This window comes from Hibiscus syriacus, unplaced genomic scaffold (genome assembly GCF_006381635.1).
Source record: "Hibiscus syriacus cultivar Baekdansim isolate YM2019G1 unplaced genomic scaffold, ASM638163v2 tig00110393_pilon, whole genome shotgun sequence".
Taxonomy (NCBI): Eukaryota; Viridiplantae; Streptophyta; class Magnoliopsida; order Malvales; family Malvaceae; genus Hibiscus; species Hibiscus syriacus.
In genome coordinates this window covers 780,799-885,734 of record NW_024062721.1, presented here as the reverse complement: position 1 = coordinate 885,734, position 104,936 = coordinate 780,799, and the positions used below count along the sequence as shown (strand labels likewise).

The 104,936-nt window shown below is 35.5% G+C and overlaps 8 protein-coding genes, 1 long non-coding RNA gene and 1 pseudogene across 12 annotated transcripts; 4 read left to right on the top strand and 6 right to left on the bottom strand.

The window, feature by feature from the left end:
• The first annotated feature begins 749 nt into the window (after positions 1 to 749).
• Positions 750 to 5,168, top strand: LOC120123416 (importin subunit alpha-4-like). Its single transcript, XM_039142318.1, has 10 exons — positions 750 to 1,091; positions 1,725 to 1,821; positions 1,919 to 2,010; positions 2,118 to 2,249; positions 2,570 to 2,755; positions 2,883 to 3,046; positions 3,286 to 3,364; positions 3,649 to 3,777; positions 4,078 to 4,205; positions 4,630 to 5,168. The coding sequence occupies exons 1-10, from the start codon at positions 870 to 872 to the stop codon at positions 5,009 to 5,011; spliced, it is 1,611 nt and encodes a 536-aa protein (XP_038998249.1). The 5' UTR covers positions 750 to 869; the 3' UTR covers positions 5,012 to 5,168.
• A 3,349-nt stretch (positions 5,169 to 8,517) lies between these two features.
• Positions 8,518 to 15,722, top strand: LOC120123441 (galactinol synthase 2-like). Of its 2 annotated transcripts, none has more exons than XM_039142337.1 (2): positions 8,518 to 8,701; positions 15,021 to 15,722. In XM_039142337.1, exons 1-2 carry the CDS (start codon positions 8,657 to 8,659, stop codon positions 15,705 to 15,707), a joined length of 732 nt encoding a protein of 243 aa, XP_038998268.1. In that variant the 5' UTR covers positions 8,518 to 8,656; the 3' UTR covers positions 15,708 to 15,722. The 2 variants fall into 2 exon arrangements, with proteins under 2 accessions (XP_038998268.1, XP_038998267.1); XM_039142336.1 differs by lacking the exon at positions 8,518 to 8,701 and adding an exon at positions 14,544 to 14,934.
• Positions 15,723 to 16,549: 827 nt separating this feature from the next.
• On the bottom strand, positions 16,550 to 19,439 carry LOC120123453 (ADP-ribosylation factor 2-B). The gene is made up of 7 exons (XM_039142345.1): positions 19,334 to 19,439; positions 18,583 to 18,743; positions 18,429 to 18,499; positions 17,438 to 17,557; positions 17,090 to 17,208; positions 16,898 to 16,979; positions 16,550 to 16,816 (listed from the first exon to the last, which is right to left on the bottom strand). The coding sequence occupies exons 2-7, from the start codon at positions 18,728 to 18,730 to the stop codon at positions 16,811 to 16,813; spliced, it is 546 nt and encodes a 181-aa protein (XP_038998276.1). The 5' UTR covers positions 18,731 to 18,743; positions 19,334 to 19,439; the 3' UTR covers positions 16,550 to 16,810.
• A 2,085-nt stretch (positions 19,440 to 21,524) lies between these two features.
• Positions 21,525 to 23,533, top strand: LOC120123490. 2 transcript variants are annotated; one of them, XR_005516199.1, is made up of 6 exons: positions 21,525 to 21,537; positions 21,626 to 21,697; positions 21,776 to 22,109; positions 22,385 to 22,803; positions 22,934 to 22,959; positions 23,084 to 23,533. It is a non-coding gene; the product is annotated as an uncharacterized LOC120123490 (long non-coding RNA). The 2 variants fall into 2 exon arrangements; XR_005516198.1 differs by lacking the exons at positions 21,525 to 21,537; positions 21,626 to 21,697 and having other exon boundaries at positions 21,704 to 22,109.
• An 8,833-nt stretch (positions 23,534 to 32,366) lies between these two features.
• LOC120123440 lies at positions 32,367 to 34,465 on the bottom strand (annotated as a pseudogene).
• A 971-nt stretch (positions 34,466 to 35,436) lies between these two features.
• Positions 35,437 to 39,524, bottom strand: LOC120123439 (shaggy-related protein kinase alpha-like). The gene is made up of 13 exons (XM_039142335.1): positions 39,365 to 39,524; positions 38,436 to 38,601; positions 38,191 to 38,283; positions 38,018 to 38,077; positions 37,653 to 37,925; positions 37,481 to 37,555; positions 37,250 to 37,306; positions 37,011 to 37,151; positions 36,869 to 36,919; positions 36,395 to 36,490; positions 36,229 to 36,312; positions 35,781 to 35,883; positions 35,437 to 35,699 (listed from the first exon to the last, which is right to left on the bottom strand). Exons 2-13 carry the CDS (start codon positions 38,541 to 38,543, stop codon positions 35,617 to 35,619), a joined length of 1,224 nt encoding a protein of 407 aa, XP_038998266.1. The 5' UTR covers positions 38,544 to 38,601; positions 39,365 to 39,524; the 3' UTR covers positions 35,437 to 35,616.
• A 2,118-nt stretch (positions 39,525 to 41,642) lies between these two features.
• Positions 41,643 to 45,982, top strand: LOC120123521 (serine/threonine-protein kinase haspin homolog). Its single transcript, XM_039142390.1, has 13 exons — positions 41,643 to 41,890; positions 42,248 to 42,338; positions 42,527 to 43,044; positions 43,414 to 43,537; positions 43,675 to 43,784; positions 44,051 to 44,162; positions 44,309 to 44,401; positions 44,537 to 44,598; positions 44,680 to 44,810; positions 44,910 to 44,980; positions 45,073 to 45,125; positions 45,577 to 45,643; positions 45,749 to 45,982. Exons 1-13 carry the CDS (start codon positions 41,643 to 41,645, stop codon positions 45,866 to 45,868), a joined length of 1,800 nt encoding a protein of 599 aa, XP_038998321.1. The 3' UTR covers positions 45,869 to 45,982.
• Positions 45,983 to 46,482: 500 nt separating this feature from the next.
• On the bottom strand, positions 46,483 to 73,374 carry LOC120123519 (nuclear envelope-associated protein 2-like). The gene is made up of 5 exons (XM_039142389.1): positions 73,300 to 73,374; positions 72,159 to 72,419; positions 48,502 to 48,645; positions 47,113 to 47,574; positions 46,483 to 46,889 (listed from the first exon to the last, which is right to left on the bottom strand). The coding sequence occupies exons 1-5, from the start codon at positions 73,372 to 73,374 to the stop codon at positions 46,722 to 46,724; spliced, it is 1,110 nt and encodes a 369-aa protein (XP_038998320.1). The 3' UTR covers positions 46,483 to 46,721.
• Positions 73,375 to 73,841: 467 nt separating this feature from the next.
• Positions 73,842 to 77,395, bottom strand: LOC120123415 (cryptochrome DASH, chloroplastic/mitochondrial-like). 2 transcript variants are annotated; one of them, XM_039142316.1, is made up of 13 exons: positions 76,816 to 77,313; positions 76,525 to 76,664; positions 76,192 to 76,416; positions 75,973 to 76,098; positions 75,801 to 75,875; positions 75,578 to 75,694; positions 75,420 to 75,466; positions 75,255 to 75,331; positions 75,118 to 75,193; positions 74,974 to 75,043; positions 74,746 to 74,869; positions 74,305 to 74,354; positions 73,842 to 74,179 (listed from the first exon to the last, which is right to left on the bottom strand). In XM_039142316.1, exons 1-13 carry the CDS (start codon positions 77,240 to 77,242, stop codon positions 73,991 to 73,993), a joined length of 1,743 nt encoding a protein of 580 aa, XP_038998247.1. In that variant the 5' UTR covers positions 77,243 to 77,313; the 3' UTR covers positions 73,842 to 73,990. The 2 variants fall into 2 exon arrangements, with proteins under 2 accessions (XP_038998247.1, XP_038998248.1); XM_039142317.1 differs by lacking the exon at positions 74,305 to 74,354 and having other exon boundaries at positions 74,022 to 74,179; positions 76,816 to 77,395.
• A 1,522-nt stretch (positions 77,396 to 78,917) lies between these two features.
• Positions 78,918 to 81,821, bottom strand: LOC120123518 (heavy metal-associated isoprenylated plant protein 36-like). The gene is made up of 3 exons (XM_039142388.1): positions 81,801 to 81,821; positions 79,355 to 79,430; positions 78,918 to 79,246 (listed from the first exon to the last, which is right to left on the bottom strand). Exons 1-3 carry the CDS (start codon positions 81,819 to 81,821, stop codon positions 78,918 to 78,920), a joined length of 426 nt encoding a protein of 141 aa, XP_038998319.1.
• Positions 81,822 to 104,936: the final 23,115 nt, after the last annotated feature.

The following is a 104,936-nucleotide window of genomic DNA, read 5'->3' as shown; positions in this document are numbered from 1 at the left end:
TGTTCTACCTTGTTTGAAAGCAAATGATCAATTATCCCCTACTTTGTTCTATTATCCCATTAAGCTATACGATAGAGTATCTCTATATTTAACATGAGTAAACAAAAGATAATCGTAGAATCGTTGTTATTCTCGATTTGAACTGCATCACAATGAAGGTTAACAGAAGCCACCAAAGATCAAATAAAGAGTCAGTGCACCAAAATCAACTTGAACAATAAAATATAAAATTCTTACCCCTTTGATTCAATGATGCACGACTATCCCTAGATCATGATATATTATTGTTGTACCTCTTTTGGATCTCATCCTCAAGCTACAACTCCACCGATTGAAACATCCAGTGTCAATCATGGTGAAAACAAAATTGTCATATATATAATTTGAAAAGTAAAAAATGTCACATATTAGCTTTCTAAAGTCTTCATGTCGAGTGGGAAAAGGGAAGAAGTTGAATTTTCATGTTATTATCAATCATTCTTTATCATCTAGAATCTCGTAAGGTTTTAGATTAGATATTAAACATTGTTTTTATCACCTGAGTGACCATTTTATTATTTATCGATAACTTTAGTTATTAAAATGTAACGTTTGAAACTTTAGTAATTAAAAAATAAGTTTTAAAACCGTATAATGACCATAAGTGTCATTTATCCAAAAATACGGCCTATTGACTATTGGCTAGTCTGTCAAAATCTAATTACTTTTTAGATAATGGAAAAACATTTATCACTTTACAAATCTTTCTCTAGTCTCTACCCTCCACGGCTCCACCACTACCGGCCTTCGACGATCCCAAGCTTTCATTTCTTTTACAGTGTCATTTCTACAAACAGAGATTATACAAGGGAACCATTCAAAAGAAGAGAATGTCGCTTCGACCAGGTACCCGAACTGAGGTGAGGAAGAAGAGTTACAAAACGGGGGTCGATGCGGAGGAGGCCAGGAGGAGGAGAGAGGACAATTTGGTTGAGATCCGGAAGAACAAGCGCGAAGACAATCTCCTTAAAAAGAGGAGAGAAGGCATTTTGCTTCAGTCTCGGCCTCCCTTGCTCGATACCACCCAAAATGCTGCCGCTATTGAAAAAAGGGTACTTTTTTTATTAGTTATGGGTTTTAAATATTTCGTTCTGATTTTTCTTTTTGAGTTTTTGATTGATGGTGAAAGTTGAGATCTTGATTCAACTGAGTCTGTTGCAGTGGCACTTTTGTCAAGATATTATTGCTGTTATTATTCAATTGGAATTTTTTTTGTTTCTATTAAGATCAGAAAGAAATGAATAGATTCATGGAGATTTGGGTTATTGATTTTTATGCATACTTAAAGTGCGGGGAAAGAAGAGGTTTGAGGTTATGGATTTAGGATTTAGGATGGCAGTATTCTCATATTCTATGATCTAGCTTGTAGCTTTTCAATGAAGCATGTGTAGGATTGTTTTCTACCAATAATTGGCTGTTTGGTTTTATTTCTGATAAAATGGATGTAGTTAAGGAAGGGCTTTAGCATTTTTGATCTCACCTCTTTCGTCATGCAGGGGATGGAAAAGGTGAAAAGTCATTCATATACTGTTTTTGAAGTTAGGATACCCAAACTTCAATCCTGATGAAATTTTCAGAAAGTGTTGGGAGGGATTTTGATTTTTGATGTGGTTCTGATCCTTCTGAATTTTAGGTTTTTTTTTTATTTGGATCCTGAACATGGTATTCCTGATGATTTCTAACAGTTGGAAAGTATTCCTTTGATGGTACAAGGGGTTTGGTCCGATGATCCTGCCACCCAGTTGGAAGCCACAACACAGTTTAGGAAGCTGTTGTCAATAGGTCCTACTTCTGTCTTCCTAATTCCTACACCTAAAGCGGTTTCTTTGTCAAGGAATATGCTCATTTACATTATTAACTTTCATCTGCTTACTTGTAGAGCGCAGCCCTCCAATTGATGAAGTAATTAAAGCTGGAGTTGTTCCTCGGTTTGTAGAGTTTCTCGGAAGGCAGGATTTGCCTCAATTACAAGTACACCGTTTTGTTTCTTTTGTTTAAATTGAAACAATTTGTTTAAGAAATGTTATTATCACTGACACTAATTATTACCATTGAGACTAACTTCCATTTGATTTTAGTTTGAGGCTGCCTGGGCTTTGACCAATGTTGCCTCTGGCACATCTGAGCACACACGGGTTGTTATTGAACATGGTGCTGTCCCAATGTTTGTGCAGCTGCTTAGTTCTGCTAGTGATGATGTTAGAGAGCAGGTCAGTTTTTGTTTTAATAATTCATCTGCATCTCCTGTACTTGTAACTGAAGAATGAAAAAAATTCTCTTACTTTCGATGAATCTCTGGTCATTACCGTTTTTAGTTCAACATTTTGTAGATGTACTTTATCTGTCACTTCATATATTTTATATCCTGTCCCATGTTGCTTTGTTTGCTCCAACTTAGAGTAGTTTATGATGGACTTAATTTCCATGTACTATATTTACTTGTCTGCTCTTTTTGTCTTTTCTTTGTCGATCATAATTTTATTTGTGTACATTGCCTCTAATTACTATCCTCACCCTATTTTCTGTTTAGGCTGTATGGGCTTTAGGTAATGTCGCAGGTGATTCACCAAGTTGTAGAGATCTAGTTCTTGGCAATGGTGCACTTATGCCGTTGTTAGCTCAGTTAAATGAAAGATCAAAATTATCAATGCTGAGGAATGCTACATGGACATTGTCTAATTTCTGCCGTGGAAAGCCACCAACGCCATTTGAGCAGGTAGAGACTTTGGGAGGCTCCTCTTGAATTTTGTATAAGAGAAGTGTTCGCAGTCATAGTTAGCTTATTATTGAATTTTTATAATTTGGTTGTGGAGTTCTTGATAACAACCTTGATTTCTTTTCAGGTGAAGCCTGCTTTACCAATTCTACGCGAACTTATCCACTTGAATGATGAAGAAGTTCTGACAGATGCTTGCTGGGCTCTGTCTTATCTTTCAGATGGCCCTAATGACAAAATTCAGTCTGTGATTGAAGCTGGGGTCTGCCCACGACTGGTGGAACTTCTAGGGTGAGCTCATAAACTCTCTACAAAATACTTGAAAGCCAATTACCCTTAGATTTTTTTCTCTCGGGAAATTTTTTGCATAGATATCGTGCACCTTCTCCTTGGCTACAGCGTATTATTTTTTCTTGTCACAAGGTTTTAATGTCTATATACTTTCTGTCATTTATTCATGTTGATTTTTTTGCTATATACTTGTTGCAATATTTTGACTACTGGTGCTGACTAAAATTCATTTATGCTAGTCATCCATCACCCACTGGTCTTATACCTGCTCTTCGGACTGTGGGAAACATTGTCACTGGTGATGATAATCAGACTCAGGTATGAAGTACATTTATGCATGTTCACAGAGGTCTTCACATCAGTAGCGTTTTTCTTGCTGGTTTATCTTCTTTTCTGTTATTTACCGGACTAAATTTATTTGCTTCATTTGGTTTGTTCATGAAGCATAATCTAACTGTAAGGATATAGTAAACAAACTAATTCTTTTAAATGGTAGTATTTCAAAGTTCTATTGTTGTTGATTACAAAAAGATAAACTATTGTTGTGAACTTTTTTCTGTTTCCTTTGAAAGCTGCAAAATAACTCCGGGTGTATTTTTCAGTTTGTGATTGACAACAAGGTGCTCACTCATCTCTATCAACTTCTCGTACAAAATCACAAAAAAAGCATCAAGAAAGAAGCTTGTTGGACAATCTCTAATATAACAGCTGGGAATAGAGCTCAAATACAGGTATAGTTTCTCTCTGCCCCTTCTTCGAAGATTCTGTTGCCTCAATGTATGCAGCAACCAAAAGGTATAAGTATTTAATCTTCTTGGTTGGTTGCCCTAGAAGTGCCAAAGTGGCTTTTATGTTTAGTGATGATTTCAAAGGTGTCGATGCCATGTTGCAAACTTTAGTTCATAGTAATTGAAGCATTGCTTTGCTTACTTAAGCTGTGGCTTCAATTAATACTAGTTCTCATGCAGTGTATATCAAATTAAAGGCACTCACTCTGTTGTTGATTATTTGTTTGATTTCCTGTGGCACAGGCAGTTATAGAGGCAAATATTATTCTTCCTCTCGTACACCTTCTCCAGCATGCCGAGTTTGATATTAAGAAGGAGGCTGCATGGGCCATTTCAAATGCAACCTCTGGAGGATCTCATGAGCAGATTAAGTATCTTCTGTTCCTTTTTTTGTTTACATTTCAGTTTTTTTCCTTTATTGGACCATACATCCATGCATGTTTGCAAAAGACACATGAACACATGCAAACCTTCACCATAGATTCACTGGAGAATATATGCTGATATTTTTTCCAGATGCAAGATTAGAAGTTAGAACCATGACGCATACATGTATACTTGGATACTGATGGGTCCTGAGCTTTTGGCATACTCAACTAAATTAAGCTGGTTAACAATTATAAGTGCAGCCGATGTTTTTATTTTCTATTGCCTCCAATTGCTTTTGTCATAAATATGATGAAAATACAATAGCTAATTTTTTGGGGCATGCATTGCATAATAATTGTTCTTAACCATTTCAGTTAATCATATTCATGTGGTACAATTAGAGTTATATGATTTGTTATTTTGCAGATTCTTGGTGAACCAAGGTTGCATTAAGCCCCTCTGTGATCTCTTAATTTGTCCAGATCCACGGATAGTGACTGTGTGCCTTGAAGGGCTGGAGAACATCCTGAAGGTTGGTGAGGCTGATAAGGAAATGGGAATGAATGATGGAATCAATCTATTTGCACAAATGATTGATGAATGTGACGGGTTGGATAAAATTGAGAACCTTCAAACTCATGACAACCATGAGATTTATGAGAAGGCTGTGAAGATCTTGGAGAGATATTGGGCTGAAGAAGAAGAGGATGAACAGCATCTCCAAGATGGTGGGGGTGAAAACCAGCAAGGCTTTAATTTTGGAGCTAATCAGGCCAGCGTTCCACCTGGGGGCTTCAAATTCGGTTGAAGTGTTTAGTTTTGGAAAATTGGCTATAGTTTTGTACGTCTTACTACTTTCCTCACGGTGAAATTTCTAGACTTGTGTTTGCATTTTCATTGCTGCCAAAGTCGGGTTTTTGTTCTGGTGCATAGACACATGATCTTTTTCTTTTTCGGGAGTGGGGCGAATAACTGAAGCTTGAAAGGGTTTTGAATTTTATTTGTATTTCTATATTTCTTCCTACATTCCATCGGAAATATTGCATGTGATAGTTATAAAGTCTGAAATTAGTATTAATGGATTTCTTGCACTACTATAGCATAGGCATTGATGTGGGGGGCATGTCCTGTTGTAAAACAGAGAGGTGCTGGCCAGGCCAGTGGTAGTAGTACAAAAACTGTTACCATCTTATGGTGCAATGTGATGAAATGTATTGATGCCTATTCAGCTTTTGTTTTCGTATTTTATGTTTGTTTCCTTGTTTGTCTTTGCTTCATGGAAGCTATTCACCTCATGTTTGTTAATTGAGCATCGGAAGACTTGAACTTGTCTCTTTCGATGAAATTGTTTGATTGCTTTTAGGTGATATTTTTGAAACTGTTACCATTTACTAGGATATGCAACTTGTTCTTCCTCTCTAAACATAAGATTGGTTTTGTCTGCCACGGAACTTCTTTCAATTCAAAAAGGAGTTTGCTTTGTCTTCAAGTTTTGAGTTTTGTCTTGCTTATATTGATATGGCATCTTAGGTTGCTCGAAATTGATATTAAAAATGATTGTGAGCATAGGGTGTGAGAAACGTCTGGTGCCCTTGGAAATTTAGGGTGATGGATCTTATTTTGCTTCTGATGAGTGCTACTGGGTTTTGATACAATGTTGTTCATGTTTAGATGGTATGGAAGCTTCAGGTTTTTGGTGACACTGTAATCTTTCCAATCTTGTTATGCTCTTTGCTGTATTTTTAAGGGTGTTGACTATTCATGTGATGGGGGCTCAAACTCTCGCCTTGTTTGGTACCCAGTGGCGTCGAACTTTTGCTTCCAACTGTGTGCGCGGTGAGAAGACTCGAGTGCTGGTTTTGGAAGACGCTTTTGCTAGGGGTTTAATTGCATACCCGAGGCATTGGAGTTTATTCCAAGAGCAAAGCCTAGCAACTATATCCCTCTCTGTACCTCAAGGCGTGGAATTTTTCTCTGCTTGCATCGCTTATTCCGGTACTTTTTACAAGCAGATAAATTTGGACAAAAATTTATAACATAAATCGTAAGTAAGACTTTTTTTTAATTAATCACTGGTATTCAATCTATTAACCGACTAATCCAGATCGGGTATTGTGGAGGCGAGGACAACCCTCCTAACCCAGTTTGCTCTATTCACAAACATCAGGATTCGAACCCCTAACCTTTGTTTCCTCTATTCGTAAACATCAAGATTCGAACCTCTAACCTTGCTTAAGGGACCTAGTGTCTCATCTCACTAGATCAACTGGTTATTGGTTAAGTCGACTTTAAATATATTAAACTCATATATAATTCTAAATCAAAAGATGGCATATTAAAAAATTTGTTTTTAAAAAACTTTATATTGATATATCATCATATTCATTCAATGATAGTGTGTAAACTGATAGACAATACATCAAATATTGATCATATAAAATAACATGCCCAGATTATAATATATCAATGATTCTCTCAAGACTTTTAAACTTTTTATGTTATAATAATTTTAAACCTAATTAATATCGAATACCAAGTTTAATTTCAATCAACTTTTCCCAAGTAAATACTAAATTCTAAACCCTAATAAGTGAATAACTTCTGTTATACTTCAACTTCCCTACAACTTCAGCAATATCAAATCATAAATCCTAATTAATGAGTCAACACCTTTCCTCTCGAGGCTTAAACTTTTATCTCGAGATTAACATGGAGCTGTCAAACATTGAACGCATACCAAAGAAGGTGACATGATATTCAAAAAACATAACTTTTTTCGTGCTTTTTATCACATGATTCGATTGATTTGTCCGTCATCTGTGAAACATAATAAAGTTTATTTCTTTATTTCCCCTTCATCATTGTTGTTGCAGAAAGTTCAATAAACGTGAATTCTCTGAAATGCATACATTGTTTAGTTCGATAGAAGTCATGTTTTATGTTATTTCTCTTTCTCAAAAGTGTCTTCATGCCTTGTATTTTGAAGAATCAGTTTATTTTTTCAGGAACGTGATGAGAATGAGAATTCGATGGATCAGATACGTGAATTGCCTGAAGAACTGCTTGTCCGTATTTTATGTTCTCTATCCCCAAAGGAAGCGGCGAGAACCGGCGTTGTTTCACGAGTATGGCGAGGTTTATGGAAGTTTATCACTTGTAGTCTAAAGTTCGAAGCTTCACGGACGTTTCAGCCGAATCTCAAAGGGTTGCGAAAAGAGAGGGGTGAGTATGTAGAATGGGTTACGTTCTGTACTCACATGAAGCCCCAACTATAGATGAGTTGAGAGTTTCTTTTGATTTCACTCAACCATATAGTCATAACATCGACCGATGGATCAAGATTGCATTAATGAAGAGGGTTAAAAGGCTTGAACTTGATTTCGCACCATGCAGATTGATTCACTGGAACGACAATGGACATTACATGTTTGCAGATCGATTCTGCGGTTCATCCGACATTAAGTTCCTTACTAGTCTCTGTTTCAAATATGTCGAAGTGAGTGGTCTTCTGGAGACTTTCCTTTCTGGTTGTCCCTTCTCGAACCGTTGCACGTCTCGCACTCCCCGTCGGAACGGCTAACGAATCTGAATATTTGCGGCTTGTCGCTGAGGCTGAAACACTTGCATATATCTTTCTGCAATGCGATCAAGAGCATTGAAGTTCATGCATCAAATTTGGTTTCTTTTGAATATAGTGGAGATGAATCTATTGGATTGCGTATAGTTCTGAAATATGTTCCCAAGTTTCGTGATGTATCTTATGATATACCTTGCGGGGCACCATGGGACTCCATTAAAGGTGACTTCAACTTTTGTCAAGCCTTCCCCAGCTGCCTATCGGTCTGTGTTTCTCAACTGGTGAATCTGTCGTTGCAGTTCAAGGCCAACATAAGTGTTAAGTTACTTTATTTAGCTCATTGATATCTTCTGTTTCGATTTGATTTTATGGTTTGAGTAACGTTGGACGTTTTTTAATTCGATTTGAAGAGCTGGGGGTGTCCAAAATTACCGAACCTTCGATGCTTGACTTGTAAAGTTAGGGATTTATTTCTTCTATCAAGAGGAGCGCTTATAAATTTGTTGTCCCTGGTTGATTCTTCGACTCTGTTGCATAAATTCAGAGTTGAGGTAAATGTCTTAATTCTAGCTAGCATGGATATATATATGCATGCATTGCATGATCTAAATGAACATCATATGTTATTAGCTGAAACAAGGTTATGCAATTAGACTGAAGAAAGGAAGCGAAGCCGTCGGAGGATCACAGGAAGATACTTTTGGAACAAGGTTATGCAATTAGACTGAAGAAAGGAAGGTCAAGAGTAAGTACCCGCTCGTGGTGGCTCTTTTGCCCGACGTGCCGGAGGATCACAGGGAGATACTTGTGGAAAAAGGCTGCATACTCAAGGAGATCGAGCCTGTGTACCCACCCCAGAACCAGACCCAGTTTGTCATGGCCTACTATGTCATCAACTATTCCAAGCTTCGTATCTGGGAGTTATATATTATTACTAATATCTTTGAATATTCTGTTTAGGAATTTCAGTTTCCAAAATGAATCATTTTCTTTCTTTTTTATGCAGTTTGTGGAGTATTCCAAGATGATATACTTAGACGGGGATATCCAAGTGTTCGACATGAAGACGGTTACTTTTATGCAGTGATGGATTGCTTCTGTGAGAAAACCTGGAGCCACACCCCACAGTACAAGATTGGCTACTGCAAACAGTGCCCTAACAAGGTCCAGTGGCCTTTGTTGTGAAATTCGGGTTAATTTCCACCAATAACAGATTCACTTTGAAAACTATTATCTAGGTGACTAGTGTGAAAACGATTGTACTAAAAATCACCCCAAGGTAGATTCCCAGGAAAGAGGAGGGGTCACAATGGTCCCTCTTAAAACCCACTTTCCTTAGACAGAACTACCAAGACAAGTAATTTTAATAGGACAATAATTGACAACAACTATACCCGACAATAGCTATTAAATAGACATAAAAGAGAACACCAAAATATTTCACTAATAGAGGAAATATTACAAAGAGAGAAAGAATACAAATAGCCTTTAAAATAGAAGAAGGCTTATATTTGTGGGATGATTAACTAAGGAGGAGGAGGGCTTTATTTATAACAAAAGAATTTCACCTCCTCCTTATACACAACCAATGTGGGACTTTTGCCAAAAACCAACAAATCTCCACCTTGGCAAATTCCACACACATCTCTAAAAAACAATCTTTTAATTTGTAACAATATTGACCAAATCTAAACAATGTTTAAACTTGACCGTAGTTACCACTTTTGTCAACATATCAGCAGGATTCTCAGTGGTCCGAATCTTCTGGATTATGACTCCACCTTCTTCTAGAATCTCTCGTACAAAGTGATATCGAACATCGATGTGCTTCGTCCTTGCATGGTAAACCTGGTTCTTTGCTAAATGAATAGCACTCTGACTGTCACAGTGCACTTTGATGTGCTTTTGTTCCATTCCCAATTCACCAAGCAACCCTTGAAGCCAAATTGCCTCCTTCACAGCCTCTGTAACTGCCATATACTCTGCTCTGTAGTAGACAAAGCCACTGTTGACTGTAAGGTGGACTTCCAACTGACTGGTGCCTTTGCAAATGTAAACACATAACCAGTAGTTGATCGACGCTTGTCCAAATCACCTGCATAGTCTGAATCACAATACCCAACTACACACTGACCATCTTGTTTGTCCTGCTGAAAGACCAAACCAACATCTACGATGTTCAGAATATACCGCAGAAATCCATTTCACAGCTTGCCAATGCTCCTTTCCAGGATCATGCATACCTGCTCACAACCCCAATTGCCTGTGAAATATCGGGTCGTACACACCATTGCATACATCAAGCTACCAACAGCACTTGCATACGGAACCTTTGACATGTATTCCCGTTCTGCATCATCCTTGGTGACATGGATGCACCGAGCTTGAAATGAGGAGCAAGAGGTGTACTAACTGGTTTTGACATCTCATTTATGCCAAAACGTTTTAGTACCTTCCTCAGATATTCTTTCTAAGACAAACAAAGCCTCCCCAATTTCTTATCCCTTGATATCTCCATGCCTAGAATCTTCTTCGCTTCACCAAGATCCTTCATCTCAAACTCCCTGTTCAATTGAGTCTTTAGTTTCGCAATTTCTGTCTGACTCCTGGAAGCTATCAGCATATCATCAACATAAAGAAGAAGATATATAGGATCCGTCTTCTAGCTCGCGTAAATACACACAATGATCATATTTGCTTCTTGTGTACTTCTGCCCTATCATAAACTTGTCAAATCGCTTGTACCACTGCCTTGGAGATTGCTTCAATCCGTACAACGATTTTTCTAATTTGCACACCATCTCTTCTTTTCAGCAACTTTGAATCCATCTGGCTGAGTCATGTAGATTTCCTCATCCAAGTCTCCATGTAAAAATGCAGTTTTTACATCCATCTGAACTAGTTCCAAATCCAACTGCGCTACCAAAGCCAACAAAATTCTGATGGAGGAATGTTTTACAACTGGAGAAAATACTTCATTATAATCAACTCCCTCCGTTTGAGCGTAGCCTTTAGCCATCAATATTGCTTTGTAGCGGATGTTATTCTTGTCAGGAAATCCATCTTTCTTTGCATATACCCACTTGCACCCAATTGCCCTCTTTCCCTTCGGAAGACTAGCTAGTTTCCACGTCTGATTCTTTTGAAGGGATTGCATTTCTTCATTCATGGCAATCCTCCACTTTTATGTTCTGAACTTTGAACTGCTTCATTAAAAGTGGCAGGAACGTCATCAATTGCAATTGGTGATGCAAAAGAGACCATATCAGCATAACGAGCAGGTTGTCTAATGGTCCTCTTTCCCTTTCTGAGTGCAATTGATTCATGTTGCTGTGGAGGTTCTTGGGTCTGAACCTCTTCTTCATCTGACTCTTCTTCTACCATAGGAGAGTCCCAATAGCAGTCGATGGTAAGCGGTTGACAAGGTGACAAGCATAGACCAAAGCCTCAGCCCAAAATTCTTTGCCTAACCCAGCATTAGACAACATACACCGAACCTTCTCCACTAATGTCCGGTTCATACGCTCTGCCACTCCATTCTGTTGTGGTGTACCTCTGACAGTGAAGTGCCTAACAATACCTTCCTCTTCACAGACTTTCAGAAATGGATCATTTTTGTACTCTCCACCATTGTTTGTACGGAGACGTTTGATTTTTCTGCCTGTTTGAGTCTCCATCATCTTTTTCCATTTAAGGAAAAATCCTAGCACCTCATCCTTTGTCTTCATTGGATACACCCAAACTCTCCGGGAAAAATCATCAACAAATGTGACATAATAGTGTGTTCCTCCCAATGAAGTTGTCTTGGAAGGCCCCCATACATCTGAATGAACATAATCCAAAATACCTTTAGTATCATGGATTGCTGTTCCAAATTTCACCCTCGTCTTCTTCCCTTTGATGCAATGCTCACAAAAAGTTAATTTGCAAGCCCGAGCACCCTTCAATAATCCTTGATCTATCAGTAATTTCAAGGATTTTTCACCAACATGCCCCAAGCGCATATGCCATAACCTGGTTGCTTCTGACTCCTGTTCATTAGTAGAAGCTGCCACTGCTGCTGTCCCAACAATTGTACTACCCAGAAAGTAATTAATAAAAAAAACATTTGTGATTATTCCAATAATAATTTACTTTTATAAATAGTATTATCATATTATCGTACACCTTTAGTTAGTATTTATATAAATAGTTAATGATGTATGATAATAAATTAACATTGTTTATAAAATTAAATATAAAAAACAATCCATTAATAAACTTTTATTTTTCTTAATCTTAAAAATTTTAGTCATTTACTCCCGTTTCTTAATTGGTTGTAGGCGGCAACACTAAGCTTAGTGTTAGTATTTTTTTCATCTATTTTCTTATATTATATTTTTATTTTTTTGTTTCGTTTATTTTTTATGACTATATCTTTATGATACGTTTTACTTTCCTCTTATAGCATATTTTCTCTGACTTTCAGTAAGTTTTATGTCGTTTGGTTGACGTTTTTATTTATCTTTTTTAAAAGGTTTAATTTTACATCACCAGGACTGATCGAGATGACGTTATTTGTTATCATATTGATATTCCTTGCTTTGGACCATCATATTGATTTGGATAAGTGATTTGCATTAGTGGATAATTTTCTCACGTCGCTCAACTCTGATTTATGTTTTATTGGTGGTCTTTTAATAGCTTCATCTCCTTTTGTGATTCGTTTTTCGATACAATCGGATTTGTTTATATATATTTTTTTCGAGCGTTTGTTGTTAGGTTTTTTTTATCATTTTCCTTCTTTGGTCCTTGTGTGATCTATATGATTAGATTTTGTATCGATGGTTATAGGAAAATGTCCTAATTATATTTTAGTTTATATTTACGGTTATACTCGTAAACATTCATTATAATTCTAGATATTTCTTATTTTTAATAAATTTAATTGATTTTTATAAAAATAAAATAAAATAAATATAGAATAATAATCATAAAAATACAAGTCAAAAGTCAAAATTTGAATGGAAAACATGAGTTGACAACAAAAACGAATTATCTTTAAAAGGATAATCCTAGAAATTTGGTCGGTTAGTCCATTAAATAAAGAACAATATCTCATTCATCTAAAAGCTTTGTTTATCTTAATGTACCTGGGTGCTTTGAAAAAGAGAAGCAAATGAAAGGGTTCTGTTGGACCGATGATTCAAACAACTGTCAAGTACCTTGCAGACACGTGGTCTCTGTCGGTCAACTGGGGGTTCAACACGGGTAGATTCAGTGGACCCCACGATGACGGTTTGCCACTCAAATTAAACTATGAATGACCGACGGTCTACAAAAGAAACTACCCGACTCCCAATGGATTACGTGGCGACATCACAACGAACCAGCTATGTTTGGTGATGTCGGTTAGTTGGAGTTAAGTAAGCTGCGTAAATAAGGAATTTTAATGCACCCTCTTTTTGATACACGATGGAGAGAGTGATTTGATTTTGTTCAACAACAATAAATTAGTATAAGAATGCATCAAAAAATACTTATCTAAGTTGTTAAAAGAATCGTAGTTGTTTCTAGAGATCACGAGTTCAAGTACCAGCGATTACAAAAGTGATTGGACGTTTACTGTCAAATGATTAAAATATTGAAACAACAACGATTTCTTAACCATTCAAATACGTAAATTTATAATCGTCTTAGTTTAATAAAAAAGATATCATATATTTTATATAAATATTAGAATTTAATTTTTGGAGGCAACCAAGCTGCACCAACAGGTGGTCTTATAAGAGGCAAGTCCAGATACTGTATATTTGAATTCACCAAAGATTTAGATGGTTACTTGGTTTTTCTAACTGAGTTATGATTTATCTATAATTGTTTTCGACATTGTCAGAGATTAAACTAAAAAAATTGAAATTACTGTGGATAATGTTGAGACAGTAAAAATAATTCAAAAATTATCTAATTTTCTATAAAACAATTTAATCGGGAACAAATTTTCATGTCACTTAAAGAAGATTGGGAGGTATATTTTTGGCTAGTCAAGCGATATAAGAATGGTATGACATGTATTTTGGTCAAGATGAGTTGAGAAAAATATAAAGGATGGACATAAAATTTTATATTATGAGTGACTAATTTATAATATTTTAAAGGATATAAATTTATATATTTTTAGAGGTCAAAAATTTTTAATAAAAATATAAAAAAAATGTTTAAAATATATAAAAATTTTAAATTTTTAAAAAGACAACCGTCTCTATTAAACTAGATTCAACTTATGCTATTATAAATAAAATAAATTAAATAAAAAGAATCATTACGTAGAATATTTTGTATTAATTAATGATGAATAAATTAAATATTATGTTAAAAATTTTAAAATTCAGTATAAAAAATTTGGCTTTGTTGCTAATATAAAAGATTAATTGTTTTACTAGCAATTAGTAGATGAAACACTAGATTTCTTAAACAAGTTTAGAAGTTCAAAACCTAATCATTGTAAATAAAGTAAACTAGATTGATAGGGTCGTCCTGACCTCTATAATACTCGATCTGGATTAACAAAAAAAAATTGTTTTCAAAAGAAAATAATTGATTAACCATGATATCATTAAATATTATTTATAATTTCCTTTATCTTCCTCGTGGGCCAACGCGTTGTTAATAGCCTATATAAACACCACCTCCCACATCCCTCCCCAACACCAGCAATTGAGCTTTCTCTTGCAACACAAATCTCTATTGTATAACGCAACCTCATTTTCCTTCAAACCAAACAGTAAGCTTAAAACACCCATACCTTACCTTTCCCTTTTACCATTTAACCAAAACAATTTTCCAACATGGCCTCTAACATCACCAGTACCAAAGCTGCCACTCTCACCGCCAAAGCTCCAATCCCTCCCAAAAGGGCTTACGTTACGTTCTTGGCGGGGAACGGTGACTACATCAAGGGCGTGGTGGGGTTAGCCAAGGGACTCAGGAAGTTCAAGAGCAAGTACCCGCTTGTGGTGGCTCTTTTGCCTGACGTACCGGAGGATCACAGGAAGACACTTGTGGAACAGGGCTGCATACTCAAGGAGATCGAGCCTGTGTGCCCACCCGATAACCACACCCAGTTTGCCATGGCCTACTATGTCATCAACTATTCCAAGCTTCGTATCTGGGAGGTATTTATTATTACTAGTATCTTTGAATATTCTGTTTAGGAATTTCATTTTCCAAAATGAATCATTTTCTTTCTTTTTTTATACAGTTTGTGGAGTATTCCAAGATGATATACTTGGACGGGGACATCCAAGTGTTCGACAACATAGACCACTTGTTCGACATGGAAGATGGTTACTTTTATGCAGTAATGGATTGCTTCTGTGAGAAAACATGGAGCCACACCCCACAGTACAAGATTGGCTACTGCCAACAGTGCCCTGATAAGGTCCAGTGGCCTTCTCAGCTGGGACCTAAGCCTTCTCTTTACTTCAACGCAGGCATGTTTGTGTATGAACCCAGCCTTACCGTGTATGAGGACCTGTTGACCACTCTCAAAGTTACAACTCCTACCCCATTTGCGGAACAGGATTATCTGAACATGTTCTTCAGGGACATTTACAGGCCCATTCCTCCAATATACAACCTGGTGATGGCCATGCTATGGCGCCATCCTGAGAACATAGAGCTCGAAAAGGCCAAGGTGGTTCACTACTGTGCTGCTGGCTCCAAACCCTGGCGGTATACGGGCAAAGAAGAGAACATGGACAGGAAAGACATTAAGATGCTGGTGGGAAAATGGTGGGATATTTACAATGATGAGTCGCTTGACTTCAAAAATGCTGTGGCCACTGGCGAAGCAGAAGCTGATGAGGATGACGAAGCAGGCCTGCAACTGCAACAATTCTTCGCAGGATTGCCGGTTCAGCATTTAAAAGCCCCATCCGCTGCTTAGTGATTGTGGCCTTAATTTGGTGAATGATATAGATTATTAATACTATATACAATACATCTAAGCTGTGTAGGGAGTGTAAACGTGTTATTTTCTTCTTTCTAGCTGTATTTGATCCGTCCTTATATTTATTAAAAGGGACAGATTTTTCTCAGGAAAACATAAGGAACTACCATGCATAAGCGCTGTCCTTACGGATTCTTTGTATCGTTCGACTATTTGTAGGTTCATTTGTAAACTTTTGAATTTAATATTCATATAAAAACGAATATTTTCTGTGTTTTTTTTAATTATTGTTAAAAGGATTTGGGAACTAAAATCAGAAGTTGAAGTTCCAAATCGTAATAAACAGATTTATGAACGTTGAATATCTTGCAAGTATATGAAACCTAATATGAAAGAGAAAGTTGGATTGGATCCAAACTTTTACTTTGCCGAGGTTGGAAATCATTTAACTTTCGATAAATTACAATATGTATCTGGGGTTTGTTTACCATCAAACAAACACTTTGTTCAAAAAGAGAAGAAAGGCTAATTAGGACAAGTAACTACATTTTTTTATGGCATTTACTTTACCAGTTGTGTTCTATCTTTTTGTATGGGTATAGTACATGGATAAAGAACAAACCCATCAAGGGCTAAAAGCCATAGAACAGAAGAGAAGATGATCCGACGACATAAAGAAGCCTAAAAGCACAGATGACTTGCCGGTTAATATTAATTTGTACTGATAAGCATTTCAAAACTGCACTCTTCCCACCCTCTCAAGCCAGAACAGCCAGCTCAATTGGAGCTTTCTGAGCAAAATAATAAACAGTATTAAACATATTTGCGATCAGACTCAGAAAATTCAAAACATATTACTATGAAATGTCAACAACGAATTCGTTAAACTCAGAACAATAAATTCCTTCTACAAAGCAGACAGGCAATCAAACTGCCCATATCTAACACAACCTCGTACATTTCTTGTAAAAGTTAACAAGCCAAAGGAAAACCCAACACCAGAACATATCACTATAAAAATAAAATATACATATCCAAATTCGACTTCCGCAAAGATTGCTGCCCCAGTTGTAAATGTCACTGATCATCGACCGACCCTCTCAAGCCTAGTAAAAACACAATGAGTGAAAGCAATAATTAGAAAAGAATAATATCTACAACGGGCTCACACATCAGTCTGAACCTACCTTGCTAGCTATGTTGTTGGATAGCCAGTCAAGCCCTTCATACAACCCTTCGCCAGAGGTAGCACATGTACTCTGGATATACCTGCGACTCCCATTAAAGAAATGATCATATTCTATAAAAAAAAAGTTCTTTAGAACAAAATAGACTGATATGGAAATAAAAGAGCAGAGAATAAGTTTATTATAAAATACCAGTGGCGTTGACGGAGGGAATGAAGACCAAGTTTATCAGTAATCTCAGCAGCATTCATAGCATTTGGTAGATCTTGCTTGTTTGCAAATACAAGCAGCACAGCATCCCTCAGTTCATCCTACGCATATTTGGTAGTACAAATTGTAACTACACAGTTATGTAAGTTTAAATTTTAAAATAATATTAATTATAAAAGTGAAACAGGACCCTCAAATTACGATAGTTGCCAACTATATAATTACAACAAAATCTAATTATTGGGTTGACTTTCCAAACACACGCTTAATGAAAATTTCAACTCAATAGAGAAAATAAAACCAATAAAGAGCAAATAAGTAAAATGGCACCTCATTTAGCATACGGTGAAGCTCATCCCTGGCTTCGACCACACGATCACGATCATTGCTATCAACAACAAAGATTAGCCCCTGGGTATTTTGGAAGTAGTGCCTCCACAAAGGTCGGATCTGAAAGTAGCCACAAAAGCAACCAGAAATTAGCATGCCATCAAACTTCAGACATTTCACTCTTAATTTGAAGAACGGGTAAACATATCTACCACAGAAAAGCAAGCAACAATTCTCAGAAAAAAAAAGAACACTCAAACTAAATTGCTGCATTGAAGAGACACTGTTGGTTGCATTATATATTGAATATAAAATTGAAGCCAAAGACAAATTAACTTGGCATTCATCACAACTCGCACAGTTTAGAAAATCAGCAGCAGGGTCAATACCAGGTAATTAAAAAGAAAGCACTTTCATTAACATTTTTGTTAGTGCAAAAAAAGTTTGAATGAATAAAGATAATAATATATAAAAACAAATATATAAACATTGTTTTATATATGCCATGATGCAGATAGTCTTCCTCTTATAGCCAGAGGAAAAACTTGAAAGACAAGATAGCACAGGTACATATAGCTTATGATAATGTTATGTGCTAATGGGAAACATCTAGCTAGCACAAGACCGTCAATAAGAACTCAAATTCATCATCTGCAATTATAAAGCACCAATTAAAGTAAACAGAATATTTATGAAGGAAAAAAATCAAAGCTTTGTATGAATATGCTCAATAAATCAAGATATCAAAATAAAGGCAAGAAGCCAAATAATGTGCCAACCATATCTCATACCACCAAAGAAAAAACTAGAAAGAAAATTTGACATTAGTAGATGTAGCCATCAGTTGAGACATCAACATGGTTGTACAATTGAATAACATGGCAAAGTATCATGTTCCATCAAGCAGTAAGACACAGGAAAACAATAAATGGTGAAATGCTAATTAATTGTGGCTGAATCTGCAATATTTTTTGAGTTCCTGTTGTATTACCTTGTCCTGACCACCAACATCCCAAACAGTGAAGCTAATGTTCTTATATTCAACAGTCTCCACATTAAACCCTAGGTGAAATAGCAATAAGTATCAATATCTAAAAACAGAAGAAAACAAAATACTGTCAGAAATTTTAACAATGAGAGCATACCAATTGTGGGAATGGTGGTGACGATCTCTCCGAGCTTCAGTTTGTACAATATGGTGGTCTTACCAGCAGCATCAAGACCCACCATAAGAATTCGCATCTCTTTCTTGGCAAACAGGCGACTGAACAACTTAGCAAAAGAAAGCCCCATCCTTCTATTCTGGCTGAAGGGGAAAAAAGGAACATAAGAGAAGGTCCGCCGCAGCTTATAATATAAACCAATTAATAAAATGGAAAAAGGAACAAAAAAATCATTAGACATATAATTGGTAAAATATAATATAAGTCACCCCACATTTATAGTTATATAAGAAAGATGTATGTCATTGCCCTATATCGAATCGATCGATAACATTAGGAACAATTTGTTTAAAGAGGCAAGAACATTTTAAAAACAGGATCCGAATCAGCTAGAACACTAGAACATGCTAAACGAAAATGAAAAAAAATAACACTAGTCAAACACAACAAGTAGATTCAATATTAAATCTAATGCTAGTAGCATACTACGTTTCACAGAAATTAAGATCAGACACGAAATATAAGCAGATCTAATAAAACCCAGATCCAGATCTGGATCTGGGATAAAATAGCGAAAGACCCACCAGCAGAAATCAACGCGAAAAGGACTATTATTAATAAATACACATGAATCTAAACAAAAAAGCAAATAAAACGATAACATATAAACAAGAGAGTGGAGATAAATTGGAAATAAGATGCAGAAGGAAAAGGAGAGAGATTTGTACAGTACATGGCGAGATATTAAAAGAGACGTGAGGGTGCCCAAAAAGAGAATTGAAACACGAAAAAATGTAGAAACCTGCAATCAAATGAAGGGAGATGATTACATTGAACAACGGGGTTTGCTTTATTAGGAAGATTTCAGATCAGGGCCAGGGGAGGCTTGGGCTTCAAATTACTAGACCCATCATTTCATTTGCCTAAAACCAAACAAGGACTAATTATTGGATGTAATATGGGACATAAGCAAGATAGTCGTAAACAAGGACGGACATGGATCAGGCATTGTGGATTGATATAATAATATTTTTAGTATTTAATTATATTTTTAAATTATAAATAATATATATAAACTTATTTAATATAATTATTTGAATCTAAATTTTTTAAAGAGAATAACATCTCATTTTTATTAAGATTACTCAATAAATTTATTTTACTCGTAATATTAAAATAGATACATATTATAAAACAAAAATAAATGATATTTTTTAATCAGAGTAAAATGAACGGTAAACATTGAAGGACACAGGTTATTTGGTGTCTTTCATAAGATGTCAAGAAGATACGACTTCTTTTAGATTGGTGTACACTTAAGGTTGACGTTAACGCTAACTACATGATATATGTAACTTAAGGAACACGCCAAGTGATCCGAGCGTTTTTTTCCTCATGCATCATTCATTATACCTTAATTAAGAAAATAATTTTTCATATACCACATGCGAGTCCTCTTTTTTCACCACATTATCTAAGAAATTTTGCCAATATTAGAAAAAAAATTGTTTTATAGCTTTCAATTATTTTAAAATTTAATATATGCCCATTAAATTACTTATGTGGTTAAAGGAAGTAGATAAAGGAATTACTGTTATTCACGGAGATTATAAGTTTGAATACAGGAGTCTGCATAAAGTATTTTGAGCGTTCATTATTAAAAAAAGATTGAGATTCTTTAGAATAATACTAACGTTGTAAGCACTATAGATTAATAAAAAAAATCAATATATGTATGGATTCTTTAAAATATTTTAATGTAAATTATACATGTGATTATTTAATTATGAAAAGATTCTAATATGATTGTTGATTTTTTAGTTTTGTCAATCATATCATTTAACTATTTAAATTATATTAATCGAGTCACCTATAACGGAGAAACTAATACAATAATTAATAAAATTGATATAATTATACATTTAATTCTTGTCATTTATCCATTCCATCAATTTTGTTTTGTTTTTAGTTTAATTCAATAAATATTAAAATCTTTTCAAAAAAGTATTTAATAAAATTAAATTAAGACTATATTGATGAATTTTATAAATAATTAAGATTAAATATATAATCACATTAATTTTATTAATAATTATATAAATTTATTTTTTAAAAATTAGCATACAATTTAATTGACAAAATTTAATATTAACAATCAAATTAAAATCTATAATTTCATAGTTTCTCTAAAAATTTAATAACGAAGTCCATCACTGTCCCAACCCCACCCACTTACGTCCCAGTTTCTTCAACGAAACTGACAGATACGAATATGATATACATATTACACTACAATATGTTTTCTTCTTCCTTGTGGGAATCTTTATCAGGTTAGCTTTCGTATTTGTTTTAATCAACTTTAGATTAGATAAGACTGGTTGGCTGTGAACTGACTTCTCATTGAGTCATTTCTCTTTCATCTCCTGCCTTCTTTCCGTCAAACACTACTGGTGCCCAAAGCATCTAATCTCATTCTTGTTCTTATTCTCGCCTTTGCTTTCCAGATATTTTTCTGGGTTTTCTTTTCATGTCTTTGTCAATTTGGGTATTCGGTCAATTTTCTAACTTGGCTTCGACTTTTTTGGCATGGATTGTGATTATTTCTTGGATTCTTAATTTGATTGGTCTCTAGATCCGATTAACTGATTCTAGATTGTTCATTTTATGGTTCTGGAAACTGGATCATTATGTTCTTTACCTCTCCTAATTTTGACCTTACAACTTTGCCTCTCAGCTGCTTCCTTTCTGCAGATTTATGAATAGTCTCTCTTCTTCATTATCTAATTGCTGTAAGTCTTTGTAAATATATATTCCGAAGCTTTTATGAAGTATTTTTATCTTCTGGAAAACAAAAAGGAATGTATTAATCATCAGAAGCTCATTGTCTCAGTGTATTCACTGTTTATAAGGCTAGTTGATAGGTTCAACATCTTGAAGGTAAAACTCTGGCTCTCATTTCCCTGTTACCAATACCATCTTTTGATTATTTCTAATTAGAGCCTACTCCTTATTGAGAATTATACAGGGTCTGCACAAAGGAGTAACGAAGTGTAAAATTCTTAACCATGAATGTTCACGATTTTGAAACCGGGACGAGGTCATATAGTCTGCCTTCATCTGGTTTTGTAAGTTCCTTGTAGAGTTCGTTGGTTTACTTCTCTTGTGCTTCATGCAGGTACTTAGATAACAATATCGGTTTTCTTGGGATAAGACTTTGTCAATATCATATGAATTGTTGATTTATGGGTTCCGAAGGGCCAGCAGCTGTAACCATCCATGTGACTGGTTTTAAGAAATTTCATGGAGTTTCCGAGAACCCAACCGAAACCATTGTTAGTAATCTAAAAGAGTATGCAAGAAAGAAAGGTTTACCGAAAGGCGTTATTCTTGGCAGTTGTAGTGTTCTTGAGACTGCTGGACAAGGAGCTCTCACTCCACTGTATCAGACATTTCAATCTGCCTTAGCAGGAAAGGATTCTCAATCTTCAAGTTCTGAGAAAATTATTTGGGTTAGTTACTTGGATTTCGCTTTCTACTGTGTTATAATCGCTTAGATACACACATGCATATCGACTTCATGGTTGCATTAGTAAAAACCGGAAAAAAGAAAGTGCGTCCCGGTCACGGTGTTGGAATTCTCTTATTCTGATTTCTGAGCACATATGCAGAAATGAATCAGCAAATAATTCTTCTTGGCTTTTTTAGTTAACTAGGCAGGAGGCATTTTTAACTAACTGCTTTATGCAATAATTCTAACATGCTACCTCTCCTTTATTCTTGGCAGATGTAGCGAATAACAGTAAAATCTCATTTAAAGTGCCCTCTTGAATCCACATTGAAATTGCATGTTTGGGAGCATGTGATTAGTCGATCTGATGATAAAGCTGAGATCAGCCAGTTTTTGCTGCCATCTTCTTTTCCATCTTAAATACATGAAGAAAGCTCATACGTAATAACCGGTCCCAATTTTGATGCATTGTTCATGAGGGGAGTTTGCCAACAGACAGTATCTTAATAACTTGTATTTGATGCAATCAACTTATTGCCTTACAAATTCAGGCCTAATGTTTCTTGTCCATTCTGACGATATTTCTTCAGGTGCATTTCGGAGTCAATAGTGGTGCATGAAGATTTGCTCTTGGGCATCAAGCTGTAAATGAAGCTACTTTCTGTTGCCCTGAAGAGATGGGATGGAAACCTCGGGTTAGATATATCCCATTGTCCCTTTCATGGTGCATATGCAATTTGTCATGCCTCTACCTCTTTCCCTCAAACTTCCATATTTTTGTTGAACTTTTATATTGTTTGCTGAGAGTACCCGTTGTGCCTGCAGATGGTTGAATTTCACGTGTTCGAAAGGTAGTACGGTTGTCCCTAAAGTATACCTTTTTTTTCTTGCAAAGCATGTTATATCTCATATGATACTATAGTCTTCTGTATTTTCCACCATGGATAAAGAGTTCCCTCTGTTACGCTTCTGCAGACTTCTCATCCTGTTGAGGAGATCACAAAGGCATTAGCAAAGAAGGGATACGAGGTAATGACATTGTATGATGCCGGACGGTTTGTGTAATTATGTGTACTGCCACTCCCTTCACTTTGCGGAGCAGAATAGGATCAAATCCCTCTTTGTCCATGTCCCTCTCTTCTTGACCATAGATTAGGAGATCCAAGTGAAATTCGCTGCCTCCTTGTTGGAGGTACTTGGTTCTCTTTGTTAGTAACATACTGTACCCATCTTCATTTCTGGAACCGACACTGTTGTACTGTTGTGGATCATGTTGTGAGGTATAGATGCATGCTTATTGATTAAACAGACAATGAGTTTATGCGAATGGAAAGAAATTGTATTTCAGCAGATACATCTTATGCATTTCATTTGCTTTTCCAAATACGAATTACTCTTATACTTGAAAATTCGAATGTAGAATGTCGAGCTCGAGTCTTTTATTCGTTTAATGGCGTGTAACTGTGTTTAAATTAAGCTCTTTGTTGTCTTTCTAATTGATGACTAAATGAGATGTGACGAGATGTGTAACTCCCTTGACCCGGCCTATGCGTTTCGACTAAGTCTAGTGGATCACATACATGATTCTTAAAGACATTTTCTGAAACCGTTATTCAATCAATGTAAAATCACATTATAAATATCATGAAATAAATTATACTATCAAAACCTAACTTGTAAATATAATACCAATAAGAAATAAATTAATTTAAAACAGGTCTTCAAAATCAAAATCATGATAAACCAAACAGTAATAGCAAAAGTGTCATCATCATAAAATACAATACTTTAAAATAAGGTCCATGTCACCAAAATAAAGTCAACTTGCAAGATAAAACATTATAATCAGATATACTTCAAGAGATATGTTGATCCTCCAAGTGCTCGAACCGAGATATCTAACCAACAGTATCTGAAAGGGAAAAAAAACATTTTCGAAAGGTGAGCTAGGCTCAGTGTGTCCCAATATTACCTTAAAATCACAATATGTACATTAAACAAATCATAGTCCAATAAATCTCATAAATTCATAAAAGAGTTTAACTTTTGAAAATCATAGTTTAAACCCTTTTCTTGTACACCATCAGTGGTTCCCAAAACTATTTTCCATATAGCTTACTTTAAGCACATAACAAAAAGAAAGCCACCTTAAGGATAAGCTTTAGAGCTTGTATCCTTACGCCCGTAAATCCAAGTCCATATAGCTTATCCTAAGCACACAGCAAGGGAAGCCAACCTAATGTATCTTGGGACCCCAAGAGTCACATTAGGCCCATTCTGTTTATTAGCTTGATCAGAGCTATACTATTGTAATTCAATCCAAAAGTTCAATTGCACCATGACACAAATTCCATAAATCATCACATTAAATTGGTGCATCAATAAAACAGTAACCAAAGAACTTAGTGTACCTCATATTAAAACCAATAAAACAGTTCAGTAATAATTAGGGAACACACCTCGATAATAAGTTCAAATAGTAGATCTACTGATTGCTGGTTTCACCACGCTCTGTTACAGTTTTCGAACCTATTTTATAATAACACTATATTACTTATGGGTAACATAAATAAATCTCTAAAATCATAAAATTTACGGGTCTTACGGGTGAATACTGGCACACGTGGTTTAACTGATCTAGAAGAGCTGGGTCGAGCTGTCGAACGATCCGGAGAATCTCTTGTACCTTCAAACAATAATAATTTATCAGCCCCAAATCTTACTTAATTGTTCAAAGCTAAAATTCTTAAGTATATAAGCATTTTCAGGGTTTGACTATCAATTTGGAGGATTTTCGGGTTTGAATTTGGTCAAACGGATTGCGGAATCGGAATCATGACGTCGAAAAACATAAAGTATGACTTTTCGAAAATTTAAATTCTTGGTCAAAGTCAAAGTCAACCACTTTGACTGTTGATTTGGAGGTTTTAGGGTTCGAATTTGACGAAACGGACAGCGGAAACGGATTCGGCACGTCGAAAACTATCAGAATAAGTATACCTGGAAAAGATTTACGGTCGTTTAAGGGTCGGTCAAAGCCATTTAAGGTTCTGGTCAAATAAAATCAACGGTCAACGGTCGGGTCGGGTCAACGGTCGGGTCGGGTCAGACCGGTTCAGACCGGTCAAACCGGTTTTCCAGCTGCTCACTCTCCCTGTGGCGGCGCGTATGGCGCGTGAGGCCTCATCCGGGGGTCTAAAAATTACGGAAAAATTTTCAAAAATTATTTTGAGCGATTTCGAGATACTTACAATGATCGGTTCAAATTTTTGAACGGCGGAGAGCTCGAATTTCAACTCGGCCGAATCTTTGACTGCTCCACCTCCTCACGCGCCACCGTCGACGGCGAACAAGGTTGACACCGGCAGACTCGCAACGACACAAGGAACACGATGGTGCAGGAGGTGTCGTAAACGGAGCAACGATCGGCGGTGAATTTAAGATTTTCCCGGCGATAGAGCTAACAAAAACGTCGAGACTTTGACTGTAAATTCCTGACATTTGGCAGCGTTTCGCTTCAATTAAATTGAAGGATTTGTTCCTGACTCGATAACGAACACGATGGTGATTTCAAAACGACGATCAGAATTCGGACGGCGTCGGGATCTAAGTCGGAAACCGGCGTAGGGGCAAGGGAATTTGGGAGTGTGGTTTTCTGTTTTTGAAATAGAAACCACACGTATATATCATATAACCCCAAACTTACCTAACTTTTTTGGGTAAATTCAGGGCTTAGTCCTTGAATTTTCTTTAACTCTAAAACAAGCTCTAAGTTTTAAAATCTTTCAATTTAGTCCCTAAATTTTTGCCAATTTTCACAATTAACCTCCAATTTCAATTAAATACTATTTTTGCCTCGGTTACTCCATTGAACTTTGACCATTGGAATACGCCTATTGCGAAGAACTCGCTCATCTCTTTCTAAGATCTGGATGGGCTCCTCCTCATATGACAAATCAGGTCTCAGCTCTACCTCATCAACTTGAATGATGTGATCTGGATCTGGATGGTATCGCCTTAACATAGACACATGAAAAACATCATGAATACGACTAAGATGGGAATGCAACTCAAGCTGATAAGCAATAGGTCAAACTTTCTTCAGAATATGATACGGCCCAATAAATCGCGGACTCAGTTTACCCTTACGTCCGAATCTCAATACTTTCTTCCATGGAGATACCTTGAGAAAAACCTGATCTTCAACGTAAAACTGTATATCCTTCCTCCTTTGATCTGCATAAGAATTTTGCCTATCAAATGCCTCTTTCAGACGGTCACGGATCAATCTGACTGTGTCTTCTGTCTCCCGCACTAACTTAGGTCCCAAAGTCTTCCTATCACGCAACTCAGTCCAACAAATCGGGGTGCGACACCTACGCCCATAGAGTGCTTCATAGGGTGCCATACGAATGCTGGTCTGGTAACTGTTATTATAAGCGAATTCAGCCAAAGGCAAAAAGTTCTCCCAGCTATCACGAAAATCAATTACACAACCCCGTAACATATCCTCCAGAATCTGAATTACTCTCTCAGATTGACCATCAGTTTGTGGGTGGAAGGAGGTACTATAATCCAATCTCGTACCCAAAGCCGTATGTAGCGCCTTCCAAAATCTCGAAGTAAATCTCGGATCTCGATCTGAAATGATAGATAACGGAACACCATGCAATCTGACAATCTCTGAAATATACAACCTCACCAACTTGTCCAACATATAATTTATCCGTACAGGAATGAAGTGAGCTGACTTTGTAAGTCTGTCAACAATCACCCAAATTGAGTTCTTTTCTGAAAGAGTCATAGGTAAACCAGTAACAAAATCCATAGTAATACGTTCTCATTTCCATTCAGGAATCTTGATAGGTTGTAACAAACCTGATGGATGTTGATGTTCTGCCTTAACTTGCTGACAAGTCAAACACCTCGCCACAAAATTCGAGATGTCCTTCTTCATGCCGACCCAATGATACCTCTCTCTCAAATTCCGATACATCTTATCTCCACCGGGGTGCATATCATATGGACTACTATGAGCCTCAATAAGGATAGTCTGCCTCAACTTAGCATCATCAGGCACACAATACCGACCTTTGAAGCATAAAACTTCATCCTGATCAAGGGCGTAATCTGAGCTTGTCTCTTGCTCAAAGATGGAAATCAATGAGCTATCAAGGGGCTGCTTAGCTTTGATCTCATCAACCAAGGTCAGCTTAACTTGCAATTCTGCTAACAGAGTGACATCGTCATATAAATTCATCCTGGCCATTAAAGATCTCAACTCTGTTACCGCCTTTTGACTCAAAGCATCTGCTACAATGTTAGATTTACCAAAGTGATAATCAATCACGCAATCATAATCCTTTAAAAGCTCTAACCAGCGTCGCTGTCTCAAATTGAGCTCCTTCTGGGTCAGAAGATACTTTAAGCTCTTATGATCCAAAAAAATGTAACACTTCTCTCCATAAAGATAGTGTCTCCAAATCTTCAAGGCAAAAATTACTACTGCAACTCCAAATCGTGAGTAGGATAATTACACTCATCCGGTCGCAGCTGACGGGATGCATAAGCCACCACCTTACTTTCCTGCATTAGAACACAACCGAGTCCTGAGTGTGACGCATCACTATACACTGTAAAATCCTTCCCGAACTCTGGTTGAATCAATACTGGTGCTTGAGTCAATACCGCAATCCAGATTTACCTTGTGTTTAGTCAACCAATCCATCCCAAGAATTAGATCAAACTCCTCTAAAGGAAGCTCCATAAGATCAGCGATAAACATTTCTCCCTTAACCTCCAGAGGACAACGTCGAAATACTTTATTCACTAATATCGCCTGTCCTACTGGACTCGTAACCGTAACATTATTTTCAGTATTCTCGATCGGAATCTAAAGGTTTCGAGATACCTAGCTCGATACATAGGAGTGAGTGGAGCCATTGTCTAGTAATGCAAAGTATGGAATGGAATATATAGTAAATGTACCTGCAATAACCTCAGGCTCATCTCTGTCATCCCGACGTCTAGTGGCATAAACCAAAGCTGGTTGTCTAGCCTCAGGAACTATTGGCCCTCTATTTTGCTGAGGACGGGATCTACTGTCTGTACTGGATGCTGATCCTCGAGTCTTTCCTTGACTACGATCTCTAATTATGGTATGTACTGTAGTCTGAGAATGCACAGGAGTCTGGGTAGTGGCCTGCTCAAACGAAGCTAGCTGAGGACAATCCCTCCGAAAATGACTACTAGATCCACACTAATAGCAAAGACCCATCTTCTTACGACACTCTCCTGTGTGTTGTTTACCACAAAAATCACAGAGAAACCCATGATAATACGATGAGGAACCGCCTCGACTGCCAACTAACGGTGAGGAAGCTGCATGCCTGAAATGTGTATTGCTTCTCTGAGGGACTGAAGTACGAGTCCTTTTCCCGGACTGTGCTGATGACTCCATTGGGCCTGAAAATTTCTTAGATCGTTCCTGTTCAACACGCTCTCTACCAGAAGCTAAAACCTCCACCTATTCAGCATCTTTGGCTCTGCCCACCAGCACATCAAATATCTAATCCTGATGGGTTACAACTTGCCTACGCAGCTCGTATCTGAGTCCAAGGGCAAACTTACGACATCGATCTCTCTCAGTAGGTACCATACTGAATTCATACTTCAGCAACTTCAAGAACTCGATCTCATACTCAGAAACAGTCATGTCTCCCTGTACCAGGTCTTGAAACTGCTGACGTCTCTGAGCTAAGTAGCGCTCTCCCAGAAAACGGCTCCGAAAGCGATCCTTAAAGAAATTCCAGGTCAAACGATCAGTAGGAACACTACTGGTCACTGACTCCCACCAAGTGTAGGCATTGCCATCTAACATCGCCACAGCACCCTGATATCTCTTAGTTGAGTCCAAACCCAACTGATCCATGCGTCTCTCTGTATCCTGGAGCCAATCCTCAGCTTCAGTAGGAGCTCCACCAATCTGTCCCCCAAAAGTTCTAACTCCATTGGCAATCAAAGTCTGCGAAATAGGAACCTCTGATACAATACCAGTAGCTCTGACTGCTCCCTGTATCAACTGCAGAAATTATCTACCAAAATTATCATCCAAAGCAACTCCGGTAGACTCTGACTCAATATCGGTCGCTCCTATGATAGGTGTAGTCATGCCAATACCAGTGACAGGAGGCAGTTTCGTTGGGGTCGTAGGAGCAGGATCACCTATCGGAGGTGGGGGATCTACCCGTATCTCATCGATCTGATCTACAAATCTAGCCACTCGACCTCGTTCACGGCTAGTTCGACGACCACGTCTAGCACTCATTTTGATGGATCTCAAGTTTACTACAGAAGATAAAACTTAAGGTTAGATAAGCACTTGGAGTCTCGAACACAATTTAAAAATCTTAATAATTTTGTGACATGGCCTTTATAACTTGTTTTGTAAAATATTTCAAAACCGTATTTTCAATATGGACTCATACACAGTCCGAGGGTTAAAAACCAAAAGCTCTGATACCAATAAATGTAACCCCCTTAACCCGACCTATGCGTTTCGACTAAGTCTAGTGGATTACATACATGATTCTTAAAGACATTTTCTGAAACCGTTATTCAATCAATGTAAAATCACATTATAAATATCATGAAATAAATTATACTATCAAAATCAAACTTGTAAATATAATATCAATAAGAAATAAATTAATTTAAAACATGTCTTCAAAATCAAAATCATGATAAACCAAACAGTAATAGCAAAAGTGTCATCATCATAAAATACAATACTTTAAAATAAGGTCCATGTCACCAAAATAAAGTCAACTTGCAAGATAAAACATTACAATCATATATACTTCAAGAGATATGTTGATCCTCCAAGTGCTCGAACCGAGATATCTAACCAACAGTATCTGAAAGGGGAAAAAACATTTTCGAAAGGTGAGCTAGGCTCAGTGTGTCCCAATATTACCTTAAAATCACAATAGGTACATTAAACAAATCATAGTCCAGTAAATCTCATAAATTCATAAAAGAGTTTAACTTTTGAAAATTATAGTTTAAACCCTTTTCTTGTACACCATCAGTGGTTCCCAAAACTATTTTCCATATAGCTTACTTTAAGCACACAGCAAAAAGAAAGCCAACCTAAGGATAAGCTTTAGAGCTTGTATCCTTAGGCCCGTAAATCCAAGTCCATATAGCTTACCCTAAGCACACAGCAAGGGAAGCCAACCTAATATATCTTGGGGCTCCAAGAGTCACATTAGGCCCATTCTGTTTATTAGCTTGATCAGAGCTATACTATTGTAATTCAATCTAAAAGTTCAATTGCACCGTGACACAAATTCCATAAATCATCACATTAAATTGGTGCATCAATAAAACAGTAACCAAAGAACTCAGTGTACCTCATATTAAAACTAATAAAACAGTTCAGTAATAATTAGGGAAAACACCTCGATAATAGGTTCAAATTGTAGATCTACTGATTGCTGGTTTCACCACGCTCTGCTATAGTTTTCGAACCTATTTTATAATAACACTATATTACTTATGGGTAACATAAATAAATCTCTAAAATCATAAAATTTACGGGTCTTACGGGTGAATACTGACACACGTGGTTTAACTGATCTAGAAGAGCTGGGTCGAGCTGTCGAACGATCCGGAGAATCTCTTGTACCTTCAAACAATAATAATTTATCAGCCCCAAATCTTACTTAATTGTTCAAAGCTAAAATTCTTAAGTATATAAGCATTTTTAGGGTTTGATTATCAATTTGGAGGATTTTCGGGTTTGAATTTGGCCAAACGGATTGCGGAATCGGAATCAAGACGTCGAAAAACATAAAGTATGACTTTTCAAAAATTTAAATTCTTGGTCAAAGTCAAAGTCAACCACTTTGACCGTCGATTTGGAGGTCTTCGGGTTCGAATTTGGCAAAATAGATAGCGGAAACAGATTCGGCACATCGAAAACTATAAGAATATGTATACCAAAAAAGATTTACGGTCGTTTAAGGGTCGGTCAAAGCCATTTAAGGTTCTGGTCAAATAAAGTCAATGGTCAACGGTCAACGGTCAACGGTCGGGTCGGGTCAACGGTCGGGTTGGGTCGGGTCAAACCGGTTTTTCAGCTGCTCACTCTCCCTGCGGCGGTGCGTGAGGCCTCCTCCAGGGGTCTAAAAATTACGGAAAAATTTTCAAAAATTATTTTGAGCGATTTCGAGATACTTACAATGATCAGTTCAAATTTTTGAACGGCGGAGAGCTCAAATTTCAACTCGGCCGAATCTTTGACTGCTCCACCTCCTCACGCGTCGCCGTCGACGGCGAACAAGGTTGACACCGGCGGACTCGCAACGACACAAGGAACACGATGGTGCAGGAGGTGTCGTAAACGGAGCAACGATCGGCGGTGAATTTAAGATTTTCCCGACGATAGAGCTAACAAAAACGTCGAGACTTTGACTGTAAATTCCCGACGTTTGGCAGCGTTTCGCTTCAATTAAATTGAAGGATTTGTTCCTGACTCGATAACGAACACGATGGTGATTTCAAAACGACGATCGGAATTCGGACGGCGTCAGGATCTAAGTCAGAAACTGGCGTAGGGGAAAGGGAATTTGGGAGTGTGGTTTTTTATTTTTGAAATAGAAACCACACGTATATATCATATAACCCCAAACTTATCTAATTTTTTTGGGTAAATTCAGGGCTTAGTCATTGAATTTTCTTTAACTCTAAAACAAGCTCCAAGTTTTAAAATCTTTCAATTTAGTCCCCAAATTTTCGCCAATTTTCACAATTAACCTCCAATTTCAATTAAATACTATTTTGTAAATATTCGGGTTGTTACAAGATGAATCTAATGATATCACAAGAAAGAAGGGCAATGAGATTCAAAAGAAGAGAGAAAATGAAACAGAAACTGAGTGATTGTTTTATTTAACATGTATTAACATTAGCATAAAATAAAGACATAACAGCAAATGAGAAAATTGGAGTCTAAAAAACACAGGACCGTTCACAGGAAAATTGGAGTTTAAAAAACACAGGAACGTTCACAGGGATGGACAGAGGGAGTTGAACACATGAACAATCAAAGGGATGGATCAAGGGAGGTTAATAGAGCGGTCGTACCTACAAATTTTAAATTCTTATTTAATTTTTTTATTGATAATCTATTTTCATTCTACTAAAATTTTATCTTTTCTAACATAAAATCTTTAATCCATACCCGACAACTGTAGTTTTAACCCCAATCCACAAAGGGAAGCGATGCATAACCAGGCTCCGGAGGAGGCTGCAAGGACGGCGGCAGATTGCCCCACGACATTGTCATACCATTACCAGTTCCCTCTACACCACCTATAAAATTGCAACCACATTACAACATATCCTTAATTGCATAGCATAAATAAATATGGATTGATAATGAAAAGACCTGGTGCAGGTTGAGGAATAGGGCTCCAGGAATCGTTGTTGGGATGGAAATATTTGCAGTTATCTCCGTACTGGCAAAATCCCTAGAAACAAGTGCAGTTAGATATTACTATACGATTTAAGTAACAAAAAAAATCGAATTCCGAGATAAGAGAGGGATGGTTAATTACCGTATTGAGGAAGCGATTGCAGACGCCTTTCGAAAAGGGTTGCGATGAACTTTGATAGAGATCTGAAATCACAAAGTGAATGCTTGAATGAATAGAAAGCAAGGAAAGAAAAAAGAAAGAGAGTCTGTGTTAGATTAGTCTAGAAATTAATTTGACAAGTTGAAAATTTCATCTTGGTTGGTGATTAATTTATTGTAAATTTCATCTTGGTTGGTGACCAAACTTTGAACATGTGAATTTTATATTTGGTGGTTAACTTGTACACATTGGAAAATTCTTTGGTAGGTGGTCAAACTTTGAACATATTGTTCTTAAAACTCAACTATAAATAGGCTTAAGTATTTCCATTAGAAATCATCCAAAAAATAAGTTCTTTCTTCCTCTTGTATTATTCATTCTCCTACTTTGGGAATTCTAAAGAATTCCATTTGTTGTAATATTGGCGATATAGTGAAGTTATCATCCGGTGTGGTGCCCGAGGAGTAGACGATATTCTCGTCGAACCTCGTAAATTTGGTATGTTCTCTCCTTTATTGTTTTTATTCGGTTCTTTTCATTGTGTTTCAATATTCAATAGTTTGACAGGTTTATTCGCTGTGCAACATTTGGTGGTTTTAATCTTGACATTTTAGGTCAATTTTAAAACTACGTTCGTGTGGGAAATAACCCGTTTTCCCCAACAATTGGCGTCAGAGCTTCGGTTGAGGTTATCCTGGTGGTTCCGTTGCTGAAAAGATACAGTTCGTGATATTGAATATTGTTCGTTAGAATTAAAATGTCAAAATACAGATCAGTTGAGACATCAAGCTCTTCATCTGGACCGGTGAGGAGGGTGATGTCAAATGCAAATTTCTCGGTGGTAACAGTAATCAAATTCAATCATTGTTTGAACTTGATTAACATACTGAAAGTATGAACACCTTCGGGTGTGTGGCGCTTGTGAGCGCAATTAGAGGCACTACAAATTTGGGAAGTTGAAGAAGTTGAGCAGGCTTGGTAATTTCAAGCCAAGTTTGAGATTTGTTAGATTTGTCTAGAAATTAAGTTGACAAGTTGAAAATTTTATCTTGGTTGGTGGCCAACTTATTGGAAATTTCATATTGGTTGGTGGTCAAACTTTGAACATGTGAATTTTATATTTGGTGGCTAACTTGTACACATTGAAAAATTCTTTGGTAGGTGGCCAAACTTTGAACATATTGTTCTTAAAACTCAACTATAAATAAGCTTAAGTATTTCCATTAGAAATCATCCAAAAAACAAGTTTTTTCTTCCTCTTGTATTCTTCATTCTCCCACTTTGGGAATTCTAAAGAATTTCATTTGTTGTAATATTGACGATATGGTGAAGTTATCATCCAGTGTGGTGTCCGAGGAGTAGACGATATTCTCGTCGAATCTCGTAAATTTGGTGTGTTCTCTCCTTTATTGTTTTTATTCGGTTCTTTTCATTGTGTTTCAATATTCAATAGTTTGACATGTTTATCCGTTGTGAAACTTTTGGTGGTTTTAATCTTGACATTTTAGGTCAATTTTAAAACTACGTTCGTGTGGGAAATAACTCGTTTTCCCCAACAGTCTGAATGAAAGGAGTAGGTACCGGGGGCGTTGAGGGAGTGGAACCATTGGGCTTTGGCACGGAGGTGTTGGACGCCCTGCAGATGCCGTTTTCGAGCACCTGGGGTGTCTTAGGATTGCTTATCGCAGTAGTCGCAGTAGTACTTCCCTATCGGCATTAATCTCTCTCCTATCACTCGTTCAATTTACTGCTATTATTTAATCTATTATAATAGGATGTTCCTCAGTCATCCAATGGTTGCTGACGCTGCTACAAAGAAGCCTTTGTAGAAGAAGAAAGAAGCCTTTGCCTTCCCCTTGTTCTTCTTACTTTGTTATTTCAATCTAGCATCTTCATATATGTTTCATAAGGATAAATTGCAAATTTCAACTTTTTTACTTTGTATTGTTTCAATTTAACCATTAAACTTTTAAATTATTTATGTTTTAATCATTCCATCGTTAAATCACAAAACAAGTAATATCATTCGGGCTACTAGGGATGAGCGTTCGAATGAGTTGAGTAGTGTCCAATCAAAAAATTTCAAGTTAACGAGTCGTATTTTATAACTCGAACTTATCTTGAATTTTTTTTGAATCAATTATTCTAATTTATATATATTTTATATTCTTTTCACGTAATAAGGTTATTTAATATATCAAATACAATCTAAATTTATAAAATATGTTCATAATATTATAATTTTAAGAAAATATTTTGAGAGAGAGTAAAATATTGATGATAACATAAAAAAGTCAATGAATTGATGAGAATAAAGAATTTGTAAACAATTGTAATCAAAAGACAATTGAGTAAAATGTAAAAGTAAGAGACCAAGTAAAATATATATTTGGTAGAAAAACAGACTTAAAATAAAACATGAATCGAATAAATAATAAAATTATGAAAAATTAAGAGACTAAATTAAAAAATAAAAAAATTGTTATCAAAAAGAAGAATTGCAAGTACATATGCATTCTATGATGATTTAAGAACATGTGGTTTAAATTTAATAAAAAAATATAATTAAAATGAAGGAAAAATTGAATGAATAATGAAATTAAAGATTAAATCATAAAACTGTCAGCTTTTACATAATTAGTATTCTCTAAATGCAAACAAAAAGTAATCTAAGTTATACAAAAAATATGAGAAAAAAACTTATAAAAATTTAAATCTCTAAATCTTAATCCCCAAACCATCAGCTTTTACATTATTAGTATTCTGTAAATATCTGCTTTTACATATAACACACATATATAAAAAGTAAATTGCGTACATAAGATGACAATACACTTTCTCAACTGCTCTGTTACATTTTGCATTAAATTACAAACCAAGACTTGGACATTGCTTTCTTGCATGCTCCGGAATCAATTTCACCAGAGTCTCTACTGGAACACCCTTCAGTTCTGGCGGACAACACAAGCAATCAGCATTCCTACATCTCAACAACATTCAATAACCCTTGCTATAAACAAAAATGTTCTTACCATGAGGTTTAAAGTTGAATAATGGCGGAAGGACACGGCCATTAGGCAAGCGAACATTTGGATCACGCAGCTCGTCAGAGAAAGGATGGATCAACGCATCTAACTGCAACACGATACCATTTTACGACATGAGATGCTTTAAAACAAATCAATGACTTTTACATATGTCACAGACCACAATGTTTTAGCTCTTCTATTCTATCATCTCCCCACCCCGAAACAAAACAACAGAGAAACACATTAACCTTTCTCTTTTATGTTTCCATGACTAATACCAAACCATATAATTACTGAAATTTAAAAAAAGATAATCTAGCCCATAAGCTTCATTTTCTACTGCGATTTTTCAATTCCCACTTTTAATCGGGAAGGATTCGAGCTTACTCCAAAGTAATGCACAGGGCAGCCTGAAGGAAAATATTTTAATATAAAGATTTTATAAACTCACAGCATTGCAACGGAGATTAGGAGAGTATTGCAAAAATCTTGACACCAAATCAACAGCTTCAGGAGGCATACGCCTATGGAATATCTAGAACCAACAACAAAAAGAAAACATAAGGTCACGTAAACAAAGATTATTGGCACAACCTTTTTTTTCTGATTGTTAATACCTTGTGCCATGGGTGAGCCTTAATCTGAGGGAATTTGAACTCTGTATAGTTAGGGTTCATGCACTTAATCTCCTCTCGTGTTGGAGTTCCCAGTACCTATAGAAAACAGTGATTATCCATAACTGTTAAAGAGAAATAGTCAATTTGACATTCGGTGAGATGAGAGCATGCTATTATAATACCATAATGATATATGACAGAGAACTACAACCAAAATTCTTAGAGCACAAGTACACCTACAAACGACACATTCACAAGGAGCACATGGACTTAATGATGTTATTGTTAAGAAAGAACTAGTAGGAACAATGATACATATGTAAATTTTCATGCAGAAAAAAAAATTTCATCCCATCAACGTAATCAACAAGGAAAAGACACTTGAAATGGTATAGATATATGCTTATGTGCATACATTTCTATGTATACATATGTGTGCATCACTAACTAATAATTTAGTCAGAATCAAAATACCTTAATAATCTCCACAAGCTGGTCTACTCCACTCTCACCGGGAAACAGAGGCTGACAAGTGAAAAGGTCTTTAGTACAACACACCAAGGACAATTCAATGCAACAACTACAATAATGAACCTCATTTGATCAAGCTTCCTACCTGCCCAAGTAAAAGCTCGGCAAGGACACAGCCAGCAGACCAGATGTCAATAGCTGTAGTGTACTCAGTTGCCCCAAAAATTAGCTCAGGTGCTCTATAATACCTTGAGCAAATGTAGGATATGTTCGGCTCCCCTTTCACCTGCCAAGAAAAGTAAGTATAAAAGTGTAAGACCTAAACAAAAATCAATGATTGATACTTAAACAAAGAAGAAAAAGTTAATAGAAATTCCAACCTACCAAGACTTTTGCACTTCCAAAATCACATAGTTTAACCAGATGAGTGTGTGGATTTACCTGCAGGAAGAAAGGACACAAAAGCACAACCATAGGATCACTGAATTGGCAGTCATGAGACATAACAAAGAGACTTGACATGTTTCATTCATGGTGCAGATAAAGAAACAGTACTACTATACTCGACCAACAACGAGATGTCATATCCCAGAAGAAACAAATATGTGAACATACCAAAATGTTTTGAGGTTTAATGTCCCGGTGACACACACCAATGCAGCGATGGATGTAAGACAGTCCCCTAAATATCTGCAAGCATCAACCTTATTAGCATCTCAGCATCTCAACCAAGCTTCAATTTAGAAAACAGAAGAGGAACCAAATTTTGGAAAACCAAACACTTTACCTGGTATGTGTAAAGTTTCACGTATATCAATGGCATCCTTTGGTTCAACTTGTTATAGTGCTTGATCACACGATGAACAGTTTCAGGTACATACTCGAGTACCAAATTTAGATAAAGTTCACCCTTTTCAGTCGTTGAAACAAAACAATGCTTCAAAGCTACAACATTTGGGTGGTCAAGAAGATGCATTGTTTGCAACTCACGATTCTTGTATCTCTTATCTTGAAGAACCTTCTTTATAGCAACACTTTCACCAGTCTCTAAGCACTTTGCCTAAATTTAAAAGAACATATGTTGATAATATACAAATGAAAATTAGAATTCTTTTCCACCATACAGAAACAAATGAACAAGAGGGCTTTTACCTGGAAAACAATTCCGAATGATCCATGTCCAACCACACGCTCAGCCATGTAACTTATAGTCTGGAATTTTGAACAGATAGTGTTTTACTAGAAGAAAATGGGGTAAAAGACTAAAAACTTGTACTGGCTCACTCATAACAATGACATCTCACACAAGGGAGAAAAAATTGTACCTGTTTCGGCTGACCATTTCTACCTCCTATAGTTGTCACAATTATATGTCCCGTCTCTGTTCCATTACCATCCACAAGTGTTGCTTCAATTTCCTACAATTTTAAGAGGATCAATGAGTTACAGCTGCTTTTGTTTAATGAAATAATTTGCAAATGTGTTGGTGTTAAAGTAATCAAAGAGGGAAAGAAATGCAAAATGCAGGGAACCGTAATGGTTAAAAACAGTCGAACAAATGAATGCTCACTTTGTCTTCTCTAATTTTCATGTCGTGCATCTCCTCGGGTAACTTGTCAACACCAGCAGCACTAGATTGTCTTAAACCAGATGCAGGCGCCATGCCCACGGACGCCATCTGCAGCACAAAGATTGTCCTAATCCTATTTCTTCCTCCTCAAAAGCCAGCCAATCATCTACAACACAAGAAGGGAAAAAAATGTTAATAAACTCGCTGAGAGATTATTGGTAACAATTTCCATAGTTTTCTACAACCTATATTAACTGCAAACAACCTTACATTATCAACAATCAAGGGAAATTAAACCCTTTAAACAAATATAGCAGTTCAAGCTTGGCAGAACAATTCTCAGCCAGTCAAAACCAAAATATAAAAATATCAACAGACACTCTTTATTTTGAAAAACAAAAGCAAAAGAACCTTACAAAAGATTTCAGTCAATCAAAGCAAAAACATTTCATTAAGTAAAAAGAAGCTAACCCAGCTTAACAAACTAAAAGACCCCAGAAAAAAAAACATAAAATGATTTCTAGGTATGAATACATTTCATCATCAAGGACTTACCAAGCAAATTTATACCAGCAACAAAGAAAACTATTTCCACTTAACTACTTACTTAAGCCCTAAAAATGCAGGAAAAAAAGATAGATTATTTAAGACCCATCTTTCAATCATCTCCTCAACAATAATCAAAAGTAAAATTTGTTCTAAAAAAGTTACCAAAAAAATATTTAGACTGTAAAATCCAGACAGAGAAGTATCTAATGCTTCATATACATAATTAAAAAAAAAAGGGGAACTATAGATCGAAGACAGATGATGATAACCAAAAAGATGGTATCCGACACAAACGAGTTTAAGGGGGGGAATGCAGAAAGTGCATTAGAAAAAGAGAAAGAAAAATTGAAATGGAAAGGGAAAATAAGAGGATGATGTACCGATACTTAGAAACAGAGTAATTGAGAAGAAAAAGTGGGCGGCGGGAGCCGACGCGAGGGCGAATGCGTTTAATGAGGGAGAGAAAAAGGAAAGTCAAGTACGGGAAATTATTAGTGTTTATTTTTACATGATGTGGTGACGACGACGATGATTGTCTTCGAGTATTTGACCTTTTGGTCTGGTTTTTTTAGTTGTTTTAATTTTATAGGTGAAATTATTTTTATTTTTAATAATTTTTAGTTGATTTTGACGGTTAATAAGGAGGCTTTTGTGCGGTGTCTCCTGCGGTTGATATTTATCTAATCTAATGAAACAATTTTTTTTAAAAAAAAAATCTAAACAAACAAACAAATCAATATCAAAACAGATATAAAACATCTAAAACTTAACAAATATTTTTACTCGAATCAAATAATCTTAATTGTTAAAAATTATTATTATATTTTGAAGTTTTATATTTTAACATAATATTTATAGAAATATATAAATATTTATTATCAAATGATTACTTTTTTTAAATAATTATTTCATATAATTATGATATAAAAACTAATCATATCAAATTTACAATAAAATATCTAAAATACTCATTTATCATATCTTAACTGTTGGTGAAGTCAGGCAGGCTTTAATGAGGGGCATCAAATGACACTCCAAAAATTTTGGAAAACTTATTTATATATAAATTTAATATAAAAATATTTAAAAGTAAATAGAATAAATATACTTTTTAAAAAATATTCTCTTAAATATAAATTGATATCTATTATTTATTTCCATTCACTTATAAAGAAATTATTCGTAAAATTTTTAAATTTGACACCTCAAAATAAATTTTCTAGCTCTACTCTTGATCTTAACAATAATATTAAACACTCGTACTTTATGTTAACTTTTTTAAATCATTTTTTACTATAATTCTTTTAAAATAATATTAAACTAAATAAGCAGAGGAACAGCCTCGTAATGTTGTAATAATGGCAAATAAAAACCTATAGGATCATTTCCGGGAAAAATATATGACATAATAAAAAAATTATTCTCTAATATTTAAAAAAATAATTATTTTATCTATCATGTTTAGATTAATTTTAGCCTTCAATTTTATATTTTGAACTAAAATGTCCACTATTAAATGAAAATTGTTAATTGATTAATTGACAATGTTTCACACCGACGTGAAAATTTTATGTGTGATGCTACTTTAGCAAAAAAAATATTTTTAAAATAAATTATAATTATAATTAATTACATATAAATTTATAAAAAATATATATATTTAAAAATAATTTAAAAATAGTTGACATTATACATGGACCTGTCGGTCTAGGGATGGGCATGAGTCGGGTTTTAGCCAACCCGACCCGATCTGAAAATTTTATATCTTTCACCCAACCCAACCCGAAAAACATATACCCTCCACCGACCCGAACTTGATCCGAATTTTTGGGATAAAATCTGAACCCGACCTGAAATAATTAAAAAAAGTATTTTTATTCAATAAAAATAGTGATTTAATTGAAAAAATAATATATAGATAGGTATTATTGTAATTATTTATAAATATATAAGGTAAAATTATATTTTTTCTATTCGGATCGGGTCAAGTATTTTTCACCCTAAACTTTAATCCGACCTGACCCAAACACGAATTTTTTTTATAAAAAACCTGACCCGATCGGGTCATAACCTGTTGGGTTCAAGTCTCATGCCCATCTCCACCTATCACATCAATAGGAAGCGTTGTTCGTTAGTCAACTAAAGATTTTCATCCACTCAAGAGATATTTTATTATAAAATGAAACATATGAGGCTAAAATTTTTCCAGAAAAATAAAAATGATAGGGGACAAATTGATCATTTACACAAATGTTGTAAACTATTGAGTAAAATTTTCATCAACTATTATTATATATTTTTATATTAAATTTATTAAATTATTATAATAATTATGAAAAAGTGACAAATTTAATAATGATTCTTTTTATAATTGAATAAAATTTAGGATAAATATCACTTAGATATGTCAAAATAATCTTCTCTCTAAGTGTTGGTTAGTCTCTCTTGAATTAATTGTTTAAATTTAAACATTATTTTGGAACTTTTAAAGTGAAACGATTATTTAAATATGGGCCATTACTTTGTTCTTTTTCAAGTCATCGGGCTGCGCAGGAACTGGTAGTGGAGCAAAGCCCATAGTACAAATGCCACGATCCATTCCCGCCTCCCTGCATATTCAAATCACTCACTGATCACAGTAACTAAGAAGATTTAACGATGGATCGCAATGCAAGAGCAAGAGCGGGAGGAGTCGTTGATGTTTGGGCAGAAATCACAGGGGCACCGGAACAACAACAGCAATCTACAGTCCAACCCATCTATCAGAGAAGACGTCAACCGTCTCTCCCTACCCCCACTGACTCAGACCACCAGCTGAGGCCGCAACACTCTAACCACAGTCGCGTCAGTTTCGCCGCCGCCGCTGACGCCAAGCGCGTCAGTTGGAATCGCTCGCTTTCCACCAGGTTCCTTCTTTCTGTTCCATTTCCTCATTTTTATACAACCAAGGATTAGGATAAGAGATTACGCCTGATTGTGCGGCTGCCCGTACTACAATTTAATGTTTGTCAGTTTATGCTGGTTATTTACTGTTCCGGGTTTCTATTTTTTAGGTTTCGGTGTTTGCTCAACAATCTTCAAAGGATAGGATCCAATTATATAATGTCAAACTTTTTTAGTTTTATATAAATTTATCACAATCTATTTTCTTATCAATAATCTCAACCATCTATTTTCACTGTTAAATCTATTTAAAATTAAAAAAGTTTCATTTGCTTTGCACTGGTGGGTCTTATTGTTACTCATATTTTTGCTTAATTCAGAGGGAGGACAAGCATTGCTGTTGCTCCTTGCGTGGCCAATGAACCACAACAAAAGCAGCCCAGGAGAAGGGGAAAACCACCTGTTCCTAAAGTATGACTCACAGACCTTGTATTGCCTATATCATCACATACAATCTCAAGTCTGAACTTTGTTTCCTTCATTTCACCTGTTGCTGCACAACTACTAATGTCCAAAACCAATATAGTGTCCTCAGAAAGGTGCATTGGGATTACTTTGTCATTGCAATTTCAATTTTTTTTTGTCTTCTTTGTTTACAGGGAAAGATTGCAGAACATCCGAACTTCGAGAAGGAGAGAGAATATTTCCGAGATGTTGATTCCTTTGAGTTATTGGAGGAGAGCCCTTCATCAAAACACTTTGGGACATGGGCAACGGGTAATCAAACTGTCCCTGATCCTATACCACCTATTTCATCCAGATTAGAGAAGTGGCTCTTATCAAAGAAGATAAACTTCAGTTGTGGGCCTTCTTCCACTTTGTCCAAAATATTGGAAACTCCTGCTTCAATGGATCACATATATACCGATGATCTGGATTCTTCAATTGTGAAAACTCTTGAAAAGTGCGGTCCAAAATCACTTGTTCAAGTTTGTGAAGATATAAGTGCAAGTTATGGTGACCAAGGTTGTGAAGATATAAATGCTTCCATTAGGAAGCTTTCCTTGGCATCTACAACAACATCACATTTTGATCGTATTGATCCATTTACCGCTTTGCTGGGAATCTGTGAACAGTCAACACCGTTACAATTTCTTGATATTTTCTCTAAGTATTGGTTAGTCTCTCTTGAATTAATTGTTTTCATTTTCCCCTTGAAGAAAACTGCACATAATTTATTTATGTGATTTTTCGTGCAAGTGGAGGGTGAGCCTCATTGCAATGATAGCTTGTGTACATCTGACTTTACCACAGTGCTGTCTGCCATTGAGTATTGACTGTTGTGTTGTCATAAAATATGCCGTCCCATTTTCAGAAATTAGAAATGCATATTTCTATTCTATGTTCAAGAGTTTCACCGATCTTTGTGATCCTGTTAGTTCCAATGGTGTTTAGCTCATTGCATTATTATTCTATTCCTCTCTGCACTAAATAGTTGATAGTGCGTACTGCTTGGGCTGATTATGGTGAAATCTTCTTGATTCAGTGCCCCAGAAAATATTGCTAAAGTTGGTGAAGGTACTTATGGAGAAGCCTTCAGAGCAGGCAATACTGTTTGCAAAATAGTTCCGTTTGATGGGGATTTCCCAGTAAATGGAGAAGTGCAAAAGGTATTGATTCTAATGAAATTAACTTTTCTGTAAGTAGTTTGCTGGTTAAATTATTCTTTTGCATGAAGACTTTGTTTTTGGATGAATTCATGATTTGCTTGCCTCATCACTAACCATTATTCTTTTCTATGCTTCAGAAATCGGAAGAATTGCTTGAGGAGGCTGTGCTTTCAAAAGCTCTTAATAGTTTACGAGAATTTGAGAAGAATGATTTTAATGCTTGCACGACCTTTATAGAAACAATTGAGTATGTATTCCACATCACTATTTTCTATATCATTCTTTGTAACTTACCTTCTGATAACCATAAGCAAACATTTCAATTAGAAACAGTTTTCATTCTTACTTGGCTTTTTAGGGTCACAGTTCATGAAATATGTGCCTAATAATGTATGATTGGTTGTGCACTTCCAATTTTCTAATCACGTTTTCTGTAGCATGGACAGAAATTTGTGCTTCCTATTTGATGACTTATTATTCAGATTATCTCTTATTGATCTCTTTCTTTGATAGTTTAAAGGTCTGCCAAGGTTTGTATGATGCGGCATTGGTTAGAACTTGGGAAAAATGGGATGAAAAGAATGGCTCAGAAAATGATCACCCCAAAGAATTCCCAGAGAAACAGGTACATCTTCTTCCTGTTGAATATGTGTAAGCAAGAAAGTTATAAATAAATACTTTATGAATACTGCACGTATAGAAAACTCCCGAAGTACAAATACTTTTTGTTTACCAATACTCTTTTGCTGACCCTGATGAACTTGCCTTCAGCGCTATCTCGTATTTGTCCTACAACATGGTGGCAAAGATCTTGAAAGCTTTGTACTTGAGAATTTTGATGAAGCACGAAGTTTATTGGTTCAGGTAAATCAAAGAGACTTATCACATTATTCAAACAAACTTGAAAATTGATTTTCTAATTAAAAAGTTCAAATCTTGTTTGTGGATTATTTTATCCGTTATTACCAGCTCAAAGTGAACTTATCAATTGTCTTGCAGGTTACGGCAGCCATGGCTGTGGCTGAAGCTGCATATGAATTTGAACACCGTGACTTGCATTGGTCCGCTTGCTGTCAATTTCTTTTATGGTAAATTGGTGTCTTGATTCTGATCACTGATCATTTTCTCTCCTTTCTTTACAGGGGAAACATACTTTTGAGCCGAAAAGATTCTGTCACTATGAAATTTATGCTAGAGGGCAAACAAATATCCTTCAGGACATATGGATTATCAGTGTCAATAATTGATTTTACGTTGTCGAGATTAAACACCGGTGAAGTTTTCTCAGCTTCTTTCTTTTATTCCTTTTCAAAATTTGAACTTCATCAGAAATTTTATGTGATAAAAATTTTCTAATGACTTTGGTATACAGGAGAAAACATACTCTTTTTGGATCTGTCACAGGACCCTTATCTTTTCAAAGGTCCAAAAGGAGATAAACAAGTAAGAAACAGAAACAAGCTGTGAATTTCGGTTCATAATTACATACAAAAAGCATTCACATCTAATCTAGCTAAACTAATTATGAAATGCAGTCAGAAACATATAGAAAAATGAAGGAGGTTACAGAAGATCACTGGGAAGGAAGGTACTTTTCCAATCTACTCACATATGAGAACAAACCACTTTTTCGGTTTCATCAATTCAAGCCTTGAAACTGTCTTACCACCCACCCCCACCTTATTATAACTGGATCCAACATTGTTACCGAAATTTTTGCTTAGATGTGTTCTTTTAGTAGAACCTTTGTTCTATTTCTTGGTTTTGCTGCTTTTGCAGTTGCTATTAATAGTTGTTAATCTGTAGTAGTATAATTGTTCCTAACTGGTGCAAGTCAATTTCTACGATCAAGTTTCGGTTGTATAATTGTTCTAGCATACACTATCAAGAACACATTTGAGGCATTTATAGTTTTCTGTTTTGATCGGGTTTTTTGTCGACCCGGGGTATATCCCAGGAGGCCATTTGATTGTCTTAAAGGGTTTGGTCACTTTCATTGAACCACATGTTTCTCATTGTTGATTTTTGTTGTTGTACAGTTTTCCCAGAACAAATGTGTTATGGTTAATATACTTGGTGGACATACTGCTGCTGAAGAAAACATATGTAAGTTATTTTTATCCTATAATAACTCGATGAAAAATGTTGCCGATCATTGCATTTTACTTGGCATAATGGGTTGTGTTTATTTGACAAAAAATGGCGAGGCAGTTACGTTCTTCAAAGAATGAGAGAGACATGCGGTCTCTGAAAAAGCGTCTGGACAAATATGATTCAGCTAAGGAAGCTATTTTCGATCCCTTCTTCGAGGACTTGCTTGTGAATAATTAAAACTTTTGAAGGCTTGAATGAATGATTCGAAATATTGTGTTTGGTACTGCTTTGTAATGGGAAATGGATGCAGCCTGGTTCTGGGGCTTGGGGTATTAGTTAATGAGGCATTGAATCTTTCATTCAACTCACATGACTGCCCTGCCATTATAGGCAGGCAACTTGGCAAAGGGAAATGTATGGTCTATATGTAATATATTAATATTTGGCCTGATATATAACAAGTATTGCTACTAGTATCTCCCATGTGTGCAGCTGGATTCGTCAAAATCAAATAATAGGTGATTTGATTGTCCAACTAAACCAACCTCAACTCTTTTACCTGTTCATTTAAGCTGCTCGTCTAATATTCAAACTTGTGGTCTGTTCTATAAAGACATGTATATGTTAATAAAGAAGATGAAAAGTAGTTGAAACTTTCTTACAATGAATGGTAGGTAACCCTGTTGTGTGACCAAACATAACGGATAAATAATGTATATTAGAGGTCTTTTATCAAGGTAGATCTTGGGGATACATTTTTTTTATTTCTTGTTCTTACTTCATATAAAAGGAAACCACCCTCGTGAATCCCTTCCGTCCGTCCATGTATGTGAAGTCAACAACACAAAATTGGTAAATGTTTTGTCACCATGGCGCTCGGTTCAGCTAATAATCCATAATGGGAGAGGGAAAAAATGTCATGCATGTTCCTATAACACTAATGTCACCTCAAATGTAGTTCACAATGAGGACAGACTCATGTACTACTACATCTACAAGCCTTTTTCTTTCCCAAAGGCAATGGCTCTAGCCTTTCCTAAAATCCTCTTTGGGTATTCATTATACACATTACCTACACTGCTAAACGGAATCACCGCTTCAAAAACACTACCAATATCAGCATCGACATGGAGACTATAATCTTGAAACCAGAGGTTTCCCAGAAATTCTGTTTCTCGTTGCCAACACTTGCAGATTGTTGTTTTGCAGCCAGCTGATCTCTAAGTTCTTTTAGTGCTTTGTCCCTTCGCTCTCCCATCTGCTAAAATGAGTAAGGATGAGCTCACCAAAGTGAAAAACTTGGCTCGGTATAATGACTGGTTTAGCAAAAGAATTTGTGCAAATTCAAAAGTGATCTAAACAAATTAGTAATCTGAGCACATTTTTAGTTTTAATGCAAACAAATAATTTAGAAACAGCACTGCAGCAGCAGACAATCACTAAAATCCTGCTTTAGGAATGAAGCAATATGTTAACATTACCCTTTGGAGTTTTCGTGTCTGAGAACGAGCTTCCTGGAGACAGAATTCCAACTTCAACACCCTCTTCTTCAGTTCCTGATCAGCTCGTCGTTGTTTCTCTAACTGCTTACTAATCTTTTCAAAACTCTTGGGAGAAACCTCATTCAAAAGTTTCCTGAGTTCAGAATCCTTATTTGCTCCAGCCTTAGCAACAGCTTGCATGATATCATGCTCAATTCTCAAAACCTCATCTTTCAGCTGTTTTTGGGAACAATCCCTTGCTTGGAGATCCTTCTGCAAATTATCTAGTTGCTTTCCTAACCAAGTAACACGAGCCTCGTGCTCTTTCAATGAACTATTCTTCTGGTCCAGCTCCTTCAACAACGCTAAACACTGTACTTGGGCTGACTGAGCTAATGCCGCACTAGCATCAGCAGTGGCTTGAGTAAGCTGCGATCTAAGATCATCCAATTCCCTAAGGTACTGAGAGGCACATAACAAAGTCATATCAGAATCTTACAAGTGGATTTGGCTAGACCAAATAGATGATGAACTAGAAACAAGATTATTAACACAGGCTGCAACATGGTACCGTCATTACCCTTCATTCACACAGTTGCATTTTACATAAGATCTTATACTTCTCAATCTGGATAGACATCTTGTGCTTCTTTAAGAATGATATAACTGAAAATTCAATTATGATCTGACAGCACACTAGCAAAAACAGCTCTCTAAAGTTGGAAATCATCAAGACGTCAACATATTTGCTATCTAATTGGTGCCTTTCTATACAGAAACAATAAATATGTCAGCAATTAGTACAGGGAATGAATACCAGCAAAGGCCACAGTTGGTGCAATATGTAACATAACGTTTAATGATTTAACATATTCATTTAAATATATAATAAACAGAATATAACAGTTACGTAAAAATGGTACACATAATGTTTTATGATTAACCATAAACATTTCTGGAGTTAAACTACTAAATTAGAAGTTAAGAAGAGCAACTCCTCAATAATGCATAAAATAAGAACCTTTATAACTTGGCAAAACTTGCATAGAGTTCAATTTTGTGACCGACCTAGCTTTTACAAAAAAATTCCAAACTTATACAAGTTATAATAAAGATCAAAAACACTTGGTCATCTTTCCTTTGATGAGCTCCCCAAGAAATAACTAAAGAGGAAAAGCCTAAAGACATACAACTTTGAAAGGTCAAGATACAAAAAGAAGGATGCATTTAAAGACAAATCAACAACAGATAATACAACCATTAGGGCATGATGGGTTCTTTCTAAATCATGAATTAACAAGTGAAAATGAAACATAATTAGGGTACTATAAAGCTAATTAATCTGCAAAAGAAATGATAATAGTTCAAGAACTGGGATTTAGGCGGGACCTTTTCAGCAGCAGAGGCTGAAGCTTGAAGCTCCCCATTTCTCTCCTCTAAACTCTTCTGTAATTTAAAAATCTCCTCTTCCATGTGCTTTGCCTTTGTCTCTGCATCCTGATTTTTTTTGTTTGTTTTGAAGCGAAACCAAGTCTTTTAGTAAACGAGTTCCATTTGACCCCACAAACAAAAGCCCAAAAACAAGGTTTTGAAAACCAAACCGGACCGATCGGTTCAATTGAGAATCGCTGACTAATCCGGTTCATTCTATCCCGGTTAAATCGTTACTAGTGAATCGTAAAGAACCGATGAATCGACTGTGAACCATTCAAACTGGATCCGGAGTAAACCGTTAAGAACCGACCATCAATAAAAAATTAAAAAAGTTAAAAAAATATTTTTCGTCTTTTCATTTCCGGCCTTTTCGTTTCCAGATTTTTAGTTTTCTTTATTCTTATTTAAAGGATATTTTGACTTTTATTTTGAAGGTTAATCAATTTTTGTTTTGGTTTTAAAGAGTAATGTTTGGAGAGTTTTAATAGAAATAAATCAAATAACGAATGATGGAATTTTGGTGTTGTATTTAAGTATTATAATTGTGGGATGTTTTTAATTTTTTATTAAATGTGTTGAAACGATTTTTTCCTTAAAAGGTGAAAAAAGGTGAGATTTTGAAAACCATATTAATTCTTAATTGTATCTTTTTATTTTAAAAACATATGCGATTTAAAAGACCTCTCGTTTCGAAAAATTTTGAATTTCCTTTATGATCGAAAAATACGGTTCGAAGAGTCGCCACCAATCTTTGATTAGGGTGTGATTGGGCACCCAAAAATGCTTTGTCATTTTAAATAAAAATTAATTTTAATTAAAACAACAAATTGAGGTCTGCGTTACTAAAATCCGAGTTCGGGAGTCAGTTACGTGTGGGGAAGGATTAGCATCCTCACAACGCCCTAAATCGGTACCTAGTCGATTAATTAACGTCTTTGCAATGAACTTTACAAATTCGAATTTATTTTGATTTTTGATCTCATAAAATAAAAATGTAAATTTAAAACATTCAAAAACACTCAAACAAATTAAATTAAAATTATCAAGTCATTTTAGAAAGATAAAGAATGTTCGATTATTTACAAATATCGAGACCAGATCTTAAAGATATAACAACCTTTTCTCGATATATTTAAATAAACGAACATTTCTTTTTCTCTCGTTTCCAAATTTTAGGTGACGAATCAATTTTTTTGTTTCACTTTCGGGATACACTTTTATTTTAAAATCATTAAAAGCGGACCTCAAATCAGTTATAACTGCCCACTTAAAACAATTTTAAATTAAAAATATATTACCTTTAATCCAATTATGAATATGTCGAGTTATGCAAGTGAGGCTATCATGCAAATTATGCAAAAATGATGTCATGTAAAAATTAATTAAACATGCGATTAAAATAAATGAGTAAATAAATCTAAAGCTAAAATTACTATTAAACAAAGACCACAAACAAACTATCAATGCATTACATATACCAAGATCAACATAAAACTGAGACCAACTGTAAAACTAAAATAAAAACCGAGAAAATGTTATGCCAAATATGCAACATCACATAAACTTAAAATAACATACTCACATGACTAAAATGTGACATGCAAAAACCTTAAAGTCTAATATCTAAATAACATAAATTAAACAAATCAATATTTAGGACGAAAATTAAATGAACATAAAATAAATAGACATAATTAGATACATGCAAACTTCTACTTAGGGACTAAAATGTAACATGCGAAAATTAACAGTTTAATGTCTAAAACAGCAAAGATTAAATACAAGAATAATTAGGGCTAAAATTAGATGCGGGTAAAATAAAGAGACAAAACTATAAACATGCAAATGTTGATTTATGGACTAAAACGAACATGCAACAATTCAGAAGTTAAATGTCTAAAATAACAAAAACTAAATAATATAACATTTGGGATTGAAAATTAAAACGCATAAAATAAAGATGCAAAATTGGAAATAGGAAAACATTCGGTTTGGGGACCAAAATGAAAATAAACACAAAAACTCTAGGGATTAAACGACACTTAAGGACTCAGTGGCTAAAAGCTAATTAACCCTAAAGTCTGAGTGGCCAAAAGTTAATTTATCCAAAAAAACCTAAATAAACTAAACCTAAACTAAAAACCCAAATCACGTGTAACATACCCAACAACTTCCTCCCCTTTCTTTCCACTTTCCATCTCTCCCTCAGCCTCACACAGTGCCGCTCAACCCTTGAACCCCCTCCATCTCTCGGTCATGCTTTATACACACCAAACGACCCCCGGCTAAGGCCCCAACCCAATCTGACTCTTTAGTTATTTCTCTAGACCACAAACCCGAGACTAAAAGCTCGCTAAATCGACCTATAGAAGACCACAAAATAGTTCATACCTCTCAAAACCAAACCATCATCGCTCACCTCTAGACACTTTGACTCGCACTTCGCCGGCGACCCACGACAAGGAATCAACGATGAGGTAAAATATCTCACCTACCTACTATTTTTTATATATAAAAGAACCTCTCCTCTAAACTTTCGAATGGCGGTTATGCTCAAAGGAAACCACTACCAACCGACGTTCGACTAAACGCCATGGGATAACTACGATGCAAGTAAAAAAACAAAACAAAACTAAGCAAGGTAACGTAACTAGCTCATCTTCTCTGTATTTTCACTTGCTTAGAAATAAAAACATTCATGGAAATTACTAACAATTAAATTAAAGATAGGAAATACCAAGAAAATTGCTCCTTGATTAATATTGCTTTCCTGAAAAATGAATATGTTACACTGCTTGATCTCTTTCTCCCTATATGCTTTCTGTTGTTGTTTTTAGAATGGTCTCTGGTTCCTCTTTCGTTTTTGCTCTGTGCTCTCCAACTCTCACCGTCCTCTCGGTTAATTCTTCTATGGTTTTTTTCTTTGTCTCTCTAATCTCCCTGTTTCTTGTTTATCTTTTCTCTTTTATGATCCCCCACAATTTCCAGTAGTTAATCCCTTAAAACTGACCCCTTTCCTCCACTTTACTTTGGTTAACTCCCAATAACCGCCTTTTTAATTGTTTAGGATTTCACGTGGACTGGGCTTGATCATTGGATTGGGCCTCCAACTGCTCTGCTTCGGGTCTGCTCCGACTTAGCCCCGGACAAAAATGAGCATCTACAGCTGCCCCTTTTTGCTCATTGTCGTATAACGAGAATAGAGCAAAGATCAAAAGATGATCGAGTTTTTCCGGTCATGAGAACTTCAAAATATTAAACCACTCACTGTTACTTCGGGATAAATGAAACTTGAAAAATCTTCAAATGATAAGTCTGCTCCCTATTTCTTCAGAGAGTATAAGACTTGATCTTCAACAAACGTGTCCGCTCCCTATTGCTTCAGAGAGTATGTAACTCAAACGTCTTCTTCTTACGGGTTCGCTCCCTCTTTCTCTAAGGAGTATGGAACTCTAACATCTTCTTCTTACGGGTTCGCTCCCTCTTTCTCTAGGGAGTATGGAACTCGAACATCTTCTTCTTACGGGTCCGCTCCCTCTTTCTCTAGGGAGTATAGAACTCGAACATCTTCTTCTTACTGGTTCGCTCCCTCTTTCTCTAGGGAGTATGGAACTCAAACATATTCTTCTTACAGGTTCGCTCCCTCTTTCTCTAGGGAGTATGGAACTCAAACATATTCTTCTTACAGGTTCGCTCCCTCTTTCTCTAGGGAGTATGAAACTCGAATATCTTCTTCTTACGGGTTCGCTCCCTCTTTATCTAGGGAGTATGGAACTCGAACATCTTCTTCTGCTTTACTACTTTCTTGTGAAGACTTCTAGATGATTTGCTTCACTACTCTCTCGTGAAGACTTAAGTTTGATTTGCTTCGAAGGTCGAACCTGAAAATCAAACATTATCAATCATTAATGTGTGCTTGAAAAATTGAAAATCATTATACTCAAAAATTTAGAATTTAAGAGAATCTTTTCGAATTCATTTCTCTTGTGAGAACTTGTCTCGCCGCAACTAAATGCGAGAGTCTTCCTTGACTTGACTGTCATTTGAACCCCTCCCTTCCTGGGATATTGAATCGGTTAATAACTCCTCGCGCGTGTTTTCTTTTCTTTGTACTCGAGAAATTTTGCTTTTTCTCCTACATCTGATAGTCTGATGGTTTGCTCCAACACTCTTCCGAGAAGGTTTAAAAAGGATATGCTTCACTACTCTTCGATGAAGGCTTAGCTTTGGTTTGCTTCACTACTCTTTAGTGAAGGCTCAAAATGGATTTGCTTCACTACTCTTTGGTGAAGACTTGGCTTTGCCCCAATCTTATGTGTACAAGTCACTTTAATCGAGTGATTTCTCTTTTCATACGCGAACATCTCTGTTTTTCTTCTATATCTGATGGTTATCACTTTAGAGTAATACTTCTTCTGTGGATTAGACCTCTCAATTCTTCAGGGTATGCCCCTCTAAATGTGATTTCTTGCGTTTGAGGTTTGAAATCTTCCTTTCGACTTGTCGGGCTTCTGACATCATGCATCTTCTCTTTTCACTGGAAGATCTTTCAAAACCATGTGTTTATGCATGAAACACGAACACAAATGCAATTAATTGTATTAGTGTAATGCATATTCTTTTATGCAAATGATGTTCTCATGAATGCATAAATGCCGATTACATCTTCATTTGACTTCAAAGTGGTGAACTTAGTCTTCTTATACTTGATCATTCCTTTTCAGGATCTGCTTTATATACCCGTGTAGCAACTCATAATTTCCAACTTGCATTTTTGACGAGCCCTCTGATCTTCTTCTATCTCCTTGTCGTCTTTGTTATCTATCTTTATTTCGGAGAAAATGTTTTCTCTCTCAACTTCTTGCTATGGTCAGAAGCATGATTGTGTTGCCCCGTTTTTAGAGACTATGTACATGACTGCGCCAAACTCCACAAAGGTCAATGGGATAGTTTTATCTGTTCTGATTTGACTCTTGAAACATGACGCCAAGAGGACCCATCCAAATTTCATTTTCATCATATCATTTCTCATTTTAACCTTGGAGTTGCGTAAGACAACCTTCATCTTGGATAATGGAAACAACACATGATCGCAACATTGATTCAGCATCATATTTACTGGCTCATAAAATATTTAACACATTCATATTTTCCTATGGCTTCTGCCCGTATCTTTCAATTGGAGAAGCTTTTTACAAAGCGCTCAGAGTTTTTTTTTTGCATGGTATTACAAGGATACCAAAACTTAATGGAGATTAAGATGGGATATTTTGGCTCGCCAACATTAATGCATGTGAAATCACTGGAATAATGCAACTGATGATGGACAAAATGATCATATATGGTAAACTCCACTGTTACTGTTTCACCATTTTCAACACTCATACATTTCTATCTCTTTGGAATTATTTGTTTAATTCAATGATCGTTCAACAGGTCTTCATTAGCTTCCAAAGATGCCCCACATTAATACCTCTGGCTGAAACATGCCTTCACTAATGTCGCAACATTATCTTATTCTTATACGGGCCTTCAAAATGCCCCAACACCTCAAATTGTAGGGCTCATTCCTTCTTCGTCTGAATCATGTCATCTCAAAATGATGGGGGTTCAGTCATGCCCCAGTGTGGGTATTCACGACTCCCTTCGTACCAAGATCTCTTGACTTTGAATGCTCAAATTCTAGTGCCGCTACACAACAGTATAGCCGAATATCTTGAGGGCTTCTCTTCATGTTGCCCTAAACACTTAATAAGTGATCAATTATTCTAACAAAATGTCTTGTGCTTTTATACAAGCCGTAAGATGTGCCTCTTCTGAATGATGATATCATCTTCTTCTTGATGGGTTACTGACAACTTCACAAGGAAACGTTACAAGCTCCATTCCTTAGTCCTTCTGATTTCTCAGACTATTTGCTTTCAACACTGTGGAATGCTTCATGTTCTGGCATCGCTTATTCTTTCTTCAATGGGGGCAAAAAGAGCCTCGTCAACCTCAAGGACCTTTCACATTTTAGACTATCCTGTTTGAAAATATTTTTCCCTTTTCTCTTATTTTAGGGATCAAAGAATGAAATAATTTTGTAAAACACTGCCCCTTAATTCAGGCTCACAATTGAATCAAATCATAAACAAGAGTTCACAGAATATCAAAAGAATCAATAGCTCTTTAATATTTTTAGGGTTATAGCTCTTTGACAAATGTCAAAATTGAGGGGTTGGCTTCAGGTTGGCTTTCTATTTTCTAAGGTTTCAACCACCGAAATATTATTTCCTTCTCGGTCATCGTGAATATTGCAACATGCCCTTCTTTCTTGGCTTGGTATTTTAATCGAATGCAGACAAAATGACGCAACTAGCATAATCAATTACTAGACTTTTTAGAACACTTTCATTTCAGTTCTCTGAAATCTTTCATTTGTTCAAGCCTCGTAGACTCCTCTAACCAAGGCATTGCAGAAATATCGATCTAAAAATGAAATTTCTTAGTGCACGTGTGAAATTGACTATAACAGGTATTCCTTATCTCCCTTAGTTCATTTTTGCCGTCACTCCTTATTTATAAAATTGATTTAATTTTCCATTGTCTGGCTAGCTGAAATCAGCTTTATTGTAATTTCACTTTATCGGGCTAGCTGAAGGATTCATCTCATCACAAAGTCTTTGACTTGACAATCACAGTGGAGCATACACCGAATTGCCAAGTACCCGATTAAGGTCATGGTTTGAATATAATCTATTCATAAAGCCAGGGCTTTCGAGTTTCCTCTATAACCAATTGCTTTAGCGGAATAGCTCAGCTTTATTGTATACATATAATATAATCATCTTTATCAGGGTAGCTGAATTCTATCCATAAAGCCGGGGCTTTTAACCAATTGCTCTAGAGGGACAGCTCAATATTTATTATATACATATACTATTATAATCTGGGTATACGGATCCAATTTCTTAAGCTTGTCAAGAAGAACCTGTCATAGTCTAGGTGTTGTTGAAAGTCAGAAAATTTCATCGTTAGAGTTCAATTTCCAAGCAACTGACCTAAACTAGATTCATCTGCTTGACTATTCCATCCGTAAAGATCATAATCATCATTAAACGTCATCAATAAAAGTGTGGTCTATTCAGTTTCGTAACATCATACACAAAAAATGCCCCATGTTGCATGCTTCTGTGCATACCTGAATACCAAGCCTATTGTTCATCCCCTTATGATAGAAGAAGGCTATATCGGTCCCTGCAAGAAAATGGTATAGTGTTCAATTGTATCTTCTGGGGATAAGGTCAAGGTCCTTGTTTTATCAGGTTTCAACCTTGTCATTTTGTCAAAGATTTATAACTCTAATCATTAAAGAGCTTCTAATTCAGTTGATATTCAAAGAATTTCAAGTCGTAAATTCGATTCAATGCTCACCATCCATAAAGTAGCATGAATTCAATTAAAATATCCTTAAAAAAACTGAGAAATGATGAAAAACAAGTTCAAACATGATGTTGCAAATGGGAAATGCAATTGTGGTGGAGCACAACCTTCACTTGTTCAACTAAAAGGCCCTACTTTCCCCAGAATGACGGGTGCCCCGTTAGATTAGGGTTTTCATCAGCATTCTCTCCCCATATCTCGATTATTTCTCGTGTCAGGACTCCTTTATCAACGAGATTTTCTATCTCTTCCATCAACGGTATGCACTTGTCAGTGGGATGACCTAATGCCCCCATATGAAAATCACAAGCACTATTCGGGTCGTAGCCATAAGCGGATGGGCTAGTCTTCATTCTTAATGGCCTTGGAGTGAGGTACTGTTTCTTGATTAAAGGGGATAACAAGTCGAAAATGGGCACTTGAAAAACCTTGAGGGTTGTATTTTCCCAAGACATCTTCTGCGGCCAGTCTCGGACTACCTCTCCTTTAACTTTCTTCTTGTTACTTCCCACTTCTATCTTCTTTTTTAGCATCAAAGAGGTCTCAAGAGTTGAGTCCTTTATCTCTGCTTCACATATCTCACTTTCCTTGATTTTATTTTTCTCCTTTTCAACACTCTCTTTGGCATGTACTTCACTTGTTTCAACCCCATCAACTTTATTCTGGCGATTAATTTTCAACTGTTGAGCATCCACCTCTATAACTCCATGAGCCAAAAGATCTCGAACCTGTCGCTTGAAGTTGCTACAATTCTCGATGGAGTGTCCTCGGGCTCCAGTATGATATTCACAAGTAACATCCTCATTATACCAACTCGGATAAGGGGGCAGCAAAGGCTTGGCCAGACGTGGGACAATCAGTTGGGCTTGGAGCAACTTTGGATATATCTGGCTATATGAAAACTCTTTTGATCCCACTTTCTCCTTGCCGTTATTATGATCATATTGAAGACCTTGTGACTGACCACTGGAACATTCGCTTTGAAGGTTTAACGTTTGACCAACATCTTGGGAGAGACATTGATTTGCAAATCTCCCTTCATCGATAAGTTTTGAACTTCCGGGGAGCTTAGGTTTTCCATTTTCAAAGCATAACAACCCTTCCATGATGAAGTTTTGAACTTTAAATCTCAGGATCGTACAATCTTCTGTAGAGTGGCTAAACTCATGAGAATGATAACCACATGATTTCTTGACACCTTGCCAGTCTGGACGCAAATAAGTATTGTACCTCGGAGGAAAAGGCTTTAAAAGCCCACTTTCAAAGAGAAAGGGTAACAAGTCTGAATATGAGATCGGAATCGGAACCATAGGTGTCCTCTTCTTTTTCTTTCTATTCTTTTTGGCCTTCTTTACTGACACTTGAACCTCATCTATGCCTCTTTTCTTTGAGTCTGGTTCCACTTTCGTATTAGAAGTTTCACCCTTAACTTCTGCTTTTCCCAGTATGATCTCCGTAGCATCTTCTGGAATCTTACTTAATTTTTGGAGTTGACTTGGATTACCACATCCCCTAATAGGTTCTTGATCAGTTGCTATCATCACATTGGCTGCACCACTAACATTCAGATTCTCACCCGATGTCTTCATATTTTCTTGTGTAATAGGGTCATCTGATGATTTATCCCCATATATCACTGTAATCATCATGCTCATCAACTTGGACATCTGTCCCCTGAATTCAACTTGGAACTTCCTTGCTTCATCAATCATTTCTTGTTGGGTCCTTACGAGCTGTTCTTGAATTCTCTCGATCTTACTAACTCGTGCTAAGATCTCATTCATTGTTGTCTATCTTTCCATAAACACGTCTCAGGGTAACTTCAATTTAATTTCAGAACTTCTGCCACATCATCCTTCACGAGTTACTCTCATATTTTCATGATTTATGCATGTAAAAATGCTTAAATTAAAGCGATGTGAATGCAAATATGGATGCAAAAATGCAAATGCAAAAGGTGTTAATCCCAAAAGTGACCACTATAGAACAACCTTCATTTAGACAACAAGATTTCATTACACCATGTAATCAAAATACAATTGTGATTCTTCATTTCCTAGAATCATACTCTTCATGGAATCTGGCATTGCATCTCCAAAATGGTCGGCGTATTTTATCACATCTGATGAAATCGATTGTCCTTGAATTGAATCTTAGGATCTCCATCTCCACTTTCAATGGAAAGTGCTCTTCACGTCTTTATGAAGGGTATTTTCGTCCTTGGCATTACTGCATCTATCTCCTGAGGGAAGATCTTCATGATGTCTTTCTTTATGGATCAGTCTTCAATCAGTTTCAAATTTCTTCATTCATCGGATGGCCTTCTTCATGAATCATCTGAACGCCTCTGGATCTCCCGATTTTGATTACATGATTAAGAATTTCTTGTCTCATTATGACCAGTCTTTTTATTAGTCAATCACTTGCGAATTAACACCTTTGGATGACATGAAGATGCAAATGCAATAAAATCAAAATAAAATATAACAAAATGGGTTAGTACACATAATATAAACAACAAAATTGTTGAAAACATTTTTGATATTTCGATATAACAAATTAAGTTAAATGAATTTTAAGATTTCACAAATGATTTTACAAATTTATATTCGATTCAATTAACCGAATATCAAATTATTACTCCAAGTTTTTTAAAGATCAATTTTAATCCTTACTAAATGTGTAAAATTGTGATTTGTACTTAAACTATTTTTGAAACAATTTTCACAAAGTATTTTGAACCAAAAACAAGCCTTAAATCAATTATTCAAAGGCATGCACCGATGCATCAGTCCATGCATCGATGCATCGATGAATTAATTGAACATCGAATGCATTCCATGCACCGATGCACTCTCCATGCATCGATGCACTCTGAATATTTTCAAAACATCGAATGCATTTGATGCATCGATGCATAAGCCATGCATCGATGCACCAGGCTATTTTTCAAACATCGAATGCATTTCATGCATCGATGCACACTTGGTACACCGATGCATCAAGTGTTCCAACGGTCAAAATATTTGAATTTTACACGAATGCACCGATGCATCCTTGATCATGCATCGATGCATGAGACGCTCCACCTAGAAAAATTAATTGTTTTCACACCTAAACGGCTCTATTGACTTTACTAATTATCACCAACGTTCAGAATTGATTCAAGGGGTATTTAAACAAGTTCTGAAGCCATTGATCAACAATAAGAAACATCAAGCAACTAGAATCAAGAGATAATCAAAGAGAAAACATCAAACCTCAAGTTTGAGCATTTCAAGCCTATTTTTCATCCAATATTCATTTGCTTTCAAGAACACTTTTGTACTCAATTGTATTTATCTTTGAGTGTTCTTTTCTTTGTTCTAGAATTGTGCAAACATCTTACCTTGTGAGGTTTTCTTGTAAGTTTGCAAATTTGTAATCTTCTCTTTGGGAAAAAGAGTGTTCTCAAGAGTTGGGGTATACTCTTGAGGGATTTTGTAAGGTTATCTCTTTGGCCTCAAAAGAAAGAACAAATTAGTGAATTTGTTGGAAAATCCTTAGTGTGGATAGCTAAGGTAGTGGACGTAGACTTTGTTTGAAAAAGTCGAACCACTGTAAATCGCTGTGCAATTACTTTCAATTTTCTGCAAAAGCTTCCACGAAATTTTTAATTGCCAATTCACCCCCTCTTGGCCGATTCCGTCGATCGATTAACTCAACAATTGGTATCAGAGTCTCACTCATTTGAAGGTTTAATCGCCTCTTGAGTCGATTCGGGAAGAGTTACATCGATTACAAAGTCATCAATGGCCTCCACTTCAAATTACGACTCCGGTCTCGATTCGATGCCCGTCAACAAGCCTCCTTTCTTCAATGGGGCTAATTATGCCTATTGGAAGAATAGAATGATGTACTTCATTCAAGAAAGTGACATGGGAGCATGGAATGCCGTAGAAGAAGGATACATCAAGCCTCTCACTCATCCAAGGTTGTGGAGTGAAGGAGACACAAGAATGTTCCAGCTTAACTCCAAAGCCATCCATATTATTTTTTGTGCTCTTGGACCAGATGAATACGGAAGAGTTTCATCGTGTACAACCGCCAAAGAAATATGGGACAAGCTTCAAGTCACACATGAAGGTACAGATGAGGTAAAGAAATCAAAAATTAGTATTCTAACGCATAGCTATGAAAATTTCAGGATGAAACCAAATGAAGACATCAAAGCTATGACGGATAGATTTTCAACGATTGTCAATGGTCTTAAATCGTATGGGAGAGATCATCTCAAATGAAAAGCTTGTGAGGAAGTTAGTCTACTACCTCCCAAAATCATGGCAATCAAAGAAGACGACAATCATCGAGTCTAAGGACCTATCATCCTTAACTCTTGAAGAACTTATCGGTTCACTCCTCACTCATGAGATGATGCTTGAAGATGAGGTGGACCTTGATAAAGTTGAAGAGACACCAAAGGAGAAGGGAGAAGAAGAAAAACATTGGAGTTGCTCTCAAATCCACAAAAGATAAGAGTGATTCTAATAATGATGATGATGACGAGGAAATGACATTATTTACCAAACGGTTCAGAAAAATGATGAGACCTTACCGAGGAAGAAAATTCAAACGAAACGAAGGCCTCAAAAATGAACCAAAAGAAAATGACCCAATCATTTGCTATGAATGCAAAAAGCCGAGGCATGTCAAATATGATTGCCCACAATTGAAGAAAAAGGGTCAATCAAAGAATAAGCACAAGGCTCATGTAGCTACATGGAGCGATGAAGAAAGTTCCGATGAAGAGGAACAAGAAGTAGCAAACTTGTGCTTGATGGCATTCGGGGAAGATTCTAAGGTAACCTCTAACTCATCCGATTTTGATGATTTATCTTATGATGAGTTATTTGAGGAATACAATGGGTTGGCTTCGGATTATGAGAAATTGTTTTTAAAATATAAAAATGATGTTTCAAAATTGAAAAATGAAAACAAACTCATATCCAAAACCAACAATGATCTTGAAAGTAAAATCAAAGATTTGCAGATCAAACTAGAAGAATTTGAAAAGAAAAATTTAGATTTGCAAAATTTACTTTCAAAGGTCAATGATGATCATCAAAAGAAAATTGATGATCTTAAAACTTCTTTTGATAAAGTTGGTACAAAACATTTTGAAAAAGGAGAAAATTCAAAATCCAACTTTGTTAGAAAAAGTTTTAGAAACTACAATCATAGAGGTCCCCAAAAAACCTCAAATAGAAAAATCGTCAGAAGTATGTGGGTTCCTAAAGAACTCATTACTACTAAAGATAAAGATATCCTACACAAATGGATACCTAAGGAGACTAGGATTTTGGAAACTAATGAATATGGACCCAAAAGAATTTGGGTACCAAAAATCAAAAATTAATCTATGTTTGTAGGGAAAGGAGCATTGCTACAAGGCACGGGAAACAAATTCAAATTCATGTTACCTTGATAGTGGATGCTCAAGACATATGACTGGAGACAAAAGTCGGTTTATTGAGCTTAACGCCAAAAATGGAGGAGAAGTAACTTTTGGAGACAATTCAAAAGGTCATATTGAAGGTATTGGTACTATAGGTAATACCTCTTCCATACAAATTAAAAATGTTTTGTATGTGAATGGATTAAAGCATAATCTTTTGAGTATTAGTCAATTGTGTGATAAAGGATTCAATGTCTTATTTGAAATTAATGGTTGTAAAGTCATTGACATTGCATCTAATCGGATTATGCTTGTTTGTCATAGAATAGGAAACATTTACATTGTGCATTTAGATTCTATTGATATGACTAATTTATGCCTAGTTGCTAAGGATGAGCATGATAGTTGGTTATGGCATAGGAGACTAGGTCATGCTAGTATGAGTGTTTTGCAACGGTTAATTCAATGAGACTTAGTAAGAGGGTTGCCCTAAGCTTAAATTTGATAATGATAAAATCTGTGATGCTTGTGCTAAAGGAAAACAAAAACGAGTTTCTTTTAAATCTATTAATGATGTATCAACTAGTAGAGTATTACAATTGATCCATTTAGATCTTTTTGGGCCAACTAGAACTACTAGCTTGGGTGGAAAACAATATGCATTTGTCTTGGTAGATGACTATTCTAGATACACTTGGGTTCTATTCTTAAGTACTAAAGATGAAGCATTAGAACATTTCATCACATTTTCAAAAATAATCCAAAATGAAAAAGGTTACTCTATAACTAGTGTTAGGAGTGATCATGGAACTGAATTTGAAAATCTTGGATTTATTGAGTTTTGTAATTCTAATGGTATTAGCCATAATTTTTCAGCACCTAGAACCCCTCAACAAAATGGAGTTGTTGAGAGGAAAAATCGAACTTTAGAAGAAATGGCTAGAACCATGCTTTGTGAAAATAATTTGCCAAAATATTATTTTTGGGCGGAAGCCACAAATACTGCTTGTTATGTTGTAAATCGAGTAATGATTAGGCCAATTTTAAAGAAAACTCCATATGAAATTTTCAAAAATAAAAAGCCTAACATTAGCTATTTTCATCCTTTTGGATGTAAATGTTTTGTTTTAAACAATGGTAAAGAAAACCTTGGCAAATTTGATGCTAAAAGTGATGAAGGAATTTTTCTGGGTTATTCCTTAAATTCTAAAGCTTATCGTGTATTTAATAAAAGAACTTTAGTTGTAGAAGAGTCTATACATGTTGTTTTCGATGATAATCTCCTTCCGAGGAAGGATTCTTGTGTTAATGATGATGTAGGTATTGTACAAACAAATGACGTTAGACATGATGTTGGAGAATCATCATCAAAGGAAGAAACAAAGGATGAGGAAACTCATGATCCCCTCGAGAATCCAACCATTGAAGAAAGGGAAGTATCTTTTCCAAGAGAGTACAATTATGTCAAAGATGGTGAAATTATAGGTGATCCATCAAAAGGGGTAACTACTCGATCTTCTCTTAGAAATATCTGTAATTATGTTGCATTTATTTCATGCATAGAGCCTAAGAACATCAAAGAAGCATTAAAAGATGAACATTGGATTATGGCTATGCAAGAAGAATTAAATCAATTTGAGAGAAGTAAAGTATGAACATTAGTTGAAAGGCCTAGTAATAAATCTACTGTAGGTACTAGATGGGTTTTTAGAAATAAACTTGATGAAAGTGGTAATATAGTGAGGAACAAGGCTAGACTTGTTGCTCAAGGCTATACTCAAGAAGAAGGCATAGACTATGATGAAACATACGCTCCCGTAGCTAGGATGGAAGCAATTAGAATGTTATTAGCATTTGCATGTTTTCATGAATTTAAATTATATCAAATGGATGTTAAAAGTGTATTTTTAAATGGTTTTATAAAAGAAGAAGTGTATGTGGAACAACCTCCAGGTTTTGAAGATTCAAAATTTCCAGATCATGTTCTTAAATTGACAAAAGCTCTTTATGGTTTAAAACAAGCTCCTAGAGCTTGGTATGAAAGATTGTCAAATTTTTTAATTGAAAAAGGTTTTTTTAAAGGAAAGGTTGACACTACATTGTTTTTAAAGCATAAAGGTAAAGATTTATTAGTAGTTCAAATTTATGTTGATGATATAATATTTGGTTCTACTAATGATGTTCTTTGCCAAGAATTTTCTAAGCTAATGCAAAGTGAGTTTGAGATGAGCATGATGGGGGAGCTCTCATTTTTCTTGGGACTCCAAATCAAGCAAAGAAAAGATGGAATCTTCATTAATCAAGCTAAGTACGTCAAATATATGCTCAAGAAGTTTGGACTGGAAAATGGGAAACCTCATAACACTCCAATGAGCTCTTCAACAAAGCTTGACTTAGATGAAGGAGGTAAATGTGTGGATGTTAAATTATATAGATCCATGATTGGCTCATTGCTTTATCTAACCGCAAGTAGACCGGATATTATGTTTAGTGTTTGCTTGTGTGTTAGGTTTCAATTATGTCCTAAGGAATCACATTTACTAGATGTTAAGAGAATCTTTAGATACCTTAAGGACACTCCTAGTTTAGGACTTTGGTATCCTAGAGACTCTAGCTTTAGCTTGCATGCCTTTTCTGATGCGGATTATGGAGGATGCAAATTAGATAGGAAAAGCACCTCCGGTACTTGCCAATTCCTTGAAAATATGCTGATTTCTTGGTTTTCAAAGAAACAAAATTGTGTTGCATTATCTACCACTGAAGCGGAATACATTTCAGCCGGTAGTTGTTGTGCACAAGTTTTATGGATGAAACAACAACTTTTTGATTATGGAATTGAAGTAGGTACCATTCCTATCAAGTGTGACAATACTAGTGCTATTTGTCTCACTAAAAATCTCATCCAACACTCTAGAACTAAGCACATTGAAATAAGACATCACTTCATTAGAGACCATGTCACTAAGGAAGATGTAGTTCTAGAATATGTTGATACTTTGCATCAATTAGCGGATATCTTTACAAAACCCTTAGACAAGGAAAGATTTTGGGCACTTAGGAGAGAATTAGGTTTAACTGACCTATCTTCACTTAGTGTTTAAAATAATTTTAGCACTTTTAAAAATAAATGAAAAATGCTTATAAATAATAATTTTTGATTGCATTCTTGCTATTAGTTAGGGGGAGTTTGTGATTCTTAGTGAAAAATAATTTTATGTTCAAATAAAGTTTAAAGATTAATTTGTTTGATTGAACATAATTAATTTTTTATATATGAGTTGTCATTACCATTAGAGCCAAATTATTTAGCATTTTAAGTGTTTAAAACGGATTTTTGACATTTTTGTGCTTCATGCACCGATGCATTTAACAATGCATCGATGCATCCTTGAATATGCATCGATGCATAAGACCATGCACCGATGCATCCGTCGGGTTTTAGGTTTAAAATCTTCATCTTCTTCATTTGTCTCAAAACCTAAAACACTAAACACACGGTCGTTCGTCCCCCTCTCCCTCAAATCTCTATTTTTGCTCAAAATCTTCGGGAAAATATCGGATTCTTCAAGTTTTTCATCCTACAAACCTGCTACACTCATTAAATCGCTCAAAACATCTCTTCATTCCCCTCAATCCGAATTTTTCAAGGTATTTTCACAAAAACTCTATTTCATTAAATTTTTGAGCTTAGGACTAGTTTAGATTAGTTCTAGTTTGAAATAATTATCGGGCATTGGCTATATGATGATTCTAAACTAGTTTCTACAACGAATTTCATCAAAAACGCATAATTTTTCAAAATTATTTGGAAATTTCGAATTAAAAAAAATTATTATTATTTCGAAAGTTAATGATACTTTTGATTCAATTATGTTAGTTCATGAAACTATGCGTATTATGATATTAATTTTAAATAGTTTTTCAAAACTTTGCCCATTAGGACTTTGTTAAAGAACCTTGAATTATTGAGGACTCATTTGAGTTTTGGGATTAATTGTTGTGCATACATGTGTTTTAAAATTGCAGGTCATATTCCTTTTCAAATTTCCCTTACCATGTCAAATCCTAAACGCCCTAGGTCATCCTCTAGTCGGTCTCACCAAAACCGTCCTCCCGTTCCTCAACATCCTAATCCCGTTCCTCCTCAACCTAATCCTGATCCTCAAGCTCCTAATGGCTTATTGAGTGTTTGTTTCAATATGTCAGAGCGTCGTAGAAATGAACTTTATAATAGATACATTGAGTCTTTCCAATCCTATCGAATTCGGGAAGAACGTATTCCCTCGCTTCAAGCCATGAACAAAATTGAATTTGAATACCTCCCGACTCTTAGAAGGTGGAAGTTTGATAAACTCTTTTCTCTTCAACCCATCATTTTTCATCAACTTGTCCATATTTTTTATTCAAATGCGGTATGCATTCAAAATGAAACCCAATGTGAAACCATCGGTATTAGATCCTACCTTTTAGGACAATACATTGTGGTTGATTCCGCAACCATTGCTACTCATTTCGGATTAGATGATAATGGTGCTTTTGATGAAAAAGAGAATGTGAATTATCCCTATATCCCTAATGCGAGTGTCAGTTCTCTTCGAACTCATCACGACCGTTTTCTTCACTTCATTATTTCTTGGTAGTTTAGACCATCGGCTGGTCGTTACTCCACTCTTCGTAATAGGGATTTGTGGTGGATGTACTGCATTAAAAATAAAATCAAAATAAATCTTCCATAAATTATATTCAGCCAATTAGTAGACATGGTTAATATTGTCCCTTCCAAACATGTTGAAACCTTAGCCTACGGTTGTCTACTTAGTAACCTGTTTATCAAACTTGGTTTAAACGTTTCTCTCGACACTCCTATCCCTCTCCAAAATCAAATCAACCTCGCATCTTTGAAGAAAGCAGATTGGATTCAGGATGAGCGAACCGGTCTTTGGGTCTTTCGACCCAATAAGCCAACTCCGGGAGCTAGTTCTTCTCGAGCTGCTCCTAGTTCTTCTCGTGCTCCTCCTCCAGCTCCTGACGCTGATAATGATCCAGAGCTTCAAAGGCTTATGAGAGATATTGACGAGGAAGTACCAGCTCGGCAAGATGATCAAACGCCACCTTATTTCCGATCTTTTCTAGAGTCGTTTGATCTATGTTTTGCCTCTATTGAGTCTACGATTTCTGAGTTTCAGAGGGAGATGCGTGATCGTATGGATGCTCTGACTCTTGAAGTTCGAGCTCATTATCCTCCTCCTCCCGATCCTCCGATGGAGTAAACTTGCTTGTCATGTTTTCTTGTTTTTTTAAAAAATGAATTGTTAAACTTTTTGATTTGGATGTTTATATTTGTTTGGATATTTGGATGCTTGGATGCTTGGATGTTTGAACTTAAGTTTATATATATTTGGTTTGAATTTTATTCATTTTGCATCATTAGATATATGACCAATTATGCCATTTCACATTTTATTATGAATATTGTTTGTGAAAACTAATGGCTAATCTCTCTTTTGATTGTGATCTTAGCAGCTTATTATTAATAAATCAATTGGCTAATGTTTTTCAAAATTCTTGTTTAAAACGTTTTTATAGAATCTTTTTGATTTAACAAAAAGGGGGAGAAAATTTAAGATGTGCTATTTAAGATGTGCTATAGTAAGGGGGAGTAAGTTTTTCAAAATCGATTTCGAAAATAATTTCTTAAACAAATCTTAAAATTATTCAAATGTTTTGTTATATCAAAAAGGGGGAGATTGTTGAAAACATTTTTGATATTTCGATATAACAAATTAAGTTAAATGAATTTTAAGATTTCACAAATGATTTTACAAATTTATATTCGATTCAATTAACCGAATATCAAATTATTACTCCAAGTTTTTCAAGATTAATTTTAATCCTTACTAAATGTGTAAAATTGTGATTTGTACTTAAACTATTTTGAAACATTTTCACAAAGTATTTTGAACCAAAAACAAGCCTTAAATCAATTATTCAAAGGCATGCACCGATGCATCAGTCCATGCATCGATGCATCGATGAATTAATTGAACATCGAATGCATTCCATGCACCGATGCACTCTCCATGCATCGATGCACTCTGAATATTTTCAAAACATCGAATGCATTTGATGCATCGATGCATAAGCCATGCATCGATGCACCAGGCTATTTTTCAAACATAGAATGCATTTCATGCATCGATGCACACTTGGTGCACCGATGCATCAAGTGTTCCAACGGTCAAAATATTTGAATTTTACACGAATGCACCGATGCATCCTTGATCATGCATCGATGCATGAGACGCTCCACCTAGAAAAATTAATTGTTTTCACACCTAAACGGCTCTATTGACTCCACTAATTATCACCAACGTTCAGAATTGATTCAAGGGGTATTTAAACAAGTTCTGAAGCCATTGATCAACAACAAGAAACATCAAGCAACTAGAATCAAGAGATAATCAAAGAGAAAGCATCAAACCTCAAGTTTAAGCATTTCAAGCCTATTTTTCATCCAATATTCATTTGCTTTCAAGAACACTTTTGTACTCAATTGTTTATCTTTGAGTGTTCTTTTCTTTGTTCTAGAATTGTGCAAAATATCTTACCTGTGAGGTTTTCTTGTAAGTTTGCAAATTTGTAATCTTCTCTTTGGGAAAAAAAGTGTTCTCAAGAGTTGGGGTATACTCTTGAGGGATTTTGTAAGGTTATCTCTCTGGCCTCAAAAGAAAGAACAAATTAGTGAATTTGTTGGAAAATCCTTAGTGTGGATAGCTAAGGTAGTGGACGTAGACTTTGTTTGAGAAAGTCGAACCACTGTAAATCGCTGTGTAATTACTTTCAATTTTCTGCAAAAGCTTCCACGAAATTTTTAATTGCCAATTCACCCCCCTCTTGGCCGATTCCGTCGATCGATTAACTCAACAAAAATAATAAGTATCAAAGTCATTAAATAAAACCTACCCTCACATGTTGGCTACCCAATCATGCTTTAGCAAATCCTACCCAACATGATATCTACCCCCATGCCTTGTCATTCACAAAAAAAAAATCCTAACTGCATGATATCTAGTTCGCATGCTTGTTAGAGAAAAATAAACCTAGCCGCATGATTTCTAGTTCGCATACATGCTCAAAATAATAAACCTAACCGCATGATTTCTAGTTCGCATACATTTATTCAAAAAACGAAATTATATGACTCCAAAAGCTTTTCCTTGTGTTCCCTCCTCACGGGACTCTTAAGGTTCAGGTTAGGCTCGACCTAAATTTGGGCTCTATGTTCACTAGGTTCTCGTGTCCTTGTCGGTGCCCCCTTGGGCTGCCGAACCCTCAATCCTGGCCCATCACATGCTTTAGAGGATCGAGTTCAATTTCGAGGGAACACACCTCCTTATGTCCATGCGGAGGTGAATACCATCACGAGGACCATAAGGCGTGAGCTCCAGGAGCAATCCACTATCCCATACGGAGGTGAAAACCACACGAGGGCATAGTCTCTCACTCCTACTTAAATAGGACGGAGCGGGGTTTTAGCTCATGTTATGATAATGCAACTGTGCAGTGTGTGAGGAAAAGCGAAAAAACACATAATAAAAGCACTCAAAAATCAATTCTCAATTCACAAATAATCTGAAACCATTAGCAAATAGATCAGTACAACTATTTAATTATTAATCGGAGCAATCCACTATCCCATACGGAGGTGAAAACCACACGAGGGCATAGTCTCTCACTCCTACTTAAATAGGACGGAGCGGGGTTTTAGCTCATGTTGATAATGCAACTGTGCAGTGTGTGAGGAAAAGCGAAAAACACATAATAAAGCACTCAAAAATCATTCTCAATTCACAAATAATCTGAAACCATTAGCAAATAGATCAGTACAACTATTTATTATTATCGAATTAAATCAAAATACAAACAAAACTTATAAACCCAACAAGGATAAAAACCAAATTAAAACAAATTTATAACTTTCAATTGCAAAGACATTTAATTAATCGACTATCGGCCTGACTCTCTAAACAAAAGTTCCCAGTGGAGTCGTCAAGCTGTCGAAACGATTTTTTCCTTAAAAGGTGAAAAAAGGTGAGATTTTGAAAACCACATTAATTCTTAATTGTCTCTTTTTATTTTAAAAACATATATGATTTAAAAGACCTCTCGTTTCGAAAAATTTTGAATTTCCTTTACGATCGAAAATACGGTTCGAAGAGTCGCCACCAATCTTTGATTAGGGTGTGATTGGGCACCCAAAAATGCTTTGTCATTTTAAATAAAAATTAATTTTAATTAAAACAACAAATTGAGGTATGCGTTACCAAAATCCGAGTTCGGGATTCGGTTACGTGTGGGAAGGATTAGCATCCCCACAAACGCCCTAAATCGGTACCAGTCGATTAATTACGTCTTTGCAATGAACTTTACAAATTCGAATTTATTTTGATTTTTGATCTCATAAAATAAAAATAAATTTAAAACATTCAAAACACTCAAACAAATTAAATTAAAATTATCAATCATTTAGAAAGATAGAATGTTCGATTATTTACAAATATCGAGACCAGATCTTAAAGATATAACAACATTTTCTCAATATATTTAAATAAACGAACATTTCTTTCTCTCGTTTCCAAATTTTAGGTGACGAATCAATTTTGTTCACTTTCGGGATACACTTTTATTTTAAAATCATTAAAAGCGGACCTCAAATCAGTTATGACTGCCCACTTAAAACAATTTTAAATTAAAAAGATACCCTTAATCCAATTATGAATATGTCGAGTTATGCAAGTGAGACTATCATGCAAATTATGCAAAAACTCATGTAATTAATTAAACATGCGATTAAAATAAATGAGTAAATAAATCTAAAGCTTACTATTAAACAAAGAGCACAAACAAACTATCAATGCATTACATATACCAAGATCACATAAACTGAGACCACCTGTAAAACTAAAATGAAACTGAGAAAATGTATGCCAAATAGCAACATCACATAACTTAAAATAACATACTCACATGACTAAAATGTGACATGCAAAAACCTTAAAGTCTAATATCTAACACATAAATTAAACAAATCATATAGGACAAATTAAATGAACATAAATAAATAGACAATTAGATATATGCAAACTTCTACCTAGGGACTAAAATGTAACATGCGAAAATTAACAGTTTAATGTCTAAAACAGCAAAGATTAATACAAGAATAATTAGGGCTAAAATTAGATGCGGGTAAAATAAGAGACAAAACTATAAACATGCAAATGTGATTTATGGACTAAAATGAAATGCAACAATTCAGAAGTTAAATGTCTAAAATAACAAAAACTAATATAACATTTGGGACTGAAATTAAAACGCATAAAATAAAGATGAAAAATTGGAAACAGGAAAACATTCGGTTTGGGGACCAAAATGAAATAAACACAAAAACGATAGGGATTAAACGACACTAATGACTCAGTGGCTAAAGCTAATTAACCCTAAAGTCTGAGTGGCCAAAGTTAATTTATCCAAAAAACCTAAATAACTAAACCTAAACTAAAACCCAAATCACTGTAACATACCCAACAACTTCCTCCCCTTTCTTTCCACTTTCCATCTCTCCCTCAGCCTCACACAGTGCTGCTCACCCTTGAACCCCCTCCATCTCTCGGTCATGCTTTATACACACCAAACGACCCCCGACTAAGGCCCCAACCCAATCTGACTCTTTAGTTATTTTCTCTAGACCACAAACCCGAGACTAAAAGCTCGCTAAATCGACCTCTAGAAGACCACAAAAGTTCATACCTCTCAAAACCAAACCATCATCGCTCACCTCTAGACACTTTGACTCGCACTTCGGCGACCCACGACAAGGAATCAACGATGAGGTAAATATCTCACCTACCTACGTTTTTTATATATAAAGAACCTCCTCTAAACTTTCGAATGGCGGTTATGCTCAAAGGAAACCACTGCCAACCGACGGTTCGATAAACCCCATGGGATAACTACGATGCAAGTAAAAAAAACAAAACTAAGCAAGGTAACGTAACTAGCATCTTCTCTGTATTTTCACTTCTTAGAAAAAAACATTCATGGAAATTACTAACAATTAAATTAAAGATAAATACCAAGAAAATTGCTCTTATTAATATTGCTTTCCTGAAAAATGAATATGTTACTGCTTGATCTCTTTCTCCCTATATGCTTCTGTTGTTGTTTTTAGAATGGTCTCTGGTTCCTCTTTCGTTTTTGCTCTGTGCTCTCCAACTCTCACCGTCCTCTCGGTTAATTCTTCTATGGTTTTTTTCTTTGTCTCTTTAATCTCCCTCTTTCTTGTTTATCTTTTATCTTTTATGATCCCCACAATTTCCAGTAGTTAATCCCTTAAAACTGACCCCTTTCCTCCACTTTGCTTTGGTTAACTCCCAAAAACCGCCTTTTTAATTGTTTAGGATTTCACGTGGACTGGGCTTGATTATTGGATTGGGCCTCCAACTGTTCTGCTTCGGGTCTGCTCCGACTTAGCCCCGGACAAAAACGAGCATCTACAAAATGTTTTTGATATTTTTATTTATTTTTTAAATAATTATAACGTCATTCGATTATTTCGACTGATTTAATCAATTCATCTGATTGAATTAATGAATAGATAGTACAACCAGTTCGTTGACCAGTCCGATTCTAAAAACCATGAATTCAATTGAAAACCGAATATTAAACACAAAGAGACACGGAAAAGAAGGCATGCCTGTCTCGTTAGGATTTCTTGAGCAAATGACTGTTCTTGCGATGCCAAACGGCTCCTCACCTCCTTCAATTCCGCCGCAAGCGACTCCACGTTACGCCGGAAACTTTGTTTCTTCTCATTCAAATCCTTCAACAAAGGATCAAAATCCCGAGGCGATGAGGACGACACGGATGGAATCAGGATACCACGCTCTTGACCGAAGGCAAGTACCGCTATCAGGGATATAACTTTCTTGACCCGAGTGAGAATATGCAGAGGTAGCTAAAAGATCAGATCATGAATGCAAGAGCTTTGAAGGAGATAAAAAAATAGTGGCTTAGAGGCAGGTTCTTAGTCTTTGCTTGTAGCAATGGTGCATTTAATTAACGTGGGACAGCAAGAAACAAGTTTGTAATACATAATCTATACTAATAATACTCGCAAGATTTAAGGAAGGCTAAATGACCATAAGAAGTCTTTGTAATTTGTTTATGAAGACATAGAGGGAGAAAGAGACAGCTTCTATTTCAATTTGAAAATTGTGAAAAATTAATAAAATCGAAACAGTTCTAAGAGGAAAGAGAATTTTCTAGGGAAAGTGAAAAGAAGGATGGAATTGAAACGCCATATTCAAAACTCCAGAAGAGCGAAAAAGCCAAAGAGAAAATAATAAAAAGAAAATATTTTGGCTTTTTACAGAAAAACAAATAGACAAGAGAGAGAGAGAGAGAGTTTACCAACCAATAAGCCATGGAAAGGCAGCTATTTCACTTCTGTGTAGCTGTGTCTGAGAGTAACCTGGGAATTTTGACAATTAAGCTAAAGCTTATTGCGATCTGCTTGTGGGATTTAGTTTTCAGTGATTGAAAAGATAGATGGTGGAGAATAAATCGGAAGAGATGAGATTGGATCTTTGAATTTGTTAATGGAATCCCGAGGGGCAGGGATGGAGACTAATGGTAAAACTTTCGAGATAATCGGAATAAATTAAATCACGATATAATGTATTCTCCAGATTAATTATTTAAATATAGTGAAATTTACAACGTTGGTCGTTATGTCTTTTGGACGACTTACTACGTGGCCAATTTTTCGGTGAACTCATAGAGAGAATGAACGTGTTGCATGACACATGTACGTCCCAACACATAGGTCGTCATGCCTCTCCGGGAGACCCGCTCGGCTGCCCTCGGATGCCCAGCATGTTGGGATGTACATAGCACATGCAATCTCTCATAGCTCGTCAGGAAGACATGACGACCTAGTAGGTCATCCGGAAGGCATGGCGACCTACGGCCAATACTGTAAATTTCACCTTATTTGAGCAATTAATCTTACGAGTGCATTATCTCGTGAATTAATTTCTTCCAAAACATTATCTCGAAAGTTTTGCCAGATACTAATTGATTGATTAATTGTTTCCAAATATTATTTATTTATGACGCAATTAATAAATAAATATTCAAATTATATATGTTTTTAAGTTTAGATAAATATTTTATTTCCTACTTTTAGATTGTTTGTTAAAAGTAAATTTTAGATTGTCTGTTAAAAGTAAATTTTAGATTGTCTGTTAAAAGTAAATTTTAGAGTGTCTGGTGCAGCCATTTTTAAATATATATTTTGATTTTGATTTTTTTTTCAATTAAAAAACAAATATAAAATATTTATGAAAAAAACGTTAAGTTCACCTGTGATTTCTAATAAAAAGCTAAGGTCAATCGTTCTGAATAGATGAAAAAATTAATTGTAAAATAAAAATATTAGTATTAAATAACACATATAGGATGGGAGAAACATCAGGCTATCTCAATTGAATAAGATTCAAAGCAAACAAGTGTTTCCCCTTAAATTCATCTACTCTGCAACCTGGACTGCCTTCCACCGTATTTGCTTCTTTGAGTGGAAGTGTTCCCAAATTTGAGAGGCACAACTTGTGCAATATATGATTTTCCAGGAAAATTCCTTTTTTCTCTGGGGAGAGGAAGAAGCTCTGGTAACCAAAATGCTACGTACTCCCCATCTGGATCATATGTCTGCGCCTGAAAATTTGTTCAAACCGATATTGCATGCTACTCGGCCATGTTTTTATTTGAAGTTGAAAGTGACTCAATCTTCGCAAACTAGTGTAAATGCATAGAGAAAAAGTGTATCCAACTGCACTTACTTGCTTTGGGATGCTGAAATACCGATCTTCTCTGGGATCATTTCCAACTCCTTAAAAGAAGAAACATTATATCATGTTAGGTTAAGACTTGTCATAATTCCAGAAGAAAGGTTGAACAAATGAGTTCACAATTCGGTCAAGAAAACTGCATAGTATGCATCTTGCACATAGGGGTGCAATTTGCAAATGAACCAAGCTTGAACGAATGAAACTGTATTCCTGTTCGCTTATTTATTTTTGAAGGTGTTCATGTTCATACTCATTTGTTTAGCTTAATGGACGAATGGTTCACGAACTGTTATTCGAACACTCTATTCATTTACACCCCTACTTGCACAGTTGAATGTCAACTGCTTCTTAACACAAGAAACTCTAGAAGAAGCAAAATGCAATACTATTATCTTGAAAAATATGTTAGGAAAAGGTATATCCATGAATCACCTGCACCATACGTCCAGTTTCCATAGTTCGAACATGGATCGTAATCTAAAAGGCATGTCTCAAACCATTCTGCACCCATGCGCCAGTCAATTCCCATGTCTCGAACAAGAAAGGAACATACAATCTGCATGCCATTTGATCATGTTGAAAACTTGTTTAACAGGTTGCACGATTCTGAAAGCAACAACTACAATTATATTCTACATGAAAGGGGAAAAAAAAGTTTACCTGCCGGCCTCGATTCGACATAAATCCGGAGGCTGATAGTTCCTTCATGTTTGCATCAATTAGAGGGTAGCTACAAGTTTGTGAAATCCACATAAATGCATGATGATGTATATAAATGAATGAAATGAAGCATCTGCAATATACCCAGTGCAGCCATTTCTCCAGGTCTCAAACAATTTTTGGTCTTGACGCCACCTCTGTTCCACTTTTCTTGGGCCACCTAATTACCATAAACATTAGTAATACACTCCTAAAGAAATTCGAATAATTTCGATCTTTACCTAAATAGAAAAGCGAATTCCCATGTTTTATCGAAACAAACCGGAAGTAATCCCTCCATATCAATTCAAACAACACCCTGCAACAATTGTCATAGTTGAAGATCAAGCCTCGTATCAGACTAAACAAATAAGTTTTTCACGGCAAGTTGGAATGACAGAAGGTACCAGTATGTGGAGTCATTTGCTTGCCTTTCCTTTTCATATCTCTTTACCTGATAGTATTAATCAAAATACTGACCCGAGTTAAAATTATCATCTTCGATCTATAACACTGTTATTCAATAACAGCAAATGAAAAAAATGGAAAGTCAAACTTCGGTTACCTCTTCATATACGAATCGAGGAGAGAGACTTCCTGAAGCAAGCCATGGAGAGAACTTGGTTGAGTAATCAGGTCCTAACATCCCATTCCTTGTCTCCTTGTAAATTTTTAACAAGTCCTATATAAGAATACACTTTGTTACTACATTTTCTCTAGAATACAGATGATGCAAGTAAATAGATCATTCTACCATTTACATAAAGTAATAAGCCAATAATTCTTGCCTTCTTCCAGAAGTATTCTGTAACCCTGCCTAATGCAGCAGCCTCACCTCCCATAAATCTCATTCCTTTTGTAGTCTGTCATTCATGGGGATAAAAATCACTAAAAAGTTAAACTTTTTAGTGCTTATTGAATACTGATTTGTATGCATAGTAGTATGACATGTTAACTTGCCTTCTCCAAATGAAGTCCAAGTTGCTCAATTGAAGGAATGATTCCCCAATCATCAATACTAGGAGGTGGTCCAAGTGATTTCGGAAGTTTGATGCAACCTCGGATGGTGCATTTGGCTTCGACAGACTGAAAGCAATCATTATGTTAACAAACATCCAATGTGCAAAACCTCCATACAATGATTCAGAACCCAAAGTGATTACGATTTTCGAATCATGCCTTACGAAACTGAGTATATACATCTGGCAAACTGTTGATATTGAATGGAAGGTCATCTAAGTGATACAAAGTGCCGCCCCATGAAAGTTCTAGCTTAGGGCTGTGGGATAAACTTGACCTGCTAGAATTGCCTTGAGTAGGTGGTAACACCACCTGTCTCAGACTTCGTGCGACCGATCTTTCAACTTGAAGCTCCTCGGAGCAGGTTTCTTTATGAGCATACACCTGAGAAGAGTAGTTTTCGAACTGAGCACTATGGAAATCCAATAATATAGTAATTCTCAATTGTAAATTCACCTCTAGGACTAGACATTATAGTGCAGGGAACTTAACTGTGTGGGCTCCAAAAGCCCTTGCAAGCTTAGGAAGAATGTCCTCTGGTTTCCCATGTTGAATGAGAAGATTGAGACCCTTCTTCATTAAATTTTTCTTCAAATCACCCAAGCATTCCATGATAAATTGTGCTCTCAAAGCTATCACGAATGAAACGGAAAACAAATAATTTCATCTCAAAGCTAAACTTATGTAATCATTCAATCTTTGAAAACGACAATATCCCAAACCATTAATGCTCACAAATAAATGGAAAAAGGTAGAGCAAAACAAGAAGAAGAAAAGTGAAACCTCCAGTCTTAGGGAAACCGAAGTGATAGGTGGTGGTCTGAAAGAGACGAGGATCGATGCAGTAAACAGGCAAAATAGCCTCCGAAGAAACCCAGGCCTTGAACAAAGGCTCATTATCTAGCACCCTCAGATCATTCCTAAACCAAACAAGGGAAACCCCTTTTCCATTATTCTTCACTGTGTTTGATGAGTACCTTTCGAAAGTCTTCTCCGCAATGCTGTCCATTTCAAGGGGGTCCAGTCCCGGAACCTGGTACAGCGTTGAGGAAGAAACACACTGGGTTTGGGACTTTGAAGCAGAGCTCATGATGCGCCTAAAATCAAGACGGAACTTAATTTGCGTTGAAAATGCAAATGTTGAAGACGAAGAAATGATATTTTTGGTTTGCGAAAGTGGAAGCAAGGAGGAAGGAGAGACAATACCCATATGAGAAGTAGTTGGAGTTTCGAGTTTTCTACTTTCTAATTCTGGCTGGCAAAGCAAATCTTTAAGCAGTTGTGCAGTTAACACGTGGATATGAATGACGTGGTGATCACTAAACCAGGAGATAAGTCTTAAAGAATTTGTATCGGCGTTGGCCTGTTTCTGTCCATGAATCTGTATAGTCTTAATTAATTTGGTTTGCGAATTTGTATAGTCGTTGGCCTGTTTCTGTCCAGGAGATAAGTCTGGTGCTCGGAAGAAATAAGAGAAGAAGGACAGCTGCCGAGTACGAGCGACGGAGGACGGGTGGTGGTGGGAGAATTCAGAGACGATTTCGCCCGGAGGATGGGCAGCGACAACGGCGGAGGCAGAAGTTGCGTTCATGGCGATGATATTTGAATTGATAGTGAGAGAAGAGGGCATGGAACGGATAAATGGGTGAAAGGATCAACTATGATTGAAGTGGAAATTAACAAGGGTAAACTATACAAATAGTCAGTAAAGTTAGAAAAATATTTTGTTTTTGTTACTGAAATATAAAAAGTAATATTTTAGTCACTAATATTATCGATTTATAACAAATCAATTCGGCTTTTAACAGTCGGATAATGTGACCCGGAATGTATTACTACATATTTAACTTCCTAAAATGTTTGAATAACGTTCTTCATCTTTCTCCGTTGTCAAGTGATTAACGTTATGTAACACTTACTATGAAGAAGAGTGTTGCACAATTCACCAGTGCAACAATTGATGTTTGACGTTGTAGTATTTTGCTCCACCGCCACTTCCCCTCTATTTGAACGCGAGCTTGGAATTAAAGATTTTATAGTTGTGAGATTTTTTTTTAGATTTTTAAGAAATTTATTTTTTTTAAATAAATATAAAAACGTCACATGTCACCGTTTAAGTAGTTGATGACTTTTTTAACAATTACGATGAATAAATACATAAAATGATAATAACAAAAACATTTAACACCTACCTTAAAAGGCATTATACACGTAAAGTGGTTTGAGGGATTGTGTTGGGAGAATTCAGAGACGATTTCGGCCGGTGTAATGAATAAGGGTTGAGGAGGGGCAGCGGCAGCGGCGGAGGCAGAAGTAGCGTTCATGGCGATGATATTTGAATTGATAAATGCCGAAAGGATCAAGGATGAAGGAAGTGGAAATTAACACATATAGGATGAAGTGATGTTGAATGTGTGGCTACATATTTGCCGGAACATGCAGATATTTTCTATGATCAGTTATTTTGGACGACATAGAAGTCAGGGCCTCAGGGAATGGGCGACGAGTCATGTGTAAGATTGAATGTCATTTAAAATTTAGTTTTATATAAAAATATTTTTTCTAATTAATTTAAATTAATATATATTCGTAATCTTTTTATTATTTACGACACATTCTATATAGATATAATTATTTAATCGAGTGAAAAACGGTAGAAGTTTGCCTTCAATATCATTTGATAGAAACTAAATGAAACAATAAAAACAGACATAGATCTCACTTGAAAACCAAACTAAATAGTAGAAATTTGCATTAATTGTTGTAAGTGTAGAATCCCTTAGCAAAAATAAAATAAAAAACTAAGATAAAAACGGTATTTGCCCCCACTATAACACCATTCAAAGTATGTTGCACTCGTCAGGGAGATGAACTACCGGTGGCCTTTAGGTGGAAAAATAATAGTTACTTACCGGCCGCGGCGGTGGCGGTGGTGATAGTGGTGGAAAAGCGTATCGCTGTCCGTCGTGCCATGAAAAATAGTGGTCCGGCCCTCCCATAGGTGGATATGGATGAACCGATCCATAAGGAATGAACCCATAATAGTTATGGTGGGGATGATAAATTGGCTCCCTAACATCCCCTTCAAATGTAATCCAAGCTATTTCTCCATGTTTACCATTTTTTTCAAAGATCTTCATAATTATAGACGGATTTACATTTCCTGAAACTTTCAGTGTCCCTTTCTCTGCATCAATGGCAACAGAATATACGCCTAAATCCAATAAAAAAAAGGAAGATATTACTCTCCTGGAAAACATTTTCCTGGGGAAAAAAGGGTTTTTTTACTGCAATATTCATTGAAGAATAGGAACTGAATTACCATGGAGATTCTGCAAAACATCCATCATCTTCCTTTTGCATGTCTCACAATTGACGTTCACTTTCAAAACACAAGTCTGCAATAAAGAAAGAAGAAACCCCAAGAAAATAAATTAGTTTCAAGACGAAGTGATGGAAAATATTGTTAAAAAGAAGAAGATGAAACCATTTACCATTTGTGCACGAGATTCCATTGAAGCAACGTTTTGATGGAATTCCTGGGTCAAGAAAAAGAAAATTGCTCATGTGTTTACATTTACATAGTGAGAGAGAGAGAGAGAGAGAGAGAGGAGAAATTGAGTTAGTGAGATAAGGTAAGTAATAAAGTAATGGATTTTGTTTCTTTCATATGTAAACAAAATTTCCTAAAATCCCTCCTTTCTTTATTGCTTAATCCGTGTGCATGAGGTGGTTTTAAATTTTCATATAATTTGGATAACTTTTTGTATTTTCCATCTGTTATGTGCTCATACACTTGCAACTAAGGCCCTAATTTGTATATCAGAGTTGCAGTGTGCCTGCTTTTTGGGATGGTTTGCTACGTGCACTCTCTTGATAAAACGATTCGAAGAGGTTTTCGAGCGAAAGATGAAAGAAGGAAACAACTCTGTACGGGGACTTGATTGAATAAAAAGCATTTCTTGCTATATGAGATAGTACAATTGACATATATGTTGAATTTTCATTCACAAGCTATAAACAACTAAGGACAATTGGGTGCTAGCTAGAGCGGTATAGAGGAAACCCGAGTTCATATCTGTGCCTACTCAATTCTCGGGCTCCGCCTGCATGGTGATGATCTCCGATAAACGAGTTGCATGGAAATTGGCAATGAAAGCGGAAGCTTTCCTGTCAATACCAGGCTCTGCAACCACTCCGGAAGTACTGTCTTCCTCACTGGGATACACCTTTCTTGTGCCCCAACCATCTTCCTCCTGATCGTAACCATTACGACCCTTCTTAGCTTTGAAGAGACCCAAGAGGAAGGATTTCTTGTGTTTGTTTCCTGCCATGGCCAGAGATATATGTATTTTGTGTTTGAGTTTGCAGCGCAGCAGTGTGATGGTATCGGTGGATCTGAGGCCCGTTTTATAGGGGGCGGCCAGCCAACCATGTAAGAGAGAAGGAATCAATAATGATAATTGAGAACAAGCGTGTGCGTTGGGGAGGCTAAACTTCTCGTCCCCATGTGCTGTGGTCCGTCGCTTGCTTGGTTTGATTGACAGGAGAAAAGCAATGGTTGAGAGGGAGTTTACTACCTCATTTCTTGGGTCTTTGCCTGTATTATTTTTTATTCTTTAGCTGAAAATTAAATCATCGACAAGGTTGCATGCACTATACACCTTCCTTCTTCGGGTAAAAGAATTCGAATTATTCTGTGAGGTCTAGTACTTTGTGGGTATCCATATTGTTGGGAAATAAACAGAGTACGAATAATTTCCCTATAACCATATTAGTGAGAATGCGAAATAAAAGCGAAAAATAATACATGAAATTGATAACGGAGTTCAACCAATTTTGCCTACGTCTCCGGACTGCTGCAGATCTTTTACTAAGAGAGAAAATTTACAAGTGTTTACAAAACACTCACTACTCACAAGAAAACTCTCTAGTATTGGGAGAGAAATGATTTGGGATTTTGGGATGATTATGAAGCTAAATGAGCTAGGGTATTTATAGTTAAAATTTAAGGACCAACTTGTAAATACCCTAAAATTCAAGGACTCAATTTTGTAATTATCACTTGACAATTTCAACAATTTGGTGTTGCCCAAATTGTTGAATTCTTCAGCCACCCATGTGGGGAAAAAACCAGCCGCCCCACTTGTTAATATTCAACAATCTCCCACTTGAAGACTGATTTTAATCTGTCTTCACACCTCGATCAATGCAACAACATTTATGCTCTTGTTACTGTAGCATGCCAACTGAATCTGAACACAACTTCAATTTGTCCGTAGTCACTGCCCTATAAACCCACTTGTTATTGGGCAGTTTCTCCGTGGTTGCCTTGTCTCTTAACGTCTTAGCTCCCTTCGACTCTTGTCCACTAGTCTTTGAAGGATTGTTCCTCACTTGAACATCCTCGGCAAGCCCTTGCTTCGACCCTTCTCTTAAGATGGTCTCTGAAGACATGTTCTCTACACGAACATGCTCGACAAATTTGTTGGACATGGACAACTCCTCCTGCACTTGGCTTCTACTCGTCTTGGCAGAAATGAACCTTATTGAGTCAACTCTCAACGCCTCTTCGATCCTGGGTTTGTCATCTTCTCTGGACAACTCGATCTTGGGCTCATCCATCACCTTGGATGACTCGTCTCCCCTCGGGTAATTTTGCAATACTTCTAGCATCTTAAGTCTGTGCCCCCTCTTTTGCTCGACTTTTACCCTAGGTTTAACATCTTTGACACTCAAACTTATGCCAAGACTGCACACATTTTCACCAGATCCACCATCTGGTTCATCTTTGACTGGACTTTCTTTGCCACTCGAGGAACAACCTTCCTCATCCTCTGGCTGTCCTTCATCGCAGAATCTCTTGCCACTACCCTCGGATTTCGGCTTTGCTTTGGAAGTCTTGTTCTTCTTGACTCCAAATTCTTTGATGGTCTCTACGGTTGTCAAGGCTTCAAACAACCCCTTGATTTCCCTTCACTCCAACACTTTTTTTTGCCCATGGCTTCAATCTGAACATGAAGGTGAAGAATTCATCTTCTTCAGTCAAACTTGGGACTTTGATCATGAGTTTTCTGAATCTACTCACATACTCCTTAAGTGTCCCTTTATGCCTGAGACGCCTCAACTTGGACCACGCCTCCATCCTGGCATACTGTGAGCGGACTTGCTCACATTGTGCCCTCGGCTTGATGGCTTTATCTCTTGCTATCGCACCAGGTCCCTTCTTGTGCTCGACTGCTTTGACACCCACAGTCTCGTCACGTTTTTTTCCGGGTTCGACTGTTTCAACATCAACAGCCTTGCCTCGTCTCGATCCTTGCTTGGCCGCATTCATCCCATTAATCGGGCCAAGTCTTTTTCCTAGCTTGGTAGCTTTAACACTTGCGACCGCGCCAATTCCCGCTACTTCTCCTTCTTCCATCCTCTTCATGATGGCTGTAAGGCGACGCTTCTCGGGACATCTTCTAATCAAATGAGGACCATCACAGAAGTAGCATTTCAATTTTTCCTTGCTCTCCTTCTTCTTTACACCTGACTTAGCCTTGTCATTCTTTCCTGATGGCTTTCCTTGGCTACGAACAGTCGATGGCTCACCTTGGTCATTCGAAGAGCTTTCTCTACCATTTCCCTGCTGCACCTTTTCCCTGTCTCCACCACTGTTGCCACTATCTCTGGGCATGGGCTTGGACGACACATCGCTACTTGGCTTGTCACCTGCAAGCTCAGTCAGCTTTTCGGCTACAACCATGGCCTCCAAAAGTCTCTGGGCATTTCCTTGCTCTTCCCCGAGCATTACCCCTGGTCTAAGTCCTTCCAAGAAGGTCTTGAGCGCATCACATTCACTCATTGTTCCCTTGCATATGAGCAACTCCCTCTTGAGCTCATCAACTTCGTTTCTCAAAGTCATCGCTCCCACTCGAATCTGGTTTCTTTGGATCGTTTCTGGTAATTCTTGCAAATCACCGTGTATTAGAACACCTCCGTCGACAAATCCGTATCGCAGACAAAATTTAACTATTCACGAAATTTACTATTCACGTGAATAATAACCTCACAAAAAATTGACAAAATTCACAACCAAAAGCTCTGATTACCAATTGTTGGGAAATAAACAGAGTACGAGTAATTTCCCTATAACCAGATTAGTGAGAATGCAAAATAAATGCGAAAAATAATACCCAAAATTGATAACGGAGTTCAACCATTTTTGCCTACGTCTTCGGACTGCTGGAGATCTTTTACTAAGAGAGAAAATTTACAGGTATTTACAAAACACTCACTACTCACAAGAAAACTCTCTAGTATTGGGAGAGAAATGATTTGGGATTTTGGGATGATTATGAAGCTAAATGAGCTAGGGTATTTATAGTTGAAATTTAAGGACTAACTTGTAAATATCCTAAAATTCAAGGACTCAATTTTGTAATTATCACTTGACAATTTCAACAATTTGGTGATGCCCAAATTGTGAATTCTTCAGCCACTCATGTGGGACAAAAACCAGCCGCCCCACTTGTTAATATTCAACACATATTAATAATAAAAATCTAAGAAAACCATCCGTACTTTCTATTGATAATTGTTCTACCAATCTTTTGAAAGTTAATTTTTTTATATTTCACGATTATTAATTCAGATTGACCCACATCGCATACTTAGCTTTAGTAGGTGTGTCTTCCAGCGAGAATTTTTGCGTATACAATGACTCTAACCCAAAATTTCACTTAAATGATATTAAATTGTTTATCACTTAAACCAACTCGTTAATAAAAATTATGTTTTTAGTTCTACTATTTCTTTTTTAAAAGATAAGAAAAAAATAGTTTTGATTTACGTTGCAATGGTGGGAAGGTTAAAACTCAGATTTCTCATTGAATTTTTATTCGATCTAATTAAGTTAAAAATAATTCAAATTAATTGAATTGACGAATTTTTTTAGGATTGAACTTTATTTAAATTTTTAGTCGAATTTCCCACTTAGCTCGGGTACAAATTCAATCAGCAATTTTAGTTTTAACCTCCCCACCATTGCAATGAAAATCAAAACTAGTTATTCCCTTTTATTTTTAAGAAATAGTAGTATAAAAAAATTATTTCCTAATTAAAAAAGTATCAAGGATTTATTATTAGAGTTTTAATTTTGGTTTAATTCTTTTAAAGTCCCTTACAATTCATAATTAGGTTCGATAATATATTGTCTGATCGCATATCATAATTCTAAAAAAATATCGGGTAATATTCATTTATTAGAGATTAATGGTATAATTTTTGCTTTTGCTCGAGAGCGAATATTGTTAATTGACTAAATACAAAAACAAGTGGCTGGATTTTGCCTCGAAACTCGTTTTATTGTCTAAAGAATTTTTTGTTAAAATTAGGTGTCTAATGTTTTTATCGGAATACTTTTAAGTGTCTAGATTGTAATGACCATTAAATTTTATTGTTAAGTAACACGTGTCAAGTCCTGTAATTTTGGGAATTTTTAAAAAATATTTTTACTAAAAAAAGACTCAAATCTCATCTCATCCAGCACCCTCCCTCTTTCCCCTTTCAATGGTCATTAGCCAGGCGGCCATGATCGTCACCGCCACCATAATTAGCATCGGCGTCGACTCCCGGTCAAACCCCCGTTGACCTTTCACCATAATCTGCCACCATTTGTCGTGGAGAAGCGTTCAAAGGTTCGTTGAAATTTAAGCCACCATCGTTGTTTTTCATCGATTCCGGTCGATCTTAATGTTTATAAGCCACGTCGTCACCACCATTTGAACCACCGTGAAATTCCGCTCAAAACTCATCCTCGCCATCGCTCTAGTGTTGCTCCTCCGGCGTTCAATCGTGGAGATTATGTTTTTAAAGTTTTAAGGATTTGGATATTGGGGATTTTATAGATTTAGGGGATTTGGGTGACGGTAAAGGCAAAAATTGATCGATGGGTGGTCGGCGATGGGTGGATGACCGTTCGATCATGACGATGGCGCTGGAGATGGCCGGCAACGGTTGATAACGGGTTGAAATGAAAAATTTTAGTTTTTTAGAGTTTTTTTGGTAATTTCATTAAAAAAATTGGGGTTCTTTTGTAAATAAATTAACTTTTTTTTTTAATTTTTCTCTTTTTTATTATTAAAAAAATTTAAAAAATTATAAAAAAATAACGGTAGACACCTAAAAGTGTAAGTGAGAAAACGGTAGACACCTAAAAGTGTAAGTGAGAAAACATTAGACACCTAAAAGTGTAACTGAGAAAACATTAGACGCCAATTTTTTGCGAAAAATTCTTTAGAAACCAAATCGTTTTTAGAGAAAAAGTTCAAACACTTATTTTTGTATTAAGCCTTGTTAATTATAGAAATAAATCAATGTCCTTTTTAAATATACATACCATAATTTTAAAAATTAAAGCAATATTCATTTATTAGAGTTTAATGATATAACCTTGGCTTTTAATGCACTCGATGTGATAATTGTTAACTTTGAAAGAAATTGGTACCATTTTCAAAAGTTGCATCATAATAGATCATAAATTAAATAAAAACTCTTTTTTACATATTTTTTAAAATCCGTGAGGCTTAACATTATATTGCATTCAACCTTGTGAATGATATGATTTTCAGCAAAGGAATAAATAATGCAGGCAAAAACCCAAGAAATGAGGTAGTAAACTCCCTCTCCACCATTGCTTTTCCCCTGTCAATCAAACCCAGCAAGCAACGGACCACAGCACATGGGGATGAAAATTTCACCCTCCCCAACGCATACACTTGTCCTCCGATTCCTTCTCCCCTACATGCTTGGCTGCTCGTCCCCTATAAAACGGGCCTCAGATCCACCGATACTATCAGACTGCAGCGCTGCAATCTCAAACACAAAATACATATATCTCTCGCCATGGCAGGAAACAAACAAAGAAATCATTCCTCTTGGGTTTCCTCAAAGCTAAGAAGGGTCGTAATGGTTACGATCAGGAGGAAGATGGTTGGGGCACAAGAAAGGTGTATCCCAGTGAAGAAGACAGTACTTTCAGGGTGGTTGCAGAGCCTGGTATTGACAGGAAAGCTTCCGCTTTCATTGCCAATTTCCATGCAACTCGTTTATCGGAGATCATCACCATGCAGGCGGAGCCGGAGAATTGAGTCCGCCCAGATGTGAACTCGGTTTTCCTCTACACCGCTCTATCTAGCACCCAATTGTCCTAGGTTGTTTCCAGTTGTTTATATGTAGTTTGTGAATGAAAATTGAACATGTATTATGTCGTATAGCAAGAAATGATTTTTATTCAATCAAGTATCCGTACACAGCTGTTTCCTTCTTTCATCTTTCGCTCCAAAACCTCTTCGATTCTTTTTATCAAGAGAGTGCACATAAGATATAAAATCATCTACTAAATATATATTTATTCACATTAAGATGTGACCTACAAAGATATATATATTTACTCCTTACATTAATATGAGAGATTTTTTGTTATGAAAGATATTAATATATTATTTTTTTTGTTCTAAAAGAATGAGTTATAATATCAATGTGAGCGATTTTCATTTTTGTTACTCATATGATGTATTATTACATAAAATGCATGTAAAATGATAGTAACCCAAATTATTACTACCACCACAGCTTTCATATATTTCTTGTTGGAAATGTAAAAGTTGGGTTTATATCAAAAGAAAAATTAGGTGTTTGTAGTGCATTTGTTTTCCTTCTTTGTTGAGCAGTGTAAGCCATGTTATTCGGAGGATGAATGCAATTTTTTTACGTTTGAGAGGTGAATTTTTAGAGATAAAAATATATTATCAATAGAAAATATCTAAAACATATAATAATTTAATTTTTTTTAAGCGGACAACTTCCCTCTCGGTTGATCTTTGGTCCCATGCATGCGTGCTGGTCCATAATAACTACATGTCTTTGACATATACCACGCGCGGATAATCTTTTTAGATAAAATTTGAGTGTTTTACTAAAGTTTTTAAACTCAAAAAAGAGAGAACTTTTCTGTATAATTTATTTTGGTTTGATGTTTCAATAATTTAAAAGATTGTTATTGAAAAAAATTTCTTTAAATTCATTTTTTTCTATTTTTATATTTTATTTTGAAAAGAATAATATTATCGATTTTTACTCCAAATGATCATAAAATTATAAAGAACATCGATTTAAAAAAATTAGAACTAATAAAGATATTTCTAAAACAGTGATATGTCCACGATACAGTTAAAATTTATTTTTCCATATTATACGAACTATTTACTTATCAACATCTTTGGGGTTTAGGTATCTTTCATCTCACCTACACCATCCGCCACTTCTACCACTACCACGACCACGACCACGACCTACTACTACCATCCAAAATCTGCTCCGAGTCCAATCACCATCTCCTTATGACATCTTATTTTGTTAGATTTTAACATTTGCTCACGTAACAAAAGAACCCTCTGGAATTATCTATTGCTTCAACGTGTTTACGTAACCAAGGACGTATCGGATATATTTTACTGAAAATTACTGTGTTAAATAACAAATTAAAACCCTGTTTTATTTAAAATATTTTAGTTTGAGTTTATAAGATATATGTGTATTGTTAATAAACCAAGAAAAGTATTGAATAGACTATAAATATTACTTTGTAATAATGTCGTAATATTAAAAGAATTCAGATGGTTGAATGGAAGACAGAGTTAGTGCTTCGAACCAGCATGACGAGACGAGAGACAAGAACCGGATTTGTCTTCGTCAAAACAAGATATGCTTTTGTTTACATTAACATATGGTTTTGTTTATGAAAAGAAGAGGGCAAAAAACATATGCTTTTCATTACGTGAACCTTGTACAGCTGTGTGGAAGGTCGACCATCGAAATTTGCAAAAGAATTATCAACTTTCCGGAAGAATTAAGATCCCTCTTGTTCAAGTTTCAGATACGTCTTGAGGTTCCCGCAGCCATCACGCACCGTATCGCAAAACAGTGGAGATTCTTTCTTAATTTTCCTTCACTAATTTCACTAGTGTTTCTCTTTCCGTCTGTCTGTGTATGCTAATCCATCTAAAGTGGAGAGTGAATTAGTATCCCGGAAGCTTGCATACCAAGGATGGAATTAACCTCCTCCTCTTATATATAATCGGGGTGGACATAAAATTTTATATCATTGGTATACCTTTAGAAAGCTATATTAAAATTTTAAAAATTCGAAATTAGATTAACATAATATAAAGAAAACATTTAAATTATATAAGAATTTAAAATTTTCGGGAGGGTAAATCACACCAATAATACTTATGACAGCATTGCCATTGATTCAGCCTACATGAAATGAGGTTGAATTCTAAGATTCAAAGTGAGATCATTTGGACTGTAAAAAGATATTCATATCGTATATATTATATGCTGCATGGTGGGATCGGATTTAGACCTATTCATGCTATTTCGTTAGTTAGGCTTAGCTACGCACCAATAGATTTCAATTTGCATGTCTTTTCTGCTAATCAACTCAAAATTATTTATTATTCTTGCCTATTCCCATGCCTAAAAACTTGTCCTAGAAGCCATGTATAACTATTTATGTTTAATATATACATTTCATTCAACAACGGAATTAAAATATCAGTTGATATTTCTAATTTTCTTCAGATTTTATAAACTGAATAAAAAAATAAAATATATTATCGCGGTGAATCAATGTATTAGAACTAATTTGTCTCAATTGATGTAATCATTGATATAATTTTTTCAAAAAATCGAACACCCAAGGTTTGAAACAGACGATAATAATATTTCTCGTGTCCAAAATCAGAACTTGAAAAGAAACAAAATATTTTTTGGAAAATATGGAAAGATTTTGTAAGCAAAATAAATTTATGAGATGATTTGAAAATGTTAGACTGAATTTATGCAGAAGAAAGGATTGTTGTAACAGCTGAAATTAAAGGCTGAATCACTCCAAATCAAAGCATGTGAGTAGAGTAAAATTGGGATTGAACATGAACCAAATCGAGTGATGATAGCGGCGCATACGTAAAAGGACCTTATCATCATTCGACAAGGAAGAAGAAAAAAGACTTGTTATAAACACATCTAAAAGCACTTTTTTTATCGATTGTACCGGCACTGTTTCTTGAGCTGTTCGTGACTTTTCCGATCCTTTGCCGGAGGTAGCTCTCTTGGTTCACCATCTTCCCCGTAAAGTCTACCGAGTTCGCTTATCACTTTTTTCATCTTTTCTTGTAGGTAGCTTTCCTCGCATAATCGTTGGTAACGTCGGGTATAGACAGAGTTAGAAAATTTATTTTGAGTATCAAATTTAAAGAAAATTATTTTAGATTCTGAAATTGTATGAAGATTTTTTTTGAGTGAATAAAAATAAATAATGTGTTTCAATTTATTTTTAATGATATCAATATTCTTTTAAAAATATATTAACTTTATTTATTTTTAAATGTTTTTATATTAAATTTATACATAAATTTTTTTTCCAAAAATTTTAAAGTATTGTATGACACCTCTTGTTATAGTTTGACTGCCAGTGAATGTAGACAAGCTTATCTTTCTTCCTAATAATGGTTTAACAAGTTAATTTGTTCTAAAAAATCATGTGTTTTTATCTACCTGTTTATCTATTTATATATATATATATATGACGGATTTATTGTATTAATTCATAATGATACATACGTATGAACCATAGAATGAGTGAAAATTAATCGTAATGATATTATATGGTAGGTGTGATTTTAATTAATGGAGGATAAATTCTGGGTTTTTCTTGTAAAATCTAAAGATATCAAATTAAGCTGTAATTTACATGATACTTATATAATATATGATAATGAATGGGGTGAGCTGGTTCTTGTATATATACACGCATGAATTTATTGATTGTGTTTAGTAATAAAAGAGAATTTATTCTTCTTAAAAGTTATAAATTTAAATAAATATTATCCTATAATCAGGGACCAAACATAAGCAAGACTAGTGGAGGCCATGCCCCCTCAAAATTTTAAAAATTATAGTTTAGACCTTTTAAATTTTAAAAAAAATTAATTTGATACCTCCATAATTTTTAAAAATTAAGATTAAACGTTAACGTTTTTTAATGTTCTAAATTAAATCCTGTCCCATAATTAAAAAAAAACCTTATTCAGTGTAACACCCTAGACTAGTACGATACACAGTCGTCCGATTTAAGGTGCTACATGGAACCACCAAAATAACTGACCAACTTTTTACTTTCTTTAAATATAAAACAACTGTAAATTAAACTGAAGAATAAATAAAATATTTACACTGAGGAGCTCCAAATTAAAATATTTACACTTTTAAAAAATAATACATACCGCTCTTGTAACACCCCCAACCCGTATCCGACCAGGATACGAGTCCGAAGTGTCACATTGACTTTTCAAAAATTTATTCGTATAAAATAGTGAGTAATTTAAAAACTTTTATAACATTTAAATTATTCAAAACATTTACAAAATTATTCAGAGCTTATACAATATATTCTTTTGATTACATGCCAACTAAAACTTTATATACAAAAATACATATTATTCACCTCTCTTCTGATCTGACATTCGGTAAGGAGAACTGACATGTCTTGTTCCTCTTTACTTTTCTTTTCGCTTTCCAAACCTACTTGTGAAACAATCACACGCTAAGTCGATGACTTAGTGAGGCATATAAAACATATAATATTTCATATAACATAAAGCATACATAAACATATACCATCATTATCATAATCTCTATCATTATCATTAAGAAACACACATAACATCATATGGTTCATGTAACACATTTCAAACCACTTACCTTTGATAACCATTTATAAACCCATCGTATACATATCACATTCAGTATGCTTGTTTAATCACTTTATTAGCCCATGTACACTAGTGAGAACTTAAGGTATGTGAGTACATTGAGGTTGTGCACACATATGTTGTCACCACAGCTCGATCAATGTCCCGAAGGACCAGTCCATAGATTCCGAAGAACCTAGGTAATCAGTCCATATGTCCCGAAGAACATAGGTAAACAGTCCATATGTCTCGAAGAACATAGGTAAACAGTCCATATGTCCCGAAGAACATAGGTAAACCCTCGACCCTTGGCATGCCATCTATACCCTAGCTCTCATATCACATAACATGGGCATTATCATTTAACAGTTCACATTACTTGTCATTTCTCTTCTGTCACATACCACATGTATGTGTAACCATGTATTCCATATCATATCACATGTATCACGTATTGCCTATTCATATGTCATTTCATATAACATATATCATATGTGCATGTAATCACATAGATCGTATCATATAGCTTCATTCATATCACATATTCATATAAGCTCATAGCTTCTTTCACATATACATGTAATCACTTAGTCTATTTTCATGTAATTCTTTTCACTTCTCATATGATTTTATATTCATATCTTACATAGCTCATATCACCTTGCATTGTTTCATATAAACATAGATGTCATATCTTGTTCGCATATATTTTCCATATAACTCATATATCTCATAGTTCTTTCACATATCTCACTATCATATTTTCATATCATATATCTTATAATAGATTCTTATATCATCATTTGTTTCCTTTCTACCTATTCATAATCACATTAACATGTAATGCAAGCAATATGTATTAATACATACATGTAATCACATAACTTATACCACATGATTCATGTAGTCATTTAGATCATTGTCTTTTAACACATATCACATAATCACACAAATCATCACACAGATTACTAATCAAATCACATTTTAGGAGTTACTTCTTACCATAGTAACTTCATCACTAGCTCATCGCAATCCTATGTTTATTCAATAATATAAGTACAAATTAAATTGCACTCACCTTAGCCTTGCTTTGATTCGATTATAATCCTTTGATTATTCCGAAACTTGTTTAGGCTCAATATCTACATAAATATATCATTTCAAAACAACTATCAGAAGCCTAAACTTTAAACTTGATGTTAATAACTTAAACCGGTTTAATGAATCAAATTCTATTTTTTTATTTAGGGGGAATCAATACCCCCAGGGGAATCTGTTCCCAGGGAATCGATACCCCCAGGGGAATCTGTACCCCCTGGACATTCTGGAAATTTTCGTCCAAGAGGGGGAATCGATTCCTTTCATAGGGTATCGGTTCCCTCTACCCAGAAATTGTATTTTAACCCTGAAAATCATCAATTATTCACTCAATTCTTCTATTTTAAACCCCTATCATGTCATTAAACTCAACTACCATTACTTAAACCAACTTATATCCATGAAAATCATCTATAACTTCAAAATCCTATCCTTCATATGTAATTCAAGAATCATACTCAAATTTCAATATGTTCTAAATAAAATTCTAACACTTCTATCTTCTTATTCTCATAGATGACGAGTCAAATTCAACTTAAAATTCAACTTATCAACTCTATTCCATGATTTCATATAAAAACTCGTTTTCTTAAATCTCTTATAACTTCTTCATCTTTTGACTATAAGACAACTTAAGCTTTCCTTAAGCTTAGTTATCATCTAGTGATCATAACCCAACTTTTAAAACAACAAATAATTAACAAAATAGCAAACGCACCTTTGATGTATCTCTCTCTCGTATAGAAGAACAAAGGAGATGAAGTGGAGAAAATATCTCCTCATCCTTATCCCACATGCCTATATATCATTTAATTATAATTTCCAAGTCAAATGACCATTTTGCCCTTTAATTCTTTGGATAATTACTATAAACTTTTAGGAAATATTTCTGAACAAATCATTAAACTATTCAACTATTCTACTTTAATCACCATATTCTGAAATTTTACAATTTTGGTCACTAACCCGTATTTTGGGATGTTACAGCTCTCATGAAACTACAACTCAACTGGACAATAATGTTTACAAATATACATGCCCTTTAAAAATGCTGAGACATACTATGAATCTGTATTGGTATAATCTGGATCTTGGTCTATCTACTGCTCCTCACCTGCTGGATCTACTAATTTGCCCACGAAAACAATCCTTAGCTCAGTGACACACTAATAGCTAAAACATACAAATTGCATATCACTGAAATGCTAGCTATCAAGTCTACTGATATGATCTGCTTAGTGAATATCATTGCGATATTCGCTCTTTACGCTACTGTAGACACCATGGTATGGCTGAGGGATTATTGCATCTCGGAGCTCACGCACCCCTCTAGTCTACTGAGATATGGCCCCAGGAATACTGCATCGGACACCATATCCCTGATTAACTCACCCCTTGTGAGTGTCAGGCCTCAGCCTTAGTTAGTCGGTTTTAAGGGCCTTGCGCCCTACCTAAGAATATATATCCGGGCTGCGTCTATACTTTCGACTCCACTAGCTTTCTAAAGGAACTTAGGTGTCTGAATCGTTTCCCGAGCATCAAACAAGGCTAGTCTTATTTGTCCCTAATGATTTGATTTCTACTTTTGAATTAAACATCAATTATGTTCTCACTTGTAGTCTTATTTGGTGATATAAAGAAGTGTTGGGGTACCTCGAGTCTAAATCCCTCGAAAATAGACTTTTTGATCCAAAACATACTGAAAGTATCGATACTAGCCAAGATTATTGATACTCCTGCAACGGTTTCGATCCTTTATATAAGTACTGATACTTTTAAACATTCTGTTCTGCCTAGTTTTGATACTTTCTAGGAGTTTCTAAACTATGACCCAAAGTTTCGATACTCTTATAAGAGTTTCGATACTCTTGCCCAGAAAACACGATTTTATCCAGAAACGAAGAACAAGTATCGATTCTATCCCTATAGTATCAATACCCTACCTGCAAAAACTACAAAACAAGTACGAAAAACTTTGTTCTTCATAATCCAAAGACCCTAAGAGGTCCCCAATCATTCTTAAAGTCTTATGTGATATTAAGGGAGCATAACTAAGGCGTAGAAACATGTTGAAAACATTAAACATAAAATCTACCATGGAAGGCTAATAAACATGCTCATACTCAACTTTCAAGCTAAACTTCTTTCTAATGATCCTACATCTGGTATGAAAAAGCTAATAGTGTGTTACATGGATTCTTTGGAAGCTATAACCTCTCTCAAACAACTAGAAATCCACCTTTCTTTTACCCTTGGCCTTTGAACTCTCTTCAACCTCTTTCACTAACAATGTATTTGAATGAGTTATTTACTCAACTAGAGGCTGGCTAAAACTTAAATACATTTCTTATAACATAAAATCTACCATGGAAGGCTAATAAACATGCTCATACTCAACTTTCAAGCTAAACTTCTTTCTAATGATCCTACAACTGGTATGAAAAAGCTAATAGTGTGTTACATGGATTCTTTGGAAGCTATAACCTCTCTCAAACAACTAGAAATCCACCTTTCTTTTACCCTTGGCCTTTGAACTCTCTTCAACCTCTTTCACTAACAATGTATTTGAATGAGTTATTTACTCAACTAGAGGCTGACTAAAACTTAAATACATTCCTTATAACTCAAATTATTTCCTAAAATGGCTCGAATCACTTGATTTCTTAAAACTCATAAAAACCCATTTTTGAAAATCTATACCAAATCTTAAGATTAAAGGTTCTAATGGAAGCTTGGGAGATGAAGAATAGGTTTTTTACCTTGGTGGATTTAAGCTAAGCCTGAAATTCCTTAAAGCTTGATCTTGGCTAAGGAGGAGAAATGGGAAGATATTTTTGGGGAATAGTTCACGTGAAAAAAAAAGAGATAATGGGGTTTTAACCTTTAAAACAAGCTACGGGTAAACTACACTTTTAGTCATTTCCCTTTAATTCACTTTTAAAAACACCACTATCCTTTAACTATTGGGCCAACTTAAGCCCAATACCATTTTTGAACTGGTCCAACTATCTTAAGAGGTCTAACTAGCTTGACTTACAGGTTTTGGGTTGACTCGAACTACTGACTCGGGTTTTGGGGCATTACATTTAGCCTCTCAAATTTTCAAAATCTTTAGGTAGAGCCTAATATTTTTGGAAAAATATAAACTAAACCCTTTAATTTTTTGAAAATTTTAATTTAAACTTTTAAATTTTTTAAAGTTTTAAATTAAACCCTTAATATCTATCACCAAGTTCTGTCACTGCTTCTACTTACCCAAACTAATAAAAAAAACCATAACCTCTACACATTCTGTATTATATAGTATATATCTATTTATTGCTAATTTTTTATCATTACAGAGAGCAATATCTATATTTTAAGGACATTTACAAACTCTCCTTATCTCATTCACGTTATTGAAAAAATTTCTTAATTTACCTTTAATATTTGAGAGATTTTTTTTGGATGATTATTGTGTAGATGCTCGTTTTTGTCCGGGGCTAAGTCGGAGCAGACCCGAAGCAGAGCAATTGGAAGCCCAATCCAACGATCAAGCCCAGCCCATGTGAAATCCTAAACAATTAAAAAGGCGGTTATTGGGAGTTAACCAAGGCAAAGTGGAGGAAATGGGTCAGTTTTAAGGGATTAACTACTGGAATTGTGGGGGGTCTGATGGATTTTTATTTTATTTTTTACACAAGAGAAGGAGAAAAGAGAAGCAAAAAAAACAACATTTTCGATAGTCAAAGATCAAGCAGTGTAACAGAGGCTCGATCCTCGTCTTTCGGGAAGGCAATAGCAAGCAAAGAACAATTCATTTGGTATTTTCTATCTTTATTTCAATAGCTGGTGATTTCTATGATTGCTTTTATTTCTAAACAAGTAAAATACAGGAAAGATGAGTTAGTTACTTTACCTTGCTCAGTTTTGTTTTCCATTTGCATCGTAGTCATCATTTGGTAATTAGTTGAGTCATTGATCGCTTGGTTTCCTTGAGTAATCGTCGTTCGAGAGTTAAGAGATTGAGGTTAACATTATTAAACTAAATAATGTCCAATATACGGAATCCTGCACCGTCTTTTGTTTAAGAGCAACTACTCAATCTCCTTGTTTCGAGACCATTTTCGATTATATTTTTCCATTGCCGGTTGCATGAGTGGTGGGGACCTAAGATGATTCGAGGATCAAAGCTGGTGACACATCGTTGATGTTGTGGCTATGATTGTGATCTGCTTCATATGTTACAATCAGCATCGTTGGATCATCTAGAGCTTGCTCTATATGTTTCCTTGCAGGACAACCTCTGACGCTGTTGCACTTGTAATAGCCCCTGAGAATTGTCCAAAAAACGAGTTAAGCCGGCTCGCACAGCCTTTACAAGTGAATTCACTAGGTAGGCATAAAAGTTAATGGCACTTGCGGTTGATAACAAAATGATGTTAAATGCAGATTTGAATTTGTTGTGTTTTTGGGGCATTTGGTCAAGCATGTAACGGGGGAAATAACTATTAAAAGAACCCCACAAGAAAACATAAATGGTAAGAAGTTTTGATCGGTTGATTGAAGACGGCAGGAGCAAAGTACTAATCTTTACGAACCTTGGATGAGGGGAACCCTTGACCGGTTTCTGGCCATATTTTCGCTTCGCAGCAACTCTGATGACCTTCTTCACTCTTGATTTCCTAATGAAAATTGAATCATAAGGTTCAGACTTGGGAATCAAATCAATTAAACGATTAATAAGAGAATAAGTTAGAGGAATGAGTTCTTTCGATCGATACCCATGAGAGCCCCATTAGACTTCGTACATTGGCTTCAAACCCAACTCCGACAATCATCATTGTTGGTCGAACGAATCAACCAAACTGAACTTAAAGCTCCTTCTTTTCCTATTGAAAGTCCCAAATTACAGCCCCTAAAATTAATTACAAGTCCTTAAAACCTTTCGTCATTCTACCCAACGACCACACCTCCGATTACCTACTTCAACTCTTGGCGAAGGACTCGAATGAAGTGATAGAGCGATCAATTGCATGAGATTATTGGAGTGGCTTGAACAGCGACGATGGATGCTTGGGCGAAGCTTTAACCGTGCGTGGAAGAGAGGGAATAGTGAAATGAGGAACGATATAGGTGAGTTTAGTGTAGTTTAGTTTTCATTTAGGTTATATTAAAAATTTAGGGTTAATTAGTTTTTAGCCACTGAGTCCTTAGAGTGTCGTTTAATCCCTATAGTTTTTGTGTTTATTTTCATTTTGGTCCCCAAACCGAATATTTTCATGTTTCCAATTTTGCCTCTTTATTTTATGCGTTTTAATTTTCAGTCCCAAATGTTATGTTATTTAGTTTTTGCTATTTTAGACATTTAACTTCAGAATTGTTGCATGTTCGTTTTAGTCCATAAATCAACATTTGCATGTTTATAGTTTTGTCTCTTTATTTTACCCGCATCTAATTTTAGCCCTAAGTATTCTTGTATTTAATCTTTGCTGTTTTAGACATTAAACTGTTAATTTTCGCATGTTACATTTTAGTCCCTAGGTAGAAGTTTGCATGTATCTAATTATGTCTATTTATTTTATGTTCATTTAATTTTCGTCCTAAATATTGATCTGTTTAATTTATGTTGTTTAGCTATTAGATATTAAGGTTTTTGCATGTCACATTTTAGTCATGTGGGTATGTTATTTTAAGTTTATGTGATGTTGCATATTTGGCATAACATTTTCTCGGTTTTTATTTTAGTTTTACAGGTGGTCTCGGTTTTATGTTGATCTTGGTATATGTAATGCATTGATAGGTTTTTTTTGTGGTCTTTGTTTAAATAGTAATTTTAGCTTTAGATTTATTTACTCATTTATTTTAATCGCATGTTTAATTAATTTTTACATGACATCATTTTTGCATAATTTGCATGATAGCCTCACTTGCATAACTCGACATATTCATAATTGGATTAAGGGTAATATATTTTTAATTTAAAATTGTTTTAAGTGGGCAGTCATAACTGATTTGAGGTCCGCTTTTAATGATTTTAAAATAAAAGTGTATCCCGAAAGTGAAACAAAAAATTGATTCGTCACCTAAAATTTGGGAACGAGAGAAAAAGAAATGTTCGCTTATTTAAATATATCGAGAAAAGGTTGTTATATCTTTAAGATCTGGTCTCGATATTTGTAAATAATCGAACATTCTTTATCTTTCTAAAATGACTTGGTAATTTTAATTTAATTTGTTTGAATGTTTTTGAATGTTTTAAATTTACATTTTTATTTTATGGGATCAAAAATCAAAATAAATTAGAATTTGTAAAGTTCATTGCAAAGACGTTAATTAATCGACTAAGTATCGGTTTAGGGCGTTGTGGGGGTGCTAATCCTTCCCCACACGTAACCGACTCCCGAACTCGGATTTTGGTAACGCATACCTCAATTTGTTGTTTTAATTAAAATTAATTTTTATTTAAAATGACAAAGCATTTTTGGGTGCCCAATCACACCCTAATCAAAGATTGGTGGCGACTCTTCAAACCGTATTTTTCGATCGTAAAGGAAATTCAAATTTTTTTGAAACGAGAGGTCTTTTAAATCACATATGTTTTTAAAATAAAAAGAGACAATTAAGAATTAATGTAGTTTTCAAAATCTCACCTTTTTCACCTTTTTAGAAAAAAATCGTTTCGACATATTGACTTATATACGAGTAACATACATTTTCTAACATTGAAGATGTAATATTTTATGTCATGTATGAATTTTTAAAGAATTTAAATTAGAAATTTAGAAGCGTAAAATTTTGTAATTTCAGGTATATGAAATTAAATCATCAACCTAAAATATAAAAAAAAAATACTTAAATCATATATTTGAAATTTTCAAGGGATGCATGGCCCTTCAACACCCTTTAGTCCGTCCTATTTATTACTATAATGTTAAAAGGATAATAAAAAATAGGAAAAGCAAAAGAAAAAATAAATAAATGATCTATTCAAAAAAATATATACAGATGATATGACTGTCATTCTAAAATTTGTCTGCATTTGGATTGGATTCATACAATCATCAAAGTTTTCTCAGCTTGTTCTGCAGACTACGAACAAAATTGAATTTCAAAAGGATTTGCTTATTGCATTTGCATTTTTCAGCAACCTCCCTCTATTTATTGGTTTAGCATCCCTTTCCATTGACTTGCAGGATGCTTCAAATAACATATATGCCACCCCACGTATATGTAAGTATACGTATACGAACCGACCAACGAATACGTGTCACAAGGGTAGGGGCAATCAATGACCTTCACGCCTGCTCTGTCAAAATACCAATCTCCAACAGCTGTTGCAATTGCCTGCCATTTTATCCATTACCATACTAATAAATGTTAGTAGTAAGTTGGAACCATTCGATTTATGTTACGAAAAATGGGTTTGAAGTACAGAATACGAAGGAAATATGGAAAATCTGGTATGAATTGGACATACCTTGTTCCTAATTCTAGGAGAATTATCAGCAAACCATGTGTCTTGCCTTCAGCTTTGGCAGTGAGCAAAACACGAATTTATAAATAATCCGTTCTGTCTAGACATTGAGAACCGTTTGATAGCATTAAGCATCTGCGTCCGGAAGCCTGATTCGAATAAAAAGAGATTTGCATAAGCTGACAAAATATTTTCTGTCAAGGCTCAAGCAGTTTCATTCATTTTGTATTCACCTTGTAAAAACCTGATCTGAGATGCAGAACATTTTGCATGGTTCATTCTGCAATGATGCCAATGACTGTGTGGATCGGCTGATGGTGGAGCTATACTGGATTGGATCTAATATCGAGGAAGGAACAAATTCGTTCATCGATTTTGTTGATCAAGTTGTGCAGATTTCCAACAAAGCCAATCTCTAGGCAAGGATTGTTACCTGCCAAGAATCATACGCGGCATTGAGAATAAACAGTGGAGCTTGGACGTTGCTGATTACGTTCTGAGGAAAGAAACAATCTGTATTACTGGGGCTTAAAACGAGACCCCGAAGGATAATGATACTTACGCGTCAAGGAATAGACCGGCATCTAAGACACTTAACTTTACTAGTTCTCGGAAACATGTTCCTAAACTCATCACAGTGTAAAATCTATGCCAGGCCCCCAGCAGAACACCCCGAAAGAAGAGCCTGCTCCTCCTCGTGCATTCCTTTTGACATTAGTTCTTCCATTGCAGCTAACCATATACGTTGGCCTCGAAATTGCAGCCGTGCAGGGTACCTTGACAAGAACAACAAAAAATTCTATTTATCCAATGACTATATTGATCTCTATGTCCTTTACTTCTTCGGATGCTAAATCCTACCTCCTTGACATACGTGTTATAAAAATCATAAACATCTTGTTCAGTATTAAATTCCACGTCAACCCTCGAAATAATTTCATTAGAAAAATTTGCATGAGTTGAAATAACAAAATTATTATAAGTATAAATTTCGCTCGAACCTTCATCTTGCTCTAAAATTCGTTTAGCCATTGATTCAATTGATCGAATAACTTCTGTAAACTCTAATCTTCTACACGATTGATAGAAAGCTACTGGGTAAAGCTATTACAAAGCTTTATATGTTACCAATAATCCAGCTTTTATTAAATTTGTTCTTTCATTCTTTATGTCTGACAGTTTTATATGTAAACTCTCTCTCTTCTTTGGCCTTGATAACAATTTATTATGGTTGCTATTTCACTGAAGACTAACCGGAAAAAGGGTCGGAGAATTATTGAAAACCAATCGGCCGGCAGAAGACTAAGGTGGTTTGGTTGGCATGAATCCCTTGGAATTAGGAGAATTAGAATCCAATTTCACCACTTTCCCATGTTTGGTTCATGTTTTTCAAGAGAATTGGAATATCTCATTGCTTCAACTTTCCATCAAATGAGAGAAAGTGAATTATATTCATTCTATGATGGAATTCAATTCCGGTGTTGGAGGGAATTGAAATTTAACCATACTACCCTCATCAATTTTTTAGTAACTTATTCATATATTGAATAAAAATGTTTTTTATTATTTCGGGTCGGTTCGGGTTTCTAATTCATATATTCGGGTCGGGTTGTGTGAAATTTTATTTTGGTCGGGTCGGGTCGGTTTTTTTAAGTGTAATATTCGAGTCGGGTCGAGTTCGGGTTTAGGGTGAAAAATATCCGACCCGAAAATATATATAATTTTACCTTATATATTTAAGAATAACTACAATAATATCTCTCTATATATAATTTTTTTCAATTAAGTCACTGTTTTTATTGAATAATTTTTTTTTTATTATTTTGGGTCGGGTCGGGTCGGATTTCTAATTCATATATTCGGGTTGGGTCGGCTGAAACTTTATTTTGGTCGGGTCGGGTCGGTTTTTTTTTAAGTGTGATATTCGAGTCGGGTCGGGTTCGGGTTTAGGGTGAAAAATACCCGACCCGACCCAAAATATATACAATTTTACCTTATATATTTAGGAATAATTACAATAATACCCCTCTCTATATATTTTTTTCAATTAAGTCTCTGTTTTTATTGAATAAAAATATTTTTTTTATTATTGCGGGTCGGGTCGGGTGAAACTTTATTTTGGTCGGGTCGGGTCTCGAATGGATGTTCCCTTGTTCTCGGGTCGGGTGGACCAAAAACCCGACCCAACCGGACCCATGACCATCCCTAATTGGGATGAATTTAACTTATAATGTTTATTAGCGTGATTTTTATAATTTATTGAAATGAATAATCAATAAAATTAAAATTTAATTTTTTTTAAATTTTTATAATATATTGATACATGTAATTTATAAAACAAACTAAAATTCAGCAAAAAAAAAGGATAATCATGTCATTTTACGTTACTGAAATCAAATTCATCTAACATGTCTGCGAACCAAACAGAATATGAAATTGAATTCTAATTCAATTTTCTGCCAACCAAACAGAATATGAAATTGGATTCCAATTCCTGACAGATTTTAATTTCTTCACAAATTTCAATTCCCTCATAAACATTCAAGCGAACCAAACGCCACCTAAAGGGAAAAGAGAGCCGCTGCTGCTTAGCAAAGGGAGAAGAGAAGATGTTTTTGATGAGGGAATAATAATGAATACCGGCATGCCTTGTGTAGGCTTAAAATATGGGGTATAACTGAAAGAAATCGAGAAAAATAATCGAATTTAATTTCTAAATTTTGGATAAATGGGAGGATAAAAGTTAAATATTTAGAGATTTATTATTTTAATATAAAAATTTTAAATCACTGTCTTCAGAAAAAATAAAGGTGCAGTAAAAGATCAAACATAAACACAAACCGAACAGATAACATTATACATAGGGTGTTCATAATTTGGTTAAAATTGAATTAACTGACTGAATTAAAATTTCTGTCGGTTTTTGGACGGTTAATTTTAAATTCGATCGGTTAACGGTTGATTTTTTTTAAATTTTGGTTTCAGTTAATTCGGTTCGAAACTGGTTAATTGATTGAATTAACCGAAATTATGAAATATTTAATATTAAATATATATTATTTAGCTTTAGGAGTGTTTAAACGAATCAACCGAATTAACCGAAGTTATTAAATATTTAATATATTATATATATTATTTAGCTTTAGAGGTGTTTAAAATTTAGTTTTAACTGAATTAACCGACCGAACTAACCGAATAAACCATAAATTTTAACTATTTAATATATAATATATATTATTTATAAATTTCAATTAATTTAGTTGATTCGTTTAACGGACCAATTAACCGAATTTAGTTCGGTTCGATTAATATTTTTTTAAAAATCGATTCGATTAACGGTTAAAATAAAAAATCGATTAATAAAAATTAAATAATTAATCGATTAACCGTTTGAACGCCTCTACATCCTACATGTACATGCATATAGGTTAAGCCAAATCATTAAATACAGTATTGAAAATAGAAGGTATGTAAAGCACTATAAAACACTTTATCAAAATAAGTACCCAACCAACCTGCATTTGTATTACCCATGCCCTTCAACTATGAGAGAAAATAAGATGTACATGGGTTTGGTTTGGTTTCCATCCTCTTGAATTTGATTCGAGTTGAATTTAAAAGGATCTCACTTGATTTAATATTTTACGTCAAAATCTACATCCAATTTAATTCTACCAAAACATATATATTAAAAAATTATTTTTATTAGATAAAATAAAGATCTAATTAGAAAATAAATAAAATATAAATTAGTATTATTATAAATATATCTAAATATATAAAAGATAATTATAATATTAGATTGGGTCAAACTTTTTCACCATAATCTTAAATCCAACCACACCTTTAAAAATCCGACCCAAATTCAAAATTTTAAAATAAAAAATTTACTAGATTTAGCCAGATCAAATTAAATCGGACCGTCGGATCAAGGTGAAGTATCCATGGCAAGGAGCAAATGACTTTTTTTGCCGGTCTGCCCAAGTCAGGAGTCCCTGAAAACACCGTGGGGTGTGGAAAAATTTCAGGTCTCAACAGCCTTGGCGTGCCATGTCTCGCATTCACTACGCCCCCGGTGGGGTTAAACCCACCCACGAGCAACGGATTAAGTATAAAGAAAGAATCGTTTCAATTTTCACGGGCATTCCGGTTCTGGTAGTTGCCATGCCATGAGAAAAGAAAAGAAATTTTCTGTTGCAAATTAAGCATAAAGAAAACTTGGCGGATAAAGTGCTGATTTGCTTGATCCCCATATTAAAAGCAATTGGGGAATGGGCGTGAAAAGCGATGATGTGAGAATGCCACATGCATCGCCCGCCCATCCAATGGCGTAAAAAAAGTAAGGAGAAAGTAGTGGTTTCAAATGTGCTGGCGCTAGGGATGACAAACGGGCGGATCGGGTGCGGATACCCCTTCCTCCATCTTTATATCCACTTAATATTTTTTAATCTATCACCCGTCCACCACTCATGATGGGTATACATTTTTAAATCCTTATCCGCCCACGCGGGTACATTTTCAAATATATCCCCACACCCACTACCCACTAGCGACATACCCATCTAGACCCGCCTGACAGCAAATTAATGGAATGTTGGAGTTGGTTCCCAGACAGTTCGTGATACGGTAGCAGCGCATGCTTCAATTTGTCAGAAGAATAGCTCTACGAATGTTATGGAGACAGATTGTAGGGAGCATGTAGTCGCAGAGCTGGATTGTTGTGTTGCTTTCGATGTTAATGCTCATAGTACGCCTAATATGGGTTTTGAATGGCTAAAGAACATGAAAATTGCTGCTTTTGATGTTAATGCTTATAGTACGGTTAATTTATGTTTGGATGGGCAGCATGAGCTAAAGAACATGGAAAGTGACGTGGTTAGTGGGATTATGAGTTTAATCAAATAGCCGAATATTTCTCTAATTAAAGACCAGATTAAAGACTAAATATCCTTAATATTTGGATAAATTATATGTTATATATTATACAATATTAAAATTTATAAATTAGTCTCTAAAATTACACCTAAATTCATAATGATCTAAAATTTAATAGATATTTAACTGGGTGGGCGGATGCGGGGAGGGCGGATGCGGGGCATGTAATGTCTCAAATCCATTACCCGCCCACCACCTACGACGAGTACCACTTTATAAATCAACACATGCCCACTACCCGCTAAAATTATACCCATCTCCGCTCCAATTAAAGCAGATGCGGTACGAAATCCACGAAACTGTACCCGTTTGCCATCCCTAACCGGCGCTTCTTCAAAAGTTAAAGTCAAGCACGACACGGATCCCCAGTGAGCTGCAACCTTCTGATTCGCCTTTCGTTTGCTTTCGTTCATACTTGGATCCGGTGGCTTTGACCCTCTTTAATGGCATTCTATGAAACAGAGAGGAGAGGAGCAGTGCAAAGCAAACATAAATTTAGAAAAATATGAAAACTTTATTACAAAATAGAGTTACAAATCAATAATAAAATTTGAAGAAAGAAAGCAAAAAAAAAGCTACAGACTTTGAACAGAGGAAGTGATGTCTGTCCT

What these genes read in the sequence shown, in the direction of transcription:
- LOC120123416 (XM_039142318.1), top strand. Translation starts at nt 870, where the DNA reads ATGTCGCTTCGACCAGGTACCCGAACTGAGGTGAGGAAGAAGAGTTAC. An exon ending in GTGATGATGTTAGAGAGCAG is followed by an intron (nt 2,250 to 2,569) that starts GTCAGTTTTTGT and finishes TTTTCTGTTTAG; the next exon opens with GCTGTATGGGCTTTAGGTAA. An exon ending in GGAATAGAGCTCAAATACAG is followed by an intron (nt 3,778 to 4,077) that starts GTATAGTTTCTC and finishes CCTGTGGCACAG; the next exon opens with GCAGTTATAGAGGCAAATAT.
- LOC120123441 (XM_039142336.1), top strand. Translation starts at nt 14,608, where the DNA reads ATGGCCTCTAACATCACCAGTACCAAAGCTGCCACTCTCACCGCCAAA. An exon ending in CCAAGCTTCGTATCTGGGAG is followed by an intron (nt 14,935 to 15,020) that starts GTATTTATTATT and finishes TTTTTTATACAG; the next exon opens with TTTGTGGAGTATTCCAAGAT.
- LOC120123453 (XM_039142345.1), bottom strand. Translation starts at nt 18,730, where the DNA reads ATGGGGCTTTCTTTTGCTAAGTTGTTCAGTCGCCTGTTTGCCAAGAAA. An exon ending in TTCACCGTATGCTAAATGAG is followed by an intron (nt 17,209 to 17,437) that starts GTGCCATTTTAC and finishes AAATATGCGTAG; the next exon opens with GATGAACTGAGGGATGCTGT. An exon ending in TCCCTCCGTCAACGCCACTG is followed by an intron (nt 16,980 to 17,089) that starts GTATTTTATAAT and finishes TGGGAGTCGCAG; the next exon opens with GTATATCCAGAGTACATGTG.
- LOC120123439 (XM_039142335.1), bottom strand. Translation starts at nt 38,543, where the DNA reads ATGGCGTCCGTGGGCATGGCGCCTGCATCTGGTTTAAGACAATCTAGT. An exon ending in TGAAACTTTACACATACCAG is followed by an intron (nt 37,556 to 37,652) that starts GTAAAGTGTTTG and finishes TGATGCTTGCAG; the next exon opens with ATATTTAGGGGACTGTCTTA. An exon ending in TTAAACCTCAAAACATTTTG is followed by an intron (nt 37,307 to 37,480) that starts GTATGTTCACAT and finishes TTCTTCCTGCAG; the next exon opens with GTAAATCCACACACTCATCT.
- LOC120123521 (XM_039142390.1), top strand. Translation starts at nt 41,643, where the DNA reads ATGGATCGCAATGCAAGAGCAAGAGCGGGAGGAGTCGTTGATGTTTGG. An exon ending in ACCTTTATAGAAACAATTGA is followed by an intron (nt 43,785 to 44,050) that starts GTATGTATTCCA and finishes TTTCTTTGATAG; the next exon opens with TTTAAAGGTCTGCCAAGGTT. An exon ending in CACGAAGTTTATTGGTTCAG is followed by an intron (nt 44,402 to 44,536) that starts GTAAATCAAAGA and finishes ATTGTCTTGCAG; the next exon opens with GTTACGGCAGCCATGGCTGT.
- LOC120123519 (XM_039142389.1), bottom strand. Translation starts at nt 73,374, where the DNA reads ATGAGAGATTGCATGTGCTATGTACATCCCAACATGCTGGGCATCCGA. An exon ending in AAGAAATCCTAACGAGACAG is followed by an intron (nt 48,646 to 72,158) that starts GCATGCCTTCTT and finishes GTTTACTAAAAG; the next exon opens with ACTTGGTTTCGCTTCAAAAC. An exon ending in AGACACGAAAACTCCAAAGG is followed by an intron (nt 46,890 to 47,112) that starts GTAATGTTAACA and finishes TCATTTTAGCAG; the next exon opens with ATGGGAGAGCGAAGGGACAA.
- LOC120123415 (XM_039142316.1), bottom strand. Translation starts at nt 77,242, where the DNA reads ATGGGTATTGTCTCTCCTTCCTCCTTGCTTCCACTTTCGCAAACCAAA. An exon ending in GAATTCGCTTTTCTATTTAG is followed by an intron (nt 75,194 to 75,254) that starts GTAAAGATCGAA and finishes TATGGTAATTAG; the next exon opens with GTGGCCCAAGAAAAGTGGAA. An exon ending in TGGAGAAATGGCTGCACTGG is followed by an intron (nt 75,044 to 75,117) that starts GTATATTGCAGA and finishes ACAAACTTGTAG; the next exon opens with CTACCCTCTAATTGATGCAA.
- LOC120123518 (XM_039142388.1), bottom strand. Translation starts at nt 81,821, where the DNA reads ATGAACCAGATGGTGGATCTG. An exon ending in TGAACCAGATGGTGGATCTG is followed by an intron (nt 79,431 to 81,800) that starts GTGAAAATGTGT and finishes TCTTTATTGCAG; the next exon opens with ACTTGTGTTTTGAAAGTGAA. An exon ending in TGTTTTGCAGAATCTCCATG is followed by an intron (nt 79,247 to 79,354) that starts GTAATTCAGTTC and finishes TATTGGATTTAG; the next exon opens with GCGTATATTCTGTTGCCATT.